The 144,179-nt window shown below is 40.8% G+C and overlaps 1 protein-coding gene across 1 annotated transcript; it reads left to right on the top strand.

Moving 5' to 3' along the window:
- RHOJ (ras homolog family member J) lies at window positions 47,779-143,874 on the top strand. The gene is made up of 5 exons (XM_005685953.3): window positions 47,779-48,419; window positions 119,888-119,946; window positions 130,954-131,118; window positions 133,328-133,423; window positions 141,550-143,874. Exons 1-5 carry the CDS (start codon window positions 48,176-48,178, stop codon window positions 141,694-141,696), a joined length of 711 nt encoding a protein of 236 aa, XP_005686010.2. The 5' UTR covers window positions 47,779-48,175; the 3' UTR covers window positions 141,697-143,874.

Here is a 144,179-nt window from a genome sequence, read left to right as displayed (position 1 = left end):
GGCCTGTTTTTAAAGCACAGAGATTCACAAGAACATCTAAGCATTAACCTCAAGTACATATGTGTGTTCTAAGTCACTTCAGTCCTGTCCAACTCTTGGCCACCCCATGGACTGTAGTTCCCCAGGCTCCTCTGTTCATGGGATTCTCCAGATAATGATACTAGAACGGGTTGCTATGCCCTCCTCCAGGGGATCTTCCTGACCCAAAGTGCCAAAAAGTTCCAGAAATCATTCATATTTTCCCTTATAAAACATTAATATCCTTTATATTTGTTAAAAAAAAGTCTACTTTGATTTTCTTTTAGATGTACAAACATTTAAAATTGTCAATCTTTCCTTTTTTCATCAAACCAAAAATCTACTGAGAATTTTCATCATCGAACTGGTAAAAGCTGAGGAAAAAAAAAAAAATCTCTTGACAATGAAGGGCCAGTGATCAGAGCCAATCAGGTATCCTTCCCCGCTATTTTCTCACTTGCCCCTCAGATCACTGATTTGGCAGAAGGTTCTAGAGTCTGCCTATGCTCAAATTTCAGTTTTTCAACTAGAAGGTTGAATAATATTGGGCAAGTTTAGTAACCTTCTCTGTGCCTCAGTTTCCTCTTCTATCAAATGGAGCTAAGACTAGTATCAGCTCACAGGAAGGTCTGCAGTGAGGATTAAATTGTGTGTCTCAAACTGGGTCCTCTCAAAATTGAGAATGAAATGGATTTGGGTTCAGGTAGCCTGCCTGGGAGGTGCTCCCAGGGAGCAAGGATTGTAAGACAACAGAGGGAGAAACTCCAAGTCCATTCAGAGGCGTTCATGCTAGGACTAGTTACTGCTCCAAGTCACTTGGCTCAGTCCTGCAGGGAGACTTCTGAAGAGCTTTATATTAATAGAATGACCCTCAAAGTTATACCTTTAAAGGACAGGAAGCTGGAGGCATTAGTCTGCTAACGCCTACTCATTTGTAGTGGTTCACTCCCAGTAGCTTAACGTCCCCCTCACAAGCTGGCTGGCTTGTTCTCTGACTGAGCAGACTTCCTCAGCTTCAGAGGAAGCCCAGAGGCAGGACAGCTGAGGCATGTCCTTGAGGTGACATGATATCAGCAAGCACAGAACTTTTTATCCTGGCTGCACTAAACACCAATGGCAATCGGTTCAGAAACTCTCTAGCACAATACATGAAACATCAAGCACAGCATTTGGAAAATAGTAAGGCAATGGCACCCCACTCCAGCACTCTTGCCTGGAAAATCCCATGGATGGAGGAGCCTGGTAGGCTGCAGACCTTGGGGTCGCTGACGGTCGGACACGACTGAGCGACTTCCCTTTCACTTTTCACTTTCATGCATTGGAGTAGGAAATGGCAACCCACTCCAGTGTTCTTGCCTGGAGAATCCCAGGGACGGAGGAGCCTGGTGGGCTGCCATCTATGGGGTCACACAGAGTTGGACACGACTGAAGTGACTTAGCAGCAGCAGCAACTCCTGAATAAATCACAGTTCTTAATATTAATTTTGTTTTATCAGAATCAACTTTGTGCTATAGAAAGACAAACCCTATTCATCCTTTGGATCCTGAATACTGAATAACAATGACACAGACCCAGATAGGAAATGCCAGCAAGAGTGCAACTAGCAGAAGGGCACAAAAATAATGAGCTCAGTTAGGACTTCACAGGGTTTTAGGTGCCTACAGGGTACTCTGGTAAAGATAACTAACAGACAGATAGGAATTTGGTCTGGAACTTAGGAGAGCAGGAGATGGAGACTTTGGAACCACCAGCATCTACATTAGAGTTCAAATATTAATACTTGATCATAGACAAAGACAAGCTGAGTGGAGAAAAGAGGGCTAAGAATAGAACCTTAAGCCATAGTAGCATTTAAGAGGCTATGAAAAGAGGGCAACACTGGAAAGCAAACACAAAATAACTCTGCCAGGGAGGTAGGAGGAAAGCAGGAGAGGCTGGTGTCATGGAAACCAGAGCAGAGAAGAAGAGGAAAGTTTCCAGAAGGAGGGAGTATCCAACAGGGTCAAATACTGCAGAGATCAACATGAAAACAATCAAAACATGCTCATTACATACATAGTTTAAAGTATGTATTTGTTTTTAATGGAGTATTTTTTAGTTGGGAAAAATAGAAACAACAGGGCAATTTAAAGACTGAGACACAGCAGATCTATCAAATTCAATTCAATACAAAAGATTTTTACTGCACACCTGCAGTGTGCCCAGAGCATAACCGAACTGAGTATCCAAAAATCACTTAAAACTAAAAAAAAAAAAAAAAAAAAAAAAAATACACATAAAACTAATAATTTAAGTTTCTTAGAATCTATCTTTTTCTGTCCTTGAAGAGTGAGCTTTATAATGTGAACATTTGATATCATGAAATTGGCCTCAAGCTTTGACTCTATTTGTGTGCATTGCTTATTAGCAAGCATTCCCAATTGCTCTTTCCACACTAGAATGCAAAGCATGTCAGTTGAACAATGGAAGCTATGCAAGCCAACCTCATTATTAATACGCCCACTGGCTTTTCCAAACATATGCTTAAATACCTTCTTCATTCTAGGATTTGATAGCTTAGTATCTCAAAACAAGAAAAACCTTGCTGGTTTCGTTGCCGAAATAACCAATCGTCTTTTAGTTTTGTGGTTGGAAGCCATTGGCCACTAGGTGGAGAAAGATACCAAGTGACCCCCTAGCTAAAGGCATGAACTGAATTTTTAGTTCCCCAGATTCACTTGGTGACTTTTCTAAATAATAGGTTGGATTCAGTTACGAACAAAGGAAATCTCTATGAATGGTGATGTCAAGTATTCCATGCACTTGGGGGTCATTCTTTTCCCTGGAATCTGTGCATTCACTTTGCAAGAATGAGTTCCCTGCCCTTCTCATCAAGATAACCCTCAGAATTTGAATTAATGAGTTATTGTTCTGCCTCTCAGCCTTGAGCCTTCCACACAGCACTGGTAACATAGTTCTTGCTCCATGAATGAAATAAAGGGGAGGACATCCCATGAATCATCTTCCAGGCCCTGTACCATACTCAGATACCACCCTTCCCCTCAAAAACACAACCATACCCTTCAGAAATATTTGAATTTTTACTGGGGATCTCAGAAGGACAAAAGATCTTTGGAATCGAAAGTGAGAAAACTCTCGAGGGTGAAATTTGAGAACCATGACTGGCATACCAATAACTCACCCAGAATCTGTCTTGACCTGAATCATAGTAAATTTACTGTTATCTTGAATAGCTTATGTAAATAGTATTTTATAGAGAAATATGTTCCTCTAGTCAAAATACATTTTTATTCAAGTAAGTTTTATTAAAAATTAACTATTCAATTCCTTTTTGCTATGTTCTTTCAAACTTTAAAATCACAATATAATTTTCATCCTTTTCCTTTCTAAAGTTTTTCTCTAATACGTCTCTCTTAATTTTAATGACTTAATCACTTTCACAAAAGACTTTAAATAAATGTTTTTAACTTTCTCTCCAAGTAAAGTTATATGTTTATTTTCTCACCCCTAATCAAAATATGTCCAAATATGTGAGTTATTTACTGGAAAATAGTTCCCACTTTGCAATTAATCACTGTTTGCAGAGAGGAAAAATAAAAATTCATAATTATTTCATAGACAGGATTTTCTTCTTGTCCAAGACTATTCTAGCATCTGCCAATTTAAATCTTACATAGATTTTAAAATGGAAGGAGTGGATCCTAAGTGTTCTTATTATAAGAAAAAAAAATTATAACTCTATGAGATGATGGATCTTAACTAAACTTATTAAGGTAATCATTTCAAAATAAATATGTCATTATGATTAACACTTTAAACTTATTTTAAAAATGAATAGATAAAAGTGGAATAGTGGATGGACAAAATTAGTTAGAGAAGATTATAAAGCTAAAAAGGAAACACAGTGAGAAAATGAAAGAAGTAAAGACTGAATGGAAAAACATTTAACAGGGTCATGGGGTTGTATCTAAAGACTGTTGCTGATTTTTATCCCAGGCTCATCCCTTTCTAACCATAAGTCTTTGCAGAATTGATCTGTTACTCACTCTATCTCCATATTCACTGCTTTCCCTGATGTTTTAGATCTTGTAAAGACGGCAGTAGACTAAAGATAAGCAATAACTTTATTTCAAGGAAAAACCCCTATAAGTAACTTAGTGATTTATTAACTACCACGTTATTACCTTCTATAACTAACTTAGTTGGCCTGAAAATTGTGAGCTCAAGTCTTTTATTCTGTTAGATATTTCAGTCTTTAAGAAAGCAAGCCCCATGCATAAGTGCTTACTCCACACACAAACAGGATCACAGGAGTAAAGACCTTGGGAAGAGCTAATCTCAGCCCTGTCATTTAAACGACATGGTATCGAATCCTGAGGAAGGAAAGCACTTTCCCTTGCATCTCCTAATGCTGGTGAGTGAGTGAGTGAGTGAAGTCGCACAGTCGTGTCCGACTCTTTGCGACCCCATGGACTGTAGCCTACCAGCCTCTCTGTCCATGGGATTTTCCAGGAAATAGTACTGGAATGGATTGCCATATCCTTCTCCAGGGGATCTTCCTGACCCAGGGATCGAACCCGGGGCTCCCGCATTGGAGGCAGATGCTTTACCGTCTGAGCCACCAGGGAAGTCCTCCTAAGGCTGGTGGATGGATTCAAATCTTGAGGCAGTGCTCCTCATCCTAGTCCAGTGCTCATTCCACATCACAATTTTCCAGAAATAAAGCCGAGTTCAGCCTGCTCTTTGTCTGTTTATTGCTCTAAGACAACAGCAGACACTCTGACTTTCACCAGCAGAAGCAAACAGCATCGTCTGTACAGCTCAGATTTCTCTAACTGCTGGAGTTTATCATGTGAAGGGCTTGGAGGGCCATGAGCCCAAGACTGAAATTTAGACTTCACTCTCTCACTTTATCTTTGATTAACATTCAGTTACAGAAAGACATAAACCGAACTGAAAGACATTTCCCACACAACTTCAAACTTGGACCCCTTCCAGACCACCCTGTGGGACACCAGGATCCCATGAATAATACAATCATGTTGCATGATACTTTTTGTGTGTACGTGCACGTGCTACTGACATTGATTTGTTAGATATAGTTACGTAAACTACATATCTGCTTTTGCATTTCACCTTTTCATATACCAAAAGGTTCAAAAATGAAAATGCTCAGAACTCTTTGGATATCTGAGAAGCTCTGCTGACAGGAATACCAGACTGTGTTGTAGGAAAATAGGGAATTCCTCCAACACGGAGGCACCATTCACTATGCACACTCATCCTCTGCTGGGTGTGCTATTTGGAGTTTTGTAATATTATACCACATAATAACAATATGTCATCGTCATGACATAGGTACTGTTATAGCACCCAGTTTATAGATGAGGAAAGGAGGTTTAGGTTAAGGGCTCTAGCATAGACGACTAGTATATAATTGAGGCAGGACTAGAGAGAAAACCCAGAGAAGGAAATGGCAACCCACTCCAGTGTTCTTAGCAGCAGCAGCAGAGAGAGAACCCAGTCCTGGCTGACACTAAAGCCATATTCTTACCCCCTGGATCACCACCTCTCAAGGTGGGTTAATTTCCATGACAAAACCCTACTGGTTCAGAAAAATCCATGGAAAGTCTTCAACCCCCACCTAGTGACCTATTGAAACTAAAGTGTTAGTCACTCGGTCGTGTTTGACTCTTTGCCACCCCATGAAATGTAGTCCACCAGGCTCCTCTGTCCACAGAATTCTCCAGGCAAGAATACTGGAGTGGGTAACCATTCCCTTCTCCAGGGGATCTTCCTGGAGACCCAGGGACCAAACCTGGGTCTCCTGTACTGCAGGCAGATTCTTTACCATCTGAGCAATTAACCACATAATAAGCTCTTCCCCTCAGCCCATAGTACTCTTATTAACAAGGAGGAAGTGAGACACTCCAGCCTATGCCAGAAACAGTCTGTGTAATAGCTGAGTGTGTACATTACATTCAGAGCTTAATGTTGGAGACGTGAGGACTAACTGCCGGTTGACTTACCTGTAATCCTGGACCCTTTCCCTGACCTCTGTCTCTAACACATTTCCCATACTAGCCATTTTTTGGTCCCAGTTTTACATGATAATCTATTGAATTAGTGCATTTATGGTTTATTCCTCAGCTTTTCTGCCTGCTTCCAAATAATAACCAAATCTGGTTTCTGTTTCTTTCTCTGTTAACTCCAAAAGACAATGGTTTTGTCCAGTATGCTCTCAGCCTCCATGATACACCAAACCACATCAAAGCCTAAAGTTATGTGAACTACTTATCTAGGACTCACACTCACATGTGATCCATCAGTCATGTCTGACCCTTTGCAACCCCATGGACTGTAGCCTACTATGCTCCTCTGTCTATGGGATTTTCCAGGCAGGAATACTAGAGTGGGTTGCCATGCCCTACTCCAGGGGATCTTCCCAACCCAGAGATCAAACCCTTGTGTTTCCTGTATTGGCAGGCAGGTTCTTTACCACTAGCTCCACCTATGAAGAGCTCACCCAGAACTGGGACCAGGTAAAGGCAGAAAAATGGTTAATTTGTCCCAGTGTCTCACTCTATTCACTCCATGTATAAGTCTCTTCTGCTCTATTCTCCCCAGACCTCTTATGCCCACATACTACTCTGAATTCCTATAGTTAGGAAAGATCATGATATTACTAACTATATGATTGACTGGTCACTGTTCCTTACCCTGCAAAGGACTCCTGGAGGGAACAATGCCCTTGGTAGAATTTCAGACACTGTGTACCTGGTAGGGAGAGTTTTTGGTAGGAGTATTCATTATAATAGTTAAGCATTATTTGGTTACACAAAATTGACCCTTCTTGGAGCCAAGCACAACTCAGAGGATGGCCAGGTTTCTGCCCGCTTCCCTGAGGCAGGATGAGGCACCCTAGCGAAGAACAGAAAACCCAACCCACCCAACTCTGACCCCTGGACAGAGGACTACAGGCTCTCTGCGTGTTGTCAGAATGAAGACTTGGGTGTTGCTGGCCCAGCAGCTGAAAGAATGGTGGTCCCAGTTTGGAGGTCTGAGAGTTAGACTGGGCCATAAGCCTATAAAACACTTTATGCTAATAAGAAAAAGGCGTCCTGTGCACACAAAGGTAAACCTGTTAGCACAGCTCTCAGTAAGTGGACATCTTTAAGTTCTTTATAAAAAGATGCCCATCCCAGTTGGGCACAGACTTGTGCAGGTCACAGCCTGGTATCTGGAACACAGCTAGATTCTAGCCACCTTCTTATACCTCAATCAGCCACCCTTGGGCAGTCAACAACCTGTCCAACCATACCCAGATGACCTGGAAAGTATCATACAATGGCTTAACAGTAGGAGAAAGCCTGTTCTGGAAAAGCCTAGAATCAGGGGCAAGGAAAGGATTTTCCTTCTCTCCTCTAAGGTATAACCAAGCCTCGTCCACGTACCCCATCAAACATAAAAAGTGGAATCAAGACGAACGTGCATCAGCAGCTGATCAAAAGACTTATTTCCTCTCAGAAAGAATATTTCAATATGAATTCAAGCTAAGTAATCTGAGAAACTCCAAAATAAATGCTTTGGCAAAAACATGCATTTCATGACTTTCTTTTCATAGACCAGTTATGTTCCTTCTTTGTTTTTTTCCAGGCCTGCCTAACAAGTTTTTATTATCTATGACCAAGTGGAAGATAAGTTGGACAGATGCAGCATTCCAAGGCCAAGATCCTCACAGCGGGTTTTTTTTTTTTTTTTCTAGAAGCAACATCTGGCTGTATGTCTCTTTTCCCCTTGGAGATGCAGCGGCTATGGACGTGGCTGGCTGCTCAGTTTGTTTGCAGCTGTAGAACTGCATCCCGAGTTGTTTCTGGCATAAACTGCAGCTGGGCAACATCTGACTTCGTCCTTCCACAACCTCCTCCATCCTTTTATATAAAGCAGACCCCAAAGGAGTTGGGGCAAGATTCTGGATGATGTCAGCCCTCTGGCCCTATGCCCTCAGTAGACATTGAAAGTGAGGCCCAGTGGTGTAGGGACCAGCATTCTGTACCATGTGAAGGTTTAGGAAAGAGCATAATCACATCAGTCAGGCATGAGCTGGGGGGGGGGGGGGGGAATGAGTTTCTGTTCACAGGGGAGATGAAATGAAAAATCTTTTTGGAGCATGGGACTTTCTTGTCAGTGACACCTGAAGGTGAAGAATGAAGAGAGGAACCTATAACGATACTCATGAGAGAAAGGAGGCCAACAGTCCCCAAGCGTTCCAGGAATACCTTTGAATTGGAAGAATTCCGGTCTGATAACTTTTTGAAAACAATGCTTTCATTTTCCAAATGATACATAGTCACTGAAGAAACTATAGAAAAAGAAAGTAAAAAATACACACCTAGAGAGAACACTATTTCTATCATCCAAACTCAGCCCATTTAGGATATTTCCTTCCTATCTTTTTTTTTTCTCCTAGTATATGGAATGAGGAGAGGATCGCCCTAGATTCACTCACACATGATATATGTTTTTATATACATTATTTAGGTTCAGAGGTCACTGGAGAAACATTTTCAAAAAGGAAACAGAATCAGTAATAAATAAGTAAATGAAAATAAAGATTGGACTTAGATAATGAGAAGGAAGAAAAAGTTGACATAAACTGAAAGATTTATATGGACTGGGAAACTAGCAGGATGACAATACAAATAGTAGAAATTCTGAAGCTGGACCTTAGAGCTTGTCTAGTTCTTTGATACTCAAAGTGTGGTCCTCAAACCACCAGCATCATCTGGGAGTGGGTTAGGAGTGCAGAATCTCCTCCTCCACCCCAGACCTTCTGAATCAGAACCTGCATTTTCCAAAGACCTTTGGGGAGCTCATTTGTGCATTAAAGATCAAGGATCATTGGTTTAGAACAATTTCCTCCCCTATCCAGAGAGGTAAAATCTGACCATAGTCACACACTTGTTAGCCACAGCCCTGGTTTCTGTGTCTTTCTACTAAACCCAAAGTGGTACTATCCAACTAGTAATAATAATAGATAATATTTATCAGTAACTATGTGCCAGGAATTATTCAAATTGTTTTACATTTAATCCTTATAATAACCCTACTACTGTCTCTATGTTATAAATGATTTTTAAATAACTTGCCCAAGGCCAGATAGTAACTGACAGAGCTGAGACAGAGCTCCATTACTTGAGCTCCTAACCACTGAACTGGATGGGTTGATGGACCATTTTGCTATACTTTAGTTTAGCTTATCTGACACACATCACACTTGAGTATGTTAGAGACCTACACAAGGGACAGTGTGCAGAGCTATATGGATCTGAACTGAAAAGTCTAGTTCCAAAGCCCCCACCTGCTCTTAATGAATCACTAGGCCAGCAGAACTGCAAAAGAGAACAGTACATCCTGCTGTCTGAAAATCACTACAGCCAATGTAAGGAGTCTTAATCTGCAAGATGTCGCCTATATGTTAGGCTTCCTTTCTATTGAGTTTTCTATTATATTCTATTTACCCATTATTGATTTCTTCTCCCGATTTATTCATTCACTTAATCTTTTATCATGCCTAATTTTTCTTTATTAGTTATTATAGCACTTCTCAGAAGACTATGTCAGAAGACAGTCTCTGCCCTCCTAGATTTTACAATGCAAAAAGAAAGATAAAGATTAAAAAAATAATTATATGAAGTATAAATATAATGATAATATATTAATATTATTTATATGAATATGTTTAACTTCAAGTAGTGCTACGCGGAGAAGGCAATGGCACCCCACTCCAGTACTCTTGCCTGGAAAATCCCATGGATGGTGGAGCCTAGTAGGCTGCAGTCCATGGGGTCGTGAAGAGTCGGACACGACTGAGCAACTTCCCTTTTACTTTTCACTTTTCACTTCCCTGCATTGGAGAAGGAAATGGCAACCCACTCCAGTGTTCTTGCCTGGAGAATCCCAAGGACGGCGGAGCCTGGTGGGCTGCTGTCTATGGGTCACACAGAGTCGGACACGACTGAAGTGACTTAGCAGCAGCAGCAGTAGCAGTGCTATGAAGGAAAATTACAAGTGCTGAGAAAAACTAGCATGTGCTCGTGGCCTCATCTTGGAGTCAACCTTAGTCAGGTCTACATACTCCCTGCAATTTCACACACACATTACCTTCCTTCATCATTGTCTCTCCACCTAAACATCAAACTCATTTTACAAATAGTCACATTTTTTTCAAATCAGAAAGCTTTCTAACATCCCCATTAAATTCAGTACCTGAATTACTTTCCTACTGCTGTTATAACTAATTACCACAAACTAAGTGGCTTAAAACAAATTTATTATCTTAAAGTTCTGGAGGTAAGTAGTCCAAAATGGATCACCCTGGTGGCTAAACTGCTAAAATCAAGGTGTGGCAGGACCTCGTTCCTTTTAGAGGTTCTCGAGGGGATTGACTTCCTGGCCTTTCCTGGCTTTTAGAGGCTCTCCAGCTATTCTAGCCAGCAATTTTAACCCTGACCGCCACTTCTGTTGTCAGTTCTCCTTCTCTATGATTCTTCTACCCCCTCTTTCACTTATGGGAACCCCTTACATTGAGCCCATCTGGATAATTCAGGACAATCTCCCTAACTCAAGATTCATCACTTAATTCCACCTGCAAAGTTCCCTTTGCCACGTGTAATAACACAGGTTCAGGAGATTGGGAGGTGGATGTGTCTGGGGGTCGTTATCCTGCGACAACAGCAGGCTCATGCTGTGTCCCTCACCCTGTTCCTAGGCTGTGTCTGCGCCTAGTAGCTTCATCCTATCACCACTGTCTCCTTCTCATTCTTTCCCCTCATAATACAACCACGTAATGATTCCAGTAACACACCAGCTAAACAGGAAGAAGGAAGCATAATGGGGCAACCTCTGAACCACACTTTTCCACTGCAGCATAGCCTTTCTCCTTTTTTTTTTTTTTCAAACAAAGCTTTTGTCTTGGACTTGATTTTCTGAAAAAAGCCAAAACAGCACATTTCCTGATTCAGAATGTGCCTACAAAACAAAAGAAAGACTGTCATTTTTTCCAGGTAACTTTTATAAAGGAAAAAGTTACACTGAAACAGTTCGTTATATTGGTAGAGACATTGGGAAGGTTGATTAGAATGGATCAAAAGGAACTTCGACTCCAAAAATCTATGCCCAAAAAAATTAGAGATGAAGCACAATGATGTACAATCATTTAAAAATGAAGAGGTGAAAACAACCTAATTATTCAAGGTTACAGGATTGAAAAAAAAAAAAGATTGCAGGATTGAATTATTATATGTTTGTGCAGTGGTTCACTCTGTAGCCTTTGAAATAATATTGTGATACATATTAAGTGACATGGAAATAGAGTAGTGATAGCAATTTTCAGAACCATGCAGGATGGTTAATTAATATACATGATTATGTTCAAAATTATATAACTAAGATAACCATGGCGCTCTTTTTTTTAGTTCTTTTGGCTTTATTTGTAATTTTCTAATTGTTCCACTATAACTTAGATTGCTAAGCCATAAAAAAGCAGAGCTTTTCAAGTAGGGTTTACTGATGAAATCATACAGATATTTAATCATTAAAATAATAGCAATAATAACCAGAATGCATTTAGTTATTTTCATTTTGCGAAGCACATTCTTATGCAAATTTTATACCCACTAAATGATTTGGACACTAGCCAGGAATATTTATATCCTAAACAATCGATGAGAATCCACATAGCCATAAATAGCAGGCCCAAGATAGCTTTTACCATCTATCCCTCTCCCCATGATCCCCATGCTCTTGTCACACAGAACTTCCACCGTTCTTTCAAACTTGCCACACTATTGTCACCAGAGGACCTGTACACTGACTGTCCCCTCTGCTTGAAATACTCTTCCCACACTTAAGGAAGTACAGTGCTACTAGGCTGGCTCTTTCTTATCATTTAAGAATCAACTCAAATGGCACCTCCTCCTCCTCAAAGAAGTCTTTCCTCACTACCTCGACTAAAGTATTGCCCCCAGCCCTTCTCCCAGACAGTTCTTTCATGGCGCCTGTCTGAAATGATTTTCCCCTTTAAGGTGTCTGTTTGTTTACAGCGTGCATCTTCTCCCCACTCCCATCCTTTTCTTCCCCCAAAATGCAAAGCACATGAAAACAAGGCTATTTTTTGCTCTGTTCACTAATTCCTAGAACATGCCTCATACACAGGAGGTACTCAACACATTTTTTGTTAAATAAAAGAATTACCAGAAAACTGTATCTATTGCCTTATAGAACATGGGCTACAGGAGAGTTTTATTTTCCTTTGCAGCACTCAATTCCTTACCATGATTCTGGAAGGTTCTTTACTTTTTTTTTAAATAGTATCATCATGTACATAGAGTGAAATACACAGATCTTAAGTGTACAATTTGATGAATTTTGACAATTACATAAGCTCACTTAACTCCAACCAATATATATAGCTTTTAAATCACTCTAGCAAGTTTACTTTGCAAACCCTTCTAGGCGTCTCCCCAGAGGCAATAATTATCCTGATTTCTATCACTATAGATTGGAACTCCCTGTTCTGGAGCTTCATATAAAAGAAATAATATAGTACTATGTTCTTTTTTGGGCTACATGCTTTCATTCATTATACTTCTAAGATCTGCCCATATTGTTGCATTTAGCAATAATTTATTCATTCTCAATACTGTGCAGTATTACACTGTATGAATATTTTTCTATTCTTTTATTTGCAGACATGTGCCTTAGTCCCAGTTTGGGGTATTATAAATAAAGCTGGTAAAAACATCCTTGTATAAGTATTTTTGTTAATATCCATTTTCATTTTTCTTGGCGAAATAACCAGGAATAGGATTACTGGGCTATACAGTAATTATATAGTTTATACAAAAAACCGTCAAACTGTTTCTCCAAAATAGCTGTGCTGTTTTACATTAACACTAGCAAAGCATGGAAGCTCTGTTGGTTCACATTCTCACTGACAGTTGGTGTTGTCAGTCTTTTTAACTTGGAACATTCTGGCAAGCATGACATGACATACCCGTGTGGTTCTAAATTGCACTCTCCTCATGACAAATCATGTTGAGCACCTTTCCTGCATTTGTTGCTCATTTCATACCTTCTGAATGAAACGCCTGCCTGTTCAGCTATTTTGCCCACTTTCTCACGTGGACGGTGTGGGTTTTCATTTTCTCTATAGCAGGTGTTTGTTATATACTGGTTGTAAGTTCTTTGCCAGATGCATAGATTATAGCTACTGTCTCCTAGTCTGTGACTTACCTGTTCATTTCCTTAATGATGCCTATAGATAAACTGAGGCTTTCAACTGAAGTCCAGTTTATCTTTTTATTCTATAGCTAATGCTTTTTGTATCCCATGGGCTTCCCTGGTGGCTCAGAGGTTAAAGCGTATGCCTGCAATGCAGGAGACCTGGGTTTGATCCTTGGGTTGGGACGATCCCCTGGAGAAGGAAATGGCAACCCATTCTAGTATTCTTGCCTGGAGAATCCCATGGACACAGGAGCCTGGTGGGCTACAGTCCACAGGGTCGCAAAAAGTCGGACACGACTGAGCGACTTCACTTCACTAAGAAATCTTTGTATGCCCCAAAGTCAGAAAAATACTGTCCCATTTTGAATCAATATTATGTATGGTATATAGTAGGAATTGGTACTCATCTTTCTCATACACTTATCTGTTCTTTCAGTACCATCTGCTGAAAAACCATCATTTTACCTAGAATTGCTATAGTGTCTTTGCTGAAAACTAATTGACCATTAAAAGAGAGTGGATCTATTTCTAAACTACTGTATTCCATAGATCTATTTTTCTATCCTTAGTTTAATATCATGCTAGCTTGATTGCTGTATCTTCATAGTTAATCTTGGAATCGGGTAATGTAATTTCTCCAATTTTGTCCTTTTTTTTTAAGGACTATTAGTAATTTCTATTTCTTATACAAGTTTTATAAGTTGTATCTTTCAACTAAGTTATTGAATATCTTGACAGTTATTTATAATATTCTTATATACTTTCAGTGTCTGAGATTTGTAGTTACGTCTTAACTTCCACTCCTGCTAATAATAATTTGTAAGGTTTTTTTTCCATCTTCATCAGTTTTGCTAGGAGTACATCAACCCTATTAATCCTTTAAGATTCAATTTGGGCTTTGTTGCTTTTCTCTATTTGGCTGTTGTGTCTGGTTACTTTAAAGATTATCTCTTGTTTTAACTGATTTTTAGCAATTTGACTTGGATTGTCCAAGGTTTTCTTTAGAGTTTGTCAAGCCTCATGCATCTATGAGATAATGACTTTCATCATATTTGAAAAATTCTTTGCCCCATTTTCTCTCTCTTCTTCCTCCTCTTATATTCCACATGTGTCATGATTGTGGACTGCTTGAAATTATTCTACAGGTTACTCTTCTTCTGAAACTTTTTCTAACCTCTTCACTTTCATTTGGGTAATTTTTATTGGAATGGTTTTAAGTGTACTGATCAACAATCAATGTCCTGTCTAGTTTGAACCCATACACTGCTATTTTTTAGTTCAGAAATTACCTTGCTCTAGTTACAAGTAAGAAACTACCCTTTATCTCTGACCCATGAGTTCTGGGACTTATACCAACATCCATGAAACTGCGGCAGGCTCACTTGTTAGCTTGCAAATACATGGGCATGAATCAGAGCAAACTCTGGGAGATGGTTAAGGACAGGGAAGCCAGGCGTGCTGCAGTGCATGGGGTCAAAAAGAGTCAGACATGACTTAGCAACTGAACAAAACAACAACAGTAAAATCTCAGACCTTCACAGTCTGATAACCAGAATTTAAGCTAAAAAGTGTTTGGAGACTGCAATTAAAGATATTATTTTATTCATCTTTATATTTAATTGTGGTAGAACCCTGGAATTCACTCCCACAGGAATATGTGAAGCAATATTTCCTCTGTTTTTTAGCTCTTCATCCATTGCAGCTTTCTCAACAATCTTCAAGGATAGTGGGGATCAAGCAATTTGCTTTGGTCTCTAATTCTCTTCCAGATTCCAGTTCATTCCACCTGCCCATGTAATCATCTAAGGCTTGAATGATTTCTTCTCATCCCTACAAGATTTCTCAATCTGTGGCAGGTTTGCAACACCATCTGCCCAAACAGAGACTGACGACTTGGTCCAAGGTATAAAAGCTGCCATACGTATCTGTTCATCCAAAAAGAACTCCTTCCTCTCTTTTTCTCCTTTTCTTTATTTCTTTCTCTCTTTCAACTAAGATTTAAGTTCTTCATAGGTTCCTGCATTCACCCTTCTCCACTAGCCCCATATAAAAAAATAATTTTTATTTTATCTGGCTTTTTAGTTGTTGTACCATCAGTTCAGTTCAGTTACTCAGTCATGTCCAACTCTGCGGCCCCATGAACTGTAGCTGAACTGTAGCAGGCCAGGCCTCCCTGTCAATCACCAGCTCCAGGAACTTGCTCAAACTCATGTCCATCGAGTTGGTGATGCCATCCTACCATCTCATCCTCTGTTGTCCCTTCTCCTCCTGCCCTCAATCTTTCCCAGCATCAGGGTCTTTTCCAATGAGTCAGTTCTTCACATCAGGTGTCCAAAGTATTGGAGCTTCAGCTTCAGCATCAGTCTTTCCAAAGAATATTCAGGACTGATTTTCTTTAGGATTGACTGGTTGGATCTCCTTGCAGTCCAAGAGACTCTCAAGAGTCTTCTCCAACACCACAGTTCAAAAGCATCAATTCTTCGGCACTCAGTTTTCTTTATGGTGCAACTCTCATATCCATACATGATTACTGGAGAAACCATAGTTTTGACTATATGAACCTTTGTCAGTAAAGTAATGTCTTTGCTTTTTAATATGATGTCTAGGTTTGTCATAGATTTTCCTGCAAAGAGCGAGTGTCTCTTAATTTCATGGCTGCAGTCACCACCTGCAGTGATTTTTGAGCCCAAGAAAATAAAGTCTCTCACTATTTCTACTCTTTCCTCATCTATCTGCCTTGAAGTAATGGAACTGTTGCTGTACCATATCAGGGAGTAAATAGCTTTCCTATTCTTCTATATCACAACCAGAAGTTTCAACCCTGATTCTGATATATACCTTTGCAATGTAATGTATAAAAACTCCAAAGGTATTTTATACAAAAATTCAGGAGCTGTATCATTGTTCTTGGGTATATACATTTAAGGCCTTCCCTGGTAGTTCAGCTAGTAAAGAATCACCTGCTATGCAGGAGAATCCAGTTTGATTCCTGGGTTGGGAAGATCCCTTGGAGAAGGGATAGGTTACCCACTCATTTTCTTGGGCTTCCCTGGTGCTTCAGATGGTAAAGAATCCACCTGCAATGTGGGAGACCTGAGTTCAAACCCTGGGTTGGGAAGATCCCCTGGAGGAGGGCATGGTAACTCCCTCTGGTATTCTTGCCTGGAGAATCCCTATGGACAGAGGAGCCTGGCAAGCTACAGTCCATGGGGTCTAAAGAGTTGGACATAACTGAGCAACTAAGCATAGCACAGCACATATGTGTTTAAATTCAGCTCAACAACAACAACTTTTAGATGTAATCAACAAACTTTAACCACTAGACTAGTGTAGTTAAGTGACAACTCACAGCTGCTGATGCTGGGAAAGATTGAAGGCAGGAGGAGAAGGGGACAACAAAGGAAGAGATTGTTGGATGGCATCACCACCTTGATGGACATGACTTTGAGCAAGCTCCAGGAGTTGGTGATGGACAGGCAAGCCTGGGGTGCTGCAGTCCATGAGGTCACAAAGAGTCAGACATAGCTGAATGACTAAACTGAACTGAACTAACAGCTGCTAGCAGTGCTGCCCACTAAAACTCATAGGGATTTTACTTTGCTTAGAATGATAATCCTCAGTGACCAAAAACATAAGAAATTTAAGAGTTAGATTTGATTGCATGATTAAAACTAAGGACAGAAAGCAACTATAGAAACGATGTTAAGAAAAGGTCTTTCTTTTTATATCATCATATTGAAAAAGACATAAAAATGTTGAGCTGAAGTTGTTGAAAATCAATAATTTAGCACAACAGGGATCATCCACCTTCAAAATTTGAAAATTTAGCTGTACACTACAGTAAAACCTCCTTAAAATGCTCCCACTGTTTTATGAGTTTGGTCTTTACTGAGAGTTGAATTCATCCTACGAGTACCCATGGGTAAGTAAATAGAGACTTTATTTCCATCAGATCAGAGGCCATAGCAGAGCAAGCCATGGTGTTTTTAAGCACCCCTTCCCACAAAACTGGAAGAGACTGATCATCTTCTACCAACTAACCTCGTGCCTCTTTAGTTATAATAGCACCCACTACTACTCAACTTTATTGGTTAGGAATTTTCTCACTTCCTCTGTAGTATAAAAGTACTTTATCTCAAGAAACATCTATGAGCATCTACTACATATCTAACATAAATGCAACGCTAAGGATGTGAGAGTAAATGGGATGCACTCACTGCCCTTGAAGATTTCAGGACGATCTTATCTCAGGTTACCACCTGAAATTTCAGCTCCTCTCAGTCCCCTCCCCTTCCATGCTCCCAATCCCAATCAATCCCATTGCCTGTCGTCCCCAGTAAAGTTTACTTCCCACTGCTGACTGCCTTCCACACCCTTGACTCCAATTTGAAACAATACTGGCCCCTCTACCTTGTGCTGGAAAGCTTGAGCTCACTGTTTCTCACAGACTCTCCTGAATTCAGAGGCATCCTAACCCCAAAGATCCAGATCTTTTTATTCAGGGAACATATCCTCTTGGTTATACTCCAGAGGAAGTCATTCCCAACCTCGAGTGCCCTCAAGTAAATACAACTAACATATGCTCACTCATTAAGCCTCCTAGTTCATTGAACACACCCCAAAATGTAACACATTATGCCATAGGAAGCTAATGGTATGTATCACCCACTCAGAACCAGACATTTTTCCTTAGTCTTTTAGTCTAATCCTGCACGCTCCCTGTCCTGATCTTCCCTTAGGGTAGAATAAAAATAAGAAGACCACAGATCCCATGTAGTGCCTATGTAAATTTCAGACCTGGATCAGAGGATGTCTCAGACTTTAATTTCCCTAGATGCTTTCCAATCCTAGATTTTGAGAAATAGAACTGCCTAGTATTCGTGGTAAACTGTTCAGAGAGATGACACAACGGTAGCTCCCATCTCATCAGTTCAGTCCAGTTCAGTTCAGTCACTCAGTCATGTCTGACTCTTTGTGACCTTATGGACTGCAGTATGCCAGGCCTCCCTGTCCATCACCAACTCCCAGAATCTACTCAAACACATGTCCCATCTCATACACCTTTTGCAATTAGAGTTTTCTACTACTCTCGTGAAGCTATGGAGCCTCCCGTGAGATCTGCACTGACCCTCTGACTTGATTTTACCTAAAGACTGCAGTAAAAGTGAAGATGTGTGCCTTCTAATACCAGGCTTTCAGAGACCTTGTACCTTCTAATTCTATGATACTGGAACACTCCCTATTGGAATCCTGTCTCACATGCCTTAAGGAAGCCTAAGCTAATCACATGGTGAAGCCACAACATAAAGAATCATAGTGTCCCAATTGCAACTTCAACTGAACCTGGACTTGAGCCAATCTGACGTCTGAAGGTAGCCATATAAGTGACACCAGACAACAGAAGAACTGCCCGGCCAATCCACGGAATCATAAAATAGGTACATTTTGGGATGGTTGTTACACAGCAGTGAAAACTGAAATAATATTTAAGGGCATTATTTAAGGAACAACAGTGTCTGGGTTTGTTTCCCACTTACTCTTTCACTTATTAGCTTTTTAGCCTTAGGCAAGTTATCCAACCTCTCTATGGAATTAAATGTCGACCTCTTTTTTCATAGTAATGTAATTTTCCTTGGTACACAACCACTCAGCTAGACCTCATTTTCAAGCCTCCCTTACATTTAGTCACTATGTAGCTAACCAATGTGAGCAGAACACACATTTACCATTTCTTGGCCTGGACCTTAAGACATTGGACATGCACTTCTTTATACTCTCTTCCCTTTCTGCAGGACTGGACAATGGATGTGCCCATAACCTGGCTTCAGCCATGCAACAACAAAGACAATCTCCGAGAAGACAATGCAGAAACAAGGTGAAAGGAAACTGGTTCCCTGAATGGCTACATGGAACAGAAATAACCACCTAGACTATAGCACAAGGGAAATAGGCTTCTATATTCTTTAAACAAAAATCATGACATCTGGTCCCATCACTTCATGGCAAATAAATGGGGAAAAAATGGAAACAGTGAGAGACTTTATTTTCTTGGGCTCCAAAATCACTGAAGACAATGACTGCAGGCATGAAATTAAAAGATGCTTGTTCCTTGGAAGAAAAGCTATGACAAACCTAGACAGTGTGTTGAAAAGCAGAGACATTACTTTGCTGACAAAGGTCCGTATAGTCAAATATATGATTTTGCCTTGTGAGAGTTGGACCATAAAGAAGGCTGAAGACTGAAGAACTGATGTTTTCAAACTGTGGTGTTGGAGAAGACTCTTGAGAATCATTGGACTGCAAGGAGATGAAACCAGTCAATCCCAAAGGAAATCAACTTTGAATATTCATTGGAATATTCAAATGATGCTGAAACTGAAGCTCCAATACTTTGGCCACCTGATACAAAAAGCCGGCTCATTGGAAAAGACCCTGATGCTGGGAAAGATGGAGGGCAGGAAGAGAAGGGGACAACAAAGGATGAGATGGTTGGATGGCATCATCGACTCAATGGACATGAGTTTGAGCAAACTCTGGGAGATGGTGAAGGACAGGGAAGCCTGGCATGCTCTAGTCCATGGGGTCACAAAGAGTTGGACGTGACTGAGCAACTGAACAGCGATGACTCTTTAAACTGAAGTAGTACTCAGTTTCTTTGTTACAGTATCTTAGTCTTTACCTAATATAATCTCTGTGCCTTAGCTTTAAATAATGCTTGAGGATAGTTTGAAATTGGTTGGCATTCCTTCCATGAAAGGAAAATACCAGGAACATTATAAAAATTATCAGTGTCTTTCAGTATTCCCCCACAGGAAAAGTGTCTTGCTGTAACTGAACACTAGAAGAGAGTTTAAGACCATGTTGTGCAAGAAAACATCTTATAATTTATTATAAAATGCAATGTATTCAAGGCCACAAAATCTTTTTCTGTAGTTTTTAGTTGAAAGATACTCTAAGAGCACTCAAAGTATTCAATCTATTATTGGGCGAGGATTAGTTGCTATTGTCAGCAATGTGTATTTTTAAAATGTCCAGTCTCAGTACTTGACCAGATGAGGTGAGGTGATGGATGGTAAACATTTTCTAATTTATTAGTACTATATAAGGCAATTGATTACCAGATGTGATACACTACTAAAGAGCATAAGATATACTTGTCTATCTTGTAATCCATTTCATTGCCTTGTGGGTGACCCATGATTGTGGGTCAATCATGAAGACAATATGATTGAATGGAATACATTTTCTATAATTATTTTTAACCCGGTGGAACTCATTTGAGAGTTAAGCAGATAGAAATACAGGACAAGGAGGCCAATTTTTATGGGAGGGAATTAAGCACAAGTACCTTATTTGAATATTCATGCTTAAAAGGAATTCTTTCTGAAATCTCTGTCATTTAGAGCAGTCCTTATACAGCAGGAATTTTGGTAAACTTGTTATAAGCTTTGAGCAGGTATAGAACAAGATAAAATGTGGCCCAGTGTTTATCAGAGTCTGAAAAAAATCACAAAACTGTACTACTTTATGTGAGTCTGCCAAAATTTGTACTGGATGACACATTAGAAGTTTATAAAATAAAAATATGCAAAAGCCTTATGTTATTTTTCATGTTTTATGGCTGTTACAGAATTTGTATTAAAATTGATGATAACAAGTCTAAGAGAATAAGACTTTAATGCAAGAATAAAATGAAAACAAGCATTGTTGTACGTTTATTCACAGATATATGACTAGATTCTTAAAGTTTTAAGGTCTGTTTGGCATTCTAAGATTGATAAGTGTTGGAAATGTGACACGAGGTATAAAAGCCAATAACCTAATCCAGGATATTCATGAAAGTGAAAGTTGCTCAGTCATCTCTGACTGTTTGTGACCCCATGGACTATACAGTCAATGGAATTCTCCAGGCCAGAACACTGGAGTGGGCAGCCTTTCCCTTTTACAGGGGATCTTACCAACTAGGGATTGAACCCAGGTCTCCCGCATTGCAGGCAGATACTCACCAGCTGAGCCAACAGGGAAGTTAGGAATGTTAAAATCCTTATGAAGAGGGAAAATAAGGCAATGATAATGTATATAAAATAGTGTGAATGTATATTGAATAATACTCAGACAGCCTTTCTTTGGACAGCCTCTATTTGGTTATTAGGGAAAGCAGGGGTGGTATAGAGACCAGATGTTAACTTCTGTCTTCCAGAATGGGCTGGAACCACATCAGGAATTTGACCTGGTGCCACCACTCTTCCAGCTTAACCCCATGGTGTGACTGAGAGATTTAGACAAATGCAGCTTAGAGGCTGAACAAATTAATATGGGTTCCATGCCAGGTTCAGTTAACTTGCTTCTAGATTCCTAGTTTATCTTTCTCCCAAGAATCTGGCAATTAAAATATCAGGCTTTGAGTTGTAGCTTTGAAGGGAAAAGCATTACCTTAAATTTTAATTCTCTCAGATTTACTTAACTCTTTATAATTACTTCATATTATAAACGGACAAAGTGTAACTTTATTCTGAGGAGTCCAGCAAGTGTAGTTTAATGAAGTGACCAAAGTTAACATCACCAATAATCAAGTTAACTGGATCATTTGCCTCCTAACATGGTGCACTGGGAATAATACAATTCTAACTGCGTTAACGAGCTTATCCATAAAACAGAAGGACTTATAGGAGTAGAAAACAAACTTATAATTAACAGGGAGTAAGGAGGGGGGATAAATTGGAAGATTGGGGTTGATATATACACACTACTTATACCAAATGAATAACTAAAAGGACCTGCTATATAGGGCAAGGAGCTCTACTCAGTACCCTGTAATGACTATATAGCAAAAGAATTTTTAAGAGTTGATATGTTTCTATACATAACTGATTCACTTTGCTGTACCCTGTACCCCTGAAATTAATACAACATTGTAAATCAACTATACTCCAACAAAAATGTTTTTAAATGCAAACCCTAATTTATATAGTATTCCTACCAAAAAATGCATAACCTGAGCCTGATCCTAAGAAAACATCAGCTGAACCTGAAGTGAGGAGCATTTTATAAATATCAATCTATATTCTTCAAAACTTACATCTTAAAATACAAATAAAGAATAAGGAACTGCCCAAAGTAGAGGATTTAAAGAGATATGATGACTAAATGAAATGCATGATCCTAGACTGAATTCTCTACTGAAGGGTTGTAGGGAGGGGAAGCATTGCTATGAAGAAACTTGAATATAGGCTGAAAATTATGAAATGGTGTTATAACAATGCTGTTATTTTCTGAATGTAACCATTGCACTAGAGCCATGCATGAGAATGAGCTTATTCTTAGGAAATACAATATTTAAGTATTTAGGAGTAAAGGAATATAAAATCTGCAACATATTCTCAAAAGGTGCAAGAAATACCATATAAACATAGAGGTGGATGACACAATAAAGCAAATGTCACAAAATGTTAATAATTGGTAAATCTGAATTACCAATGCATGGGAGTTCTTTCTAAAATTCTTTCAATTTTTCTTTAAAGTTATTCTAAATTGTAAAGTACTTAACCCTATTTTTAAAACACAAGGTTATTAATACATGAAAGACATGAAAAGTTATTGTTTTTAGAGTTTTGCCAAGAGAACACACTAGTCATAGCAAACACCCTCTTCCAACAACACAAGAGAAGACTCTACACGTGGACATCACCAGATGGTCAACACCGAAATCAGATTGATTATATTCTTTGCAGCCAAAGGTGGAAAAGCTCTATACAGTCAGCAAAAACAAGACTGGAAGCTGACTATGGCTCAGATCATGAACTCCTTATTGCCAAATTCAGACTCAAATTGAAGAAAGTAGGGAAAACCACTAGACCATTCAGGTATGACTTAAATCAAATTCCTTATGATTATACAGTGGAAGTAAGAAATAGATTTAAGGGCCTAGATTCGATAGATAGAATGCCTGATGAACTATGGACGGAGGTTCGTGACATTGTACAGGAGACAGGGATCAAGACCATCCCCATTGAAAAGAAATGCAAAAAAGCAAAACGGCTGTCTGGGGAGGCCTTACAAATAGCTGTGAAAAGAGGAGAAGCGCAAAGCCACAGAGAAAAGGAAAGATATAAGCATCTGAATGCAGAGTTCCAAAGAATAGCAAGAAGAGATAAGGAAGCCTTCCTCAGCAATCAATGCAAAGAAATAGAGGAAAAGAACAGAAATGGTAAAGACTAGAGATCTCTTCAAGAATATGAGATACCAAGGGAACATTTCATACAAAGATGGGCTCGATAAAGGACAGAAATGGTATGGACGTAACAGAAGCAGAAGATATTAAGAAGAGGTGGCAAGAATACATGGAAGAACTGTACAAAAAAAAGATCTTCATGACCAAGATAATCACGATGGTGTTATCACTCACCTAGAGCCAGACATCCTGGAACGTGAAGTCAAAAGGGCCTTAGAAAGCATCACTACAAACAAAGCTAGTGGAGGTGATGGAATTTCAGTTGAGCTATTTCAAATCCTGGAAGGTGATGCTGTGAAAGTGCTGTACTCAATATGCCAGCAAATTTGGAAAACTCAGGAGTGGTCACAGGACTGGAAAAGGTCAGTTTTCATTCCAATCCCAAAGAAAGGCAATGCCAAAGAATGCTTAAACTACCACACAATTACACTCATCTCACATGCTAGTAAAGTAATGCTCAAAATTCTCCAAGCCAGGCTTCAGCAATATGTGAACCGTGAACTTCCAGATGTTCAAGAGCGTTTTAGAAAAGGCAGAGGAACCAGAGATCAAATTGCCAACTTCCACTGGCTCATCGAAAAAGCAAGAGAGTTCCAGAAAAACACCTATTTCTGCTTAATTGACTATGCCAAAGCCTTTGACTGTGTGGATCACAATAAATTGTGGAAAATTCTGAAAGAGATGGGAATCCCAGACCACCTGACCTGCCTCTTGAGAAACCTGTATGCAGGTCAGGAAGCAAGAGTTAGAACTGGACATGGAACAACAGACTGGTTCCAAATAAGAAAAGGAGCAAGTCAAGGCTGTATATTGTCACCCTGCTTATTTAAATTATAAGCAGAGTACATCATGAGAAATGCTGGGCTGGAAGAAGCGCAAGCTGGAATCAAGATTGCCGGGAGAAATATCAATAACCTCAGATATGCAGATGACACCACCCTTATGGCAGAAAGTGAAGAGGAACTAAAAAGCCTCATGATGAAAGTGAAAGAGGAGAGTGAAAAAGTTGGCTTAAAGCTCAACATTCAGAAAACGAAGATCATGGTATCTGGTCCCATCACTTCATGGGAAACAGTGGAAACAGTGTCAGACTTTATTTTGGGGGGCTCCAAAATCACTGCAGATGGTGACTGCAGCCATGAAATTAAAAGACGCTTACTCCTGGGAAGGAAAGTTATGACCAACCTAGATAGCATATTCAAAAGCAGAGACATTACTTTGCCAACAAAGGTCTGTCTAGTCAAGGCTATGGTTTTTCCAATGGTCATGTATGGATGTGAGAGTTGGACTGTGAAGAAAGCTGAGTGCCAAAGAATTGATGCTTTTGAACTGTGGTGTTGGAAAAGACTCTTGAGAGTCCCTTGGACTTCAAGGAGATCCAAACAGTCCAACTTAAAGGAGATCAGTCCTGGGTTTTCATTGGAAGGACTGATGCTAAAGCTGAAACTCCAATACTTTGGCCACCTCATGCAAAGAGTTGACTCACTGGAAAAAGACTCTGATGCTGGGAGGGATTGGGGCAGGAGGAGAAGGGGACGACTGAGGATGAGATGGTTGGATGGCATCACCGACTCAATGGACGTGAGTCTGAATGAACTCCGGAAGATGGTGATGGACAGGGAGGCCTGGGTTGCTGCAATTCATGGGGTCTCAAAGAGTCAGACACGACTGAGCGACTGAACTGAACTGAACTGAATACACTCTATCTGGGTTAATAATATTAGGGAGTCCTAACACTACACGGGGTCACAAAGAGTCAGACATGACTGAGAACTGAACTGACTGAGAACAACAACAACAACAAAAAGATGTTTATCTCTTAGCAAACTAAGAATACAGATCATTAGAGCTACTCATTGAACATCCAGTTTTAAGTGTTCATGGACATGTTCAAAATAGACACTTTTCCAGAGTGTTTTTCCATTTGTTTTTATTTTTCATGGGCATGTCACTTGGCATGTGGGATCTTAATTCCCCAACCAAGGATTGAAACCAAGTATCCTGCAGTGGAAGGGGCAGAATCTTAAAGACTGGGCCACCAGGGAAGTCCCCAGAGTGTTGTTCTTCCCTGGTACTTTCATTGGAAATGTCTGAGGATTGAGATTGTTTCAAGTGGATATTGTTAACCACCTAACATCCAGAAAGATAAACTTTGAAAAGCAGGAGTCTGTACTATACATGTTGTTGTTCAGTCACTAAGTCATGTCTGACTCTTTGTGACCTCATGCACTGCACACGCTAGGCTTCCCTGTCCTTCACTATCTCCCAGAGTTTGTTCCCAACTCATGCACATTGAGTTGGTGATGCTATCTAACCACCTCATCCTGTCACCCCTTCTCCTTCTGTCCTCAGTCTTTCCCAGGATCAGGGTCTTTTCCAGTAAGTTGGCTCTTAACTTCAAGTGGCCAAAGTATTGGAGTTTTAGTTTCAGCATCAGTCCTTCCAATGAATATTCAGAGTTTATTTCCCTTAGGAGTGACTGGTTTGATCTTCTTGGAGTCTGAGGGACTCCTCCAAAGTCTTCTCCAGCACCACAATTTGAAAGCACCAATTCTTTGGCACTCAATCTTCACATCTGTACATGACTACTAGAAAACCATACCTTTGACTATACCTTTGTTGGCAAAGTGATGTCTTTGGTTTTTAATATATTAAGTTTGTCATGGAGGAGAGTGAAAAAGCTGGCTTAAAACTCAACATTTAAAAAACTAAGATCATGGTATCTGGTTCCATCGTTTCATGGAAAATAGAAGGGGAAAAGATGGAAACAGTGACAGACTTTATTTTCTTGGGCTCCAAATCACCGCAGATGGAGACTGCAGCCATGAAATTAAAGGCTTGATCCTTAGAAGGAAAACTTGACAAACCTAGACCACGTACTATGCATGGTGCACTCCAAATCCAAAGATCCATGGCTCCTCTACAAAGTCATTCAGCATCATTGGGCCCCCATTGCATGTCAGATGCCACACTGTTTGTGGGCTGATTCACAACACAACCATAGTTTCCAATAAGCTGTCAGTTCATAAATAGAGCACTTCCAGCCCAGACTCTCCTGAGCTGCAACTCCACATGGGCCACAGCCTACTCTATCTCTTCACTGGATGCCTGACAGACATCTTAGCCTGCACCTGCCAAACTGCACTCTAAATCTGTGTATCCACCAGTCTTTCTCTCTTTCAATAAATATGGAATCCTTCTAGTTGATTTGGGGAGAAATATTGGAGTCGCCTCCACCAACTTCCATGGTATCACCATGACAGCCTAACCATTACCAAATCCTCTTGATCCTATCTCTAAATATATCTTCACCTACTTTTTTCATCTCCATCTAAGAAAGACAAATAATTTAGTGATTAAGATCATGAAGTATGGAATCAGATTACTCGGATTGAAATCCAAGCTCCAATCTCTCAGCTGTGTGTCCCTAGACATGTTACTTTGCTTCATTGTGCCTCAGTTTCTTTATCTGTAAAATTGGTATCAGTAATAGTATCTATTTCTTTCTAAATTTATTTTATTTTTGACTGTACTGGGTCCTTGTTGCTGCACAGGCTTTCTCTAGTTGCAGCTGCTGCTGCTGCTGCTAAGTCACTTCAGTCGTGTCCGACTCTGTGTGACCCCATAGACAGCAGCCCACGAGGCTCCCCCGTCCCTGGGATTCTCCAAGCAAGAACACTGGAGTGGGTTGCCATTTTCTTCTCCAGTGCATGAAAGTGAAAAGTGATAGTGAAGTCGCACAGTCGTGTCCGACTCTTAGCGACCCCATGGACTGCAGCCTCCCAGGCTCCTCCATCCATGGAATTTTCCGGGCAAGAGTACTGGAGTGGGGTGCCGTTGCCTTCTGCCAGTTGCAGCAAGCAGGGTCTACTCTCTAGTTGCTCTGTGTAGGCTTCTCGTTGCAATGGCTTCTCTTGTTGCAAAGCCTCTAGAGCATGCAGGCTTCAGTAGTTGCAGCTCTCAGGCTCAGCAGTTGCGGCTCACAGGCAATAAAGTGTGTGCTCAGTAGCTGTGGTGCACAGGCTTAGTTGCTTCCTGGCATGTGGAATCTTCCCAGACCAGAGGTCAAATCTTTGTTCCCTGCATTGGCAGGCAGATTCTTAGCCACTAAACCACAGGGCAGCCCTATTTCATAGGATTATTATAGTAACTACTCAGTAAATGCTGAATACTACCGTCTCCTTTGCCACCACTCTGATCCAAATAATCATCACCTGTCAGCCTCTAATTCCACAGTTGTACCTCTCTGATCAATACTACTAGAGGATCTGTATTTGAAACAATGATAAAAGTATGTTATTTCCCTGCTTAATGTGTTTCAGTGGCTTTCCACTGCCCTTGATTATAATCTGAACACATTTCCAAAGGCTACATGTCCCTGCATGACCGAGCCTAGTGATTCTCCAAATTTTGACAGCTGAAGACCACACGATGGGCAGTCAGTTGGCACAGTGCTACAAATTTCAGGTTAAAAAAAAGACAAAACTGATCCCAATATTAAAGAATAAAAATATAATTTTAAAATAACAATTACATGTAAGTGAGAAGTAGAATATTGTTTGCAGTTTTTTACTAAGTCATCCAGCTCCATGCCAACTTTCATCAGTTTCCATCCAATATAGGTGACTTATTTTCTTCTACTTTATCTCTAATAAGCTGTACAATCCTAAATCACAATTGAATCACAATTGTAGATATCAGGAATGGCAATCAAGGATGGACCTGTCAGAGCACTTAAAACTGAATTAAGCAGAGAATCCAAAAATTATATGATAATTTTTTGCTCAAGATCACTTTCAAAGCTCTGTCAGATGCTAAGTAAAGGAGTACATCAGACACAAGAGCAGAAAGGTTAGCAATTTGAACCAATTTCAAATCTGGCAGCATCCAATTCTAACAGCATCTATTCATGTTCTAGTATAGCATTTAGATATGGTTTGCAAATAATACATAATCATTTTTATCTGGGCCCAGTGAAGAACATCATCATGTGCTGGAGGGGGAAAAAAAAAAACAAAACAGGTTCTCAGCAGTGGAGACTTCTTCACTATAGGTCAATCTTTGTAATGAATCCTGCCATTTTACATTTAAAATCTTGAAATTTTGGCTTTCAAATAATGGATCAGGCTGTTTGAGATTCTGATATCACTGAGATACACCACTTGAAAATAGATTTCAGTGATAAAGCTGTCATTATCAGATCATCAAGAAGAAATACTTTTATCTCCTTCCTCATTGCAAAAGCTTGTGAACACCTTTCCTCTCACCAACAATTCTCTGTCTTCTCAATCTTTATTTTCCTATTTATTAGGTCATTATCATTGGCATAAAAAACTATACTGTTATTCCTTTATTTAAAAGAGTAAGAACTGGGACCTCCCTAGTAGTTCAATGGTTAAGACTCCATACTTCCCCCACAAGGGACACTGGTTCAGTCCCTGGTTATGGAAACTTAGATCCGGCATGCTTCACAGAATGGCCAAATAAAAACATAAAATAAAATATCTTTTTTAAAAAGAATAAGAAACTTTAATTTCTCTGATCTATCTTTTAAACCTCTCCAGTCAGTTTTAGGTTCCCATAAACGTCACCAAAATCACTCTTGTCAAGACTACCAGGGACACTGACATTGCAAAATCCCCTAGTCAGTTGTCAGTCCTCTTACTTGAATCTTAGCAGCATTTGGCACTGTTGATTACTACATCCTCAGGAAACACCTTCTTCACTTGGTCTCCTGGACACCATGTGCTCTTAGGTTCCTCCTTGAGGGGCTCTCCTTGCTCCCTTCAATCTCCTTTGTGCTTCTAAACTGAAGAGGGTTCTCCTTTCTCCAGAGAGGCAAATCTACACCCTAAGCCTCAGTTCTCCCTTAAAATCCAGGACCAAATATGTCTCTATCCAATAGATATACCATTTCCAAAACTGAAGTCTTGACCTTAGTTACTCTTAAATCTTCACTCGCAGTCCCAGTTAATGAAAGTGTTATCTTTCTGGTTTCTCAGGCCAGAATCGTCAGGGTTCATCTTTGATTCATTTTGTTCTCTCACAGCCTGCATACCATCTTTCAGATCACTATTGTACCCAGAACACAACCTCTTCTCTCATTTTCTCTCTGGCCCAAGCCACCAACATATTTCAACTGGATTATTGCTACTGATCTCCTTGCTTTCATCCTCCAGTAACTTCCAGTCTATGTTCCTCACAGAAGTTAGGGTGATCCTTTTAAAATATGCCCAGTTAGAAGCCACAGAAATGTGTAAGAGCAAATGCAGAGTTCCAGAGAATAGCAAGGAGAGATAAGAAAGACTTCTTAAGTGAACAATGCAAAGAAATAGAGGAAAACAGTAGAGTGGGAAAGACTAGACATTTCTTCAAGAAAATTGGAGATACCAAGAGAACATTGCATGCAAGGATGGGCACAATAAAGGACAGAAACAGTAAGGACCTAATAGAAGCAGAAGAGATTAAGAAGAGCTGGCAAGAATATACAGAAGAACAGAAAAGATCTTAATGACCCAGATAACTTACAATGGTGTGATCACTCACTTAGAGCCAGATCCTGGAGTGTGAAGTCAAGTGCGCCTTAGGAAATATCACTACGAACAAAACTAGTGGAGGTGATGGAATTTCAGCTGAGCTATTTCAAATCCTACAAGATGATGCTGTGAAAGTGCTACAGTAAATATGCCAGCAAATTGGGAAAACTCAGCAGTGACCACAGGACTGGAAAAGGTCAGTTTTCATTCCAATCCCAAAGAAGGGTAACGCCAAAGAATGTTCAAACTACCACACAATTGCACTCATTTCACATGCTAGCAAGGTAATGCACAAAACCCTTCAAGCTAGGCTTCAACAGTACATGAACGCAGAACTTCCAGATGTACAAGCTGGTTTTAGAAAAGGCAGAGGAACCAGAAACCAAATGTCAACATCCATTGGATCACAGAAAAAGCAAGAAAATTCCAGAAAAACACCTGCTTCATTGACTATGCTAAAGCCTTTGATGGTGTGGATCACAACAAACTGTGGGAAATTCTGAAAGAGATGGGAATATCAGACTACCTTACCTGCTTCCTGAGAAACCTGTATGCAGGTCAAGAAGCAACAGTTAGAACCATACATGGAACAATGGACTGGTACAAAATTGGGAAAAGAGTACATCAAGGCTGTATATTGTCTCATTGCTTACTTAACTTATATGTAGTGTACATCATATGAAAGGCCAGGCTGGAAGAAGCACAAGCTGGAATCACGATTGCTGGAGAAATATCAATAACCTCAGATATGCAGATGACACTACCCTTATGGCAGAAAGCGAAGAGGAACTAAAGAGCCTCGTGATGAAGGTGAAAGAGGAGAGTGAAAAAGCTGACTTAAAACTCAACATTCAAAAAACAAAGATCATGGCATCTGGTCCCATCACTTCATGGCAAAAGGATGGGAAACAATGGAAACAGTGATAGAGTTTATAGTCTTGGGCTCCAAAATCACTGTGGATATTAACTGCAGCCATGAAATTAAAAGATGCTGCTGCTACTGCTGCTAAGTCGCTTCAGTCATGTCCGACTCTGTGCGACCCCATAGACAGCAGCCCACCAGGCTCCCTCATCCCTGGGATTCTCTAGGCAAGAATACTGGAATGGGTTTCCATTCCCTTCTCCAGTGCATGAAAGTGAAAAGGCAAAGTGAAGTCGCTCAGTCGTGTCCGACTCTTCGCAACCCCATGGACTTCAGCCTACCAGGCTCCTCCATCCATGGGATTTTCCAGGCAAGAGTAGGGTGCCATTGCCTTCTCCAATTTTTTTTCCCACCCTAGTAACATGTTACTTTTTATAACATCATAATCAAAAGGTAAATTAAAAAGAATAATTGTCCTAAAGCTTAGACAAATTCTACTTCAGTGAGATTCATAGCTCTAAGTTACATGTATTTTTAATTAATCTTTACTTTCCTATTTCTCTGACTCAGTAATAAGCTGAGAGTCTGCCTACTTTGCTTCACTAGCAGTGCTGGACTGGTTCTCATGAGCCAGTAATCTTTTCTTTCTCCTTCAGTACCTACACTCTTCTAACAATAAACATTAGTTGAAAGATTTTGAAATCATGGAAGCCTGGATTTCAATGTTGGCTCTGCCACAAATCACACTCAGAGTGAATTACTGTCTTTATTTCCTCTCTGAAAATGTATTATCAGCCTCACAGAGTTGTTGAGAAACTATAATGAGAAAGTACAATAAATGCATGCTGCTGCTGCTGCTAAGTAGCTTCAGTCGTGTCCGACTCTGTGCAAGCCAAGAGACGGCAGCCCACCAGGCTCCTCCATCCCTAGGATTCTCCAGGCAAGATGCTTGCTCCTTGGAAGCAAAGCTATGACCAACCTAGACAGCATATGAAAAAGCAGAGACATTACTTTGCTGACAATGGTCCATATAGCCAAAGTTATGGTTTTTCCAGTAGTCATGTATAGCTGTGAGAATTGGACCATAAAGAAGGCTGAGCCCTGAAGAATTGAGGTTTTTGAATTGTAGTCCTGGAGAAGACTCTGGAGCATCCCTTGGACAGTAAGGAGATCCAACGAGTCAATCCTAAAGGATATCAGTCCTGAATCTTTATTGGAAGGACTGATGCTGAAGCTGAAACTCCAATACTTTGGCCGCCTGATGCAAAGAGCTAACTCACTAGAAAAGACTCTGATGCTGGGTAAGATTGAAGGCAGGAGGAGAAGGGGATGACAGGATGAGATGGTTGGATGGCATCACTGACTCAACGGACATGCTGCTGCTGCTAAGTCGCTTCAGTCATGTCCGACTGTGCAAACCCCTAGACGGAAGCCCACCAGGCTCCTCCATCCCTGAGATTCTCCAGGCAAGAACACTGGAGTGGGTTGCCATTTCCTTCTCCAATGCATGAAAGTGAAAAGCGAAAGTGAAGTCACTCAGTCGTGTCTGTCTCTTAACGACCCCATGGACTGCAGCCTACCAGGCTCCTCCGCCCATGGGACTTTCCAGACAAGAGTACTGGAGTGGGTTGCCACTACCTTCTCTGATGGACATGAGTTTGAGCAAATTCCGGGAGGTGGTAAAGGACGGGAAAGCCTGGTATGCTGCAGTCCATGATGTCGCAAAGAGTCAGACACAACTGTGCAACTGAACAAGAACAAGTGCCCCATAGAATAGCCCTCTTCTTCTCCAACTCCTCATTTGATTTTTCCAGCATAACTGTGAGAGGAGCTATGTCATTCCAGCGTCAATTGTAGAATTATGTCTGAGGTTAAGAAAAGGCTTAAAGAAAGACAGTGGGAAGTCTAAATTTCTGTAAAGTTATATCAAACCAATTGAACTGTCACTTCATTTTATGGAATCTGCTTCTTTCAGTATACTCAGGCCTGCATCTAAAATGGCAGAAAGTTTACCTAATCAGGCTTCACAAATCCCATCCCCTCAACCAGATTTTGAAAGTTCACATTTACTCGAAGGGAGATTTCCCTAATGACATAAAGGGAATTTCAACATTTTTTAAAAAGATCTTCAGTCCAGAATAATTTAAGATTTAAGCATTGTACTGATTCCAGTGGTTTAAGAAATACTAGGAATAACTATATGAGACAGATGTTAACTGAAGAAAAAAGAACTTTAGAAATGGATATAGTTATTCCCCTGCAATGTTGTTATTCATCCAATTGATTTGGTCTGGTAACAGTGTCTCTCATGTTTTCATGGCATAGAGAACATGATGGCTTAATTTTCTGAACATATATTGTATCCAAAATACATTTCAAAGAAAGGAATACAGTGGGGAAAATTGTATTTAGTTTTTGTTTATTTTTTTAAAGTGGTATCAAAGGTAGTCAATACACCTGACAATAAGTTTTTGTACCCAAAGCAGGAGGAAATAGATACTCCCTATTATGTGCCCAAATTACCTACTGGAAAACAAAACAAAACAAAACAAAAATTAAGCCAAACAAAAGGTTCAATGACTTCTGTTCTATATCAAATCAAGAAATTGTGGCTATAGTCACACATCTAAGCAATAATGTTGCAGATTACCATTCCAATCCTCTTTTTATTATGCAATAGATAGCCATGAAAACAAACAAGAGAGAAGAGTATTTAAGATGCATCCTTGGAATTAGCTGCAGAGATCATATACTAAGAAATATAGTGCTTTATCAATATCTTCAGTAAGAATAAAAATAAATGTATAGAAAATGATCTGAAGTACCAGAGTTCAGTAACTGATAGGTTATCCCACGTGGTTTATATAATCCCTGCAAACAGAGCAAATGAGGCATGGATTGTAGAGCACAGCACTAAATGTTACTGCAGGTTATGGGCTCTTAAAAGGCCAAAGATTATAACTGATGGGTAGAACTGAATGTAGGGCACTCACTATGACTCAATCATTCATTCTTAACACAAGCAAGAGCATCCTGTAGCCAAAGCGTTTGTGGGAATCCTGGCTCTGCTACTTCCTAGGAATGTGAACTTAATCTCTGTGTTTTAGCAATACTATCTGTAAGGTGAGAAGTTTTGGTACCCTTAGCATAGAGTTGTGGTAAGGGTTAGATATGTTAATATATGCTAACACACACGGTCATATGATTATCATCATCATTATTACTACTACCACCAGTTGTACTCATTATTATTATTACTTTTTTTTTTCCACTTCTTTTCCTAACATCAATATCTAGAGTTTCCTCCCTCACTCCCCTTTTCCATTTTCAGACCTGTGATTCCATGGGCACAAGTTGTGCAGCTTGATTGGCTTAAATCCATCAGCATATCTCACTTAACCCAAGTCGGAGAGGAACTTGTGAGGAAATACGAAGAGATACAGTCTGCTCCCTAACAGGCTGGGTGACTGAGGAAGTGAAACTTAGCTCCATCGTGTCCTTGGAGTGGCAGAGAGATGCCAGGGGCCATTTGGTAGAGCCTGTTGTTGTTGTTCAGTTGCTCAGTCATGTCTGACTCTTTGCGTCCCCACGGACTACAGCACGCCAGGCTTCCCTGTCCTTCACCATCTCCTGGACCTTGCTCAAACTCATGTCCATCGAGTCAGTGATGCCATCCACGCATCTCATCCTCTGTCATCCCCTTCTCCTTCTGCCTTCAATCTTTCCCAGCATCAGTCTTTTCTAATGAGTCAGCTCTTCACATCAGGTAACCAAAGTGTTGGAGTTTCAGCATCAGTCCTTCCAGTGAATATTCAGGGTTGATTTCCTTTAGGATTGACTGGTTGGATCTCTTTCCAGTCCAAGGGACTCTCAAGAGTCTTCTCTAACACTGCAGTTCAAAAGCATCAGTTCTTCAGCACTCAGCTTTCTTTATAGTCCAGCTCTCACATCTGTACATGACTACTTGGAAAAACCATAGCTTTGACTAGACAGACCTTTGTTGGCAAAGTAATGTCTCTGCTTTTGAATACGCTGTCTAGGTTTGTCATAGCTTCGCTTCCAAGGAGCAAGTGTCTTTTAATTTCATGGCTAGTCACCATCTGCAGTGATTTTGGAGCCCAAGAAACTAAAGCCTCTCAATGTTTCCATTGTTTCCCCATCCATCTGCCATGAAGTGATGGGCCCAGATGCCATGATCTTTTTTTGAGTGTTGAGTTTTAAGTCAGATTTTTCACTCTCCTCTTTCATGTACATCAACAGCTTGAGGATGGAACTAACCCAGAAGTAGGAGGCCAAGAATGGATCCTACTGATAACATTAATCCTGGATTAGTCAAACCCAATAATAGTAAATCTCAGTTGCTGCTGCTGCTGCTGCTGCTGCTGCTGCTGCTGCTGCTAAGTCGCTTCAGTCATGTCCAACTCTGTGCGACCCCATAGACGGCAGCCCACAAGGCTCCCCTGTCCCTGGGATTCTCCAGGCAAGAACACTGGAGTGGATTGCCATTTCCTTCTCCAATGCATGAAAGTGAAAAGTGAAAGTGAGGTCTCTCAGTCATGCCCAATTCTTAGCGACCCCATGGACTGCAGCCTACCAGGCTCCTCCATCCATGGGATTTTCCAGGCAAGAGTACTGGAGTGGGGTGCCATTGCCTTCTCCAAGTAAATCTCAGTTCAGTTCAGTTCAGTTCAGTTCAGTCACTCAGTTGTGTCCGACTCTTTTTGACCCCATGAATTGCAGCACACCAGGCCTGCCTGTCCATCACCATCTCCCGGAGTTCACTCAGACTCACGTCCATCGAGTCTGTGATCCCATCCAGCCATCTCATCCTCTGTCGTCCCCTTCTCCTCCTGCCCCCAATCCTTCCCAGCATCAGAGTCTTTTCCAATGAGTCAACTCTTCGCATGAGGCGGCCAAAGTACTGGAGTTTCAGCTTTAGCATCATTCCTTCCAAAGAAATCCCAGGGTTGATCTCCTTCAGAATGGACTGGTTGGATCTCCTTGTAGTCCAAGGGACTCTCAAGAGTCTCCTCCAACACCACATTTCAAAAGCATCAATTCTTCAGCACTCAGCCTTCTTCACAGTCCAACTGTCACAGCCATACATGACCACAGGAAAAACCATAGCCTTGACTAGATGGACCTTAGTCAGCAAAGTAGTGTCTCTGCTTTTGAATATACTATCTAGGTTGGTCATAACTTTTCTTCCAAGGAGTAAGTGTCTTTTAATTCATGGCTGCAGTCACCACCTGCAGTGATTTTGGAGCCCCCATAAAAGTAAAGTCTGACACTGTTTCCACTGTTTCCCCATCTATTGCCCATGAAGTGATGGGACCAGATGCCATGATCTTCGTTTTCTGAATGTTGAGCTTTAAGCCAACTTTTTCACTCTCCTCTTTCACTTTCATCAAGAGGCTTTTTAGTTCCTCTTCACTTTCTGCCATAAGGGTGGTGTCATCTGCATATCTGAGGTTATTGATATTTCTCCTGGCAATCTTGATTCCAGCTTATGTTTCTTCCAGCCCAGCGTTTCTCATGATGTACTCTGCATATAAGTTTTATACAACTATAAATGGCTTTTAGCTTAAGTTAGCTGGAGTCTAACTATGTTCCCTAGATCTTTTTACATATTTATAACTATGTTCTAGAGATGTGATTAGTTTATTTTTATTTAAAAGGCAAAAATTAATTATTTATTGAGGATTTTTTATAGTCTACCCAAATAGGGGCTTAAGTGACTTATATCTAGTTCTTAACCATGTGTCTTAGTCTGTTTGGGCTGCTATAACATAATAGTAGACTGTTGTAAACAACAGAAATTTATTTCTCATAGTTCTGAAGGCTAGGCAGTCCAAGATCAAGGTTCCAATAGGTTTGGTGTCTAGTGGGAGCCCACTTCCCGGTCCATAGACAGCTGTCTCCTTGCTGTGTCCTCACGTGGTAGGAGAGGCAAGGGAGCCCTCTTATAAAAGAGCACTAATACGGACACTAGATCATGAGGGCTTCATCCTCATGATCTAACCACCTTGCAAGACCCTACTTTCAAACCTCATCACATTGGGAATAAGATTTCCACATATAAATCTTGAGGGGACACAAACATTCAGTCTATAGTACCATGTAAAAACAAAAGCATAAGTTTGAACATAAAATCAGCTCGTTATAATCACGTGTCTGGAATGCTCCTCCAAAATTCCATGCCTTTGTTAAGCAGGCATAGACTTATTAAGCACGTCCTCTATGCATCGTCTTAAATACCACATGGCAAAGCATAGTTTACCTAAGACTTCCCCATCCATCTTTCAGGCACTAACCAGGGCTCCTTCATGTGCAAATATTAGAAATACATACCAAGTTATTTTCAACCAAAATGGGAATGCATTGGCATATTCAAAAGGGAAATCCAGAGCTGTGTTAAGAATAGCTGGATCCAAGGGCTCAAACTGGGTGACCTGGAATCTGTTTTTCTCTCTCTGTTTCAGCTGTGTTTCTCTGTATATCAATATAATGGTTTAAAGTCTTAACTCTAGAAGAAAGCTGCCAATGAATCCTGGATCCACTACTTCTTAGTTGTCTGAAACTAACAAATCACCTGATTTCACTTAGCCTCAGTTCTTTAATCATAGAAATGGAGATAATAATAATGTTCACCTCATAAGTTTTAGGGAAGGATTAAACAGTTATAAAATAAAAACTACTTTATCGCCCTTATTATTATCTGCATCAGGCAGGATCTTTACACCTGGTTGGCAAATAATGGCCCCAACAATAAGTTTATGTGATTCTTAGAGAAGTTTTAGGGAAAAGAGCACCTCTTTCCAGAGAGAATCAGCTGAAGCTCTGAAGATAATTCTCATTCACCATTCTTGGATCATATGCCCACTCCTGCAGTAGAACATGGGGTTAGCCCCACATGAGCAACCTGGACAAAGGATAAAAAACAGCAGAAAGAAAATTGCTATCATCAAATGAAGAAAGATATCTTAGATAGGAAAAAACAACAAATGTCTACTACAGAGCCAACCACACCTTAATTATTAAAATAGTAAATAATAGCTGAAGCTGTTTTATAGAGTGAATAATAATAGTCACAAAAAGGGTGCAGCCTGTGAGCCATGTTGTAAAGAAAATCCCTTTATTGTTTAGAAAGTTGAATTTAATAAATACAAAAATTTCCTTCCAGATTCAATGAGATTGAGATTTGGAAAGATTTTGAAACACAATAAAAATGAAAGTCCAACAGAAATAAATCTTTTGGTACTTAGAGTTTGCTATGTGTTGGAATAGATAAGAATGTATCATCAGTGTGGGCATTTTTAAAGGATTATCCTTCTTTGATATGGAAAAGTGAAATAAAGATAGATTAAAAAGTACACCTGAAATTTACAAAAACCACTTTAAGTATTGAATACATTGTCAATTTTCCCATTATCATCAGTAAAAATAAAATGATTTTATCATACAAAATTAAAGTAAAAAGGGGTTCCTTTTAGTCTTCCAGAGCAGACAAAGGAGATATGCATCTCACAAAATTCATTATAATTCTTTTAGTTTTCCAAAAAGTGAGGTAAAGTACAAAATAATTACCAAGTATAATAGAGTCAAAAACAATAGATGCACACTAGAAACCACTATTTAACATTTTTAAAATACCAGCAGTACTTTTACTAAATCAGCACAATAAAGAGTGAAGAGAAAAACAACAAAAAAAAGAAAATTGCATAAAATTGTCTGGAATTCTCACTTCACAAGAATTCTCCATCTTAACAACTCTTACTGTCAAGGGATTGGTTTTCTAGGGCAGTCAACCTGAAAACCATGTGTCCATCTACATAATGACTCCATCCATACTGTGCCCAGGGTTGCTAGCATTATAATCATAGAAGACTTTCTCTTCTTTCCTCTCTCCTGGGAAGTTTTATAGACTTGTTTGAAGGTGTTTTCTTTCCCCTAACTCTCTTTCCACTTATCCCACTGGGAGCTGGTTTTCAGATCTTGCCTCTCAGTCCCTGTCATGCACAAGCTCTGAATCTGAGACTTAGGCTGTGATCACATCTCATGCTTAATAGTCTTTTTGTCTCTTATTTTCTGACACACTAATTGACACAAATCAATTAGTACATGGGTGTTCAAAGAAAGACAAACAGATACATTAAGTCTACAGAGTAGAATTGCATTTCCTCTGCATTTCGTGTTTCACTACAAGGGGTTGGCTGGTAACCTGCAAGCTCTCAGGAGGACACATTTTTGTGTTGAATCCAGTCACAACCAAAATGCCTCCTCATACATAATATATCTTGTATATATTATGTCTTGTATATATCGCGTATCACCTGTTATTGTTGACAGGAACTTCAAGTCCTCAATCCATGTACATTAATTTTTTATATAACAATAATGCACCCTAAGCAGAAGTCAAATTTCAAGTTTTCTAACAGAGACAAAAAATCTACACCAATCTTTCTCATTCTCCCAACAGACCCCACATGCAAAGAAGGCAACAGAAAGGACAAGGCCCAGAGCCCACAGAAGTTAAATCTATGGCAGTGACACTGATGCTAGTTCACTCAAACTATGACCAATCCAATGACCTTGGGCTTCTTGGGCCCATATCACTAACCTGTTGAAATAATCATCAAGGAAATTTGTTGGACTCTAAGATGGCTATTTCCAGCAACTATTTCCTACTCCATGACCTTGACGGATGAACAACCTAATACCACTTCAATCTCAAATTTCTCCACCTTCCAAAATATATCTTTCCAGTCTGTAAGGTCAGGAATCAATGTAAAATTTCTTTCTAAACTGTTCTCTTTCTCCAGATTTTCTGGATGGGGGGAACTTCAAAGTTCCCTAACCTCTTAGTTTCTATGGAGGGAGATTGAAACATTAGATCATCTACTGGACTCTTTCTGGAACAAGGCATTGTTTTCAGAATTAAGGTGTGCAATAGTGAAACACAGAAGATACATACACACGCAAACGCACACACCTCAACCATTATTGGTCAAATTGGCTTCTTCTTTCCTAAGACAGAAAGAAGTTTCCATCTGTCTTAGATCTGCAAGTAATCTATTTCTATCAGAATTAAGAGATTTGGGAAAGAAACAAAATTCCTTCAGGCAAGAAAAATGAAAGCCATTTCTGGAACTATAAAAAGAGCATATCCAAGAAGACGTGGCTGATATACGATTACGATATGATTTATGATATGATAGGACACGGACGCTGGCCAGAGGCCGAGGACAGGTAGCCTGAGAGATTGAAAAACACAAGTCCAGAAGGGTCCCTGGTGGCACTGGACTTGGGGAGGAGCAGTTCCAGTCCATACTTATCCCAGGACAGCCTGTTAACTTTTAGTAGTTCTCCAATTTACCTCGAGGTTTGGTCCCAGTCGGGGATTTGGGTCAGATCCCCTAAAACTATGCAGCCTTCCTACCTCACACCATACCCTCCACCTCTGGAGGCCTGACTTCCATATTAGCCCCACAGAGGGCTTTCTCTGGGGCTTCCCAGGTGATGCCAGGGGTAAGGAATCCTCCTGCCAATGCAGGAGACGTAAGAGATGTGGGTTCGATTCCTCGATGGGGAAGATCCCCTGAAGAAGGATATGGCAACCCACTATAGTATTCTTGCCTGGAGAATCCCCATGGACAGAGGATCCAGACAAACTACAGTTCACAGGGTCACTACAATCCATGGGGTCACAAAGAGTTGGACGTGACTGATGCGACATAGCACATAGGCACATACAGGCTTTCTCTGGAATGGGAGTGACTCATGGCTGGGCTGGGCTTGCCAGAATCATGGGAACCACACATATCCCACTTTCCTAGGCCTGGAGTCTTAACAGTCTCCTCTGTAGAGGCTAGGCCAGAACCAGAGTATCTGACCCAAATGCATTATTTCCCTGAATAATTTCTAGTTTCAAGCACAAAAAGGAAAAAAAAAAAAAAGGCAAGGGAGAAAGTCTGGGCTCTTTTATTAAAGTCAGACTAAAACTGGAATCAATCAGAGAAATCACAATTTTATGCAAAAATACTCTATCGGCATTTGGGAAAACTCATCTGAAGCCAAAGCTAACAGGACAAGAGGAAGTCAGGGAATTAAGGTCTCTTGTAAAAAGCAGGAAATATCACCCAGCAAGATTTCACCATGTACTGTTAAGTTTGTGTAACTTGGTGCTTGAGGTAAACCAGATAATTAATGGCTACAAAACCACCACTCAGTTGTTGACATGGCCCAAGATCCTAAAGTACAGGCATCTGGTAAAAAATATTTTAGCAAATGGTCTTCAAACTTCTTCTAAACTCATACCTATAAACTTTTGAAATTAAAGTATATTCTTGACCACTTTATCTAGACAAGTAGTCACAATTGTATTGACTCATGGACCTATAAGAGCAACACTGAATTTACGTTTTTATTTACTTTTATTACTTTTTCATTTACTTATAATTTATTTTTTTAAGATTCTAATATTCTGATTCTAATGCTGGGAGGGATTAGGGGCAGGAGGAGAAGGGGACGACAGAGGATGAGATAGCTGGATGGCATCACTGATTCAATGTACATGAGTTTGAGTGAACTCCGGAACTTGGTGATGGACAGGGAGGCCTGGCATGCTACAATTCATGGGATCACAAAGAGCCGGACACGACTGAGCGACTGAACTGAACTGAATATTCTGATTCAGATCAGTTTTTAATGTTTGAAAAGATTTATTCTCATGTGGACAACATGATCCATATAATCAGCAGGTTAATAAAATTCTAACTTTTTTGACCATTTTTACTAGGACGTCATAAACATTTTCCCCTATAAATATTCACTTTGGCCAGGGAGGGGATGTGGTCGAGGAATAGTAAATAGCAATGAAACAAGTTTAACTTGAGAAATACAGCATTGGCATAATCCATCTTGCCAAGTAATCCAATCCATCAGGTTGGATTTTGAGTTAAAGGTAAAAGACCCATAATTGGTTGCTTCAGCTCTCTTAAATGTCTGTTAAACTGTAGTCCACGTGGAAATCAGCTTGGACTTAAATATCTGTGTCTGCTGGCATACTGTTTAGGTTTATACACAGATATAGCAAAATTTCACCCAATTTGATTTCCCATTCTTTTCCCGGGGCTTATTTGTAATGGAGGAACACAGACTGGGCAGCCACGTTTGAGAACTCCACATCTGAATTGAGTATTTACTCCATGCCACATTTCCTGCTGATCTTAGGTTCAAGGCCAAAGGCAGAACCTTCCCAAAGTTCTGCCAGACATATCATCACATGGTGCTCAAAGTGACCTTACTCATCTTCAGGGTGGAGTTCTTGACACTATCAATCACTCCTTTACCTGCACAGATTTTGTTTGGCTGCTGCCTTCATACTTGAGCCAATTGTAATTTTATTATTACAACTGTATTTTGTAATGTATTATTTTGTAAATGTATTATTACAGTTGTAATTTATGTTATTACATATTCCAGATGTTTCACACAAACTAAATGAAAATAAAATTACAAATCACATGCAGTTGTAGGTGCCTTCAAATATTTCAGATTGGTGCTAAACATGAAACAATTCAACTTTCACACTTGTTACTTAACCTCAACTAACCTATCTCTGGTTGTTTAAACTATCTCAACTTTTCAGGCTGTTCATCAATATTTAGTTCTCACCTTCTTGGCACATGGTAGAATCATACTTCTAACCACATGCATGGGAATGTGACTTGCTTTGACCAATGAATGAACAGAAGTGTCACTTCCAGAGTGAAGCTTTAAGAGTCAATGTATAATAGACTATTATTCAGCCATAAAAAGAATGAGATAATACCATTTGTAGCAACGTGGGTGGACCTAGAGATTATCATACTAGGTGAAGTAAGCCACACAAATATCATATGATATTGCAAACAAAGATACAAAACAGAAAACAAACTTATTAAAGTTTCTATTCTACACATACATTCATTTGATTTTTTGAAGATTCCACCTATATGTGAACACACAATATTTGTCTTTCTTTGACTTATTTCACTAAGCATAATATTCTCTAGGTCCATCCACATTGCTGCAAATGGCTGAATTTCATTTTTTGTGGTTGAATAATATTCCATTATACATATATATATATATATATATACACATATATAAAACACATCTAATTAAACTAATCACCTGATCATGGACACTTGGTTTGCTCCCACATGTTGACTATTATGAACAATGGGGTACTTGTATCTTTTCCAATTAGTGTTTTAATTTTTTTCCAGATATATACCAAAGAATGGAATTGATGCAATCTCAAAAATGACAGAATGATCTCTGTTCGTCTCCAAGGCAAACCATTCAATATCACAGTTATCCAAGTCTATGCCCCAACCAGTAACGCTGAAGAAGCTGAAGTTGAATAGTTTTATGAAGACCTACAAGACCTTTTAGAACTAACACCCCAAAAAGATGTCCTTTTCATTATAGGGGACTGGAATGCAAAAGTAGGAAGTCAAGAAATACCTGGAGTAACAGGCAAATTTTGCCTTGGAATGCGGAATGAAGCAGGGCAAAGGCTAATAGAGTTTTGCCAAGAAAATGCACTGGTCATAGCAAACACCCTCTTCCAACTACACAAGAGAAGACTCTACACAAGGACATCACCAGACGGTCAACACCAAAATCAGATTGATTATATTCTTTGTAGCCAAAAATGGAGAAGCTCTATACAGTCAGCAAAAACAAGACCGGGAGCAGACTATGGCTCAGATCATGAACTCCTTATTGCCAAATTCAGACTCAAATTGAAGAAAATAGGGAAAACCGCTAGACCATTCAGGTACGACCTAAATCAAATCCCTTATGATTATACAGTGGAAGTGAGAAATAGATTTAAGGGCCTAGATCTGATAGACAGAGTGCCTGATGAACTATGGACAGAGGTTCATGACACTGTACAGGAGACAGGGATCAAGACCATCCCCATTGAAAAGAAATGCAAAAAAGCAAAATGGCTGTCTGGGGAGGCCTTACAAATAGCTGTGAAAAAAAGAGAGGCGAAAAGCAAAGGAAAAAAGGAAAGATATAAGCATCTGAATGCAGAGTTCCAAAGAATAGCAAGAAGAGATAAGAGAGCCTTCTTCAGCAATCAATGCAAAGAAATAGAGGAAAACAACAGAATGGGGAAGACTAGAGATCTCTTCAAGAAAATCAGAGATACCAAGGGAACATTTCATGCAAGGATGGGCTCGATAAAGGACAGAAATGGTATGGACCTAACAGAAGCAGAAAATATTAAGAAGAGGTGGCAAGAATACACAGAAGAACTGTACAAAAAAGATCTTCACGACCCAGATAATCATGATGATGTGATCACTAATCTAGAGCCAGACATCCTGGAATGTGAAGTCAAGCGGGCCTTAGAAAGCATCACTATGAACAAAGCTAGTGGAGGCGACAGAATTCCAGTTGAGCTGTTTCAAATCCTGAAAGATGATGCTGTCAAAGTGCTGCACTCAATATGCCAACAAATTTGGAAAACTCAGCAATGGCCACAGGACTGGAAAAGGTCAGTTTTCATTCCAATTCCAAACAAAGGCAATGTCAAAGAATGCTCAAACTACCGCACAATTGCACTCACCTCACATGCTAGTAAAGTAATGCTCAAAATTCTCCAAGCCAGGCTTCAGCAATACGTGAACCGTGAACTTCCTGATGTTCAAGCTGGTTTTAGAAAAGGCAGAGGAACCAGAGATCAAATAGCCAACATCTGCTGGATCATGGAAAAAGCAAGAGAGTTCCAGAAAAACATCTATTTCTGCTTTATTAACTATGCCAAAGCCTTTGACTGTGTAGATCACAATAAACTGTGGAAAAATCTGAAAGAGATGGGAATACCAGACCACCTAACCTGCCTCTTGAGAAATCTGTATGCAGGTCAGCAAGCAACAGTAAGAACTGGACATGGAACAACAGACTGGTTCCAAATAGGAAAAGGAGTACATCAAGGCTGTATATTGTCACCCTGCTTATTTAACTTCTATGCAGAGTACATCATGAGAAACGCTGGGCTGGAAGAAGCACAAGCTGGAATCAAGATTGCCGGGAGAAATATCAATAACCTCAGATATGCAGATGACACCACCCTTATGGCAGAAAGTGAAGAGGAACTCAAAAGCCTCTTGATGAAAGTGAAAGAGGAAAGTGAAAAAGTTGGCTTAAAGCTCAACATTCAGAAAACAAAGATCATGGCATCAGGTCCCATCACTTCATGGGAAATAGATGGGGAAACAGTGGAAACAGTATCAGACTTTATTTTGGGGGGCTCCAAAATCACTGCAGATGGTGACTGCAGCCATGAAATTAAAAGACTCTTACTCCTTGGAAGAAAAGTTATGATCAACCTAGATAGTATATTCAAAAGCAGAGACATTACTTTGCCGACTAAGGTCTGTTTAGTCAAGGCTATCGTTTTTCCTGTGGTCATGTATGGCTGTGAGAGTTGGACTGTGAATAAGGCTGAGCGCCGAAGAACTGATGCTTTTGAACTGTGGTGTTGGAGAAGACTCTTGAGAGTCCCTTGGACTGCAAGGAGATCCAACCAGTCCATTCTGAGGGAGATCAACCCTGGGATTTCTTTGGAAGGAATGACGCTAAAGCTGAAGCTCCAGTACCTTGGCCACTTCATGCAAAGAGTTGACTCATTGGAAAAGACTCTGATGCTGGGAGGGATTGGGGGCAGGAGGAGAAGGGGACGACCGAGGATAAGATGGCTGGATGGCATCACGGACTCGATGGACGTGAGTCTGAGTGAACTCCGGGAGATGGTGATGGACAGGGAGGCCTGGCGTGCTGCGATTCATGGGGTCGCAAAGAGTCGGACACGACTGAGCGACTGAAATGAACTGAACTGAACTGATGGTAACTCTGTGTCGAGCAAGTCTATTGATGTCATTTTTACAACAGCCTTACTTTTTAAATAAGGTCTATACTTATTTCTTTGGCCTTTTTTGGGCTTCCCTGGTACCTCAGTCAGTAAAGAAACTGCTGCAGTGCAGGAAACCCAGGTTCAATCCCTGAGTCAGGAAGATCCCCTGGAGAAGGAAATGGCAACCCACTCCAGTATGCTTGCCTGGAAAATCCTATAGACACAGGAGCCTAGTGGGCTACAGTCTACGGGGTCGCAAGAGTCAGACATGTCTTAGCGACTAAACCACCACCGCCATGGTAACTCTTTTACATTTTTGAGGAAACTCTATACTGTTTTTCATAGTGACAGCACCAATTTACATTTGCACCAACATTGTACAAAGGTTCCCTTTTCTCCACTTCCTTACCAACACTTGCTGCTTGTAAACTTTTTATGATAGCCATTCTAACAGGTGTGAAGTGATACCTCATTGAAATAGATGTTATTTTAAATTATTGAGCATTGGCAGTTGCTATAGCAATATAATTTGGTAGAAACACAACCACCTAACCAAAACATCATCTCCTTATAGAAAAGAAATATTGGGACACTAAACACTATGGGAAATGTTACTACAATCCAACACAGAAGACATATGAGAATATATTGGTTCTATAGTAGCATATGTATGTGGATATATATATTACTGATGCATGAGTGAGTGCACATGTGTTCAGTTGTGTTCGACTCTTTTGCAACCCCATGGGCTATAGTACACCAGGCTCCCCTGTCCAAGGAATTTTCCAGGCAAGAACACTAGAGTGGTTTGCCATTTCCTACTCCAGGGGATCTTCCTGACCCAAGAATCAAACCACATCTCTTGCATCTCCTGCATTGGCAGGAGAATTCTTTATAGCCACTCATTAAAACAGACTTCTCACCCTACCCCTGGGGAGAAAAAAAAAAAAAAAAACCTCCTCAAATCAATTGGATAATCTGAATTCTTAAAATCAATTCTCAAAAATCTCAAAGAAACACACAGTTCCCGCACCAAAAACGTACTTGACCCATTTGTCAGAAACACTTGCAGAGTTCCACTGCTTTTCTAAGATTGAGTACATTAATCACACTCAGTGCTTCAAAGGGGCTTCATTTTGAGTGACCCAACAGACAAATAAATTAGGTGCCAATGGCTCCTTTGTAATTGAAGAGGACCAGGCTGACCAAAGGGAGAAGACTAAATCAAAAATGGAACTGTTCAAGAAAAAGCAGCGTTTGGAGACCTGAAACAAACCAATAAAGCTGTCCCACATACTCTCATTTCCAAAAGTAAGGGTGAGCCAAGACATGTGTGTTTATTCGCTAATAAGAAGATGCAAACATCCCACATCTGATTGATTTCTTATGTGCTACAACCATAAAAATGTTTGTGTCTGGAATACACGTACGAGTGTTGAGCTCAAATGTGGCAGCTTATAAACCTGATCACACATCTTAAACCTGCAATCTACAGGAACAGTGAAACTCTGGAAGGTTTTCTTCTTTATTGCCAGGACAAATTTCTTACGGTTTCTCGTTTAAGTATGTGAAGAACTGTCCAGTTTTAATTTGCAGAGCTTTCAACTGGTGACTCAGTGAGGAATGATGTCATATATTATCCTACAACGGCTGGTGTGGTTCCCTGTGTTTCTGCGGCAGACAGGACTCCGGGGTTTTCATCCTTTCGTCAGCCTCTTCCCAGCCAGCCAGAGGCAAACAGGCTCTCCAGCCCTGGATGAAACAGGAAGTCTGACAGCTTGAGTCTGCAGTGGGACCCCTAGTGTTTTCCCACTCCATGTCCTGGCAGCGTTCCCCAGAAGTACAAACACACACACACAGAGCTCCCATTGTTGCAGCCTTCTCCAGCCCACTGATCCTAATATGGAATGCAGCAGGAAACCCATGATTTCCTGACACTCGGCAAGCTGGAGGAAGCAAGGAAAAACTCCATTAAAAAGCCCAGCTTTCCTCCATGTTAGATGTGAAGTGGAAAACAGGGAAGATTTAGCAAAATTCCACAGTGTCTTCCCTCAGGCTTGGAGAACAGGGGACCAAAGTGAAACCCTCTAGCTGCTGAAATTTCTAGACTCCCAGGAATGCCCTAGAATTCGGTGAAGATGAGGATTTCTTAACTTGAACTGATGGGGGAAAGGGACAGATGCTTTTAATCACTCTCCCAGGGTGTTACCTGTCCCGATCAGTATGGTGAGTGAGAGGGCATGTGCCAGCCACCTCGGACGAGTCTGCAGGGTCCCAGTTACCCCGAGTAAGGCAGAGTGATCTCAAGCCTGCCACGGGCTTCATGGGCTTTGGAAGAAGTGGGAGAAGCAACAGCCACAGCACAGTCACAGCAGCTGCAGCCGCGAGCATGAACTGCCAGGAGGGAAATGACAGCAGCTGCGGCTGCGGTGGCCACGAGGAGAAAAAGATGCTCAAGTGTGTGGTGGTGGGGGACGGCGCCGTGGGCAAGACCTGCCTGCTGATGAGCTACGCCAACGACGCCTTCCCCGAGGAGTACGTGCCCACTGTGTTCGATCACTACGCAGGTAAGAAAAGTGGGAAACCCACCCCTGCATCACAGGTGTGGGAGGTAACATCCCTGCTTCAGAGGGGCCTGGCTTATCTCCACTGTCAGTCCTGGGTGCAGGCCTGGCGCAAGCCAGGTAGCTGGGCGTCACAGCAACCAAGGTCTTTGCGGTTGTATATCACTTTTATTGTAACCCTTTTCTCCACTTAAACCAAATGAATAATGCTGGGGAAATACGCTGCATTGCCGTCTAGACTTTGGGGCTAGAAATGTTCCTTAATATTTGCCTGAAGATTCATCGACTTTCTTTAATGTGAACATTATAAAATGTAGTGTAATTGCATCGCAGTTCTTTTTACCTTTTTGTTTTGTATTGGGGTATAGCTGATTAACAATGTGGTGTGTCGCAATTCTCTTTTACAAAAAAAAAAAAACACCCCACTAGTTACACAACTGGTGAAAGAAGTGTTCTTGCCACTTCTCATATATTCACCCCATACCATTTATAAATGAAATGCTGAAATTAGTAGTATTAGAACATTCATTTTTCCATAACAGTTGGTGCTATCCTGATGTACTTTCATTTTCCTGTGGATTTAGATCGAAGAAAAAGTATTCAAAGCTTTTAAATATCTGTTAGGCAATCTGTATTTTGAATTAAAAGAGGTTTTTAATCAATATGTTTTAAAAGTAAAAATAAAGATTAATATAAAATTTCTTAATTATTTCAACATATGTCCCGAAAGTACAAAATATGGCATAAAATATTTTAAGGTCTGACAGTTAAGATACTGTAGTTACAGCTTAATTCTTTTGGTTATATTGAGTGTTCCAAAATTTCTCATGTGATCGCTTATCTAATTTTTTCCACTTTGACTCTTATTTTTCTCTTAATCTCTAAAGTAAATCCGATTAAACTTCTTAAAAGCAAATTCACAAACTGTTTCAATTTACAATAGCCTAGATTTTACAACTTTTTGGAATATGAAGAACTGCTTGATCACTATAAGATCAGCTTGAGTTACCAGATTTGAGATTTTGTGATAGGGAAATTTCTCTTCTTCACTTTGGCTTTGGGTCCAGAGCAGCAGAGGGGAAATAGCCCACAGGAAACCTGTTTGAGTGCTGGCTTTGCTGTGGGGCTATTTGAAATCCTTTCTGTAGGAAGTAGCTTCTTTTCTAGAACTAAACAGTCACCTACGTCTCCTCCTCCTGCTAGATGTACCTGATTTATGACACTATTACATAGCAGTCAGGGAGAAAACCACAGTGAAAATAGCATCCACTCTCTAACAGGTTTTTCTATATTTGTAGAAATTAAGAGCAAATTTGAACACTAATTCCTTCAAGCTTTTCTGAAATTAGTGGCTGTGCCCAGAGAAGGGTTTCCCTGGTGGCTCAGACGGTAAAGAATCTGCTTGCACTTGGGAGACTTGAATTTGATCCCTGGATTGGGAAAATCCCCTGGAGAAGGGAATGGCAACCCACTCCAGTATTCTTGCCTGGGAAATCCCATGGACAGACAAGCCTGGTGGGCTACAGTCCATAGGGTCACAAAGAGTCAGACATGACTGAGCAACTAAGCACACACACATACATGCCCAGAGAAGAACCTTTTAACGAGAACAGAAAGAAGAGAAGTACAGATAGACTTTCACCCTGAGGAGAGAAAAAAAATATCTAATTGTAAGATTAGGTCTGCAACTTAAGAAAATTAATAGGATCTTGACTGTAAACATCTTAGCAGAGGTTATTTATTCTACATTCTCTTTCTGCCAGGCTAGGGAACTGGCACATTGTTGTTGTCATCCAGACACTAAGTCTTGTCCAGCTCTTTGTGACCTCTTGGACTGCAGCATGCCAGGCTTCCTTGTCCTTCACTATTTCCTGGAGTTTGCTCAGATTCATGTCCATTGAGTCAGTGATGCCATCCAACCATCTCATCCTCTGTCATCCCCTTCTCCTCCTGCCCTCAATCTTTCGCAACACCAGGGTCTTTTCCAATGAGTTGGTTCTTGGCATCAGGTGGCCAGAGTATCAGAGCTTCACCTTCAGCATCAGTCCTTCCAATGAATAGCCAGGGTTCTTTCCTTTAGGATTGACTGATTTGATCTCCTTACAGTCCAAAGGACTACCTAATTTCAAAAACTGCTAACAAAAAAAAATAGAACCCACAAGGTTTCGAGTGATTTTAAAAATTCCTTATCCGCGGGATTTCCCTAGTGATCCAGTGGTTAAGAATCTGCCTTGCAACGAACTGGACTCATTGGTTGGGGAGCTAAGATCCCGCATGCCGTGGCCAACTAAGCCCATATGCCACAACCAGAGGGCCCGCAAGCTGCACTGAAAGATCCCACATGCTGCAACTAAGAACCAATGCAGCAAAATTAAAATAAGTAAATAAATAATTTTTTTAATTACATATCCCATCTCCAACTTTCGGGCAAACCAATTACAGCACAGTGTCAGAAAGAAAAAGGATAAAACTGTCTTTAGAGGTAAAATCAGCCTATAAAAAACATCAGAGAGGAAACAAAGGCTGGACCACCTCTAGATTTCACGAGGAACAAATTATTTTGTTTCAGTTGTATACATACTTGCTGTTATTTGAGAATTAAAGCATCTAGATTTTGGCTATTCCTTGTTTTAGCTCTCAAGATATCACAGCCACTATTACCAAAGCAATACTTTGCTCATGGTTCAGTTCAGTTCAGTCGCTCAGTCGTGTCCGACTCTTTGCAACCCCATGAGCCGCAGCACGCCAGGCCTCCCTGTCCATCACCAACTCCCGGAGTTTATCCAAACTCATGTCCATGAATCCAACTCATGAATTGGTGATGCCATCCAACCATCTCATCCTCTGTCATCCCCTTCTCCTCCTGCCCTCAATCTTTCCCAGCATCAGGGTCTTTTCCAATGGGTGAGCTCTTCACATTAGGTGGCCAAAATGTTAGAGTTTCAGCTTCAACATCAGTCCTTCCAAAGAACACCCAGGACAGATCTCCTTTAGGATGGACTGGTTGGATCTCCTTGCAGTCGAATGGACTCTCAAGAGTCTTTTCCAACACCATATTTCAAAAGCATCAGTTCTTCGGTGCTCAGCTTTCTTTATAGTCCAACGCTCACGTCCATACATGACCACTGGAAAAACCATAGCCTTGAATAGAAGGACCTTTGTTGACAAAGCAATGTCTCTGCTTTTGAATATGCTATCTAGGTTGGTCATAACTTTCCTTCCAAGGAGTAAGTGTCTTTTAATTTCATGGCTGCAGTCACCATCTGCAGTGATTTGGGAGCCCAAAAAAATAAAGTCTGACACTGTTTCCACTGTTTCCCCATCTATTTCCCATGAAGTGATGGGACCAGCTGCCATGATCTTCATTTTCTGAATGTTGAGCTTTAAGCCAACTTTTTCACTCTCCTCTTTCACTTTCATCAAGAGGCTCTTTAGTTCTTCTTCGCTTTCTGCCATAAGGGTGGTGTCATCTGCATATCTGAGGTTATTGATATTTCTCCCAGCAATCTTGATTCCAGTTTGTGCTTCTTCCAGCCCTGCGTTTCTCATGATGTACTCTGCATGTAAGTTAAATAACAGGGTGACAATATACAGCTTTGACATACTCCTTTTCCTGTTTGGAACCAGACTGTTGTTCCATGTCCAGTTCTAACTCTTGCTTCCTGACCTGCATATAGGTTTCTCAAGAGGCAGGTCAGGTGGGTCTGATATTCCCATCTCTTTCAGAATTTTCCGCAGTTTACTGTGATCCACACAGTCAAAGGCTTTGGCATCATCAATAAAGCAGAAATAGCTGTCTCTCTTGCTTTTTCCATGATCCAGCAGATGTTGGCAATTTGATCTCTGGTTCCTCTGCCTTTTCTAAAAACAGCTTGAACATCTGGAAGTTCATGGTTCACGTATTGCTGAAGGCTGGTTTGGAGAATTTTGAGCATTACTTTACTAGCATGTGAGATGAGTGCAATTGTGTGGTAGTTTGAGCATTCTTTGGCATTGCATTTCTGTGGAATGAAAACTGACCTTTTCCAGTCCTGTGACCACTGCTGAGTTTCCAAATTTGCTGACATATTGAGTGCAGCACTTTCACAGCATCATCTTTTAGGATTTGAAATAGCTCAACTGGAATTCCATCACCTCCACTAGCTTTGTTTGTAGTGATGCTTCCTAAGGCCCACTTGACTTAACATTCCAGGATATCTGGCTCTAGGTGAGTGATCACACCATCATGATTATCTGGGTCGTGAAGATCTTCTTTGTACAGTTCTGTACAGTTCTTTTGCTCATAGTAGCCACTCCCAAACATTGTTACTTTTACATTTTGTACATTTTTTAAGTATACAGTATCTCACAAGCTTACACTTTGTACCTTTTTAAAGTACACAATATCTCACATCTTTAAGGGAAATAAAGGTGTGAGCCATATACACCTATGTATATGAAGCCCAATGAAGTGAACATTTTCATCAGTAGAGAGACCTTCTCCACCACAAAGACCCTAACTCTCTTTACCACCATCCTCTTCATGAACTGATTGAACGTAAACCCTGACACAGTCACATGAAAATCCACAGTCAACTGTAGAAGACCTCATGATCTCTTCTCCATGTGGAGAAGTATTCAGTATCTAGTCCCTGGGTCCTTCTGGCTCATTCTGCAGTGACAACCTGCAACTAGTTTACTGAGTCTTTGGAAAACTGAAGTCAAGGAATTCAGAAAAATTCAAGTCAAAGAGAGCCTATCCCTTAGAGATGTGAAAGGGCTTCCCTTCTGGTTCCACTGGTAAAGAAACTACCTGCAATGTGGGAGACTGGGTTTGATCCCTGGGTTGGGAAGATCCCCTGGAGAAGGGAAAGACTACCCACTCCAGTATTCTGGCCTGGAGAATTTCATGAGCTGCACAGATTTTTCCCTAATAACTACCTATCTTAGAAAGGTAAAGATATATTAGTATGGTCACATCTGCATACTGCTCAAAGTAGTGAGCTCTGAAGCCAGAGCAGACCAATTCTAATATTGACTCTGCCATTACTGTGTGGCCTTAAGTAAGTTGCTCAACTTCTCTGTGCCTCAGTTGTCATGAATCTTTTAAAGGGACAGTAGAGATACTAAGGTCATGAGAACAAAATAAATCAATACATGTAGTTCTTAGAACAATGTCTTACATATGGTAAGTATTAGGTACATAGCAGCTACTATGATTAAGCATAGGGATTAAGCATTGGTTAGATAGCATCACCAATTCAATGGACATGAATCTGAGGAAACTCTGGGAGATAGTGAAGGATGGGGAAGCCTGGCATGCATGGGGTCAGTCCATGGGGTCACAAAGAGTCGGACACAACCTAGCAACTGAACAACAAAATCTTATATACACAATGAATAAACAAGGTCTTACTGGCACAGGGAATTACATTCAATATCCTGTGAAAAACCATAATGGAAAAGAATATAAAAAATTATAGATACATGTATAACTAAATCACTTTGCTATATAGTAGAAATCAACACAATGTTTTAAATCAACTGTACTTCAATAAGAAAAAAGAATAGGGTCTCTACACTTGAATACAGATATGAAAAGGAATTAAAGTATAATTAAAAGATAAAGGCTACAACCAGGAAGAATATCATTACAAGAGTGTCCTCCAAATGGAACAGGGTATGATTGAATGTGTATATTGTCCTTATAATATAGTCATCATGTTTACTGATAATTGATAAATATGTCTACATGGAGTCATTGTAGTTGGATATTCACTTGAGAGGAAATATTAGTTTTGCAAGAGTGATTGTAAAAAAATCAACAACCGACTAGAAAAGAAGTGTTTTTAAGTTTTATGAATCTTGGTTTTTTTCCCTCCATCCTACCTACCAAAATCCAAAAGTACATCTGCCAAAAAAAAATGTACATCTGCTCAATGTAGCTTTCCTTGTCTCCCCAAGGAAAATTCCTTGCTCCTTCCTCAACCCATGTCCAGAAATGTGTCAACGTTGCTAGAACACAACTTCCACAATTGAGAGCAATTCGCTTGTTTCCTTACTTCCCCACTGCCACTGTACTATAAACTCCTGAAAGAAAGGGCCATGTCTTGTCAAAACCAGTGTTCTATTCTATGTTATTGGGACTTTCTTGATGGTCCAGGAGTTATGAGTCCAAGCGCTCACTGCCAAGGACCTAGGTTCAAACCCTGGTCAGGGAACTTAGATCCCAAAAGCTATAGTGTGGCCAAAAAGGAAAAAAAAAAACTCTCAGTCTTCATCTTACTTGGTCTCTTGGAGGCTTTTCTTATGGCTCATACTCTCCTTCTTGAAACACTCCCTTGGTTCCTGGGATATAACATTCTCCTAGTTTTTATTCCCCTCAATGGCAATTCTCTATCTCCTCTGCTGCCTTCTCCATCTCTTCCCTATCACTATACATCAGCATATTTTAATATTCAGTCTCTCCATCGTCTTCTCTATCTGTGCCCAGGTTGACTGTATCTAGTCTCATGGACTTAAATACTGTTTATACACTGAAGAAGGAGATGGCAACCCACTCCAGTGTTCTTGCCTGGAGAATCCCAGGGATGGCGGAGCCTGGTGGGCTGCACAGTCCAGTCTATGGGGTTGCATAGAGTTGGACACGACTGAAACGACTTAGCAGCAGCATACACTGATAACTCCGAAATGTATATCTCTACCACAAAAAAAAAAAAAACTGTTAATTTGGATATCTAATAGACATCTCAAACTTAACCTGTCCAAAGCAGAATTTTTGTTAATTCTCCCAATCTGCTCCTCCTCTAGTGTTCCCAATAGAAGTATATGACTACTATTTTCCAACCAGTTGCTCAGAACAAAAACTTTGGTATTATCCCTAACTGCTTTCTCCCCTTGACAGTACCTTCCACATCGCTCCATCCAAACCACTAGTTATTACCCCTTCCTACTACAAATCAGGTCAATATTCAAAATACGCCTCAAGCCTGATCACTTCTCACCACTCCCCTGCTTTCATTCCTGTCCACACCACCATCATTCCTCATCCAAACTTCTATCATCACATCGCAGTTCCCTGCTTCCAGTCTGGCCCCCTCCAGTCAGTTTTTCACAGAGGGACTACCCACAGCCCCAAATCCACCAGTCACCTCCCTTCACCCTAAGACTCCATCATTTATCACAGTCTCCAAGGCACTCCATGACTTGGGCCGTGTTATCTCCCCAACCTCCAGTTCTAACACTCTGCTCTGCAGTATTTTTGCTCGAGCCACACCAGCCATCTGGATGTTCTTCAGCCACACCAAACTTCATCTTTCCTTGAAGGTTATGCTTTTGCTCTTCCCCCAACCTGACCTTATTCCTTCCAGATCCCCCTCAGTGTCAATTGATCACATTGTTTATTGCATTGACATAAACACAAACACACATGCCTACAGAGTCACTCTTTAACTTTTTATCCTGCTTCATCTTTCTTCATAAGATTTAACACTACTTGACATTATTCTTATATTTCTTTGCTTACTATTTTTATCCTGTATTGGAATGTAAACTCCATGAGGGCAAGGGCTTTGTCTTGTTCTCTGCTCTATCTCCATCTTCTAAAATAGAACTCAAAATCCAGTGTACTCTCAAAAGACAGTTACTGAATTAATGCATTAGAATGTCTTAATCATCTCATTCCTCCTGTGCTTAGATAAATTCCTGGTCCATTAAAACTTTGATGAATAAATGAACAAATTGTCAGTCCAATAGATTTCTCTTTAGGAAGGAAACTTATAAAATATTTATTAAATATATTATATTTGTTAACTATTTTGTTCACAGAATTATAATACAGCATTGAATTTTCTTGATCTAATGGGCCAATATCATGTCTATTTGCTCAGTCGTGTCCAACTCTTTGCAACTGCATGAACTGTAGCCTGCCATGCTTCTCTATCCGTGGAATTCTCCAGGAAAGAATACTGGAATGGGTTTTCATCTGCTTCTCCAGCGGGTCTTCCCAACCTAAAGATCAAAACTGGGTCTACCACATTGCAGGCAGATTCTTTACCAACTGAGCCACCAGGGAAGCCCAATGTATTCAGTGTATAAATTTCACTTGGAAACAGACAGGATGTACTCAAATTCCTCCATTTACATTATATTTAAAAGTTTACATAAATTTTGAGTGGCCCACTCATTTATAGTTCTTTATAAAAGAGCACGTTCCAGAGTAACTCCAAGTTCAACTAAGAGCTAGGTCTAAAAACTGAGGGCAGTTAAAGGAAGATTAAAAAGTCCGCAGATGTGCCTAAGAAATATCTCTGGGCACTGTTTCCTATTCCCAGTGATGACTCTAGGTGTCCTAACAACCTTTAGAAATTTCACAGCTTACCACAGAATAACCGTATTTCTTCTCCCATCCTGGCTTCATCTTATCTTCAGCTTTGAGTTTTGTGGCAGACATCTCACGGATAAAGTAGTATCAATTAATGTTTCACACCACGTATGTCATAAGGATAACACTTCCATTTCTAGTTTAGTTAGATTGTATGTTGAGTTGGATCATGCTTGTGGTTTGTCTGTTGATGCGTGTGGCATAAAAGAATCCCATTCAAGTTAAAGCCTCTGCCTGGCGTACCTCATTCACCATTTCATTCATCCTCTGTATGAGAATCAGTCATGTCTGTGGCTCTTTCGCCTATCACCCATCTCTCTAGGAAAACCACCTGTGTTTAAAAAATTTATGTTGTCACTGTTTGCAAACCCAGCTGCCTATGCAGGAAATTAACACAATTTGTGGAAAAGGGAAAAACAGTTTGTTGCTCTATCAGCTGAATGAGATGTAAAAGGATGTTGTTTTCACAGAGAGCTTAAAGTCAATTCTAAACTTTTTCCACCTAATTAAATGATGATTGGTCCAAGGTAGACTCCATCATAACCCTAATGGCCAGAGCACTGGAAGGAAACTATGTCCAATCCAGAAGGAAAAAAATAATAAACAGTAAATAAAACAAAGCCCCAGGCCTATACAGTGTTATGACACAGTTCTGCCCCTTCGGGAATATTTACTCAGGAGTTTCTCTTTTGTTCTTTCCAAAGATACCTGTGAGTCTCTGGAGAATGGATGAGATTCATTTTTTGTAAGCCAAAAGAAAACCTAAAACACCTCTCATGGGACTATGAAATAAATCAGCAGGCTTTTAACCTTAGACAAAAATATAAAAGAAGTGTGTGAAAGAGGAGACAAGAACGGGCCAGTCAAATCTCTCTGTTCAAAACTCCAACATGATGCTCAAAAGCCCAATATCTTATAGGTATTCCACTCTCCAATGTCTCTTCGTGAGGCAGTGTGATAGTGCGATGAGTGATGTTTTTCTGGACTCCTGGAGGCCACACCAAAGGTACAGTAACAGGAACTGTACAGATAGTTCCTTCCACAGGCTACACTGTGATGCCTATGAGCACGAGCACATTCAGAGGCTCAGGGGTGGAAATTACACTCGGAAAGCCAAAGCATACTGCAGAGGAGTAAACTGTGAGCTTCACCTCTTAGGACTAAGGAGGAATAGAAGAGGGAAAAAGAGAATTAAGTATCTGTGACCATAGCGACCCAAGAAAAGTCATGCTCCAGGGATTAGAAACTACATCTGCAGTTCATAACCCTCCTGCATTCCAGATTTAGCTGGCAACAAACCAAGGCCTGTGACCAATTCAGGCTTCAGTGGACAGACTCCCTGTGACCAAGACTTTTAGTTCCACACAGCCTGGCTCCTTTCACTGCCCAAGCTAGGAAACCCTTCATAAAGTTTACTACTGATTACCCAGCAAAGTTGGGCTTCAGGTAATCAGTACTTCATTTCCAGGATGGCATTTTCAGAATCTGCCATCACTCCCTCTTGTGGTGGGGCAAAGAGAAAACTTGGCTCAGCAATGGCCCAGTACATTGGATATCTTTGTTTTGGAATGTAGTTGGCCTATTCCACAAAGGCAATAGAAAGGTGGGCAACTCACGTGAGGCCTCTGAGGAAAGGACAGGTATAAAAACTCAACAGAAATCATCTCACTCACCAATTCTGAGCACAAGATCACAAGGCTCTACAGAGGTCCTACCCTCTGTGTAGAGACACAGGTTCTAATAAGGCTGAAAATTTACTTTCCCACAAACAAAAATCAATGCCATCCCTTGGTTAGTTAGCAGAATCCAAACAGTTAATTTTCCGGGTATAACTCAGTCAAGACAAATTCCACCGAGAACTCAAAAGGGACCCACTGTGAATCACTGACTGGCCTGGCATCATTCCTGAATACTCTGAAGTCCACCAACTTTTTGGATGTGCCTAATTCTCACCAGACAAAAGGACCTATTCATGTGTATTCATTCAGCATTTTGTACTGGTTCACAATACAGCTTTTATTTATGATGTTCCTCATTCGCAGCCTCAGTTTGAATTTCATTATGGCCACGTGTAATCCTACAAGCAGTGTGGTACTATTTAATTACAAAACCCAAACGCTACTAGAATATGTACTAACAACAATAACAATAGCTACACACTTACAAAGTCCTTGCTATGAGCATATTTTGAGATGTTTTCATACATCAATTCATTGTATCCTCATAATGATCCTATGAGGTATTAATTTTCCTAAATTTGACTGATGAGGAAACCAAGTCTCAAAGTTATTAACCAATTTGCTAAGGTTAAATAACTTGTAATGAAATAAGCGGAGGCCATGAAACAGTAAATAAGCAATGTAAGCAGTATGTAGGTTTAGAGCTAATCACACTAATCAAAAACTCACTGTTAGTTAGGATATGCTAACCTGTTCTAACAAATAGACCCAAACATGTAAGGGATTAACACCTTGCTAATTTATGGTCCTGAATAGGTATTCATGTCAGTTGGGCTACTTTCCTTCATTTAGTCATTTAGGGACCCAGGTTATTTTCATTTTGTGATCCCACCGTCCCTTAAGATCTCCCATCCAACCAGACTACTGAGAAAGAGCATGGTGGAGAGGCTTGCGTGGAAAGTTTTGTGTGCCAGGCCTGGAAGTGACAGACCATTTCCAGTCAAACCCCAAAGCAGATAACTTAGTCATGAGGCCACATCTATGTCTAAGGGAAGCTGGGAAATAAAAACAAACCCACCTATGTGCCTAGAAGGGGGTAGAATGAATTTTAATGGAATCTAGCCATCTCTGTTTGCATCAAACTCTGTAGCCATCAGATATTCCTGCGCATTTTTTCCTACGTATAAAACAAAATTTTTCTCAAGAGGGATCACAGAGTCCAATATTTCAGTGAAGCAGGTTGAAATCTAGCATCTGCAAGTGATGCCTGGTCCTTTCCATTTGACGGAGACACCGTTCCTGTGGTCAGGAGAAGACTCATTATCTCCCCCATATATACAGTCACCTCTTAGCCAATGATAGAAGAGATGAGATAACCAAAATACCCAAACCCCCTTTCAGGAAAGAAAATAATAGGAGAGAGAGAGCAATAACAGAATCCAGATAGCAAATGTTGGGAAGACTCCCTGACCTAGCAGTGGGAGACGTTTCTTGAACTGACCCTTATGTTGTTCTCCAGGAGGGATTTCTTTGTCCATTATTCTGAACTTCCCCTAGCTTGGGTCTCTGGGGAGTTCCTCTTCCTCTTTCATTATCCTTCATGACACACATCTGAATTGGGCCTCAGGGACTCTGTCTTTCTTAAGAGTCACACAACTTTCACAGCCTGCCTCTTGCTTGTGCAATTTCATGCCTCAAGTATTATTTTTATAGTCATAAGAGCATTTAGTCCAAGTTTGGAGCTTCTTTGGAAATGCAGTTCTCTCAAGAACTTATTCGGAGAAGGCAATAGCAACCCATTCCAGTACTCTTGCCTGGAAAATTCCATGGACAGAGGAACCTGGTAGGCGGCAGTCCATGGGGTCACTAGGAGTCGGACACGACTGAGCGACTTCACTTTCACTTTTCATTGTCATACATTGGAGAAGGAAATGGCAACCCACTCCAGTGTTCTTGCCTGGAGAATCCCAGGGACGGGGGCGCCTGGTGGGCTGCCATCTATGAGGTCGCACAGAGTCGGACACAACTGAAGCAACTTAGCAGCAGCTGCAGCAGCAAGAGCTTATTAAGTTTCTGGTTAGTTCTCAGTACCCAGTAACCACATCCAAGACCAAAGTGAGTATTTCCTAGACATACTTCTTAAAAATACTTTGTTTGCCTCATCTAGCCAATGCCTGTTGCTCTCAAATTAACAATAGCTACGTATAGGCCATATGAAGCAAAAGACTTTACGTGACTTCATACGACTTCATGTGACTTCATATGACTTCATGTGATTCTGCTGTTGGGTAGCACTTTGTGTTGCTCTATATCTAGACAGAATATGAGAGGATATGGTGGGCAAGGAGTGGTGATCTGGGCCAGGTCTGCAAGTGGCAGGCATGACAACTCTTTATATTTCTTTGGAGAGAAGTTAAACCCCAGGCCACACTTACAGAAGTTAGCTATATGCCCAAAGAAAGAGTGAACAGATTTCAATGAACACTTAGTAATCATCACACTTGCTAAGCTGAAATGTCTTACATCAAATACAATAAACTCATAAACAATATAAATTTTCCTAAGGATCATATTTAGATGCTCACTCAACTACAAATGAAATACCTGTATTTCCCAAATTTTCCCAGTACCTGCTTGTCAAAAATGCAGATTCTGCAAACTGGTGCAGCCACTATGGAAAACAATATGGAGGTTCCTTAAAAAAAACTAAATATAGAGCTACCATGTTGTTGTTGTTCAGTTGCCCAGTTTGTCCATCTCTTTGCGACCCCAAGAACTGCAGCACGCCAGGCCTCTCTATCCCTCACCACTCCCGAAGTTCATGTCCATTGCATGGCCATCCAGCCATCTCATCCTCTGACACCCTCTTCTTCTTCTGCCCTCAATCTTTCCCCTCATCAGGGACTTTTCCAATGAGTCAGCTGTTTGCATCAGATGACCAAAATACTGGAAGTTTCAGCTTCAGCATCAGTCCTTCCAATGAGTATTCAGGGTTAACTTCCCTTAAGATTGACTGGTTTGACCCCCTTGCTGTTCAAGGGACTCTCAGGGGTCTTCTCCAGGACCACAGTTCAAAGGCATCAACTCTCTGGCGCTCCACCTTCTTTATGGTCCAGCTCTCACAACCATACGTGACCACTGGGAAGATCAGTGGTCTTCATATGGTAGCTGGATCATATGGTAGCTCTTTTTGTTCTTTTTTTTTTTAAATTAAAGGACAAAAAGAGCCACCATGTGATCCAGCAATCCCACTCATTGGCATATATCCAGAAAAGATACATGCTCCTCAGTGTTTATAGCAGCACTATTTACAATAGCAAAACATGGAAACAACCCAAATGCCTATCAACAGATGATCAGTTTAAGAAGATGTACTATGTAATTATAGTATGTATGTATACATACACACACACACACACACACAGTAGAATATTACTCAGTCATTAAAAAAGAATGAAACATTGCCATTTGCAGCACACGTGGGTGGATCTGGAGAATACATACTAAGTGAAGTAAGTCAGACAGACAAAGAGAAAGATTATATGACATCACTTATAGAGAGAATCTAAAAAATAATACAAATGAATCTATATACAAAACAGAAGCATACTCACAGACATAAAAAACAAACTTATGGTTACTAAAGGGGAAAGGCAGTGGGGGGAGGGATAAATTAGAAGCATAGGATTAATGGATATATACTGCTATAGATAAAATGAAAAAGCAACAAGAATTACCTGTATAACACAGGGAATAATATTCAAGATCTTATGATACATATATACAGATTATTTTCTATTATATTTCAATTTTTTAAAAAGGAAAACTATACTTCAATTTAAAAAGGAAAAAAAATGCAGATTTCTTTGGTCCATGCCAGAACTTCTATACCAGAGAAAGAGCTGTAAATATAAATTTCAACAAGCATCCTAAGAAATTCTTATTAGGTAAACATATGAAATGATCATTTTGTAGTTCAAAACCATTTGGGTATCATACGTTCATATAGTTCAATCTAATATAATTTAGAACATTCAGAAAATCCTTCCTTATGCTATAAAGATGCCTAAAAATCAAGTTATGAGAAAAATTCTATAACCAACCATCAATCACTGAAAGTGCTTCCCTGGTGGCTCAGACAGTAAGCAATTTGCCTGCAATGCAGGAAACCAGGTTTTGATCCCTGGGTCAGGAAGACCTCTTGGAGAAGGGCATGGCAACCCACTCCAGTATTTCTGCCTGGAGAATTCCATGGACAGAGAAGCCTGGTGAGCTTACAGTCCATGGGGTTGCAAAGAGTCAGACAAGACTGAGAGACTATCACTTTCACTTTCACACTTTCAATCAGTAAAAAGCTAGTTGAAAATAAGTACATGTATATATCATTTCTTGACTTAGTTTCTAACAGGAGAAATTGTATAAGACAGAAGAGGTCTTTAGAGTCTTTCAGAAACAGCTAGCAAATTCCTAAATGAGGAAACAGAGTCCTTTATAAAAAGATCTGTGCCCATGGCTGGGACATAGGGAGACCTTGGAAGAAAGAATTCACAAGGATGAAAATCAGAAAGTGGCGGGGGGCGGGGGTAGGAGGGATGCCTGGGAGGAAAGGGAAAAGCCTCAGAGACTCACAACAGAGAAGAGTGGGAGATGTAAAATGGAGCGGAAAGAAGCCTCATTAGGGAAATTTGGGTGCACCAAGCACCAGCTGCTGAAAGCAAAGCCTCAGGCGTGATTGGCAAAGCTGCGAAGCATGAATCGCCGTTCACTGAGCCTGCTGTATACAAAACAATAGTCAGCAAGACTGTGAGACCTTCAGAGTGGGCACTGAGGAAAACTTAGAGAACACCTACTGTCATGGGAAGAAGCAAAGGAGTTTTAAAACACAGGAAAGAGCCTGGGATCCTTGGGGAGGTTTGGGTACAGCTCTGTCCTGGATGCAGTTCTTGCTCTTCCATATCTATCCAGCCCTGTGATTGTAAAATGAACATAAACATCTGTTTCCCCTCTGCAGATCTTTCTGTTCGTCTTGTGCTTTGACCTAATATTTGGAGAAAAGGAGGAGGGAAAAAAAACAAAAATGGAAAGTTGCCTAAAATTCCATTTCTCAGAGTCTAAAAAAGCTTTTACTTGGGCTAGAATCTGGTTTCTGAAAAAGATAGGATGTAAAGCCAGGGAGAGACAGAAATTTGGTAACTGGGACTTAGGCACCCTTTCCTGGATAATGACCAGCACTCCTGCCAGTGGGGACCTCTTTCAAGTCTCTCTCTCACTGTTTTAATACATATAAATCAGTCAGCCAGGCTTCAGAATGCAATTCAACGTGCCAACAAGAGAGAAACAATTCTCTGTGTAGCCTGAGCAGAATGTATCATAATGAAAAAAAAATTGCTTCATAATCCTCTTGGAATAATATTTATAGTTTATTAATAAAATAGTAATTGTGTCTGTGGGCATTCAGTTGCTCAGTTTTGTCTGACTCTTTGAGACCCCATGGACTGTAGCCCACCAGTCTTCTCTGTTCATGGAGTTTTCCAGGCAAGGATACTGGAGTGGGATGCCATTTCCTCCTCCAGGAGATCTTCCCAACCCAGGGACTGAAACCACCTCTCTTGTGTCTCTTGCATCAGCAGGCAGATTTTTACCACAGTGCCACCTGGGAAGCCCAAAATAGTAATTAATTAATGTTAGTTAGCTATTATTTAATATGCACCAAGCCCTTTACTTTGCTGTCTTCTTTAAGCCTCATATTTTCTCTGGCAGTAATATCTTCATGTCATAGAGAAGAAAATTGGAAGTCAGAGAAGTAATCAGTCCAATGTCACAGGACCAGGAAGTGGCAGAATTGGGGTTAAAATCTGTCAGCTCAAATATTAACTCCTCAGGAGGCCAAACCAAAGCACCCTGATTTAATTGACCACCATTTCAACACCTATTTATTTTCTCTATAGTAATTATCTTACTTGTTTATTCATTTATCTATTGCTTGTCTCACTGTAGAATGTATATTTCATGAAGGCAAGGTTCTTTCTGCCTCTTTTATTCTTATGTCCCCAGTGCCTGGAATTAGCCTAAAATACAGTGGACACCAGAAATGCCGACTGAATGAATGACATCCAAAAATCCCACAGTTTTAACCACTGCATTATACTGAAGTCAGCACCCCATGTGAACTGTCAGGATAATTTTCTATGTTAAAATTTGGTCCTCCCTCACCCTATATATCCTAAACATCATGATCATTCATTCAGAAATAGTGTCTTGGGGGGACTCTTCCTGTGGTCCCGTGGTTGAGACGCTGCTTCCAATGCTGGTGGCACGGGTTGGATATCTAAGATCCCGCATGCTGCATGGCATGGCCAAAAAAAAAGGTAATGTATCGGGTTTGCTTAAAACTTTCTAAAACAATTTTATTCTTCTAGGGGAAAAAATCCAAAAGCTTTTGCTTTAAGCCAAATTTTAAACTTGTGAGTTGAGTGATTTCACTAGGCAAAAATTGTTTTTCCTAATTATATTAAGGATTTCGGTTCTATCTCTTGTTGTTTTGGATGCTATATCCTAGAGGCAAAAAGAAAAATTTAATTCCCTAAAATATGTACTGTAAAACTTTTTTCAAGTAATTAGATTAATAAAGAGAAAAGCAATAAGTCAATAATCTCCTTAATGCATACCAGGTGTAAACTTCCTAAAAACTGTGAATGATGTTTATAAAATGTCACCATTCCGTAGAAAGTATACTAATTTTCAGCTGATAAGAAAAGTCATGAACGTACATATCAATAGTGGGGCACACTATACTTGTTATAAGAAGAGTTATTTGGAAAAAAAATAATTATGCTCTTTCTCAAGTCTCCTCTCTGCTCTTATTGGATAAACTTGCACTCTGAGCCTTAAGTGCTTCTTTCTTCAACTAAAATGAATTTCATATGAAATTTACAATAGTTCAAGCTAGTAAATACTAGCATTAACAATTTTCAATAGTAAACATGGTTTTAACCAAACTTTTCACAAGAAACAGAGTTGATGTTGTTGTCTAGTTGCTGAACCATACCCACCTCTTCTGTGACCCCGTGGACTGTAGCCCACCAGGCTCCTCTCTCCATGGATTTTCCAGGCAAGAACACTGGCGTAGGTTTCCATTTCCTTCTCCAGGGGATTTTCCTGGGATCCTCCCAGGGACCCAGGGATCCAACCCACACCTCCTGCAGTGACAGGCAGAATCTTTACCACTCAGCCACTAGGGAAGCCCACAAGAGACAGAGTGACTGTCAAATCTTAAGTGTCGACATCAGGCATAAACTTTGCTGTGGAGGTTGTTCCCTTCATTTCGTTCACTGACCGTCCTAATAACTCTCCCTACCAAGTCCTCCCCTTAGATAAACTGAATCTTTTAGGCTGTAGATGAAAGCCATTTCCTCTCAAGTTATAAAAGATGGATCAACCTTCATTTTCATCCTCAGAATAATGGCTTTTACCATATTTGAAAACCAAGGAAATGTTCATCCCTTTTGTCCTCAGACAATATTCCCAGATCGTTTCAACTCCTTTCACAGACATTTGACTATTCTTTCCCCATTTTTAATAGGCCACTTCTCATGAGTTCACTTCAAGGAAATCACAAACAACTTTCATTTTGAATCTTTAGCCAGCACCCAGTAAGTAGCTTTTGTCATTTTTTCAGTAGTAAAGGGTATCTCATCAACATGGTTAGGTGCATTCAATCCTAACAGGATGTAGAAATCTAGACTAAATAATGTTTTTGATCACCTCTATCTTTGAGGTTTTTTTCTTTGTTGTTAGGGAAATTAACGTGTCCTTAGATTGACACATTCTTTGGTATTACAAGAGATATATTGTTCCCAGTGGTTACCATAGATCACTGTATTTTATAGCACTGAACACTCTATCATTGTAACAGATATGCTAGTCTTACTAGGATTTAGAATGTAGTAGATTACAAATCATCCTGAAGCATTTTTTAGGCTGTACTCGCTTCCTACCAGTGAGTACATTAAAAGCTTCTCTAGAAGAGTGTACATCAGACCAACATCTTATTTAATGACCTCACCAATTACCAAAGGTTGAACCCCAGTTTCACAAAAGACATTCTGTTCCAGAGTAATCTAGATTTTTCTGGACACAGGAAGAAATTTTAAGCTCCAAGCTTTGAACAAAGCCTGAAGCGTACCTTCAAGGGATCATGGGTTATTGTGGACCATACCACATCATCAATTAACCTTAAGTCTCATAATTTACACAGTAAAAGAAATTACTTCACTTTGTGTTTATTTATATTTGTGGGTCCTCAAGAGATTTCCAAAATTTCAACTGATGTGCAAGTGTGGGAGGTTGTGGTGGTGGGGAAGGAGTGAAAGGGGGTTGGGAATATAGATTATTAGATGCATAGCTTTCAAAACATCCACACAACATTTGGGGGCTTCCCTGGTGGCTTAGATGGTAAAGAATCTACCTGAAATGTGGGAGACCCAGGTTTGATCCCTGAGTTGGGAAGATTCCCTGGACAAGGGAATGGCAACCCACTCCAGTATTCATTCTTGGAGAGTTCCATGGACAGAGGAGCCTGGTGGGCTATAATCCATGGGGTCACAAAGAGTTGGACACAACAAAGCAACTAACCCAAAAACTAACTTTTGCACACATTTGGAAAAATACATTTGATTTGCATTTGCTGTCACAAGGAGCCAGTAAACCTACATTGTTTTGATACCTAAAATCCCTGCTTCAGCTTCCCTATCTTTTGTCATGTCACCAACATTTTAGAGGCCTGTTCCCATGAAATGAGGAAGAGAATTTCTATTCCACTGACAGAGACACTTAGCTCTACTTTTACAGCCAACATCTGGTTACTCCCACAGACCCTTAAAATCACTCAAGGCCCAAAGAAAAAGAGCACCAGGTAAAGCATTTTGCAAAAGAGAAGAATCAACCCACAGAATGATCCATTTGTCCATTAAAATTGTTAGCACTGTTCTATGTCTTTGTAAATGGGGACCAACCACCTCTAAATAAACTAACTGAAAATGGTGACTTCAGAGGATTTAATGTACATTTTTATTTTCATGATTCTTAAAATCAATAATCAGCTATTGAAAAAATATATGACATACTCAAGAAAGAGCCTCACAGAGATTGTTTTGTTCTTGTTTAGTCTTTCCATATTCTCCTACTTTTTTTTAAAGGACTCTAAACTTTCTTTGACGTGTGCCAAGAGTTTCCCCCAACCCCCAAAGTACCTCTATCTGGTAAATTCTGCAGGAAAGGGAATGCACATCTTCTAAGAGACTGGCAGTGGCATATTAATTTGACAAGCAGCTTTAATTTGATAAGCAAAACTTGTTGCTAATATTATTTAAATTTCATCTTTTATTAAGGAAAAAAGACTTTAGTGATATTTAAATGGTATATGTGAGAATCATAGAAATTCAGTTATGGAAATTACACCATAATGCAAAAGGAACAAGGAAGAGCTGCATATTTCTTCCTTGGTGAATTAATCAGTGATGCAGGAGGAAGAATGCAAGTCTACCCATGAGCAATGTCTTTCAAATCTATGGAAAGGGAAAATTAAGTGAGATTTTTTCTCTGTGATTCTTCAAGGACAAGGTTCTTCTAGCCCCAAATCCTCAGTAATTTTTCCACTAGGATCCATTAGGATCCTTTCTTGGGTACATAGAGTGATCCTCTTCTATTAATTTCTAAGTTTCTCCTTTTTTTTTTCTCATTTTAACATCAAGTAACAGAGACAAGATGGAGAAGGAAATGGCAACCCACTCCAATGTTCTTGCCTGGAGAATCCCAGGGAGGGGGAAGCCTGGTGAGCTGCTGTCTATGGGGTCACACAGAGTCGGACACAACTGAAGCAACTTGGCAGCAGTAGCAGCAGCAGCAACAGAGACAAAAAGATTCTTAGTTCTAGGGATGAAGACTAGCACAGGAAATTCCTGTTCTCTCCAGCTTCTGACTAGGTAACTCGTTCTCACTCCTCAAGAGGTGTCCTGTTTGAAAACAGAACCTGCCTGGAGTCTGGCCTCGTCCATTTGATCAGAGTAGGCACATAGCACAAGAGAGAGATCTCCAAATGTTCCTGAATTATAAAAGACTGTGGTTTTAACTTGACTTCCCAAATGCCTTCCTTCTTTATACATATACTCAATGGCTGAAACTATAGAAATTCAAACCACAGAACTAAATTTTTTTACTAAGGAATCTGGCATTATGTCCTATCTCTACATGACTATACTGTTACACTTGCTGTCTTGAGGCAATAAGATCCCTAAGCTTTCCTGTTCCTCCTCATCTGTTGTCTCTCAACTGTGTGAATGCCTCCTATAAAACAGCTACGTCTCACTGCTTCTGATAGCCAAGATGTGGAAGCAACCTAAATGTCCACTGACAGATGAACAGATAAAGAAGTGGTATATATATATACAATGGAATGTTATTCAGCTATAAAAAAGAATGAAATAATGCCATGTGAAGCAACATGGATGAAACTAGAGATTATCATACTAAGTAAGACAGAAAGAGAAAGAAAAATATCGTATAATATCACTTATATATCTAAAAAAAAAAAAGATACAAATGAATTTACTTACAAAGCACAATTAGACTCACAGATATAGAAGACAAATTTATAGTTACCAAAAAAGAAAGAGGTGAAGCAGGGACAAATCAGGAAATTGGATTTAACATATACACACTACTACATATAAAATAAATAAGAATCTACTGTCTAGCACAGGGAACAGTACTCCATATCTTGCAATAATCTATAAGGGAAAGGAATCTGAAAGGAACTGAATCATTTTGCTAGACAGAAATTAACACAACATTGTAAATCAACTGTACTTCAATTAAGTTTAATTTTTAAAATAACTGCTTTTATCCCCTTCTGCCAGGCTACTCCTCCTAGGGAGGCAAGGCTCTGTCCCCCATCACAACTGGGCTTATAGTAAGCGCTGGGTTTTAAGTGCTGATTATATTTCCAACACCAGAGAATGGTGATAAAGGATGTAGCTCCTTTTCCAGTGTCAAGAACACAAATGGATGTCTCAGGGACAAAAACTGCATTATATATGCCTGTGGACATGCCTAAATAGATCATCTTAAACTACAAAATGAGGGGTTTAGACTAGATTGGTTCGAATATGACATTGCTGTACAACTTCCAAAGCAATTTTGGCATCTTCCCCTTCAAAGAGTCTGAGATTATCTCATTATGAATGAACCCACTTCATAAGGGAAGCAGCCTGAAGTGTTAGGTCTGAAGGTTAAGAGAACAAAGACAAAGAAACGCAACTTCTTTACAAGGTGTCTTGTTATTTCTTGCTCACTTCACCTCTGTATATCTGGAGAACACAAAGGAGGTAAGAAAAGGAGAAGAAAGGACATAGACTAGCTCCTCCTGATTTGAGCTCATCTATCATTGTTGCATGCCAAATGAAAAGATTGAAGAAAAGAATTTAAGGCTTGTGGGTAGATGAGTAGAAGTTAGTTCTGATTCTCAAGGAGAACGTGCGTTAGTCACTCAGCTGTGTCTGACTCTTTGCAACCCCATGGACTGTAGCCTGCCCAGCTCCTCTGTCCATGGGATTCTCCAGGACAGAATGCTGGAGTGAGTTGCCATTCCCTTCTCCAGGGGATCTTCCCAACCTAGGGATCAAAGCTGGGTCTCCTCTACTGCAGGTGGATTCTTTACAATCTGAGCCACCAGGGAAGCTCTTCACAGCTAAAAGCCATTTGTGAAGATGTTCCATCTTGGAGGTACTTCCTCCAAGTCTTGTCAATGCTATTGGGTATAGTGAAAAATAGGAAATTTTGGTCAGCCATCTAGACTATTGCTAGAGCAGGACCTATTAGTGTAAGAAAGAGATCCTATGGTCCTGCTGTCTCTAAGGTCCCACTGCATCTTGCCTGCATAGAGCTCCCAGCATTGACATATATTCTTCCTCAGTGTTACAGATCATCTCCATCCAAGTTGTACATTTGCACATAAGTTTTACCACTTGCCCTATTCTGCCATCATCCTAGGTGATCCATAGAAGTGCATAGAAAAGGGAGGGGAGGGTGGGGCACATTCAGTGAGTTGCTTATTGCCCAGAAGCCCCATACTATCACCGCCAGATCAATGTTTTCCTCACAAGGAGATTACTGTCTGCCGAGTTTCATAGGAAAGTTGTGAAATATTCACAGAAGCTAACTTCTGTACCTATTTTATTTTATCAGCTCAGTGCTGGAAGCAGTGTTTACAATATGAACATTCCAATCTTTAATTTCATGGACACCTCTGAAAGACTAAAATAAGTGCAATCCAGTTCATTATTGATCTTGACTGGGGTGTGTGTGTGTGTGTGTGTGTGTGTGTGTGTGTGTGTGTAAAAGAGTTAGAGAGACACGGAAACAGAAAAACCCCAACTCTACTATAGGAGAAAAAAAAGAAGGATTTGTATTGACATACTCCTCAGGTATTGCTCTTACACAACTCTGCTTTTCCAGATTAATATTCAGTCTCATTCCTACACGATGACTTCAACATGTTTTATTTGCTTTTAAGAAAAGATAGTCTTATCCATAAAGCCTTTTAAATGTTTCTATAGTCTCATTTCATAGTCCAATTTTACTCTACCCTGAGAGTCTCTAAAAAGACTTGTTAAGCAAAGTATGACCACCACAATTCTCTCCAACATGTAATTTTACCTTGAAACCAGGTATCCAGGAAGTAATTTGTCTTCTTGATAGCATTAATATTATAGAGATCCCTAGGCAACTAATCTGTATTAGCCAAACATCCTTAAGAAAGTATAAATTATATAATGCACATGAAAGCATTTTGTGTGCTGGAAAGTACTATCAAAAGTTATTGTTTCTTATTAGTATAAATCACTTTTTTTATTAAATGCTCCTTAAGTGTAGAATGATGCAAAATGTACTGAGACACAAAGCACGATGGCAGCACACAAAACTAACACACCCCTTTTCCCCCCAGACTGCATCTCTAAGGAGGCAGTTAATCCTTATCCTTATTCGTCCCTTCACATATGCATGAGCAGAGGTCTCTGCTCTGTGTCCTGCAGCTTGTGCATCCGGCCTGCTCCTTCCTTTTACGGGGTGGAAATGCCTCAGAACGGTTGGCGTTACTTCAGCAGCAGGTGTGGGGAGTGGGGGGTGGTCTCCAGAGTCCAGATCACCCAGCTGCAGCACCAGGAGAATTGTTTCTAACCAAGCATGTAAATCCATTTTTATGACCTTAAAAAGACTCACCACAAAAACATTTGGATATTAAAACACTCTATTCTAAAGACATAATTGTAATTGTACTGTTTACTGTTGATAATATACCTCAAACAATTTACTGCCTAGTGAAAATTCAGGGCCTACTCCATACCAAATTCACAGAACAGTTAATAAGCGCAGTTAGTCCCTATTGGGATAGATCCAGAAGTGTGCTGTTTAGAAGATTTTGTTTGTATTTTTCCTGATTTCCCTAGCATTCTTTGACTTCTGAAGTTAGCTCACCCTTATCGCATACCCCCACCCTGGGACCTCTCACCAACTCCCAGGCTAGTTCCTCAGCCCCTCAACCCCATCACAATTTTGAAAGTGATTGGGATCAATCTCCAAGGAAAAGCGTTTTTTCCCAAATGCATCCAGCTATCACGTAACCTCTTTCACTTATACAACTATCATTGGTATTTTTTAAACTATAGTTGGAGGTTGATGGAGGAGAAGTTTTCCCTTGGAACAATATAAATTACCTCTAGCTTTCCAGGAGAGGGTTGTATTTGCTACCAAAAAAAAGATAAATAATTAACTTGTAATAATCTTATCCCTGCCCCCCAAAATATTGAAATCTTTTACTTCTCAAGCAATTTCAACTCTAAAATGCCTATTGAGTCTGTGAAAATCAATTTAATATCTTGATAGTTGGCTCTGTAAAAATAATAGTATTTCACTGGGACTTCTGATATGATTGTTATTGCATAAATTCAATTTTATCCTCTTTCTGAAAACCATCCAAAAGAAAAAAATGGAAAACAAAAATACAAACTGTATTTTCAGTCAAACAAGAGCATAGATTTCAAAATATTTTGAAAAGGATGCCAAAAAAGAGCAGAATTCACAGAAGAAACAAAGGAAGAAAATATTTAGAAGCTGAGAAGACAGAGCCCAGTTATGACAGGTCTCAAAAACTGCCAACAAAAATATAATTTTTGAAGATGAGGGATACATCTAAAAAGGAAAAGAACTTTATCCCATGAATATAAAACAGTGCAGAAAAGAATAATCTGAAGGCTTTAGAAGACTCCATACATCTGATTCAGATCACAGAAGCTAAGGACCTCACAAAGAGTCATTCAGATAAAGCCATGTACAGAGAGGTTTATTCCAAGTATTTAGGAATAGTTCAAGATTAGAAAATGTATTAATAAAACATCATATTAATATATGTAAGGAGGAAAACAATATGATCACTTTCATGGAGATTTAAAAACATTATAAAATTTAATAAAGTTTGATTTAAATAATAACAACAATAAAATAGGGAATTGATGATACAATCCCTCCCTTCCTGGATAAATATGTTACTCCACCATCAAGAGGTAGAGTTATTCCTCAACCCTTGAATCTGAACTGGTCCTATGAGTGTCTTGACCAAGAGAGTAAAGTGATGGTTTTCTGGTACATCAGAGCCCCGGATTTTCTTCCTCTTAGAACCTCTCTGTCAATGCTATGAAGCTCAAGCTATACAGAAAGACCAAAATGAGAGCTAAGATATTCTGGTCTACAGCCCCAACTAAGCTCCCAGAAAAATCGACACCAAATGGCACACATATGGGTGAGCCATCTAGGAAACTCCAACCTAGTCAAGCACCAAGACAACTGTAGCCCCAAATGACATATTATTAAGCAGAAAAATGCCGAGTCAAGTCCAGTCAACAGAAACATGAGATAATAAAATAATTAATGTTTTAAGTCACTGAATTTTTTTATAGCTGCTTATGTAACAATAGACAATTTAACACATGGGTATTTTGTTTATACATCTCTCTGAATCCAAAAGCCAGGATACTGAGTGATGAGGAAAGACTAGAAATATTTCCAACAAAGTCAGGACTAAGGCAAAGCTTCCCTTACTAACATTACCATCTAACATTTCACAAAGTACAAGATGATGCACTTGGATAAGAGAAAGGTATTGGGGGTATTTTTTCATAATTTACTCTCTCCCCTCCATTCATTCTGCTCTCTGTGCTCTTCCCTGAAAGCAAGGTTCCCCTTTAGAGATTTTGCTTTTGCTATTCCCACTACTGACACTTATGCTCCCCAAAGTCATATGACTGGCTTGCTCATTTTCCTCAGGGATCCACTCAAGTGTTACTTTATCAGCAAGGTCTTTCCCAGTCACACTATATAGTAATGAACTACTCACAACTTATCCTGCTTTATTTTTCTGTAGAACTTATTACCACCTAATATATTGCATGCATATATACGTGTACCCATACACTACATTTCTTTATCATCTCGCTCTTAAGGTGATAGGCCATATCTCTGATATTTAGGAGTATGTACTTTGGCCACCTCATGCGAAGAGTTGACTCATTGGAAAAGACTCTGATGCTGGGAGGGATTGGGGGCAGGAGGAGAAGGGGACGACAGAGGATGAGATGGCTGGATGGCATCACTGACTCGATGGACGTGAGTCTGAGTAAACTCCGAGAGTTGGTGATGGACAGGGAGGCCTGGCGTGCTGCAATTCATGGGGTCACAAAGAGTCAGACACGACTGAGTGACTCAACTTGCTGCTGCTGCTGCTTCTAAGTCACTTCAGTCGTGTCCGACTCTGTGCGACCCCATAGACAGCAGCCCGCCAGGCTCCTCCATCCCTGGGATTCTCCAGGCAAGAACACTGGAGTGGGATGCCATTGCCTTCTCCAGAAGTATGCTTCAGTTCAGTTCAGTCGCTCAGTCATGTCCGACTCTTTGCAACCCCATGAATCGCAGCACGCCAGGCCTCCCTGTCCATCACCAACTCCCAGAGTTCACTCAGACTCACATCCATCGAGTCAGTGATGCCATCCAGCCATCTCATCCTCTGTCGTCCCCTTCTCCTTCTGCCCCCAATCCCTCCCAGCATCAGAGTCTTTTCCAATGAGTCAACTCTTCGCATGAGGTGGCCAAAGTACTGGAATTTCAGCTTTAGCATCATTCCTTCCAAAGAAATCCCAGGGCTGATCTCCCTCAGAATGGACTGGTTGGATCTCCTTGCAGTCCAAGGGACTCTCAAGAGTCTTCTCCAGCACCACAGTTCAAAAGCATCAATTCTTCGGTGCTCAGCCTTCTTCACAGTCCAACTCTTAGCACTCAATAAATATCTTTTGAGTGAACAAATGAAAGTTTACAAGAATACAATGTCTTCACTTTGTAGGGCTTTTTTGTTGTTGTTGTTTTGGGGATTTTTGCTTGTTTTGGCTTCGCTGTGAGGCAGACAGGATCTTCGTTCCCCAGCTAGGGGAACCTGTGCCTCCTGCTGCCGAGGCAAAGAATCTTAACCGCTGGACCACTAGAGAAGTCCCTCTAGTTTTTTTTATATGTTGATTCTTCACTAATTCCAAAAAGTATTCGTATCCATCTTTACGTTTTCCCTCTGATCTTATGAGTCCATTATAGAGGATATTAGATCATATTTATGCATAAGCAGAGAAAAATTAACCAGTTCTAGATTTTCCCTTTTGGCTCAGCAATAAAGAATCCACCTGCCAATGCAGAGATGCAGGTTCAATCCTGGGGTTGGGAAGATCCCCAGAAGAGGCAAATGAAAACCCACTCCAGTATTCTTACCTGGAAAACCCCATGGACAGAGTGGGCTGCAGTCCATAGGGTCACAAAAGAGTTGGACATGACTTAGTGAATAAAGAACAACATAATTTAGGGAACTTAACTATCTTGCTGGGTAATATAACAGCTAGTCAAGTAAATCACAATTTGTAGCAGCTGTGCTTAAACTATTATTTCTCCTGGTTATGTGGGCAAAGAACTAGTGATGCTTTTGCAAAATTCCATCCTATAATTATGTCACACAGTCATGTTAGGAATAGACATACACATGTAGAGTAGTCAAGAAGAGGTACTTTGGATCAAGTAGCCCTACATTAGACTCTCGGCTGTGTCACTCAGTAGTAGTTTGATCTTGATCGAGTCACTTAAACTCCCTAAGCCAGTTTCTTCATTTGTAAAATGAGAATATAAGAAGACATTTCATCTAGGACATTTGAGGATTAAGTGAGCCAATGCATCAATATATGTATCAGGATTGAGAAAATGTTATTGACTTTTCTATTGCTTCTGTTCATGTGAAAGAGCTACCTAATCCAACTTCTTTGTCCTTACATCACGTCTGACCTCAGCCAGAGACTGTGTTTTCCCTGTCCACTGTCAGTTTCCAACATCACAGATGAGTAAACACAAAAGCCCATAGACTAATCCAACAAAGCATGATGTTAGTTGGTTTGGTTCCTAAGATATTGAAATGAGCGAGTGAGTTATGGAGTATACATATATGAAGATCTCTTCATAAAGAGAGCAGACAGTCATGGTACTGATGCGGTTAAGACACTAATATACCAGAGACAGTTGTGAAATGACTTTCTGGGGTCCCTTCTAGGTTTACTTCTCGGTTTATTTTTCTTAGTAAAGCCTCCCCACACTGTGGCTTTCATCAAATAATTTTCAACTAGAGAATCCTAACTTCATTCTTAGGTAGTCAGGCATACTTTCTTCCTTTCTGACACTTGAAGAGATTAATTTTCACAGGTCCTATTGAATTTAAATTGAGGGTCAGAAAAGCCATCTTCCTTCCCCAAAACTATGCTTTGCTGATACAATAATCTCAAATAGGGTTTGGACAAACAGCACCAAGGAGAAAGGTCTGTTACGGTGCCTGGGAAGTAGGCAGTAGGAAAACAGTCTATTTCATAGAGGCACTTCACTTAAGGAAGCTTGCCAGAATATGGGGACTGTAGCTAGCGCAGAGCTGGCCCCCTGCGGGAAGCTCTTCACTGTGCAGTCTGTATTCAAACACACTAAACCATAGGTGGACTCACATTAAGTCAGATCATCGTGTTTCTCATACAACATAGAGAAGAAATAATAGACAGTCATGATTCCTATAAATACAGCACTTATATAAATACCTGTATGTTTCAATGAGTGAATCTTTTCCGTTTGCTTAAGTAATAAAACAGTTACCATTTTGACCCATTTTCTCAACAAAGTTTACTCCCAACCTCAGCTAAAGAATGGGGAACCAATGAAATTCTTAGACCTGCCATCTCTAATAAATACATATTTTCATGAATTTTCTTAATATTTCAAAAGATGAAGCCAGTAACCAAAGAATAGGTAAGCTATTTAAAGTTGAGGAAAATGTGAAGGTCATGAAAAGTGGTATGTAAAAGGGAAATGGGAAAGTTACCGGGAATTTTTAAAACCTACAGTGTTTTGTATTCTCAAACAGTAGTCAAGAGCATGACTTTTGAGCTTGTACAAACTGAAATATGAAATAAGTAACTTCTTGCCTAATCCTTAATTTTCTCACTTGTAAAGGAGTTAAGTACCTACCTCATGGATATATTGTAAGGGATAAATAAACTGAACTACTTAAAGCATCTAACAAGTGTTCAATGCATGAAAATATTATTACATATTGCTGTGATAATTTAAAAGTAGCATTATTACTGAAAAAGTGTTTATCTATCTGACCTCTTATACAGATGTAAGCAATTTTTCATTCTTTAGAACTCTATAGACTGGGGAGGAAGATAGTCTCAAAGGATTTCTTTTTCTTGCTTCATTATTCTAGCTAGGACTACCACTACTATGTTGAATAAAAGTTCTGAGAGTGTCTTAATCCTGATCTTAGAGGAAAAGCTTCCAGCTCTTCACCACTGGGTATTATGTTACACATGGGCTTGTCATTTATGACCTTTATTATATTGAGTTACATTCCCTCTATGGGTTTCCCTGGTGGCTCAGTGGTAAAGAATCCACGTGCCAGTGCAAGAGATGCAGGTTCCATCCCTGGGTCGGGAAGTTCCCCTGGAGAAGGAAATGGCAACCCACTCCAGTACTCTTACCTGGGCGATCCCATGGACAGAGGAACCTGGTGGGCTATCCCTACATGGGGTCACAAAAGAGTCAGACACAACTTGGCGACTAAGCAACAACAACACTCCCTCTATACCCACTTTGTTGAGAGTTTTTATCATAAATGAATGTTGAATTCTGTCAAATGCTTTTTCTGCAACTATTGAGATAATCTTATGATTGTTATACTTCATTTTGTTAATGTGATATATCAACTTGATTGATTTGTAGATATTGAACCATCCTTGCAACCCCGGGGATAAATTCCACCTGATCATGGTGTATAATCCTTTTTATGTATTGTTCAATTCAGTTTGTTAATATTCTGGTGAGGATTTTTTTTTTCATCTATGTTCTTCAGGGATATTGGCCTGTAATTTTCTTTTCTGATGTTGTCCTTGTCTGGTTTTGGTATCAGGAGAATGGTACTAAAATCAAATGAGTTTGGAAGAGTTGTCTCCTCTTATATTTTTTGGAAAAGATAGTTTGTCTTTCTCTAAGCATACTTTCTCTTATAAGCCCCAAACCAGTATTCCCAGCGTTTTGCTAAACATATCCATGATAGAATGATGACATGTTAAAGAAATCTGTTCCCTTTCTTTTAATTTTAGAAAATATAAAAACCAGTAAACTCAGACATACTCTGCTCCCAAAATACTATTGTGTTTCCTGCCAAATTCATTCTGTCTGATCTAAATCTCTTGGGGTTCCTATATTAATATGAAAATACTCACCACTTTGGCAACTATCTCTTTACTAATATACTAAACAAAGTTCTTAGGCTGCTTCTTTTGTGATTATAAATTACCAAAAAGCATATCAAAACTACTCCAGAATGTAATCTATTCCATAAGAAAACTGGCCTGGACTTTTAAAAGCATCAATAACATAGCAAGGGGCCGGGGGTGGGGGAAGGATGAACAGACCATTCTAGACTAAATGCAAATTGGATCATGATTTCAGAGAAAGAAAATTTATTGAAGACATTTGTGGACAATTAAGGAAATTTTAATATGGAATTTAGATTACATTAGGAAATTAATGTCAATATTCTTGGATATAATAACAGTATTGTGGCTCTGTAAGAGAATTTCCTTTTTTAAGAAATGCTGCTAAAGTAGTTATAGATAAAATATCATGTCTGTAATTCATTTTCAAATGCTTCGGGGGAAAAAATTATATGCATAGAAAGAGAGAGAAAGCACAGTGGCAAAATATTAACAACTGTTAAATCTAGGTAGAGGATAGAAGGTGTTAACATTGTTCTTTCAACTTTTTAGTATGTTTTAAATTCTTTTGAAATAAAAATTAAAATAAAATTCTCTTTATAGAAAAAAGTTTTTAATGATAATTGTGCCCCATGCTATAACATATACTTTTTCAAACTGAGATGGTCATTTGGTTTTAGAGATAAGTAAGTCTTTTGTTAGACTTGATACTACAGAGCTGGCAGTGCTTTTTCTGATTATTAACTTCTGAATTGTGTTTAAATAAGAAGGTTAAATCTCTAATCCTACTTTAGAACCTACCAAAAAAACTTGAGGTTAGAATTATTTTCTCCCAGAGAGGAAATGCTGCTGCTGCTGCTGAGTCGCTTCAATCGTGACCAACCCTGTGCGACCCCATAGATGGCAGCCCACCAGGCTCCCCTATCCCTGGGATTCTCCAGGCAAGAACACTGGAGTGGGTTGCCATTTCCTTCTCCAAGAGAGGAAATATCAAAATGCAAATAGATGACTTTCTTTAATAATTACTTTTTCACTTGGAGAAATATTTCCCCAAGAGAAAAATGTATATATGGGACACATGGAAGAAATTCTTCTTCATAAATTCATTTCTTCATTTTTTTCACTGTTCTAAAAGCTAAACACAGCACTCACAAGGAGTTTAAATTGCATTTGCATTTTTCTACAAATCTATGGATCAAATCTCCCTTTCTGCATCCTTTCTTCTTACTCTGATTCCAGAAAGCCATACATGCGCACTCACACACACACACACACGCGCGCGCACATGCACACGCACACATGCACACACTCACACAGTGGGAAACTGTTCCAACAGACTGAGTAGACAAAAGAAGGTATTTTGTGAGATATACTTTGCCGATAACAATAAGAGAAAATATGAGTGGGAGAAAAAAATATCAGTTTCTCTATTATTAAATAGCTTGGCCCTAACAGGAAACAAGATGACATAACCTAGAAAGCATGACCTGACAAAACATTGACCAGCTCAGTTTAATCTCATGAGAAAAAAATGTTAAAACTTCAAAAGAATAATTTTCTTTTGTTTCCAGTTGAAACAGTTTGAATGTCAGATCAGTATCAGTTTCTGGAAAATTTTAATTTTAAGCATTAAACCACATCTTCTCTTGACAGTCACTGTTACTTCTTAAATCCTCCTCGTTTCTCTCTTAAGCCAATAGCAGGAGAGTGGTATGTAACGTGGTATTCTGTTAGCTATTCGTCAAAAACTCCAATTACACACTTGTTAAGTTGCAGTTTAATTATGGCTTCAAGGGGTAATTCCTTCTTCCATTTTCCAAAGAGTATCTAAATATGGTAGAAACAAGAAATATAACTGAGAAATGCTGATGAACATGTATCCATTTTGTAAGTTCAGCTTTATTGCAAACTTCTACCATATTTGAAAGTTAGACTGAATTAATTGATGTGTATCATCAGACCATCTCCATCACACCTGTCCTTGTTATCACAGCTCAGTGAAATCAAGGGATTTTTCACATGCTTCTCATTCTTTAGCAAGTACAACTTAGGTGTGAAAGGAATTTTCCTTGCCACTTCAGCCTGGCTGTCCTCCCACCCTGCTCTGTCCTGCTGGTCCTGCAGCTGCCAAGAATCAGCAAGCTTCAGACCACATTCAACTCACTTAAGATTTACTCTAATGCATTCACCTCTTGGCCTGGGTTTCTACCACCAGTGGATCATGGCCTAACATGGCAAAGTTTTCTTGTAGAGAAAAAATTTTCCTTGATAACTCATAAGTGAATGATGGAGGGAGGAATTGTAGATTTCTAGTATATTTAGAAAGCTAAGTCAAATCCATCTTAGAAGTGTTATTAAAGGTAACTCCCATTTGTTGCTTGCTTGCTTATTTCATTGTTTCCCTTAGGCATAGTAAAAATAAAGTGTTCAACCAGAACACTTTTAGGAAGCTATGGAAATTGTTAAAGCAAAAGTCATCCACAGTATAGTATAAAACTAACTTTTCAAAAATCAGAGTCAGGGAAAGTCTTAAGCTGTGTACTTTTCCTTATGCTTAGCATAATATTACAGTCAGCATAGAGTTCATGGAACACTGCTCATGCTTCAGGAAATGTGATAAGGACTTTCCTACAAGTGATGAGTGTGTGTGTGTGTGTGTGTGTGTGTGTGTGTGTGTGTGTACTGATATATCTATCACTACTGGTGATAGATGGTAGCTATCACTTGAGCCTGGTGGCTCAGATCGTAAAGAATCCGCCTACAATGCAGGAGACCTGGGTTTGATCCCTGGGTTGGGAAGATCTCCTGGAGAAGGGCATGGCCACCCACTCCAGTAGAATCCCCATGGGCAGAGGAGCCTAACAGGCTACAGTTCATGGGGTCATAAAGAATCAGACATTACTGAGCAACTAAGCATAGCACAGCAGCATATATCACTACATTTTCAGTGTGTATAAATGTCTCTATGTGCATGTATATATATATATATATATCAGTACATTTTCATGGTGACCCTGTGAGGTAACTGTGATTTCTCCATTTCTGGAGATGAGGACAGTGTAACACAATTAAGAAATGTGCCCATAGTCATATCACACATAAGCAACCGACTTGATATTGTTTCCCATACTCATAACCACAAATCTACACCACCTGGTCACACCCTAAGTTGGGTACTGGGGAAATCAGGGACCTAAATTCAGTCCATGATTTTTCTGGGTCTTTACCTACTGCTAAGCATAATTTTTTCAAATGAATAACAAATCATTTTAAAGTGGAAATAAAAACGACAACTTCTTCAACAAAGTTGACTCTGTTACCAGAAAAATTGGGGGCAAGCCTCGTAGACTTACCAGGGTTCCCATGCCATCCCAAGAACGTTACAAGTTAGCAAGTCCAAGTACTTTCACTGACTCTTTTGGGGAAATTTAAATGGCTTCAAGTTGTTTCTGAAAGTTGCTTTGAACAGAACTACAAATTTGGTTGTCAGCATCTGACCTGACTAACCTGCTGCAGTTGTCAGGTGCTCCTCCTCTATTTCAGGGCTAAGAGATATAGGTTAGGGTGCCTTGGCTTTAATTTTGTGATGGTCACTGCTGTCTATTTGCAAGATAGCAATACAGACCTCTTTCAAGATGAGTAGAGGAAGAGAAAGAGAAGATTCTTTAACAATGTGTGTGTGATATTTTCTGGAATTAAGGACAGTCAAAAGAGGTTATCAAGTGAGTCAACTCTATGCTAAAAGACCAGAGATGAAATTCTGAAGAACTAAGATAGATACCTTTGTGGCTATCTTAATCTCCCTATTTCTAATCTTTGGGGGCAATGGTTCTGACTTGTGTTTCCTTTATAAAGTGTCACAGAATTTTATGTATGGTAAATACTCTGTAAATATGGCAGAATGACAAAAATGAATAATTTATGATATTGAAAATAGAGTCTTTGAGGAAACCCTAAAGGAGTTGGGTTTGCTTAATAGAAAGAAGCAAAGAAAGGCTGGGAGGGAATTCATGGTTAGACAAAAATGAAAGTTTTAATAATAAAAGCACGTGAATGAAATCTTGTCATTTGTGACAACGTGGTTAGACCTTGAAGGCATTACGCTAAGTGAAAGTCATTCAGAGAAAGACAAATATCATATGATATCATTTATATGTGGAATCTAAAAATAACCAAAATCATGGACACAGAAAACAGATTGGTGGTTGCTGGGAGAAAAGAGAGGGTCAAAAGGTACAAAAAGTCCTAGGGATGCTGTGTACAGCATGGTGAGTATAGTTAATAATAATGTTTTGCATATTTTAAAGTTGCTAAGAGACTAGATCTTAAAAGACCTCATCATAAGAAAAAAAGTTTTTTGTAGCTATGTATGGTGACAGACATTAACTAGATTTATTGTGATGATCATTTCAGCATATATATAAATATCTAATCATGTTGCACACTTGAAACTAATCTAATGCTGAATGTCAATTATGCATAAATAAATATTTAAATAAATAAAAACCAATAGAGTCCCTTTTTTCAAAAAAGGAAAAGAGTATACGGACACTCTTTCTGGAAAAGTCTAAGCAGAGCTGTGTTTAGAAGAAAGAAACTAAAGATCCCATTCTTTTCCAAGGTATATATTTATTATCGTCATCCAAACCATTAAGTACTTTTTTGGCATGAAATATTACTACATTGGTGGTTATGTGGGGCAATTTGGACAGAAATCTTCCCCTAGCCTTTAGGAATTATAGCTTAATTCCTGCAAAGCCTGTTACAACAACAATATAGAAAAAAATACTTGCTGGTTGATTGATCTCAGAGAGAAAAAAAAATGATAGGCATGAAGATGCAGAGGGCTCCAGGCAGCAGAAGAAAAATAGTGAGTAAATAGAAAGATACTGGAATATTTACACTGAGTGTGTAGCAGAAGCAGTGAGAGAGAAAAGAGATGATGCATACTCAGCACAAGCTGTCAAGAAAAACAATCAAGCCCACAAACTATAGGACCACCTTATAATCATCTTGATATAACGTTTCACAGTGGATACTCCACAAATACCTCCTGGCTTTGCAGAACAAGTAAAAACATAATGAAATCAAGTTATGTCAGGATATTCCACTTGGTAATAACTTTGTCAGGGAAAATTATTCAACTCATTTAATGTAACTAAGACATTTATAACCAGAATCCACTTTTTCATTTTCTCATCTGTGATACTGGTTCCATGAGATGAAAAGTATTTTGTTAAGAATGTGTTCAACAGCAGACTAAGCATCTCAGACTTTTGATTTCAGATTCAATGATTTCAAGGTCAAATCCACAGCCAGTCCTCTCCCAGTATTTCACTTGCTTTCTTCCCAGAGCCCTCAGGAGAAATCATGACTAATGTAAATTCCAGATACCAGACACTGCCCAAGAAAGTTCCTTTGAAACTATTATCAGGTCTAGAGTATCTCACAAAAGTCTACTCAGGGACAGGTTGAGCACAGGAGCTGGGAGTGGGGGCTGGGGGGTGAAACATCATAAATGTGTTTGTTCCATGGTCATTGGAGATCTACATTTTCTTAATATGGATGAGTCAAAAATGTGTCCTTGTAGTATTAATCATCTATCTTCTGAGCTTTCCGGGAAAGCAAGGACCAAAAATTTTGCATCCTCCCTAGTCTTTGATACAGCTATAAATACACAAGCAAAAAGGGGAAACAAGAGATTTCTAATCCCATCAGTGACTCGCCAGCTTTCTTTTCTTTTTCCTTTTTTTCTTGCCTCCCCTCACTCTGTGCATGCATCATATTTGTCTGTTTCTTTGCATGTCTCATAATATCTGGTTGAAAAATGGACATTTTATATTCTTTTCCATATGCTTAATCACAGGATATTGAATATAGTTCCCTGTCTATGCCTGTGGACCTTGTTGTTTATTCATTCTAAATCTAATAGTTTGCATCTACCAAGCCCAAACTCCAAGTCCATGCCTTCCCCTCCTTCCCCCTTGAAAAAAAAAAAATGAACATTTTAGATGATACAGCAACTGTAAGTACTGATTCTCCTCCCCCACTTCAGGGCTTGATAGTTTTGTTGTCTATTTTGTAACATGGTGGATTATTTTAGTGAAGTTTAGTTCCCCTTCTCTGAGCAGCCTCTGCTGTCACTCTGCTGAGGGTAAGGCATTGGCCTGGTATGCTCATCCTTGGATGAGAATGGATTTTGAAGGGCTTTCTTATCCTGATTTCTGTTACCTGACTGCTCCTGTTGATACCACAAGTTGCTGCTAGCCTCTACTCATTGATGACTGGTTGTATTATTGGGGTTTTTTGTTGTTGTTGTTGTTTTTCTAGAGTATAATTGCTTTACAGTGTTGTCTTAGTTTCTACTGTACAACAAAATGAATCAGCTATAAATATACACGTATCCCCTCCCTCTCGAACCACCCTCCAGCACCCACCCCCCATCCCACTCCTCTGGGTCATCACAGAGCACAGATGAGTTTCTTTTGCTGTACAGCATGTTCCCACTAGCCATCTATTTTGCATGTGGTATGGTAATTTATATGTCAATCCTAGTCTCACAGTTTGTCCCATGCCACCCTCCCTAATCCAGGTCCACTCTCTATGTCTGTGTCTCTATTCCTGCCCTGCAGATAGGTTCATCAGTACCATTTTTTCTAGATTGTTTTGATGACACCTTGGTACCCAAATTTCTCAACAGCCTGATCCAATAAATGTCATGTTCCTCTTTTCAGAGACTGTCTTTGACGAGACTCTGAGGTTTGTTTCAACCCTCTAGTTCTCAACTGTCTCTTTTTCTGGTCTCCCTGTTAGACTTCTCAGTCATCTACTATATAGCTTGTTTCCCTCATGGAGCTATTGCCTTCTCTGAATTACTCACTGCCAAGATCCTGTTTTCCACCACACCCTTAGGCATGAATATCCCCATACTCTACTCCCAAATCAAGTCAATTACCTTACACAGAGCAGAGCTGTTTGTTCAATATTTCCCTCCTTCCAAGCAAAGCTTCTGCGCTTCTGGACTGAAACTGCAGCCAAGACGACCGCCCACTTCTCCCAGATAACCCTGGTCTCTGAGTGGGAACAGTGGACCCTCCTCTTCTTGATTTGCTCCTCCTGGCATGGAACCTTTGCTCTATAGGTGAGCTTGAGCAGAAATATTTAACACTCAGTCACCCCACTCCAGTACTCTTGCCTGGAAAATCCCATGGACGGAGGAGCCTGGTAGGCTGCAGTCCACGGGTCACGAAGAGTCGGACACCACTGAGCGACTTCACTTTCACTTTTCACTTTCATGCATTGGAGAAGGAAAGGGCAACCCACTCCAGTGTTCTTGCCTGGAGAATCCCAGGGACGGGGGAGCCTGGTGGGCTGCTGTCTCTGGGGTCGCACAGAGGTGGACACGACTGAAGCGACTTAGCAGCAGCAGCAGCATGCTCATCCTATTGTGCCTGGATGAGAGCTGCTTTTCTGACTGGGAGATGTGTCAGAAGAGGAGACAGGTTCTCTTGGCCATGTCTGTTTGGAACAGTGCTCCTGCAGTTCGGAACTGGGGGCTAGGGATGAGAAGCGCTGGTGGCCTGCCCTTCCTAGAGTGAAACCACATCCCTAGATGGGGAACAAAATGAAAAGAGAGCCCTGCCAGCTTGGCTGCACATGCCTGGTTAGTTTTATATTTTAAACAAATGCTTGTCCCTCCTGTCTCTGGGCACACATTCAGAATGACTTGCCAGTAGACATTGGTGACTTCAAGGGAAGATTTAGGATTTATTGACATGACGGAAAGCAAGTACAAGCCAAAGACACTCACATTAACTACCTTTATGTGCTTTCTGCAGCTTTGTAGATGACAGGAACATCAATATCCAGTTAACTTTGCAGAGCACTTAGTTATGCTGTTGAGAACAGAAGAAGCAAAGCACAGGCTGGAAACATTGGGGGAGGGGGAGGTAGGGGAATATACTCAACAAAGGCAAGTGGAAATTTCTTTAACATTCTATGTTTTATCTTTAATCTCCTTATGAATTTGGCATTTATAATATATCCTTCTTTGTTTTAATATGAAAATGAAGTGTTGTTATTTGATTGCGGGCAGTTGATGCTGCAGGAAAAAGCTTCCTTTTTCCCTCTGTTTTTTGTTACTCAAATCCAGTCTGAGAAGCCTGGTTCTGATGGAAAGGCACACATTAGCAACCACCATGAGTTTTTTGCCATAATTCGGGGCATCCCAGGTGGCATTAGTGGTAAAGAACCCGCCTACCAATGCAGGAGACATCATTCTCTTTAGATAAGCCAGTCCTCACTCCTATTTTCTGGGAAAAAAATCCATAAGCTCTTATCCAAACTAAACACAGCTATCAACAGACCTATATAAGCAGTTATGTCAAAGGAGATAACTCAGAGATATAAAATGAAATGACCAGCATTATTTACTACATGCAGTATTTTCATATAATACTCTAACAGATAATTCAAAGCTAAATAAATAAAATACTCATTTTTCTATTATCACAGTTCAAATCATAGTGGGTATACGCTGTATTGACCTCGTCACCAGATACAAGGAACCCACCAGATTCCAGGGGGCATGGGAATGTATATTGTGGACATCGATATATTCAAAATGGTAGGGTGGCCAAATGGAGAACTATAGTACTTGTACCTCCTTCTTTTTTCATTATATATGTAAACAAAAAACAAAGAAAAACTCTTAAGGGAAAAAAGTGATAAAACACACCTTCAGGCTCTCTCAATTTCCAATCTAAACAAGCCTCCCTAAAAGCAAAGAAAGAAAAGTACTTGTACCTTGTATGTCTCAAGGTTACCCACATGGTTTAACTAACTGGTCTTGCAATGGGACTAATCCACCCATAAGCACAAAGGCTAGCTCCTCCTATCCCCCTGCCCTGTGCAGTGACACACTGGCATGAAACTTGGCATTTCTGAAGCACCAGCAAAGGATTTGACCCAATGACCCACATTATATTTTGCCTAAAAGGTAAGGATAGCCTGAAGAGTATTGCCACGAAACAGTGCCCCCAGCAATTTAAGGGAGGCTTAACTCATGGGTCCTTTACACATGACATGGGGAACACAACAGTAAGCACTCTGGAAAGCTGATCTTCTTTTACATTAGGCTATGAGAGCCAGAAATTCTTCCTCAAGACAAATTGCAGTCATTTCCACAGCTGTGCAAAGGGCACCATTTCTGATGTGATGCTGAAAGAGTAGCATCACAACCAGCACATTTTACAAACTCCTACAACTGACTAATATCAATTGAGTAACAGCACCTATTCCTAGTCAGAACATGCACAACATCCTTTTCCAAAACAGATGTATCTATGAATTTCTCATCCTCAGTGTCATCATCCCTAAGATAGAGATGGTAGAACTCTGACTTCACAGGCTCTGAGGGAGGAATATGTGAGATAGACAGGCTCATAAAATGTACTCGGCAGTTCGTACATTGCAAGAAGGCAATAAATCTAAGCTATGATTGCTGTTATTATTGTTGCCTGTGAAACCATTAGGGATGTTATCAAACCAAGGTATGCCTGATTGAAAATGAGCAGCTTTGAAAATTGATAATGGCTTCTTTTTTGGAAGAGTTGTCAAATCTCAAGTAATGTATTAGTGAGATAGGTAGATACACATTATCTTTAATCCTTACAACAATACCACAAAGATTCCAGTTTCAAAAGCAAGGAAACTAAAACTCAAATATATTCGATTTTATAGCTAGTAATAATATCATTAGCTAATATGTTATTGTTAGCATTAGTTTGTTACTGCTAGTATAAGTCAATTTGTAGAGCTAACTATTTAACAACTAAACTGCAATAGTTTTCAGGGGACTTCACTGGTGGTCCATTGGTTAAGACTCCAAGCTTCCACTGCCAGGGGCATGGGTTCGATCTCCTGTTGAGGAACTAATATCCCACTGGCTGTGTGGAGCAGCCAAAAAAAGAAAAAGAAAAACTTCAGTAGTTGCTTGTAACTACTGTAAGAAACTGCAACACTTTATTGGCTATTCACAAAACTTATTTCTAGCTCACTAAAACCCAATATCAGTGTTTCTAATCTGCAGGCATTTCTCCTTCATGTGGAGATTCAGAGATCCAGATTCTTTCCCTTCTGAGCAGCACTGCTCATCTTTTATGGACTAGATCACTCAGTCCTACAGCAAAGGAAGCTGGTAAATGTAGTCTACTTACGTGTCCAGAAAAAAACAAAACCAGATTTGGTGAACAGTTAGGAAGTCTCTGCTACAAGCTTTGAAGTCAAACAAACCTTGGTTTGAGTCCTGGCTCCACAGTTGACTAACAATGTGATCAGCAACAAGTTTACTTCAACTCTGAGTTTCTTCATTTGTGAAAAGGGGATTACAAAATCTCCATATGGCTGGTTGTGAGGATAAGTAATATAGTAATTATCACTTCTAACATTCCTTAAGTGCCAGGTAACATCCATATTATCTCATACAATGTTCGCAATCTACCTATAAAGTAGAAAGTATTATTACTATCTCTATTTCACAGACTGAAGTTGTAGTAGACGAGGGACAAAAATCACAACAATTGCTCATGTCCCCCTGTATCCACACCCTGCACGATGTGATTTTGCAGTAACTGCTCTCAAGAGGTAGCATCCTTACCCATGAATCTGGTCCAGCCTTGTGACTTGCTTCAGCAGATAAAATGTGGCCATAGTGACACTGCCAATTGTCAGCCTAGACTACTAGCTGTTCTGCATCCTCCACAACAATAATAAAATTTTCCCAAGATCACAAAACTGTGCAAAAATTAATTTTCCACAAAGAAATTTTCAGGTAAGCAAAGCCTTCACTTTGATGTGCTCACTCTTGTCTCTGATTGAGTTCACTCACACCTGGGCATTTACACGAAAGCAACAGAGCTTATTGAGAATGGTGTGAGCCTTGGAGTCAGACAGTCGTGAATTTAAATACAGTGTCCAGGGTTTACTAGTTGTGTGACCTTTTCTGTCAGTGTTCTTAATGGTAAAATGAAGGTTTCTGCTTTCTGGACACTGTGACTCATCCTTGAACCCTCTTCACAGTGGCTGCAGAAACTGCAGGACCAAATTTGGGTTTTCTTTCTCACGGGTCAGTATACAGGAGCCTACACTGTGCGTTTTGTATACTAACATCTTTGCCTTCACCTAATTATTCCTTCAATAATTTTCTTTTCACCCTGATTGCTTCACCTTACAAAAATCTTATATTTTTTGGCAAACCTTTAAACCCTTTCGATAAAAGCATAAAGTTGACACATAAAAAACAAAATCAAATACTTTACCAATTATTGATAAATAATGGATCCAGTATAATGTAATATCAAGTTACTGAATAACTAAACAATCAAACATTTCCTTATCACCACTATCACATGTATGGAAATAGTAAACCTGAAGTGTTCCCATCCTGTTCCATAGAACACTCTGCGCATCAGGGAACTGAACAAAACAGAACTGTAAGAGCAGTTACAGAAGCACAGAAGCACAGTGCTGGGGCTTTTGACCATGACTTTGCCTTACCTCTGAGTCGTGACAGTGCAAACCCAACAGTGCAAACACGTTCAAGATTATCTTGCCCATTGAAAAGAAAGGCAAAAGACACAACTGGCTACACTAGTACACAGTGTATATTATTTAGAAAACGATGTATTTTTTAAACTATACGAATCTGACCTAAGTGTAAACCAAAATCTAGGACTGTGATCTCTTTGTAGGCAAACACTTACAAACTGAAGGGTCTAGAAAACTTCCAAAATCCACACCTACCAATGGCAAAGACCTCATAGGAGACAGTCACAATCACACACAGCAGTTCAAATCATCAGAAACATAAAAGAACGGGGCAGCTAGAGCCCTGACTTGAATTCCAAGAGACAGGATTCTAATCCTGCTTTTGCCACCTGTCACCTGTGTAGCTCATGCTACTATGAGATGGTGTATGACCTTTTTACAAATCCAAAGGAGACTGCATAGTGCAGGGATTCCTGCCATTTCAAAGACCCAGTTTAGGAGTGTCTCACGCTTCCTTCCCCCACCCCTAGCTCTCTCCTGGCAACCACCCAGGGGACTGGGCCAGAATCCAGGCAAGGCCCAACCCCAAGTCTGTTTCCCATCACCTTCTCAAGTACTCACTTGCCCCTCCTCCCTTCCCCTCTTGTTCTTACTTCTTACCACTCATCTCTAGTCCCTGCCTTTCGTCTCTGTCTCCAAAATATTTCTCTTTCAGTGTCTCCTTCCCCATTTCACGTGTAAGCTAAAAGCACAACATGAAATGAAAAATTAAAGGAAGTCTTGAGTGCTTAAGAAAATTGGGCTTAAGGATAAAGCCAGTGACATCAAGAGCCTCGTACGTTTCCAGAAGTTGTCTTCATGATCTCTACAGAAGCCACATCGTGAGTAAAGCCTGGGCTTTGAAATCAGACAAATTTACATTCTACTCCCAACTCTGAGTCTCACTACTCAGCTGCTCTTGGAAAAATAGTATAACCTGCGACTCCTTATGCCTTAACTGTTAAAGAAAAGTTAGATAAGATAATTCACATAAAGCATTTAGCACAGTGTCTACATGGCAAGTATGCAGGGAATCCTAACTACTGTTAATCCTGTTATCACCCTCCAGCTATTTCTTGACCTAAGCTTTTCTTTGATGACTAGGATTAAAGATAAAATTTTAACAATTATTTTCTGTAATGGTGTATAGAATAAAAAAATTTTCTACTGTTATATATATATATTTATATTTATAAGAATTCAGCTTTATTATATGCTCTCAGGGACTAGCCTAGAAACCTAAACATTGATGGGAGTTAGGGAAAGAGAAAACTAAAGATCCTCTTGATGAAAGTGAAAGAGGAGAGTGAAAAAGTTGGCTTAAAACTCAACAGTCAGAAAACTAGGATCATGGCATCCAGTCCCATCACTTTATGGCAAATAAATAAATGGGGAAACAATGGAAACAGTGACAGACTTTATTTTGGGGGGCTCCAAAATCACTGCAGATGGTGACTACAGCCATGAAATTAAAAGATGCTTGCTCCTTGGAAGAAAAGTTATGACCAACCTAGACAGCATATTAAAAAGCAGAGGCATTACTTTGCCAACAAGGTCTGTCTAGTCAAAGCTATGGTTTTTCCAGTGGTCATGTATGGATGTGAGAGTTGGACTATAAAGAAAGCTGAGAGCGGAGGAATTGATGCTTTTGAACTGTGGTGTTGGACAAGACTCTTGAGAGTCTCTTGGACTGCAAGGAGATTCAACCAATCTGGTCTAAAGAAAATCAGCCCTGAATATTCATTAGAAGGACTGATGTTGAAGCTGAAACTCTAATACTTTGGCCACCTGATGTGAAGAACTGACTCATTGGAAAAGACCCTGATGCTGGGAAAGATTCAAGGAGAGAGGAGAAGGGGATGACAGAGGTTGAGATGGTAGGATGGCATCACCAACTCGAGGGACTTGAGTTTGAGTAAGCTCTGGGAGTTGGTGATGGACAGGGAGGCCTGGCATGCATGGGGTCACAAAGAGTCAGACACGACTGAGCGACTGAACGGAACTGAGGGAGAGAGAGTAAATTGTGAATTTAACTTGACAAACTTCTGATCACAATCTGTTTGCACGTTATAAGAGAAGACCTTAGAGTCAGCCCTTGGTGAAAATGAACTCATTAATTCCTTTTAACTATCCCTGGGTTCCTACCCAGCTCCGCATCACAAGTCTGGAGATAAAATTGGAAAGGGAGGCAGAACAAGGCTGGAATCAAAAGTATTCATCAGGGAGGCTCCTCAGAGGCCTAAGGATCTTGTTATTGTTAGATGTAGTGAAGAATGGAGTAACCAAATCAAAGACTAAGCAAAGAGACTAAGCAAACTTAGTCTGTATTTTATTGAAATAATACACTGAGGCTTTCTCAGTGGTCACACTCGGTATGTACCGGCTGGTCTTGAGCAGTGGACTTGAAAGGGTACCCTATAGCTAGCACACAGTTCTAGAGCAGCATCTCCAGTGGCTGTTACTTGCTCACCAAATGTATCTGAATTTTCCAAAACATGAAATTTGATATGAAAATCTTTCCTCTATGCTGACTCTACCCTCTTTTCATCACTCTTCTACTTCCCTCTTGCCTATAGGGCTAGAATCTAGTATATTCTAGTAAGTTGGTAAAAAAAAAAAAAGAAATGGAGGAAAAAATCAAGAAGGAAAGAAATGACTGAAAATTCCATTGCTTTTTCTGGGAGGAAACTATATAAACATCTATAATAAATGCAAACTATCTTTTTTCCATTTACAAAAGTGAATTGTCTCCTCATATTTGAATATGTCCTTGAGTAAAATCATCACAGATGTCACTGCTAAATCTTTCTTTTGCCTCTTCTCACCTATGTGTTACATCTGAAATAAGATAGATTTCCTATCTAGCAAGGGTCTGCAAACTCCAGGATCTAATGCCTGATGATCTAAAGTGGAACTGATGTAATAATAATAAATAATAATAGAAATAAAGTGCACAGTAAATGTACTGTTCTTGAATTGTCCCCAAACCATCCCCTCTGTATCCCCGAAACTGGTTCTTGGTGCAAAAAAGGTTGGGGATCGCTACTATATAAACTATGCATGTAGCCCCCAGGAAAGTATCACATAAAAATTATGATTCAGATCATTGACTAGATATGTTTCTCTTTTGATTGATGAATTGAAACATGTGAATGTGTTTTCTTTCATGATACAGTAGTTCTACAAATTCAAATATGGGAAAAATTTTAATAATCTATGTCAAGGTAAGTGTGATTAAATTAAGTGAACCATTTGTAAAGCTAAAGAAATAATAAATAAAATACTTGAGTATGGGAAATCATTGACATACATGCCTTAAATCTGAGTCAGATTTCCCCTGATACCAGTGTTATGGAAAAAGAATTTTCTCCCTCCCATCCAGCTCAATTTATTTTTTATTACTACTTTTTTCCATTTAAGCTTTCTCTGTCATTGTAAGGTGATCAGAAAGGAAATTCCATATTTTGCTATTTCAAGTTGATGTCAGAATCAGAAAAATGATGGAGTTTGGCCTCCAGATAATGGTCTTTTCTTCTGTAATTACATAAACTCAATATTGATTTCTACTTCCTAACACTGCTATCTTTCCTCTTTTTACCATTCATTCACTCGACAAATGTTTACTGTCATGCTATAGCCACAGTGAACAAGGTGGGCACAGTCCTTATATCATTGCAAGTTACAGAGGGTCATCCTGGCTTTGGATGAAGCTTTATCCATGACTTACACAACATCTGTCAGCCCTGCTTTCTTAGGATTGGCTCAGTTCTCAAAGAGATTTCTTTTCACAGTTCCAAAATCAGCTACAGCAGCTACCTCCTTATCCTTTTACTTTCAATCAGAAAGAGGGTCCATTCCCTTATACCTCAACTAAAGAACCTGGAAGTGAATCTCATTGGTCCCAACTGGTCTGACCTGGGTCATGTGCCAACTCCCAACCAAACAAAGTGATCTGTTATGTGGGATATATGACATGCTTATGATAATCACAGCTCACTCTTAGAACCAGTCAGAGCTCATTGTGTGATGCTGAGAAGTTCAGAGCACTTTCAGAAGACAGAGGAAAGTATGAAATGGATGCTGGAAGGAACTAGATACATTCACTGCTTTCTCAGTCCTTACAGAGCTGATGGCCTCTGCAGAAGCAGCAGGATGAACTCACCAACTCAGTGTGTGCATGAATGATTTCTCATACCTGAGGACTAACAAGTATGTAGCCTGGGAATTTTCCCATAGCAACAGGATGCAGGCTGTTGTTCTCTTAAAAACCCCCACAAAGCAGCCACCATATGCTCAGAACTGCTGGCCTCTGACACTGATTTAGAGGTGAAATGTTTCATGTCCAATTAGCCTATACTTTGATTCATACAGTGCCTAAGAATTTATCTTTATTTATGAAGTTCAGGGTTTCAGATGAATTTGACAAGAGCTGCTATAATTTAAACTATTTATGAGGATTTTTTTTCTTGAGTTCATCGTGATTTAATTTTCTACATGTAGTGCTGATTAAAGAAAACCACATAGTTGGCTCCATTCAAATCTCATATTAGCAAAAAAAAAAAAAAATTCCTTCTCTTCCTTGTTTACAACCTTAAGTATTAGACTTAATTCTAATCTTGCATGTTACATCTCATCATTAATCTTATGTTCTGTAATAGTGGTTCTTAATCTTAGCCACACAATGGAAGCAGTTGGAAGACTTTAGAATATGTCTGTGCCTAAGTCTCAGCCCCAGAAATTCTTTGATCATTGGTCCAGGGTGTGGCCAAGGTTAAGAACCATGGCTCTAAGTAGAATCTTGTTAGAGATGTTAATATGTCTCCTAGGAAATCTGCCCAATTTGAACATGCAACTAATTTAGATGCTAGAGCCAATCAGTTAAGAGAGGGTTGAAGTTGATTTAGTATTAAATTAAATCAGAAATAGGGAGAAGCGTTCCCTTGATCAACAGGAAAGCACCTATCTGCACCCGCTTTTGCCCTCATCACCATAGACACATCTATACCTTTATACCGCCACCCCTAGTCTCAGCCACCAGCATCTTCCTGGGCCACTGCAGGAGGCTCCCCGTTCTTCCTTGCCTGCTGTCACACGGCAGCCAGAGTGAGCTTCTTAAAATATAAACTGGAACATGTCACTTCCTTCCTCAAAAACCTTCAAAGGATTCCCACTGCTTAAGCTAAAAAATACACAAGTTCTCCAGGCCATTGTCTGCTCACCCCCCTCATTCATTATACAATGGCCACATTAACCTTCCATTTCTTCCTTATCTTTTCCATCTTGGGGCCTCTGTGTTATTGTTCTGCCTAGAATGCTCTACATACACACACACACACACACACACACACACACACACACACACCCTGATCTCTTCCCACTGCACCCACATTCTTTGTTTTGCTCACTTATAGTTAAAGTCTCAGTTTATGCGTCACTTCCTCAAAGAGGTTGTCCCTGATCCCTAATATAAAGTGACTCCTCTGTTTTACACTCTCTTAGTTCCCAATTTTCTGTCTTCCTAGAATGGGGTTACTTGTATAATATCTGGCTCTCCTTCTAGACTGTAAGCTGCCTGAACAAGGGTGGTTCTGTTTTGCTCTCCCATGCATGTCCCAGTACCAAGCATCACCCCCAACTCATTGAGTAGATGCCCAATAAATATTCAATGTAAAAGAAAGAAATGTTTTCTTATACCATTTACTTCCACCAAAGGATACTGTAAAAACAATAGCTCCTAAAGGTAAGTATAGCCATATTAGACCTACATACACTGTACAACACCTTCTACAACTAACACCAGAAAAGATCTCCTTTTGCTCATAGGGGATTGGAATGCAAAAGTAGGAAGTCAAGAGATAACCAGACTAATAAATAAGGTTGCCTTGGAGTAGAAAATAAAGCAGGGCAAAAGCAAACGGAGTTTTGTCAAGAGAAAGTGCTGGTCAAAGCAAACACCCTTTTCCAACAACAGAAGATAAAACTCTACACATGGATACCACCAGATGGTCAACACCAAAATCAGCTTGATTACGTTTTTTGCAGCCAAAGATGAAGAAACTCTATACAGTCAGCAAAAACAAGACCTGGAGCTGACTGTGGCTCAGACCATCAGCTCCTTATTGCAAAAATTCAGGCTTAAGTTGAAGAAAGTAGGGAAAACCACTAGGGCATTCAGGTATGATATAAATCAAATCCCTTAATGATTATACTGTGGAGGTGATGAATAATTTTAAGGGGTTAGATCTGGTAGACAGAATGTCTGAAAAACTATGGATGGAAGTCCATAACTTATTATAGGATGAAGTGACAAAAATCTTCCCAAAGAAAAAGAAATACCAGAAGGCAAAGTCATTGTCTGAGGAGGCTTTACAAATATCTGAGGAAAGAAGAGAAGTGAAAGGCAGGGGAGAAAAGAAAAGATATACCCAGCTGAATGCAGAGTTCCAGAGAATAGCAAGGAGAGATAAGAAGGCCTTCTTAAATGAATAGTGCAAAGACACAGAGAAAAACAATAGAATGGGAAAGACTACAGATTTCGTCAAGAAATTGGTGATATCAAGGGAACATTTCATGCAAGGGAGGTCATGAAAAAGGACTGAAACAGCAAGGAGCTGACAGAAGCAGAAGAGATTAAGAAGAGATAGCAAGAACACACAGAAGAACTATACAAAAAGGTCTTAATTATCCAGATAACCACGATGACATGGTCACTCACCTAGAACCGGATATACTGGAGATTGAAGTCAAATGGGCCTTAGGAAGCATTAATATGAACTTTCCAGGCTTTCCAGGTGGCCCAGTGGTAAAGAATCCACTTGCCAATGCAGGAGATGCAAGAGATATGCGTTCAGTCCCTGGGTTGGGAAGATCCCCTGGAGCTGTTGCTCACTCATTAAGTCTTGTCTGGCTCTTTGTGACCCCATGGATTGCAGCATGCCAGGCTTCCCTGTCCTCACTATCTCCCAGAGTTTGCTCAAACTGATGTCCATTGAGTCAATGATGCCGTCCAACCATCTCATCCTCTGTTGCCCTCTTCTCCTCCTGCCCTTAATCTTTCCCAGCATCAGGGTCTTTTCAAATGAGTCAGCTCTTGGCATCAGGTGCCCAGGGTATTCTGTTTTAGCTTCAGCATCAGTCCTTCCAATGAATATTCAGAATTGATTTCCTTTAGGATTGACTGGCTTGATCTTTTTGCTGTCCAAGGGACCCTTAAGAGTGTTCTCTAGCACCACAGTTTGAAATCATCTATTTTTCAGTGCTTAGCCTTCTTTATGGTCCAACTTGCAACCCGCTCCAGTATTCTTGCTTGGAGAATTCCAAGGACAGAGAAGCCTGGTGAGCTACCATCCATGGGGTCACAAAGAGTCAGATGCAACTGAGCACACACATATGAATGAAACTAGTGGAGGTGATGGAATTCTACCTGAGCTATTTTAAATCCTAAAAGACGATGCTGTTAGAGTGTTGCACTCAATATGTCAGCAAATTTGGAAAACTCAGCAGTTGCCACAGGATTGGAGCAGGTCAGTTTTTATTCCAATCACAAGGAAGGACAATGCCAAAGAATGTTCAAACTAGCACACAATTGTGCTCGTTTCACATGCTAGCAAGATTATATTCAGAATCCTTTAAGCAAGGCTTCAGCAGTACATGAACTGAGAATCCAGATGTCCAAGCTAGATTTAGAAAAGGCAGAAGAACCAGAGATCAAATTGCCAACTTTCACTGAATCATGGAGAAAGCAAGGGAATTCCAGAAAAAACATCTACTTCTGCTGTATTGGCTATGCTAAAGCCTTTGACTGTGTGGATCACAACAAACTGCGGAAAATTCTTTAAGAGATGGGAATACCAGACCACCTCACCTGCCTCCTGAGAAACCTCTCTGTGGATCAAGAAGCAACAGTTAGAACTGGACATGGAACAGCTGACTGGTTCCAAATTGGGAAGGAAGTACATCAAGGCTATATATTGTTACCCTGCTTATTTAACTTACATGCAGAGTACATCATGCAAAATGTCAGGCTGGATGAATCACAAGCTGGAATCAAGATAGCCAGAAGAAACATCAACAATCTCAGATATGTAGATAAAACCACTCTAATGTCAGAAAGTGAAGAGGAACTAAAGAACCTCTTGATGAGAGTAATAACGGACAGTGAAAAACTGGCTTGAAACTCAACATGAAGGAAACTAAGATCATGACATCTGGTCCTATCACTTCATGGCAAATAGAAGGGGAAACAGTGCAAGCAGTGACAGATTTTATTTTCTTGGGCTCCAAAATCATTGCAGACAGTGACTACAGCCATGAAATCAAATGGCATTTGCTCCTTGAAAGGAAAGCTATGACAAACCTAGACAGCATATTAAAGAGCAGAGGCATCACTTTGTTGACCAAGATCCTTATAGTCAAAGTTATGGTGTTTCCAGTAGTCATGTAATGATGTGAGAGTTGGATCATAAAAAGCTGAGCACTGAAGAATTGATGCTTTCAAATTGTGTTGCTGGAGAAGACTCTTGAGAGTCCCTTGAACTGCAAGGAGATCCAACCAGTCAATCCTAAAGGAAATCAACCCTGAATAGTCAATGGAAGGACTGGTGCTGAAGCTCCAATACTTTGCCCACCTGATGCAAAGAGCTGACTCATTGGAGAAGACGCTGATGCTGGAAAAGATTGAAGGTAAAAGGAGAAGGGGCAGCAGAGAATGAGATGGTTAGATACCAACTCAGTAGACATGAATTTGAGCAAACTCTGGGAGATAGTGGAGGACAGAGGAGCCTGACTTGCTACAGTCCGTGATGTCACAAAGAGTTGGACACAACTTAGTGACCAAACAACAACAATTTGCCATGTTTACTCAAGATGATGTCTAGAATCCCATTCACCACATTATATCAATATTAGTGTTCTGTTTCAGTTCAGTTCAGTCACTCAGACGTGTCCGACTCTTTGTGACACCATGAATTGCAGCAAGCCAGGTCTCCCTATCCATCACCATCTCCCAGAGTTCACTCGAACTCACACCCATCGAGTCAGTGATGCCATCCAGCCATCTCATCCTCTGTTGTCCCCTTTTCCTCCTGCCCCCAATCCCTCCCACCATCAGAGTCTTTTCCAGTGAGTCAACTCTTCACATGAGGTGGCCAAAGTACTGGAGTTTCAGCTTTAGCATCATTCCTTCCAAAGAACATCCAGGGCTGATCTCCTTCAGAATGGACTGGTTGGATCTCCTTGCAGTCCAAGGGACTCTCAAGAGTTTTCTCCAACACCACAGTTCAAAAGCATCAATTCTTTGGCACTCAGCTTTCTTCACAGTCCAACTCTCACGTCCATACATGACCACTGGAAAAACCATAGCCTTGACTAGATGGACCTCTGTTGGCAAAGTAATGTCTCTGCTTTTCAATATGCTATCTAGTTTGGTCATAACTTTCCTTCCAAGGAGTAAGCGTCTTTTAATTTCATGGCTGCAGTCACCATCTGCAGTGATTTTGGAGCCCAAAAAAACAAAGTCTGACACTGTTTCCACTGTTTCCCCATCTATTTGCCATGAAGTGATGGGACCAGATGCCATGATCTTCGTTTTCTGAATGTTGAGCTTTAAGTCAACTTTTTCACTCTCCTCTTTCACTTTCATCAAGAGGTTTTTTAGCTCCTCTTCACTTTCTGCCATAAGAGTGGTATCATCTGTATATCTGAGGTGATTGATATTTCTCCTAACAATCTTGATTCCAGCTTGTGCTTCTTCCAGCCCAGTGTTTCTCATGATGTACTCTGCATATAAGTTAAATAAGCAGGGTGACAATATACAGCTTTGACGTACTCCTTTTCCTATTTGTTCTGTTTAGGAAGCCATAAGAGAGAGTTTTAGTTTCAGTTCTAGGAGTAATTATATTTCTCTTTAGTAACCAGTTGGTGTTTTGCTATCATGTTCCATAAATCATTCTATTTTGATTCTATAATAAGTATTTCAATCATTAACCAATTAGGCTTCCCTCTTTGCTTTTACTGATAAGCTCAGAGCCAAATTTGCAACCCTCCCCAACCGAACCCCCACCCAGCACCAGAAGAGACTTTCCTAACACAGGCTTTGCATCCTCACCTTCTAACCAATCCTTCATTTTTTCCCTCAGCTCCTCATTTTTCATTATAATTTATTTGTAAACCATGGTAAATACTCTCTGGAACTAAGCAAGAAATAGTAAATAAATAACAAAGAATAACTTATTCAATGAAAAGAGAAAAATAGTCATGTGATGAGTTGTTTCAAGGATTCAGATAAATAACACCTCTTTCCCCTGTTTTAGAGAGAGAAAAAAGGAGTCAAACAGAAAAAGAACAGAATAGCTTTAAGCACATAACCCATCACAAACAGTATAGGAAAATAAAGGCTTATAAAGGGAAGGGGGAGGCGAGGAAGAGAGAGAGAAAAGAAATAGAGCTTTTACGCCTGTGGCAGACAGATCTGAGAGAAAGAAGGGCTGAGCGGCGCATGCCCAGATACTGTTCTCAGATTTGCCAGCCAAACCATTGTCTACATTGCCATGGGCGCAGTCAAGCCAAAAATGTTAATAGAGTGATGCATTCACGTGAAAGCATTAAGCCAATGGAAAGGGTGCTCCCTCTCCACAAACATCATAGACTTTATAACATTTATTTCGGCTAGTAGAGTCAGACACGACTGAAGCGACTTAGCAGCAGCAGCAGCAGTAGATATTTTATAACATAAACTTACTGTATTAGATTCCTACTGCTGCTGTAATAAATTATCAAATGCTTATCATCTTATTATCTTCTTTCTGACCTCCAGAAATATGTTACAACCAGGGCTTCCCAGGGGGCGCTAGTGGTAAAGAACCCACCTGCCAATGCAGGAGGCATAATAGACGTGGGTTCCGTTCCCTGGAGAGGACAAGGCAACCCACTCCAGGATTCTTGCCTGGAGAATCCCATGGAGAGAGGAGCCTGGAGGGCTACAGTCCACAGGGTTGCAGAGTCAAACACAACTGAAGCAGCTTAGCACTCACACACAAGCTACTATCAAGCTCTCAGCAGGACTGCATTTCTGCCGGCTACACGGAACAATCCGTTCCTTGCCTTTCCCGGCCTCTAGAGGTCGCCCTCATTTCTTGACTCAGGGTTCCAACTACTGCTTCCATCCTCTCGTCTCTGACTGCCTCTCCTGCTCACTCCCTCTCTCTCCCTCCCACCTCCCTCCCTCCTAAGGATCCTTATGATTACATGGAATCCACCAGGTAATCCGGGGTAATCTCCCCAACTCAAAATCCTGAACTTAATCACATTGGCAAAGTCCCTTTTGCATTCGTCATAAGGTAACATATTCACAGATTTTGGGAATGTGGAGGTAGGCATCTTTGGGGGACCATTATTCTGCCTACAATTGCTATACTAAATAGTTAGATATCTGTGGGTGCCCCAAGGTATGAATCTGGAGTATGCTTAAAAGCATACCAATGGACTGTCTCCAATATCTGGTACCATCCATTCAAATCAGTTCATGTAGTCCAACAGTCCATAAAATGTTTCTTCACTATGGAAAAGTAGTTCAGGGATATTCCTAAACTATTTTTAATCCTAAGAAAAGCATTGCTTCTTCCCAATTAATAGCTCTCTAGTATGCAACTGTGATGAAAGAAGCTATTTTGCTAGTCTTCCTTCCTGGAATTCACCATTCCCAAACCCTCCCTGCCTCCTCCACCCCCTAAAATCACCCAACCTCCTTTCACTCAGAAATGCAACAGTGCCATAAAGATGGGAAGAGAAGCATCTCTTAAGAACAGTAATGTGAAGATGATATATAACAGAGAAATAAGGAAATTCTCCATAATTGTTCAAGAAGAATTTGCCTATATGTTTATACAATTTTTCTAGCTTGACTGCTAAGTCTAGGTTATATACATACATACATACATATTTCTCTTGCCTTTCCTTACTCTCTTACACTTATACTTACTTATAAGCCCCAAAAGATCAATAGCTCTGTAATTCTCAAGGTAAAATCCCTTTAGAAGCCAAGGTAGTGCCACGCTAAGGGACATTCAACAGATACATATATGTTAATGGATGCCTATGAGTGCCAATTTCTAATTCCTTCAAAAGTATGTAGGTTTCTGATAATACTTTTAACCATTTTCTTTCACAGGTCTAAGCTACTGCTACCCTCTTGCCTACCTTTGTTTTCCTCCAGGCATTTCTAGTTTTAGGCAAGTCAGCATTTATTGATTGGTAAGGCTGTTCCCTTCTCAACCTTCTTGAGATTGTATATAAAAACAATTAGTTACAAATGCTATACCTCACAGACAGCCAGAAGAACTGATCCTCAGACAAAGTCTAAAAGAGAAAACATTTTGCAGACAGTTGAAGGATCAGCCATTGTGATGATTTTTTTTTAACCGTTTGAATTTGTCCCAGGAGGTATAATTAATTAATGAAAGTTAACATTCATTTACTGTCATTAATTCTATATTTTCAAAAAATCTGTAATGTATTTAGCAGGTGTGCTTGGCCATTTTTCTCTCCACCTCCTAACTGGAAGTCAGATTTCGGAGCAGAGTCTGCCGCTCTAGCACCATCCCCCACAGTGCCCCTGGGAAGCATGGTTCTTGGAGTGATAGCAGAACCAGTCCCAGCAGAGATCAGGGTCAAGGATGTGGGCTGCTCCCCCAAGACTATGAAACTGAAACCTCAAAGGCTGCCTGATGTCACACAAGCCTGGATCGGGGTTGTTTCAACTGTCGGTGCTGGGAGCTAGCCTAACACTTGATCACTGTCTATCTTGGAGTGTGCCCAAGCCATGGGTTCAATAGGTTCCTTGTTTCCTAGAATTGATCAGTTTCAATTCAACAACTGTGTCTCTGTCACCCACACCAGAAAGTATTCCTAGGACCTCCCCTTGTGATTTCCCGAGTGCTAGGAAAGCTACAAGTCTCATACAAACTCCCCTACCCTCCACACCAGATGCTCCTGACATCCCTATTAGAGATGTATCAGTTTGACATGATCCCCTCTAAAATGTATACTCTCTTGCTGGGGAAGGGGCAGACATGAAGTTATCCATTTATTCAACAAATGCATTTATTTAACACCCATTACTTTCAAGACACTATGTAAGGAGTTCACAGTCTATTCAGTTATTAATCATTTGTAGAACCTCAGTGTGTTGGGGGGAGGGGAGAAATGAAGCTAGATTTTGATAAGAAGAGGAAAGAAAGATACCAATTACTAAGCCAGGGAAGAAGAAGTGGGGTGAAGGGAGCTCACCCAGAGAAGATAAATTGTCTGACTTCACCAACTGCCCCCAAATGGGGCTTTAGCCTTGTCCACAAAGACCCTTACAGTGGACAGAGAGCAATAGTAGGTACTTCCACACACAGGTTCAGAAACACACTTTTGTAAATTAGGTCACAGAACTTCAAAAAGACATTCAGATATCCCCCACATAGAAGCAAGCACATTTGGTTTTTATTACACTCCAAGATGCTGGGTATAATCTACTGAAATATTGAAATAAATGACTGAGAAAATCGGCCCTTTTCATGGTCTCAATTTGCCCAAATCACTTGCCTCTCACATTTTGAGGTCAATTTCCCCTCAGTAATGACCCAGGGGAGTGAGACAAAATTTTCCAAGCCTCAAGATTACTTGTTTATAATTCCATTTTTCACAGTCCTCTTTTTTGGCTGCAGTCCCTTCCGTGCCTCAAATCCCCAGCACAGAAACTGGCAGCCCCATCAGGAGGCTTCCCTCATGGCAGGTGCTTTGGTTTTCTGTAGGACCGATAACGTGACAGTCCATGGGGTCACAGAGAGTCAGACACGACTCAGAGACCTTCACTTTGGGGCTTTACCCGTAGCTCAGTTTGTAAAGAATCGGCCCGTAATGCAGGAGACCTGGGTTTAATTCCTGGGTCGGGAAGATCCCCTGGAGAAGGAACTGGCAACCCACTCCAGTATCCTTGCCTGGAGAATCCCATGGACAGAGGACCCTGGTGGGCTACAATCCATGGGGTCGCAAGAGCCGGACACGACTTAGCAACTAAACCACCAAGGTGACCATGCTCCACCTTTTTAATTTCTGAAGCCCAGTGAGGGAGTAGGTAAGAGTGTGTACGCCGGCTGCGGACCAGCTCCAGTTTCCTTTCTACGTGCCTTAGTGGCGTGTCTACATGTATATTTTTAGACATATATAGGCTTCCCTCGTGGCTCAGTAGGTAAAGACTCCGCCTACAATGCATATATCCCATATTTAAGGGGAGAATAAGAACCTTGTCACTTGAAGTGTGGCCTGCAGCACAGTAGCAATGGCACCAGCCAGAAGCTTATTAGAAATGTAAATTCTCAAGCCTCACCCAGGCCAACTGATTCCGAATCTGCACATTAATAACAACCATTACCACACAACCCTACCTCCCCATCCTTCCCTCAACATCCTCATAATTCAGGTGTGCCTCTTGATGATAGCAGGGGATAAAAAACAGCTCCCTCTTTGGTCTCTCCCCATCTCACCCTCAGATGAGGGCCACCTCCTACATGCAGTCTTTTCTATCTCCATTTTGGAGCCGCATTTCTTGGAGCCTGAAGAAGGAGCTCTCGCCTTGACTTGACTAAGGATGCCTCCTGCACTATTCAGACAAGGATGCTCTGGGTCACTGGTGACCAAGCCATTTGCAAATCAGCACCTTTATTTACCAATCTCATGCCCTGGGTCCCTTACTTGCCCTACTACACGCCAACTGGCACTGGTGTCAGTCCTCACCTAACCAACTCTGTCATGAAAAATATCCTCTTATTTATAATCCCCTTGTTGAATCTCTATATACTTGTCCTCTAGCTGAGAGCATGCAGATCAGACTGTGCAGTCCTACAAGGGCCCTTGTATTAGTCAGGGTTCTCCAGAGAAACAGAAACAACAAGATGTGGATACATAGACAGAGAGATTTATTATTAGGGATTGGCCCAGGTGATTATAGAAGCTGGGAGAAGATCTACAGGGTGGACAAGCAGGTTTAAGACCCAGGAGAGCCAGTGGTACAGATAGAGTCCAAAGGCAGTCTATTGGAGAAGACATTATGACTCAAGGAGGGTTGGTCTTTTCTATTCAGGCTTTCAAGTGATTAGATGAGGCCCACCCACATTGTGGAGGACAACTGGCTTTACTGATTAAAACATTAAATTTATTCAGAAATATCCCCATATAAACACACAGAATAATATATGACCAACTATCTAGACATTCTACAGCCCAGCCAAGGTGGGTGCCTGCTCAGTCATTCAGTCATGTCCAACTCTTTGAACTCTGCAACGCCGTGGACTACAACCCACCAGGCTCCTCTGTCCATGGGGTTTCCCAGGCAAGAATACTAGAGTGGGTTGCCATTTCCTTCTCCAGGGGATCTTCCCAGCCCAGGGAATGAATCTGTGTTTCCTGTGTCTCCTGCATCAGCAGGCAGATTCTTTACCACTGAGCCATCTGGGAAAGCCAAGTTGACACATAAAATTAATCATCACAGGCCTTATTAGGAATTCATAATGAGAGGAGAAGGAGAAGCTCAAGCATCACAAGTTGGGACAGCAAAACTGCAGCAAGGGTCACGACGTGCGTGGGCGTGGCTTTCCTGACCACACCAACACTCTGGTCTTCTACAACGTCCTTCATCTGCCTTTGTCCATTTACCAGTGCCCTCCTGAAGTCAGGACTCAGTAGGGTGTGATTCCATCCAGAAGAGAACAGGCCAGACAGAAGTGACAAGGGTTTCTTTATCTGCCCTCTCTCCCCCCAGTCATAGGCACCCCTGACAGCTAGCCACTCAAGAACCGAGCCCAAGTCCATATGCCCCTCCTGCCTCAAATCAGTTTACTAATCCTTCAGAACAGGTTTGGGTTTTCCCAGTTGGAGAGTCACAGGTCAAGACCATCGGCAGGACAGAGAAGCCACAAGTCAGAGAGCTCCCTGGGTGACCAGATCAGTTTAGAGCAACTCTAAAGGATCTGAACTACACCTAAACTGCCCAAGTATCTCAACTGAACCAGCTCTTGAAACTGCCCTGGGGTGGCTGGGATGGTGCCCACACTGGACTTCTGAAGATTGATACCAACTAGAATAATCCACCCCCTTCCGTATGCGTGGCTGAAAATAGTTCGGAGAATGTAGACTGAAGAGCTAAAGGTCCCTGGTTCAATCCCGGGTTTCAGCCACTATTTCTGATCCTTTTGTAACGTGAACTGTGAGATACTAATGCCAAAGTAAATGTCCGGTCTTCAAATACTCCATATATTTGGCTTCCCTGCTGGCTCAGACAGTAAAGAATCTGCCCGCAATTCAAGAGACCATCCCCTAGAGAAGGGAAGGGCTAACCACTCTAGTATTCTTGCCTGGAAAAAATCCCATGGACACAGAAGTCTGGTGGGCTATAGTCCATGGGGTTGTAAAGGGTCAGACATGACTGAGCAACTAATAGTTTCACTTCCAACCCTTCCCCAAGTCTGCTTTCTACCCTCTCCATCTTATCTCTCACTCCCACCTCCAATTTTTGTCCCCAGCAAACATGACTTCTTTTTTCCTTCTTTGATATTATTTCTCTGTGTTTAATGGCAAAGCCTCCCCAGCTCCACTGTTTTACCAGGTCCTCAATGCCTAACTTCACATTCTCTAGGACACAGTACTACAGTATTCACACCCCTTCACACATGCAGCCCTGACCCCATGTCCACGTGGCTGCCACTGGCACAACGGCCTTGCTTCCAACAAATCAGTGATGATTCAAGAGGACCATCATCTAATCTGTATCCCCTTTTTACCCTTCAGCCTTTCACCTTCTTGTCTAGCAGAGTCTGCGGTTCCATCTTCCTATGGTGTTTATGACCATGCGGTTGTTTAAACTGCTGATTGTGGGTTCCAGCAGAAAGACATGGTGTTATTATCCTAAGAGTTTGGCAAACAACCCCTTAACTTATAAAACAAATACCTGCATTATAAATGTGTCGGGATGCAAAAGTTAAATTATAAATGTTTATTATCCTTCCCTTTCCCCTAGTCCTCACTCCCTCCTCCCTTCTCCTGAGGAGGGAAAGTGCCTTTGGCTACTGATTTCCCCTCCTCCAAAGCCCCAAGGGGAGCACCAGTCAAGCCTTGGCTTTCCTGTGTTGGCAGAAAGGAGCCATATATTCAGCAAGGTGTGCTGGTGATGAATGAAGGGAAAGGGCAAAACTTCACGGCTGTGGTAGACTAGGAAAAATACTGAGAAAACAATGATTTTTAAGAGGCAGTGCTATGGTTTATGGGCTTCCCAGATGGCTCAGTTGTAAAGGATCAGCCTGCCAATGCACGAAACGCAAGTTGGATCCCTGGGTAGCAAAGATCCCCTGGAGGAGGAAATGGCAACCTACTCCAGTTTCCTTGCCTGGAAAACTCCACGGACAGAGGAGCCTGGCGGGCTACAGTCCATGGGGCTGCAAAAGAGCTGGACATGACTAAGTATGCACGCACACTGTGGTTGATGGTTTGAATCCCCCTTTGGTCCCTTTATCTTTTACTTGAGGTCAGAATGGTTTATGAGGACTTGGGGTAGTTAGCGTTGTGTGTCCTTGAATGTGAAACAACACTGACACCATACCACGTGGTTCTCCACTTTTGTTACATTTTTTAAATACTTGAAAATGTACAGAAACTCTATTAAATTAATGGTCTCTCATGTAAAACCTGAAAGAAGAGTATCAGCAAAACCAAGAACAAGAATTCAAAGCCTCATATTGTTAATCCTCTGACCTAGTTGAATTCAGATGCCAAGCATTTCATGAAATCTTTCTTCAGCTTTGGGTGACAATGCATACCACAAGCTCTGAGAGTAGCCATCATTCAGAGCACTCCTTTACTGGCTATGAAACCTCTCCTTAATAGGACTGACTAGCAATGAACTTTACATTGATGATAAGCATCCCCAAAATTATACTTTTCTTTCTGGATGGTTTGAAGAAAAACAGCTGGGGAAAAATAGGTGAATAAGGACAGAAATGGTAGATGTTACCTTATGGAAATTCTGAGAAAATACTCAATAAAGTTATACAAGATGGTCTCTTAGATATTCATTGCAGAAAAGATCCAAGGACTGTTTTATCTCAAATTGTCACACATCCTCCTTTGATCATAATTAACCAGCAACTATTAACATTTCTTGACAGTTCTTAAGAACTAGAAAATAAAGTTGCTACCTGAAAAGAACCCCATATTAGACTAAAGTAAATGAAATAAATAAAGGCATAAAACTACAAATACATAACAAAGACCCTGAATAACAAAGAGGCAGATGAGTAAATATAATGCAGAACAACAACCATGCACAAAAGCAGACAACAGAAAAATCGCTTAATTTTCTCCAAATTATCTTGTAACACTTAGGAAAAGAAATTATTGAGACCAGAAATGCACACTGTAAATATTTACTTGGCTAATTTATTTCACTCTGCCTAGACATTGTTCTATATTTAAAACCAATTTACTGCTGTTGTCTTTGCAGTTCATATATTCCTTTTGGTTTACAGCTAATACATTTAGCAGATTCCACCATCCTCAAATGCACAATATTTTCTTGGTACCTTTGAAATGCAAATATAGGTAGAGCATTAGTGGTTCATCATAATTCTCTGAAAAAGATGAGTTGCTCTGCAATACACAGTTCATAAACCTTCACTGCAGTAGACTGATTCATCACATGGTCCTCCTTGCAAAAATATAAACTTGGTCCTACAGCCTAAAATAAAATCTGCTGCTGATGCTGCTAAGTCGCTTCAGTCGTGTCCAACTCTGTGCGACCCCATAGATGGCAGCCCACCAGGCTCCACCATCCCTGGGATTCTCCAGGCAAGAACACTGGAGTGGGTTGCCATTTCCTTCTCCAATGCATGAAAGTGAAAGTGAAGTCGCTCAGTCGTGTCCGACTCCTAAGGACCCCATGGACTGCAGCCTACCAGGCTCCTCCGTCCATGGGATTTTCCAGGCAAGAGTGCTGGAGTGGGGTGCCATTGCCTGGGTAAGCCTAAACAGAATTACAGAGGGAACCAAGAAGAAATGGTAGAATTTATGTGATGGGAGACAACTTAGTTAACATTGAATCCAATCTACATATAACAATAATAATAACAAAAAAGTAACTAAAAGTGTTGAGTGCCCAAATATCTTTTTTTCTGAGTTACATGTTCATGGTAACCAAGTGTGGAAAAAATAAAAAGTATTTTCTCTAAGTATTTTTGCGTGCTCAGTATAGAATTTTATCTCCTACTCCCTAGACTTCATATCCTAGTTATTTTACCTGTTCTTTAAAGTTTCCATTGTACAGTTGTTCCGTAACTGTTGAGGGCCAACCCCCAATTATTGAATGTGTATGTTGTGTCCAAGTCTTACTATTATAAACCTTTTTGTGATATATAGCCTTATACATATATATTCTTGGGCACTTGTATGATTATTTCTGGGGGTACATTGCAGAAATAGGAGTCAAAGGCAGACCCCCTGGTTAGACATTTTTTAGATCAATGTTGCCAAATGAATTGACAAAAATATGAACAAATTTACATTTCACACCCCAATGGCATGTAGGTGCCACAGCCTTGCCAGTCCTGAGTGTCATTCTCCTCATGTTTGCCTATTTGACAAGCCAAAGGTTGCACCTGGTTTGATTTCTTTTTTTACACCAATATTCATTGGCCCTTTATTTATTTGTAAATTTTCTATATTCTTTATACATTTTCTTTTGGATTATTATTCTTATTAATCAGAGAGTACCCTTATGCATCAAAGATAATAAGCTTCTTGACCCTCATACACTGCAACCATTTTTCACAATACATGTGAACATATGTGACTTTTTAAATTAATATTTAATTTAGTTGCTTTACAATGTTGTGTTCGTTTCTACTGTGTAACAAAATGAAGCAGCCGCACAGACACATAGATCCCCTCCCTTTTGGACTTCCTTCCCACCAGGTCCCCAGAGTGCATTAGGTAGAGTTCCCGGTGCTATATCATACGTGACTTTTTTTAGGTCCTCATATCAATCATTTTCTTTATGGTTTTCTTCATTTGTTTTTATATTTTCAGAGTCCTTTTTTTATTTCCAAATAGTAACCAATTATCTAAATGCCATATATTGACTACTTCATCTTTCCCCATTGCCACTTTTCACATACTAAATCCTCACTTATGTAGCATAGGTTCAGTGGCTGAGATTCTTGTTCCGGTTCATCGATTCTTATACTGATACTATTCTGCTTTAATAACTTTATATTACATGTTAACATATTAGCACAATTAACCTGTCATTCTTTTTAAGTTATTGGGTATTCTCCCCAACTTTTTAATATAACTGCTATAATTACTCTGCCATGTGCCCAATTCAAAAATTCTATTGGAATTACTAGAAATATATTAACCTGAGGAGATCTAATATCTTTATAGTACAGTGCTTCCCACCCTAGACCATGAGCTGTTCCCCCATTTTCATTCTTTTACATATCTCAGCAAAGTGCTTTTTATACTTTTTTTCATAAAAGTCTTCCCATTACGAGACATTTTATAGTTTTTGTTGTTATTGTGAGAAGGATATTTTCCATCATATTTTCTAAGTAGTTATAGCTGGCACCTGATAGAATTTTTATGAAGCTAATAATTCTTTGAACACTCCTCACAGGAACACATTATTCTATTTTATCATCACCTAAGTGTTTGAATTTCCTTAGTGACTTCTTCTAGACAAGGAAGGGAGAGGACTGCTACAAACATACCACCTTGTGCCTGTATTGTCTGTCAGATAGGATCAAGAAAGATAATATCCATGTAGCATTTTATAAACTGTAACTTGTTTCCTTTTCATACCTCATCTGATATTCACAAAACTGTCTAAAGTGGACCAGATGCTTTAGGGTAAGAGTTATTATTCTTCTCATCTTAAAGATGAGAAAACTGAGGTTCAGATTTTAGTCACTCAGAGAGTTTGATAAAAATGCAGACTTCTGGGCCCCATCCCAGACCTACTTTCTGGAATCTTAGGTATGGGGTGTGAAACCAGAGAATTTGTGTTTTTAAACCAGCTTCCCTTGGTGGCTGCCATGAAACATTGATTTCAACCAAGTCAAGACGAAGGCTGAAAGGTTCTGCCTCTAAGTTAGGTATTTATTCTACCATACCTCGATGTCAGCTTAATTATTATAAGTTTCTAGTGATGTAGTCTGGAGAAGGCAATGGGACCCCACTCCAGTACTCTTGCCTGGAAAATCCCATGGACGGAAGAGCCTGGTAGGCTGCAGTCCATGGGGTTGCTAAGAGTAGTACATGACTGAGCGACTTCACTTTGACTTTTCACTTTCATGCATTGGAGAAGGGAATGGCAACCCACTCCAATATTCTTGCCTAGAGAATCCCAGGGATAGGGTCGCACAGGGTCGGACACGACTGAAGCAACTTAGCAGCAGCAGCAGCAGCAGTGATGAATGAATGTGACTGAAAGAGCTGGCTTTCTTTTTTTAAGTATCTCTTTAAACAGGGGGTCCTGCATAAAGCACAGCCTGATTTGCAGACCACACATCTCCATATGCAGGCTTCATTTATAATTCAGTCACCTCTCACCAAAGCCTTACTCAAAAGACAGCGTCCCTGTACTCTATTGCTAATGCCAGGGAGACTGGCTACAGTGGTTTATATGGCCACACTGTTATGTTGGCAGTGGTCCTGCCCCACAGGTGGAGTCCAGCAGCCCTGTAGATGGTGAAAGTTGCCTGGAAAAGTGACAGAGAGCCCCCAGCACTGATACCACCCAGTGGAACCACATTTCCATGGCATCCCCTCCTAACGGGTAGGCCAGCTCTAGGACAGAACACCATTGCGGTTGACCCCATCCTGCCACTTCATGTCTAGGAAAGCTTATGATGACCCTTTGGGAAAGGCCAAGGACTCATCTAGAGAAAATAAATGCCTCAGAGATGCCCATTTTGTCTTTTTTTTTTTTTTTTTTTTTAAATTTTAAAATCTTAAATTCTTACATGCGTTCCCAAACATGAACCCCCCTCCCACCTCCCTCCCCATTTTGGTTGGAGTTTAGCTCACGGTTACTCAACCAACATTTACGGCGTCACATGCCAGGCCCATGCTAGATGTTGGTGCATGAGGATAAATAGCACAGAGCACTTTAAGGCCAATGGGCAAGTAAACCTGGAAAGATGCTTAAGGTACCTGGGGGGAGGAGGGGCATCAAGGAGGAGTTATGGAAGTGAGTTTTCCAGGTTATGGAAGCTTTCCAGGTTGATGGGTGTGGAGAAAGCATTCCAAAATTTCTTTTCCAGATCTCCAGGGGGAACAACTTAAGCAAAGGCATTGTGAGTATAACCGATTGCAGGATATTTGGGTTGTAGCAGGATAAAAATAAAAGCTCTGGAAAGGTAAACCACAAGCCGGATTACACGGAGGTTGCACACTCATAGAAAGTATCTGAATTTTATCTGAAATGACTGGGAGCCAGAGATGCATTTATTCTGGTGGCAGTGAAAAGGAGAACAGGAGATGGAGCCTGAAGAAATGAATGTAGATTAGGAGTCTTTTGCAACTGACAAGGTTGGGGCTAAGGGGCTGCATGGGGACAGCTACATGGATGGTAAAGAAGAGTTTGACTCTAGAGATACTTAGCAGGTAGAACTGGCAGGATGGAGACACCAAATGAACATTGAAGAAGGAAGGGTGAGGCCAAGTACTAAGACTCTAAAATCCCAGGATGTGGATGTCATGGAATCATAGCTCTGTCTTTGGTTTGGCCTCATCCCCAGTCAGTTCCAAGAGCCCTGGAACTGCACAAGCTCCTCCCCTTTCCTCTTGCCTTTCATCCGCCTCCTCCTCCATCATCAAACAAGGACTGAGAAGGGCAGACCTTTCCTGAACACCCAGCCCACACCCAACTTCATTCCAGCAAGTTATGTTCCCAAAAGTATTGTTAAGAAGCCATCTGCTTAGTGATGCCACCTTATATTTATAGTAGCTTTCTTATATACCGTGTTTATGCTCATGATCTCCTTTTCTCCTCAACCTTCCAGCAAGAAAATTGAGACTTATGGAAGTGGAAACTTGCTCAAGGTCCCAGTTTGTTCACAGTGAGTTCAGGCCTCCAACTAGTTCTTCTGCCTTAAACTCTGGGGTGATTACAATCCCAAATGACTACAAACCAAATCCCCTGTCACATAGGTGTACCTAAGGGAAAAAAGAAACATGACCAGGGGTGGAAGATGCACGGCAGATGTATTTTACCCTTTTCAAATGGAACTTTCATTACGGTAGGACAAATATAAAGACCTAACCAAAGAAAATCCTCAGCTCAGAATCCTACTGGATTCTCAGGGAACCTGTTTGGTTTTCTCCTCAGTCCTCTTCAGAAACAGGAACTCACGCCAACAAATCAAATAAGAGACTTGCCTGAACAACTTTCATTTCTCACATATACACATACACACACACGCATGCGCGCTCACACACAGGCTGCTCCTCAGGAAACAAGAGGCACTCTCTGCAAAGAAGGGAAACAAGCTGGCTGAAGGGGGTCCGTGTAGGCGGATAAGAAGGTTTTCAAGCCACCTTAAGAGGAACACATAAGTTGGAAGGATAAAAACCCCACTAGGGAGAAATTCACCACCATTCATATTCATAAAAACGTAGTGTCTGTTTCTAGTTTCATTCTATTTTCTATCTTATTTTAATTTGAGGGGAATGTCATCCCAGATGCCTCTGAGTTTCTTCCTTATAGAATGAACATGTTCATTTGTGAGGCGGACACCACGTAACACATACAGACAAGCAACTCCTCAGAGCAGACCCTGGGGTTAGGTGAGTCACTGTCCCAGATGGGATCTTCTAGAAAGGAGGTCGCACAAGAGGTGACAGTCAGGTCAGAGAGGGAAAAGCTCAGTGAAAATACCGTGTTAGCAAGCATGACAACGGTCATAATTGAGATTTTTCATTTAAACTCTGTTTTTTGCAGCCACCAGAGGTAGACAAATTATAGTGATGATTACCCCTGACTTTGGAAACGCTTATAAAGAATTTCTACACCTTGTTAGCTTCCCAGGTGACGCCAGTGGTAAAGAACCTGCCTGCCAATGTAGGTAGACATAAGAGACGCAGGTTCGATCCCTGGGTCGGGAAGATCCCCTGGAGGAGGGCACAGCAACCCATTCCAGCATTCTTGCCTGGAGAATGCCATGGACAGAGGAGCCTGGCAGGCTGCAAACAATAGAGTCAGACACGACCTAAGTGACTTAGCACACACAGACCCTTTTAGGGTAAAGGCAATGTGTTTATTTTCCAGGTGAGGGAGAAACCTACTGACCTGCCTGACATCTCACCAAATGAGTGGAAGGCTAAGAATGGACTTGAATTCAGACATAAAGAAAAATTATCAGAAACTTGGACATAGAGCCAAGAGCCTGCACCTCTCCTCTCAACATCATGCTGGGGAACTGTTCAACACCCTTCCCTCAAGGCTTAGCAATCTAGGGGAATTCACCTTTGTCTGATGCTGCTACAAACTAAAAGTTTAGATTTTCTATAAGTTGCATGTTACCTTGTAAATCTTGTTGGGTCAAGATGCAAATAATTCATTTAGTAAGAGAGCAGAACACCAAAGGTTATCTTTCCATAGGATAACAACCAGTTTTCCATTGAACCTAGCCATTTTATTCTGACATTTTGCTTTTTAGTACCTATAAATGCCCAGTTCTTCAAAATGTTCTTCAAACAAGATTTCTTATCTTACTAATTCTCTCATAAAGAGTTAATAAATCTTTGATATAACATCAGTCTATATTTGCATGAGGGCATATTTCAAGCTTTCTTAAAATTCTGTTTATTGCTATGTTTATAAATTTAGGGTTTCTTCCTCCAAAACAGTGAAAATGAAAGGGAAAATGTTAGTCACTTCAGTCGTGTCCAACACTTTGTGACCCTGTGAACTGTAGCCCACCAGGCTCCTCTGTCCATAGGATTCTCCTGGCAATACTGGAGTGGGTTGCCATGCCCTCCTCCAGGGGATCTTCCTGATCCAGGGATCAAACCCGGATCTCCTGAATTGCAAGCAGATTATTTCCCATCTGAACTACCAAGGAAGCCCTAGGACTTCTGTGGAATTATATCTGCACACCTAGTCAGGTCTGCCTTATCTTACCCACCAAATAGAATACATTCAACCTGGTTGCTGCAGACAGCTGGCCTTGTGCGGGGAATGGAGGGGCACTGGGAGGTTTTCTCATGACTGATCTGCCATTTCCAGCATGCCAGTCCTCAGATTCATCATATATTCATCACATCGACCCCGAAAGATTTATCTGGCAGATGAGATGACCAGTCCAACACCCAACAGGGCAGGGGCTATGAACCAGGTTCCTAGCACTGCTGATGAGCTGGACTGATGGTCAGAGCTGGCTTGCAGGGAATGACCAACCCTTCCTCATTCAGGTTTGCAAATAACATGCTGTTTCATGAGGTGACAGAAATGCTAGGGTTGAGGGGCAGGGGTGGGCTTACATCCTGCTGGGACATTTACTCTCTGGGTGAAACCAACTAAACCTCAGGAGAGCAAATGTGACTTCAACTTCATTAGCACCTCACTCACTCCGCCTCATAAATTTAACCATCCAAGCTGCACCAAGAGCAAACACAAGGAAGCAAAGAACTTAATGGATTTGGAGAGGAAGGCCTTCATTTTACATACTTAACAGGTCACTGACAACTTTTCACACTTTATTGAGAGAATCATCTGAGCCATTAGCAGGTCACTTGACCCACTCTTTTTAAAACCTCTCTAAGCTCAAAAAAAAAAAAAAAGAAAGAAAGAAAGAAAGAAAAGCAATTCTAAAAGCTCTGAGAAAAGAAGGTGGTCTGGGATTTTAGCCTGACCACTGTCTGCTAGGCAGGTTTACTGGCTGCAGGCAATTCCCAGCAGTTAGTGTCTTGCCAGGGAGCTTGAGGCTGCAAAACTGCAGCTCTGCTGGTTTTGAAGGGCCTCCTTCTGCCTGAGTTGCCCCTGAAGCTTCACTTCCATTCTGTGGATTCAGCATCTATTACAAATGTCAGGAATTGTGCTCTGCACTGTGCAGGGCATGGGTTATGGAGACTGTCTCAAGGGTCTTCCTGTCCAATCAGAAACACAAGACATTGATCCAAATAGCAACCATTCAGGGTAGAAAGTGACTGGCAGTTCACACATATTATAAAGTTGTTGTGCCATGTCACTTGCATTGAGTATATATGTGCATTGAGTAGACATACACAGGGGGAAAAAGTCAGACTGGCCTTGGACTTAGAAGAGATTCAATAAGCATTTGTTGAAGGAATGTTAGTCATTCAGTCATGTCTGACTCTTTGTAACCCATGAACTATAACTCACCAGCCTCCTCTGTCCATGGGATTTCCCAGGCAAGAATGCTGGAGTGGGTTGTCACTCCCTTCTCCATTGTTGAATGAGAGAAAGCAACAGTTGTTCAGCACCTACTATGGGCCAGGCTATGTGCCAGGCATCTTCTCCTTTAACTTCCTCCTCACAAGTATTCTCTTCGATGGATGATGCTCTCTTTTAACAAATAGGGAAAGAGGGGCTCAGAAATGTTAGGTCACTTTCCCAGAGTCACGTAGATGGTGAATAGAAAGATAGGATTCAGAAGCAGAACCATCCGACTCACCAGATCCTGCTGCCTCAACCTCTCTGCATTTCCTCTGATCATTTCAGAGCACGCCTTCCTTCTGTGCTGATCTAATTGGTTTCCAAGTTGAGGGGCCTCACAGAGCCAGGCTGACAAGCAATAAGGCATCCATTGCTAATCCAAGATAAGGACTCACAAAGCCATCTGCATATCCCACAATGTGTGAGTACTGCTTGGCCCTGTCTCTGGCCGGCTGTCCCGTGATGTTTTCCATCATCAACCCTGTGATCCCCTCATCTCCCTTCTGATAAAATGGAAGAATCCAAGGGCAGAGAAGAGATGGTTTCCAGAGATGGGGGCACAAGCACCGCCCTCACAATTCCTCCAGCGGAGCTGACCCAACAGAGCAGGCAGCCGCTGCACAGCAAGCTCAGAACCAACCTGGCTTCCACCCCAAAATCCTCATCTTCCCTCCTCTTACCGTTTTGCCTAAACCCAAGAAAACTATTTTAATTCCTTCTCTTTCACTGCCTTTGGGGAAGAGAAGTCAGGACTTTCACAGCTTAACAAAGCCTGCAGCATAAAGCCTGTATTAGTGACTTAGGAGGGCCTGAGCCTGCATGCTCACCTCCTCAGCCCCATCTCCTCCAGTGCATGCTGGGTAGCTCCTGAAGCACTCCCAGGGCACCATGGGTAACTCCTGACGATCTTGGGACTCACCTCAGACCATGTCCTCCAGAAAGCTTTCTTGAACCACTTCAGCTGTGTGTGCTCCTTCTGCCTGCTCCCACACTCATCTTCACTGCCCCTGCAGAGTGTCCACCACACTGCCTGGACCCTCCTCGCCACGCTCTGTGACAGCAGGAGATGTATCTCCCGGGAGCATAAACACTCCCAACTCTTGAACACAGCCCTGGAACCCAATAAACCCTAGAGGAAGGGAAGGACAGAGGAAAGGAAAGACTGGACTCAGACTCTCAGCCCAAAGGCTTCCTTCCCAGGCTGTCCCTCGCCTCAGGCCTGGTACAGTTCCCTGCAGTCAGAGCTGCCAAGGGAGAAGAGGGTGAGGTCTGAGGAAAAGCAGGCTGGAAGGAGCGTTTGTTCCCTGAGAAAACTCAAGCATGATCTTCAGGGCTCCAGTGAGGAAGGTCGGAGCCATCACTTTGGAACATCTGCAGTGCCCGGTGGGGCCAGGAGGATGAGGCAACTTCTGGTGCTCACTCCACAGATGGCCCTGGGTCTGTAGGTCGGGGGGCTATCCCAGGGGGTCTCCGAGCAGCTGCCCTAACCTGTGTGTACTGGGCTCACTAGAGGCAGGAAATTCCATGTTGTAATGGCTGGCTTTCTTCCTTTCATTCCTGATCCATGACTAGGTGGTGGATGGGCCATTAAAGAAGTCATTTAGGCAGATTTTAGGAACATCTGACTAGGCTCCAAGTCTGCAGGAAGAGGAAAATATAACAGGACAAAGAGCTGGGGGCTGCGCCATCTCGCCTTCATTTCCATCGCTAGCCTGGCTTATGAAAGGAAAACATTTAAACGCCTGTCTTCTGTGTTGTCACTAGCACAGGATGGAGCTGAGTTCACCACTTAAAAACACACATTTAAAAGCTCATCTGAGTGGCTGCCGCCATGTTATCAAGCTGAACACATGTTGATCTGAGAAGATTAGAAAAATTGTTCCCAGTGTCTGGGGAGGCAGTGCTTTTAAACAAGTGCTTTTCAAAGAATAAGCCATTAAGAAGCACTTTGCACACATGCAGCCCCTGAACCTGAAAACAAATAAAACTCAAATCAGTACCAAATCAGTAACTCTGAGCAGTAGACTAGAGAATCTGGCTGGCATATTTTAGAGATGCAGTTATAAAAGGTTGCTATTCCATTTATTTTTCATTTCCTGAACAGTTAATGACAGGAGGGATCAAAAATCATTTTTATGTTGGACCTGCACATTTTTATTAAAATATACTTGATTTACAGTATTGTGTTAGTTTTAGGTGTACCATATAGCAATTCATTTATTTTTTTATTATATTCCACTATAGATTATTACAGTATATTAATATAAACCCCTGCATTTGTAGCATTTGTACATTTTTCTTAATCAACTAGGAAAAAAATCACATTCTCCTTCATATTTTACTTTCTTTTTCCAAAAAGGAATTAAATTTTTGTGGAAATTTAAATTGGTTCCTTCCATTTACCAAGAAAATGGTATTACTCTTGTTTTCAATCTGTTCTATCTCAGTTTAGTTTCAAGTTGAGACTTTATTTCATTTCCAGCCATGTAAAGAGTAGCTGGTATTCCTCTATTACCTCTTACTTTTGGACATAATTGCTTGGTGAGGCAATAAGCCTACCTGGTAAATCAAACTCTCTACTTTTCACTCTATACATATGTATGCTTCAGTTATGTTAGAAGAAACCCATATACAACACTTCCTTCTGCAAATAACTTTCAAACTGTCATGAATCAGTTGAGCTAAAGCTGAGAGATATTGAATAAAAACACTTTTTGCAATAAATGTTAAGCCCTTCTCATTTCACTATTAGCTTTGGCTTCCTGCTGATCCTGCTGAGATTAGTCATGTCTGACTCTGCGATTCCCATGGATGGTAGCCCACCAGGCTCCACTGTCCATGGAATTTTCCAGGCAAGAATACTGGAGGGGGTTGCCATTTCCTATTCTGGGGGCTCTTCCCAACCCCAGGATCGAACCTGTGACTCTTATATCTCCTGCACTGGCTGGCAGATTCTTTACCACTGTGCCACCTGGGAAGCCCCAGCTTTGCTATAAATTATAAAATAGGCAGGTGGGTTAAGATCCTTTGTTTTCAGGGCTTCTTAGCATTTTGACAACAAATAAAAGCCGAGATTTCTGGTTACATGAGTATATCCTGAAAGGTGGCTCAAACCAAATGAAAGAAGAAAATAACCTAACTGAGAACAAGTCCAGCATCCTTTTCCTTCAGGAGCTTGATATTATACGGCCTAATCAGGATTAATGAACAGCCTGCAGAGTGCCCTAGTGGCACCAACAGTATTTGCCTTGGTTGAAAAATCTGGACTTGACTCAGCCCATCTGCTCTCACTGCAGCCCAAGGTTGGCTTTCATTTGGCGATCATGCTGTCAACTCGGTTTAGAATATACACGGGTGAGGCATATGCTTGGCCTTGCTGCCCAGGGAGATGCTGGAATAAAGAAACATGAAGGATCCTGATTGAAGCTCACATTTACAGACTCTCCTTTTCTCTTCTCCCCTAGTTACTGTGACAGTGGGAGGCAAGCAACACTTGCTTGGACTGTATGACACCGCAGGACAGGTACGTTTTTCTTATCTTGATTCATGAAGGGTTTGGGAGGGCGAAGAATGATCCGTTTGACTAAGTTTATGGGGACTGATGGTATAGACATTACCTCCTGTGATGACCTGGGGCAAATTTATCATATACCTAAATGGAAACCAAAATATTTTTAATATCTTAAAAATATCTGTAATAACAGAAAACTAAATCATTATGAGATTCAAGGTATTGATAAGCAAATACCCATTCATTTATTGATTGATGACTATCACTAACCAAAATCACATATTTGGTGAAGAGTTCCAACTTCTTCTAACCCATGCCAATTCCAGATCCAGGGTTACTGAGTCAATTTCATAAATTTTAGTTTCATCCACTATCTTTTTTCCATGTTATATTCTTTACACACTGTTTATTTAAAAAGCCTAATGAGCTGTGGAAAGGTACAAAAAGAGATAGGGAATGGGGGTCAGGGAATAGAAAAAAGATGGAGTTAGTATCAGAAGGAGAAAAAACCAGGATCCTGGATGGTTTTCCAAAGTAAGGTCAACCCCTGAACAACTGGAGTTGAATCTAAATTCTATATTTTTGAAATATGCTCATTCTGTCAGAAATATTTCTTCAAGTCAGAGATCTTGGCCAACCAATACATAAAGCAATAGAACCCTCGATTCTTAAACCAGTTAACACATTCTCTGCTAGGGTGAAAATGTCACCTTATCTTTTTTTCCCTTGTATCTCACATGTCATTACAAAACGTTTCTAGTTATAAGTTCATGGGCTAGAGGGGCAGTGGTTAAGTAACTGATGGCTATGACCCAATTTTTTTGACAGAGCTTTTGTTCCCATACATCCTGGGTCATTTATTGAACTCAAAAACAGTGGGTTGTTCAGTCTGTCCCAATTCATACATCTTAAGTCCTTTGGAGTAAACATTTGACCCTGCTTATTCCCACTGTGAGTCTCCTGGTAATTGTTATATGCAGTTATGCATTTGTCTAGATTTTTTTCACAATTATCTGGAGATATGTCTTTTTGCTCAACTTGAAAACAAACAAAAAGTCATAATAAATGAAATTCTCCTTCGGATTTCTGTATGCATTGGTAAGAACCACTGTATAAATGTCTTGCTGTTGTTCAGTCACCCAGTCATGTCCGACTCTTTGTGACCCCATGGACTGCAGCACGCCAGGCCTCTCTGTCCCTCACCATCTCCCAAAGTTTGCCCAAGTTCATGTCCATTGCATCAGTGATGCTATCTAGCCATCTCATCCTCTGCTGCCCTCTTCTCCTTCTGCCCTCGATCTTCCCCAGCATCAGGGACTTTTCCAATGGGTTGGCTGTTTACATCAAATGATGGTGGCTCAGACAATATAAATGTCTATGGAACATCAAAAGCAGGTGTTCCACAGACAGCAGAACCAGGCAGTGGAGAACTTGGAAAATCTAGCAGCAGACTCAAAGCTTCTAAAAGCATCTAGTTTCCCTCACTAGCAGATGGGTGCTTTAGCCAGCTACCCCCAGGAACTAGAAAGTGGAGGAGACCTCTCACATCAATACCAAGACACACGACTAGGAAAGGATGCCCACAGACACGCAGATTGGAATAGTGAGTGGCTCCTCTGTGCTAAGGTACCAGGCTTCAGTGCAGCTCCCGCTTGACTCCCTTCCACTAGAAAGCATTCCAGCAATGGAAGGAGGCTGCTCTTTGGGCTGGAGTTGCCTATTCTCATTCAATCACACAGTCATTAGGGTGTCCCCATTCATTCATCAGGACTCACAGCCTGAAAAAGAAAGTGTACACCCTTCTCATACATAATCATATCTTATGAATATAATCCAGTTTGAAAAGTTCAACACAGCAAGGATTGTTGCCTGACTCTGAAACCTGTTTCCCTTGCCTTCTAAAAAAGCACCCTATGCCCCCTGCCCTGTGCCCAGCCAGTTCTCCCTAATTCTATAGCAATCAACTACAATTGTTAGCTTCTATGCGTTAACTGTCCCCAGAACAGCCTCCCCCTGGCCTCTATTTAATTTCAAATCCAACAAAGCTGCATAAAACCAGTTTAGTTATTCTTTCCCACTGCTCCATCTTTTTAGAAAAATTTAAAAATAATACTAATATGGGAGTAGACACTCTAAGGCAGTGGAAAAAACGTTTAGACTCCAAACTGACCCAAAATTCGGACACAGGAGAAAGTGATAACTGCTGATAGAATATAACAACAAATGGGTTACAGATAATTCAACTTAACTTTCACTGTAATGCTTTCCACCAGCTACTTTGAAAGCCGAGAGGTAGACAAAGTTCATAGGGGAACATAAGATGTGGGGAAAAGAAATCAGAACATATCTTAAGGTTGGTTATAGAACTGAAATTCTAAGACTAGGACCTTTGAAAATGATTTAACAGTGCCTTAAAGAACCGGAGTAATTAAGCAAAACTATTGGAGGCTAGACCTAAGGGAGACCTTGCAGCAGTATAGGGCTGTGAAGTGTTGGAATGCACGCCACTAAAGGATTCACGTAATTCATTACGTGGAACAGTGTTTCTCCGATTGAGCAGAGATGAGAATCACATATAGGGCTGCTTAAAACCCAGTCCCTGGGCCCCACCCTCAGAGCTGCTGACTCTACAGTTCTGGGATGGTGCCCACACACTTAAATTTCTGACAGGTAACTTTGAGAACCACTGTTCTAGAACCCTGGGACTCAGAGTCTGGACAACCAACCAGCAGCATCACCAGGGACCTTATTAGAAAGGCAGAATCTCAGGCCCCATCCCCCACCTACTGAATCTAAAAATGCATTTTAAGAAGATCTCCTGGTGATTCATACACACATTAAAACTGGAGTCTTTGTTGGTTGAAACATTGTTCCTAATGTTAGGAGGATGCAGTGGAAAATAACCATTACCCAAGTTGATTCCCATGGCTCCACAACTCTGCCAGTAAGGCTTTGTGACAAATTTAATTTAGAAGCATTGTCCCAAAATTTCCATTCCCAGCTTCAGGGAAGATAACCTCCTCAGTTATATTCTCACAAATGTTGCTGAGGTCACATGACTAAGGAAGATCTATAACTAATTCAAAATTACTCATTTAATCAGAGTTACTAACAGGAAAGAGAGATAATCTCAGAACCAATTGATTGATCCCTGAGCCGCAAAAAAGAAAAATCAAGCCTCCAAACCTGGCTATAGGGTTCCATCTGGCTGTGAATAATTAGATTTTCATACACGAACAAACTTAGCAGTGCCCCTTCATCTTTGTCTTGAGCTAACCAGGGCTCAGAGTTAAAAACAACCTCAAGAAGCACACGTGTTCAGAAAGATAAAGTGCAAGGAAATATTACCTCTACCCTCAAAGTCAGCCCTGGACAAAATCATCTGACCTGGTTCCCTCCACTTTCCCACACGTCATCACCTCAGGCGCCACCGCAGTGCCACTAGACTTGCCTGAGACACCTTCCAGCACTGCATAGCCAGCCCAGCATCCGCTCAAGACAGTGTAACAAAGTCACGTGCATACACTGCCAGCAAGAGGCAGCTGCTAGCAAACATTAGCTCTCTTCCCAAACCCCTGAAACAAATGGATACTTGCACTGTGAGTAGAGCTCTTTGAAGACAAAGAGTCTCCAGAACTCCAGTTCATCTGTTCAACAGAATTCCAAACATTGTTAGGCAATGAAGTGAGGGGCTTTTTCACAGGGTCACTCTGCATGTTACGCCCCAGCTCACACCAGGGAGGCGATAAGGCCCAGGTCTATCAGCCGAATCTATTTAGGTCCTGCGTGACTTAGCAGTAGCAACCCAGCCTGCACAACACATGCCCCAGCAGCGTGTGGCTGAGAGGCTTTCTGAGAGGGATTTCTAGAGCCCAGGTCTTTGGCTTGACTACAGTCTGGAGCCGACATTTTCATAACATGCTTACAGGCCAATTTTAAAGCATGTTCATGAGAGACTTGGGCTTCCCCAGTGGCTCAGCAGTAAAGAAGCCACCTGCAATGCAGGAGATGTGGGTTCGATCCCTGGATCAGGGAGATCCCCTGGAGAAGGGCATGGCAACCTTCTCCAGTATTCTTGCCTGGGAAATCCCATGGATGGAGGAGCCTGGTAGGCTACAGTCCAGAGGGTTGCAAAAAAGTCCAACACGACTTGGTGACTAAACAACTGCATGAGAGACTAAGGGAGAGCAGGAAGCAGGGTAGGGGGATGCTGCTGCAAGCCTGGACATTTGCTGGCTGAGAAAGGCCAAAATGAGAGAGGTGTCTCTCCAAGGTCACAGCCCAGAACCAGGCAACCCCCACCTCCACCCGGCCCCCTAGAGTGGGACCAGTCCCAGTACTAAGACACCTCATCTCTTCCTCTCATGGGCCCTGGCCTGCAAGAGCAACGTGAGTAAAACCCTGCTGCAATTGCAGCCTCTCAGGGCAAACTCCAGGACAGATGTATCTCAAAGACAGCATTTGCAAAAGTGGCAGTTAGCTGTGCTGCGGGGAGAAATGAGACTCTCCTGGTGTCAGGAGCCTGGCTTCTCAGCAGGATAAACGCCTGAGTTCTCGGCACATGAGTACCACTGGATTAAAGCTGTCTGCTTGTGGGCAAGTACAGATCGGTGTCTGTCACGGAGAAACCAGAGCAGCTCAGCTGTCCCCAGTGACCATGAGTGTATAAGAGTAGGAAAGCCATCAGTCATACCGCTCACTCAGTCAGGGCAGCACACCACACATCTTCAATGCCCTGAATCCTGAAACCCTTCTCCTCCCCTCTCCCTGAAACCCCACACCCCCCACACCTCCACAGGGGCTGGAAAGGGAGACATACGACCAGGTAGGGAGGCAAGTACATCAGGGGTTCATTAACAGTGGCAACCCAAGGCCCACTTGAAAGGACAGGAGCCTTCCCGTTTGTTATCAGCTGACCCAAGGGCCCTCTGGAGCCCAGAATCCAACTTCAACTCTCTATGGAAAGTCTGCCTAAAACCTCAAAACAAATGTTCTTCCTCAATGAGCGACTCAAACTTTCTTGCTCATGTGCTCTTAATGTGGTTTTAGAAGTGTTCAAACTCGGGGGCAGGGGGTGAGGAAGTTGACCCATGTGACAAGTTATTGCTTAAGAATAATCTCAGGACACAATCATATTTTTCTCATGAAAAATGGAGCTGTAGGGAGGATGAACTCTCAACCACTAAAGAACCTGCTGTGTTCAAGACACAGGTCTGTGGTCTACAAACACTAACACATTCTATTTATTCTCAGAGCAACCCTCTGAGGCCAATACTATTATCAAGCTATTTTACAGATAAGAAAACTGAGGCAGAGAGAACTTACCCAAGGTCCCATAGTAGCCACAGGTAGGGCTGGAATTTGAACCCTGTGATAGGTCTGTCAACCCATGTTCTTAAACACTAAACTGCACTCCTGCCCTCTGTGTGCTGCCCACATCTTCCAAACCAAGCCTGACAGATCCAAGGGTACTTACGGAAGAATATAAAAGTGAGGCCGTGCTGAAAATCTGGGGTAAATATCATTAAACCAAGAGGAGTTGAAAGCAAATTTCTATTTCCAATTCGACGGGGGTATGGGGGTGAGGAGGGGTGAAGGGACTGCTCAATGCAACTCTCCTCTCCTCCCCACTCAAAGTGTGGTCCCAGGACCAGCACCACCTAGACACCCATTAGAAATGCAACTTTTCAGACTTCATCCCAGACCTGCTGCTAAATAAGAATCTGCATCCTGACAAGATAAACACACGTAAAGTCTGAGGAGAGCTGGCCTAATGGTTTCACTTACGCACCATCTGTGCCATCACGGTGTGGCTGATCCAGAAATATTTCAAACACAAGTGTTTAGCCCGTCTGAGGCTGAGGCTGTCCCTGAGCTTTCCTTGTTTGATAATCACCCACAGTTATCCCCAGAACACGAGATTTGCCTTCAAACCAAACACACTCCTCAGAATGAAGGTGGGTGAAAAGCGCTCCAAAGCCTGCCTTTACAACATCCCACCCTTCTCTCCACCCCCAGCCCCACGCCAGCCTCTTTGTCTACTTTAGGCCTTGAAGCCCCAGGCAAGTCATTGCTGCAGTCTTCCATTCTCAGTTTCAACATTGGAAGGGGACTCAAACGCCAGATAGACCACTGACCCTTTACATCATCTCAACATGTGCGCATCCAACCAAGACTCAAAACGTGGTCGTGGCAGTTTATTCACTCAATGGTGTCTGACTCTGTGACCCCATGGACTATAGCCGGCCAGGATCCTATGTCCATGGGATTCTCCATGCAAGAATACTGGAGTGGGCTGCCATTCTCTTCTCCAGGGAATCTTCCCGACTCAGGGATTCAACCTGAATCTCCTGCACCTGTAGGCAGATTCTTTACTGCTGAGCCACCAAAGATTCCCACTCAAAATGTGCTCCATTGCAAAAAAAGAATCAAATTTATCAACTGATACAAGTTCAAGTCCCCCAACCTCCCAGTCCTCAGCCCTCAGTCTGAGGGAACACTTACGTATATTAAGCCTGAATCCCCTGCTGTGTTTCACAGCTGCAGTCTGTGGGGAAGAGGAGCTGAAATGAGTCAGGCCAGCCCAGGTGTGAGCCTTCTTTAATGGTACGCTTGCTCTGTGGCCCCGATTCAATCATTCAGTGTCTACAATGGAGTCACCTGGAGGACCCGTTAGGTCACAGAGCAGGCAGCCCCACTCCCAGAACTCAGCGTCAGAAGGCTGGCCAGCACCTGGAAATGTGCGTCTCTCACGAGCTCCCAGGTGATATCTGCATCCCTCACAAGCTCCCAGCTGATGCCCATGCTCCTTTGGGAGCCACTGCACTAATAATCTCTAAGACCTCTTCCAGCCTTGGAACTGTATTTTCCCAATTCAATCAAAAACTATTCTATAGTGTTCTATTATCAGAGAGTTAACTAAAAGCAAGGCTTCCCTGGTGGCTCAGTGGTAAAGAATCTGCCTGCAATGCAGGAGACCTGGGTTTGATCCCTGGGTTGGGAAGATCCCCTGGAGAAGGGAATAGCTGCCCACTCCAGCATTCTTGCCTGGAGGATCCCATGGACAGAGGAGCCTGGTGGGCCACAGTCCATGGGGTCACAAAAGTTGCACACGACTGAGAAACGAACACAAGACAAGAGAAATTTCACCTCTCACTTTCACATAAATCAAATTGTTTCCCATATTTTCATTTTTCCCCCCACCAGATTTCCAATTCTTACTTACTTTACATAGTTCTTATAGCATCCTTAATGCTATATGCTAGGCATTCAGTAGGAAATTAATTAATCTTTTTAATTGGAATTATACAGCAGGACTGAGCTTCCCTGGTGGCTCAGGTGGTAAAGAGTTCGCCGGCAATGCGGGACACCTGAGTTCAATGCCTGGGTGGGGAAGATCCCCTGGAGGAGGGCATGGCAACGCACTCCAGTATTCTTGCCTGGAGAATCTCCATGGACAGAGGAGCCTAGTGGGCTATAGCACATGGGGTCGCGAAGAGTCGGGCACCACCAGGCGCCTAAGCACAGGACAGCACGCACAGCAGCACTAGAATTTCCACGGAAGAGAGATCCAGAATACAGAGCAGGATACAGCCTGTGAAGGACACAGTCAGAAGTCACCCAGCTGCACCTACTAGGAGAGAAAATGATCAAAAGACCAAGCTCCTGTCACCTTCCCACCTGCGGTTAATCCAGCAACCCAGGGTCTTCCTAACTTTCCCATAATGTAAATAGAATTCCTTTGAGAGTTTCTGGGTAAAGAATCAAGTAAACGTGATCCTTTCAGACTACCAGTTATTTGCTTATCTAGTTGTGACCCGATTTGTCCAGTTGTGACATTTCTCCCAATTGTGTTGATTTTTTAGGCTTTGAGGTTTTAAAGATACAGTGTCTGCTGCCATCTGGTGGTGCTTCCTGGTAGATGCAGACCTAGAGACAGGCCTTTCTTTAGATCCATAGAAATAGGTAACTACACCCACCCCATGGTCTAACATTTCTTTTCCTAGATCCTTGGGTAAAGCATCAATCCATATTAAGATTCCTAGAAAACTGAATTTTCAAGAAAATGCTTAATCTGTCACTTAAAATTCTGGGCTGAAACAAATTACATGTTCACAATTATGAGCTAGAGCTGGATTCAGGCCAAATACACTATCCTGGTGTTTAAGCTCTGTAATTTTGGTCCAGTGCTGAATTTCTCTAACCCTTAATTTCCTCTTATGTGGAATTCAGATGTTGATGTACCATCTTTTCAGGGCTAGTGAGAGGATTCAACTAGATCACGTATGAAAGCTTGAAACAGTGCCTGGCCCTTAGTAATAAGCCCTTGATATGCCTTCAGTTGGTAGTCAAGGTGATGTAACCAGTTGTTCTCAACTCCATGCCAACCTCAGGCCAGTGAAATTAGAATACCCAGATACCCAAATCCACTCTCAAGAGATTCTGATTTCACTGATCCCAGGGTAGGGAAGGAAGAGGCAGGTAGTTGGCTAGAAGGGCATCGGCAGGTTTTTAAATCTCCTCAGGTGATTCTTATGAAAACAACAATAAGTGATCCATAGAAAAGCCATGTATTCATTTGCAGGTCACAGCAGACCCCGTGTCATCCAGTCAGTCAATAGCACTTATGGAATATTTGCTATGGACGGAGTATAAGTGGGGCACGAGAAAAAAACAACCCAGCCCCTACTCCATTTATGACGATGCAGATGAGAGGATGAAGTGACGGGGAGCAGGTGGTGTCGTGAACAGCCATAGATTACGGCTGGGAAGGAGAGTTCTTAGCTTGTGGACTTCACAGCTACTGTGAGAGAGAAGGGAGAGGGGAGAGAGACCCTGGGAGAGGTCTGGGGTTTAGGGCTAGTTGTGTACAGAGGAGGAGGTACTGATAAAGGATGCTGTCCCCTCCCACCACTACCAGCCTCAGCATGCAGACATACACACACAGACATGGGCACAGCTTGACTGAGATGCCATCGTAGGCCTGGCCCAATCAATTTTTAAGCAACATATTCAACTCCCCATTAATTGCTTTAATAGAAATGTGGTAAATGAGCCATAATAACTGACTTTTTGTGTGCTTCTAGTTCACTTTTTTAGGATTTTAGGATTATTCAGCATCCTAGCCAGCCTGCATTGCATTTTGCTTAGGCTGTGATAGAATTAGAAGCAGTAATAGTGTACTGAGCCCCTGTGTGCTGGGCACTAAATGACAGATAAATGGATGCTGACCAACCAGAGATGTCCATGCCTGACATTCCAAAGGGTTTCCTCCCAGGCACAGGTGTACATGGCCATGCACACCCCCTTTTAATAAAGATGTTATTAGAGTCAATAGATAGTGAGGTCGATATTTTTAAATATCCGTACATATTAAGTTTAAAATAGCAAGTATCAGGTCTTCCCTGGTAATCCAGTGGTTAAGAATCTATCCTGCAATGCAGGGGATGTGGGTTCAATCCCTGGTCGGGGAATTAAGATCCCACATGCTGTGGAGCAAGTAACTGGGCCACAACTAGAGAGTCCACACACTGCAATGAAAGTTTTCACATGATGCAATAAAGATCCTGCATGCCTCCCTAAGACCTGATACAGCCAAATAAATAAACAAAAAAAAATTTTTTAAGCAAGAATCATACAATTTAAGCTATATAATCAATTAATTTTTAAATAAACATGTATATGTCATATATGTAAATAAATGTTAAAAGTTTGGAAGGATACTGTTACATAATGGCTCCATCTGGGAAGAGAGGAAAAACTATTAGAGATAAAGTGCTGGACAGAAACAAACTTTTACTTCTATTTCTATGTCCTTACATAATATTTGAATATTTACAATGAGCATGTATGTTTTATAATTTTTTTAATGTTAGAAAGAGTGGTAAGGACAGACCCTAATAAATGAATTAATACATTGTCCATTTCTATGTATATATGTGTAAGTGTGAACGTACAGATTTGGTTTCACCTATGTATATATAATGTGTGCTTGTATGTAGTATGTATATGAAGTATACTGTAGTGTATATGAACACTTGTCATATTGTGGTATGTGAGAACATGTATTATTAATATGTGTATATACTATATACAAATAAAATAAACACACAGACATAAAGTTACTGTGTACTTGTTAACAAATTCTATGAAAATAGATAAAACCTAATAAAATAGCAGATTTTACCTTGGAACCTCCTAAAATGTTTTACATACAATAAAAGGTACTTGCTGACTTTTCCCAAAGTTGAGATGATCCAACGTTTTTCTTTGTCTCTATCATCTCCCACTAAAATAGCATATACATAAACATCTTATGCAACCACAAGCTCCTCAACCAAAGCATATTCTGGTCTGAAAAGTCTTTGGGGAAAAATCATTAATCTGGTATCTTATTTATTAGGTCACAATATGGCTTTTAGGTAGATTTAGAAACAAATCCCAAATTCTTAGCTCTAACCCCTCACACAATATATTTCTTCAAATATTGTGGTGTATGCTTTGGCAACAACTCGCTGCTTTGCATTTTAGTTAGCTTATTCTAAATTGAATTTCAATGCAATTTTTTTTTTAATTACATAAGGAGAGAATTTCTGTGCCTTGGCCAATGGCCTACTAATTTAAATCCATATTCAATCCAACACAATTCCCATAGACATAAGAATCGCAATAATTCTTCTCAAGTTATAGTCATTACAAGGATGAATTTTATAGTATGTAAATTACCCCACTAAAGCTATTTTTAAATGTTTTTAAAGGTTTTGTTTCGTTTTGTTTTTTTAGTTCATCTTAAAAGAGGGCAATTCATAATTGCTCTGTACACAACAAAGCGTTTTCCTGGCCAATGGCTCCTTTCCTTCTAGTAATACAGGGACCCACCAGATTCCAGGGTCGGGGAAGGAACGGCATCAGAGGGCGCTGCGGTGGAACCTAAAGTCTGCATCACTCCTGGAACCACACGGGCCACGCCTCACCCTGTTGTATCAATACAAACACACAGACTCTTTGCTCTTCCCACAGGAGGATTACAACCAGCTGAGGCCGCTCTCCTACCCCAACACTGATGTGTTTTTGATCTGCTTCTCTGTCGTAAACCCTGCCTCTTATCACAACGTCCAGGAGGAGTGGGTCCCGGAGCTGAAGGGCTGCATGCCTCACGTGCCTTACGTCCTCATAGGGACCCAGGTTAGAAGGCGGTGTGGCCGGGTAGGGCGGCAGTGGGGGGCTTACCAAAATGGAAAGAAAGGTAGGCATCTCCTGAACATCCTGTTTTACCAAACCCTGTTGAATAGAGGGTCTCAGGACCAACAGTCCTATGAGCAGCCTTTATCATAAACCACGTGGTCATTTAGCCCAGGGTTGAAAAGACAATGGAGCTATTGCAGATGTAACAGGAAGTTTCCGTGGGGCCTTTCAAAATCCTTCTCTCCGCTTTTTGTCTTTAAAAAACAGTCATGTTTTAAACAGACACCCCTCTGCAGTTCTGAGTCAGAGGAATGAGGTGTGGATGTCAATTACACTTATTACCTAATTTTTTTAATATCTAAAATACATGATTGTTTGAAAATCACAAAATAGGTGTGAATGTCAAAATGACCGCAGCAATCAGAATAGGCTCATTATGACAGAAACTCCTCAGTAACAGTCCTTGAAAAGGAAGACAAGAAAGTCACTGTTCCCTATTCCCTTGAAGGCCCCCGGTCTTTCAGATCTTAGAAATGATATTAAAACAGATATATATCAGACAAAGCTGCAGTTGTAAAAGACTTTAAAGTGTTTTGAAAGCTAATAAAGTTCCATAGTTTGAATTTCCAACAGTAAGCCAGTTACCAAACACATTAGAGATTGTTCTAGCTTTTTATAGTTTTAAATAGATTGTTCTTTGCTATGTTAAAACCCAAATTACTATCCCAAAGACATAGAAATGTAATGATACTGAAGAGCTCTATTGTTGTCTGTTTCATATGCAGCTGCTTTCTAGTTCTCATTTTACATTCTGCTTGACCAAGAAAAATTTTTAAGAGAAAGGAAAATATTTCTAAGAGAATATGTGGACAGAGAACTAACAGATCCATAAATATAATTAACACTTCTGCTCTGAAAGATAATTATTTGTTTGTTTAAATAAAATCTTTTGCCTTAACTCTAGATGATAATGTTTGACAATTTGGTAAGGAAATACATGATGGGACATGCCAACATCTTTGTATGATCCAAATTCTTTTTATAACCCGTGGACACTAAGTTAAAAAATTAAGGCAAAAAAAATAAAACCCACCCACAAAGTAGTAAAGCTGAGAAATGGGCTTTCAAAGGGGACCCTAATGTCATTTTTTCTGTAAAACACAAGCTTTGATGTGCTCATATTGACACGCATGCATGTATGCATGGGTTCACACACATACTGAGAGATTAAAGCAACTTAAATATTTAAATTTTCAACCCTCATCCACACATAGACGCTATTTTTGAAGTAGTTCTATGTTTGAAAAGATTAATGTTTATTCCTTGAACAAGCCCCTTGGAAATTCCTCTTTAGAACTTGCCTTCAGAACCTACAGCACATTCTTTAGAATATCCTCACAAGTGACAAATCTTCATCCCTTTGAGTATGAAGATTCGGTTTGGAAAAGTCTATGTATATTATATGCATATAATCAGGGGTAGGAAATAAACTATTAGAGAATTGGTAATATAACTAGAGACCAAATGAGGCGTCACTGCAAAGTAATAAGACTGATTATTTTGTATATAAGTAGGGTCTAGAAATAAACAGGAAATGTCAAAAGCATTTGAAACAGCCACAGAATCATTTGAATAAGTCCTCAGCTCCCAAGGCAATAGTGAAATTTCCCTGGTAGCTCAGTTGGTAAAGAATCCTCCTGCAAGGCAGGAGACCCCAGTTCGATCCCTGGGTCAGGAAGATCCGCTGGAGAAGGGATAGGCTACCCACTCCAGTATTCTTGGGCTTCCCTTGTGGCTCAGCTGGTAAAGAATCCACGTGCAATGTGGGAGACCTGGGTTCCATCTCTGGGTTGGGAAGATCCACTAGAGAAGGAAAGGCTACCCACTCCAGTATTCTGGCCTAGAGAATTCCATGGACTAATAGTCCATGGGGTTGCAAAGAGTTGGACAGGACTAAATGACTTTCACTTTCACTTTCCCAGGATAATAGTTTTGAAGGTGAAACTATAAAGAAAGCCTCGGGTATACATATACAAAGAACTCACTTAAATTCTAGACATAATATGGCCATGTGTATGTGCTTCCTTAAAGAAAATTCAGCAATTTCACAGTTGTCAAGTAGGAAAACATCTCTATTATGTCACAGTTTGAAATATCTGGTAAGGCCTGAAAAAATGAATAAATGTATCGCATGTGTGTTTTTTGCCAGATTGATCTCCGAGATGACCCCAAAACTTTGGCCCGTTTGCTGTATATGAAGGAGAAACCTCTCACTTACGAGCATGGTGTGAAGCTTGCAAAAGCGGTACCGATTTTGAATTTCATTTTCAGTGGTGTCTGAGAGACGAGTTTGCTGTATGCTTTAGAATGGAAGAGCTACGTAGGCTTTTGCTCTCATATGCAATGTGTTCAAAATCATCTCTCTGCTTTATACACTTCCCTCTGTTCAAGTCGGGCTGGAAGGGACCATTTGGTTAGCATTCTTGTCAGCCAGCACTGTCTGGTTTTCATTAAGAAAGAAACTTGATGAATTTAAACAGCTGAAGCACGTATCATCTGATTTAGCAACCTCTAGAATATCCATTTGCCGTATTGAGTATTAATAAAGGGAATCATTAGATAGATATTTGTAAACCTCACTGCTTATTATCCATGTAACTCATTTAAATGACTCCATAAAAGGCATTTTGTGATTTTCCTGAGAGAAACTTAGATTTGCATCTGGCAGGGTTATATTTGTTTAGTCTTTCTCACCCTATAATGAGTAGCCACTTAGAGGAGCTGGATTATGTCACCAACAGCATCTTAGAAGAGTGACATGGACCAAAAGGTAACTAGCCAAAGAATCCAAGGGGCTATTCACTGATAATAGCTACTTGCTCACAGCTGGAACAGTTTCCATCATCCATTCCACGGTCCTTTCTTCATTCTTAAGAGCTAAAGAATGATTTTGTGGGGAAAACAATTTAGACCAAATCTGTCTCCCATTTACTGCCAAGATGTGCTCAAAAGCAGACACTAACATGTACATGAGAGGATGAGGTACCAGATGCAAAAGGAGGTTTATAAATCATATTTCCATAACTTTTCTCATTGATTTAGTCACAAACCCATCAAGCCAAGCCAAAGGTCTCAGAAAGTTCTCTTTTACTTTATTTAACTCACTCTGCAGATGCATGCCCTGGGGCAGAGTTAGGGGTCCCCTGCTTGTAAATAGGTCAAGAGTCACATTAATTACCATTTTTTATAAATAAAAATGCATGCATTTCTCTTATTAACCCTTTCTTATAGGCAACAAAATTAAGTGATGCATTAGTATAGAAATGAATTGAATAAAATTCTGTTTCTATGGATGTAATACATGAGAACATCTCACAAATATTTGAGAAACTGAATGCTTCTAGGGGGCTTCCCAGGTGGCCCTAGTGGTAAAGAACATGCCTGCCAACGTAGAAGACACAGGTTCAATCCCGGGGTTGGGAACATAGTCTGGAGAAGGAAATGGCAACACACTCAAGTATTCTTGCCCTGAAAATCCCATGGACGAGGAGCCTGGTAGGCTAGTCCAGGGGGTCACAAAGAGTCGGACACGACTGAAGTGACTTAGTACTATGCTTCTCGGGATGGTAATGTTACAGCCAGCAGTGGGAGCCACCCATCCTGTTCTCACTAAGCACTTTACAAGCTCCATCTCATTTCAGCCTCTTGCTCCCCTCTTAGGTAGAGAGCAGTGGTCTTCTCTCACAGTTGAGGACCCAGGTCTTAGGGAGATGAACAGGTTTGATTCACACAGCTGATAATAGGGATGTGTGTGTATATGTGTGTGTGTGTGTTCAATCGCTCAGTTATGTCTGACTCTGTGCAACCCTTTGGACTGTAACCTGCCAGGCTCCTCTGTCCATGGAATTTTCCGGGCAAGAATACTGGAGTGGGCTGCCATTTCCTACTCCAGGGGATCTTCCTGATCTCCCCACCCCCATGCACCTGACCTTTTGTAAACCATCTCCTCAAACCGTTTCTTTTCCCACCTATAAAATGGGCAACATGTCAGACTTCCCTGGTGGTCCAACAGTTAAGACTCTGCACTTCCACACAGAGGACACAGGTTCAATTTTTCGTTTGGGAACTAAAATTTCACATGTCATGTGACACAGCCAAAATTTTTTTAAGAAATGGTCACATTTCTACAGGTTCTTCTTCCTTTTCCTCAAACATCCCACTTCCATTCTCTCCCTAAAGTACTTAAACATACAGTTCCACAAATGATTGTCTGTGATTCCCAGCTAGATAGCTTTCACAGCGAGGAGGCTCCAGAGGCTCAGCACCAGCTTCGTGCAGAAACTTGTTTTCTGTGTCTCTTGCTTCTGGAGTCTCCCACCGCCATCCTGTCAACGTCCTAGGCTGACTTCTCATTTGGGAAGTTGTTTTTTCCCTCTGAGAAGAAGTCGTTCCAAAGCCTCCCATCTCACTTCATACTTATTTTAGGAACAATGGCTGAGTTCACCACTTCATTGCCTTTTGCCAGTTTCTCCTAGCAACTGCTCTCAGATACAGTGAAAATCATGTTTAGCTTACAAAATCCAATTTAGAAGAAAACCAAGCAAGAGTTTAACTTGTTTCATCACAATTCATGTAATTATAGAGATGCTTTAGGTTTCTCTGCAACCTGACTTTCCTGTCAAGTAGTTTATAATAACAGCTAACATTTATGGAGTGTTTGCAGTGCACTGGGCTTCATGCCAAGCACTTTTCACACCTTGTCTTAATTAATCCTCACAGCAACCCCTCAAGGTGTACATATTATTACCTCCACTCTCCTAGTGGAAACTGAGGCTCAGAGAAGCTAAGATCGCCTCCCTAGAAAGTGGCAGGGCCAGGATATGAAACTGTGTTTAACCACTATGCTCTTCTACTTCCCCCCTCTAATCTGAAAAGAAACCCTTAGGTTTGGGGTTTCTTTGTTTATAGACTGAAGCCCCGTATCTTTTTGAAAGACTTTTTTTTGATGTGGACCATTTTTAAAGTCTTTATTGAGTATGTTACAATAGCGTTTCTGTTTAATGTTTTGGTTTTTTGGCCGTGAGACATGTTGGACGTCAGCTCCCCAGTCAGGGATCGAAACTGCACCCTCTGCACCAGAAGGTGAAGTCTCAACCACTGGACCACCAGGGAAGTCCCTGAAGGCCCCTATTTTAATGTGTATACTCTCCCCATAACTTAGATGCTTTGCAAGTTCAGATTTTTTATATACTTTTGTTCAGTACTTTTCAATTTCCAAAATGTTTTTCGTCTGAGAGGACATTTTATTGATGAGACATTTTCATGTCATACATATTTCCTATTATTTACACTCTAGAGTCAACTACATTTATATAAATGTTTTGAATCAATTTATAATGAATAGTCATTGTTATCCCTTGCTTTACCCTTCCTCTTCTTTTCATTATTGGTTTTAATTTTCAGCCTACTCCTCCCACACTTTTGTCATTTTGTGTATGTCTGTACTGCAACTGGACTTATTTGGCAATAATTAATACCTAATCTGTGCCACTTTAGCTCTAAGATGATGATGCTTTGTGCATTCTCTTTCCCAGTTCCACTGAATACAATCTAAACATGGTTTTCTAAGCTCAGGCTTCCTAAGGTATTTCTGAATAAAACACTGGACCATTTCCCTTTTTTGAATCTTTGGCCTCACCTGTCATCTTCTTTACCCTGTGCATTTTTTATTGCTATTCTCACTCTTTATCTTAGCACCCATCTCTTGGGTTTCTAACTTGCACCAGTGGGGTTTAAAGCAGCAAAACTGCAGCAGAAACCCTGTCATCAATGTTCATGGAGTCCTTAATACCCTCCCGCTGACTGTGAGGGTCACCACTACCCTCCTTGTTTTGTGTGCCGGCCATTTCCACTTTGTCCTGTGGTCATGGGAAATCAGTCACTTCACTGCTGGGATCTGGGCTACAGAGATCAGAGGGAGACAGCCCTGCCCTCAGGAGACCCACAGCCCAGAAGACGAGAGAGACAGGCAAGCTAAAGCACACCAACTGAACAAATAGAATAGACATGTGCCCAAAGGACTGGGGCAGCAGAGAGGAAACAGTGATGGACACGTCTGGGGAGAAGGACTCAGAGGCAGTTTCTTGGAGCAGCCAACAACTGAGCCAGGATAATAGGTTTGTCAGGTGGACAAAATTAGGGGCCTGGGGAGATCAAATTCCAAACAGGGAGACCGATACATGCAAGTAATGGCCCAAATTTCACCCACAAATGTTTTGATCAACCAACATGGGTATTTTTGATGTGATTTAGTATTGAGCAATTTGGAAACTTCATGTAAATATACACATTTCTGACTTCTTAAAAAAAATCAGTACATTGAGCAATTTGGAAACTTCATGTAAATATACACATTTCTGACTTCTTAAAAAAAATCAGTACATCTGGCAGCACAATCCAGCATTTCCTCATCAATTGCAACTTTTAAACAGTTTTTAAAATAAGGTATTGGGTTGGCCTGAAAGTTCATTCAGGTTTTCGCTTAAGATGGTACAGAAACACCTGAACCAATATATACTATTCAGTAAGCCACAATCCCCACCACCTCATAATAACCTACACGCAAGCAGTGCACTCACATTATCCACCCTTGAGTTGGCAGTTTCTACCAATTTTTGAAAAAAAAACACTTTTCCTCTTTCAGCAGTTTAGTCATCATGCTAATTTATTGAGAGGGGATCTCTCTCATGTGTCCTTTGATTCTCTTTCTGTCATGTGGCTCTCAAGTCGAACTTTCTCTCTGCATAACTTTCCTAAATTTTAAATAAGAAAGAAGGAGCTTCTCCACTACCTGCCATTTCTTTAGATACCAGCTTACTCTGTTTATTGTACTAACATCTCTTCTCCCTATTTACATACAGTACCAACCTTCCTTTTCCCTCCCTTCTTCTCTCATCATCACTCAACCATAACAAAATCTCCATATTTGTTTTGCTCTTTCATCACATTCCTTTACATTTGCTGGAGAGACCTCAACAGAATGATTAAGACTCAGGCTCAGGAGACAGACACATTCACACCTCTGCCATTTTCTTAGTTGCACGGCTTTAGGGAGGTTACCTTACCTCTCTGGACATCAGTTTTCTGAGCTGCAAAGGGGAATGATGTGAGACTTACCTCTCAACTAAGTGAGCCAGTGTACCTACCACAAGGTCTAGCTCGCCTAGCTAGCACTGTTGTGGACGCTGTGACCTCTCAGATATGTCTGCAGCTGGGCAGACCTTCCATTCTATTCCTTCCAGTTACGCCTTATCTGATTCTAGAACATGTCCCACCTCCGCAAGGACCACCTGGAAGAAACACTAGCTTCTCTTTCGCTTGAGTGGTCACTGTGAGTTCGTTGGCCTGTTTTTTTCTTCTTGTCAGACTCTCTTATTCTGTATACCTCTGATACATTTCCCAGCTTCTGAAACACTGTTCCAGCTATTATAAAGTTATCAGGAAAATGTTCTCTCAGTTTACACTCCTCAGTCTCTATTTTGTTCCTGAAAACGCATCATTTGGGTAAAGCATGTCCCAGATTGCTAACATGTGCATCTAAACAAAGAGCTGTGAATCCTGAGCGCTTGCAGATGGATTCGAAATATTTGACAGTGTCGGTCCCTTTGCTCCAAGAGGCAGATGAAGTTGCTGCTGTAAAAGAGGCTCTATTTCCTTGGGATTGTTTTGCATTTTGCATCTTGGAGGGCACACTTTTTTTTTTTTTTTTCCCAGCAGTCCCTATAACATGGCTGTGTTTTAGGGAATAAGTCTTACCTGCCTCAGGAAGAGTTCTTTCCTCTGATCATTAGAGCCCCTGATCCTTGGTTAGCAATACTGACCTCACAACAGGGTTCTGGTTCTCAGGCGTATTTTCCAAATCACACCCAAAATCTGTTTGTTACTCCTCTGGTAACTATCAGTACAAAATAATGCTATATTAACCCCGTTACACAATAACGCCTTGATCTACTGTGTGATTGTCTTCAGAAATGTCTGAATTGGGAACAAGTTTGGGCTCCTCTTGCACCGTCAAAAGGCAAACTCTAATAAGTTGTCAGCAGCACTGTGGTGGGGGTGGGTAGAGACAAGAGAAGGAGAAAATGTGCCCTCTCCCATCTTGCAGGACCAAATGGTCCAGAATTCCACGTGTGAACCCAGCTCAGTCCAGCTGTCCTGTAATTTCCAGAGACAGTCGAGGCTTGTGATCTTAGCGGGGAGGTACTCTAGATACAACAGCCCCATGGTGTGTTCTGGGTATTTTTTTCAGGATGACTGACAAGAACCATTCAGTAGACACATTCATTAAAAATTAGTGTGCTTTTCACATGTGTTAATATTGAGTCCTGAATACAATCCCAAACTGTAAGAGATGACATTTCAGGACATTATTAGGAAAAATTTTTCTGATCCTTATCCTTATAATCCTTATCCCTCACTTCCCTTGTGGCTCAGCTAGTAAAGAATCCACCTGCAATGTGGGAGACCTGGGTTCACTCCCTGGGTTGGGAAGATCCCCTGAAGAAGAGAAAGGCTACCCACTCCAGTATTCTGGCCTGGAGATTTCCATGGACTGTATAGTCCATGGGGTTGCAAAGAGTCGGACACAACTGAGTGACTTTCGCTTCACTATCCCTCTTTTATATTCAATTGTTTTTGATTATATATAAAAATGCTATTTTCTAATCCAGACCATGGTCAAAGTGAAACCATAAAATAAATTTTCAATATGTAACATCCTTCCTTTGGGAATTCTTTTGGCTCACATAGTAACCAATACCCATATAGGAAAAAAGTGCATATCTGGACCCCACCAGAACAATTTTACCTCATGCTTAGTTTTCTTATCTGTGGACTTTCAAACAAGTGGGCAGCGTCATTTCATTGTCAACTTGACCAGAGTTGAGTGATGAGGGTCAGAATTTCTATCATGAAACCAGGGAAAGAACACTCATCAAGTGACCCAGATTCTAGGTCTAGCTCGTTCACTTTCTAGTCGGATGTCCTTAAGCAATACAAATTGGCTGGTTGCTGCCCAAGACACCCCACATTAGTGTCTTGCTTGGCCAATAGAGTGTTTTTTAATTGGTAAATATTAATTAAAATCAAAATACCCACGTCCTCTTCAAAAACACAAAGATGGCAACAATGAACCAACATTCCTGCATGACAACGATTTTCCAAAGTCAAGTAGCCTGACAGCTTTAAAAGGGTATGCACCCACGGGACACCACAGTCTCCACCTCTCCCTGTTGCTGGCACCAGCCCTACTTTACTTAGTTACCTAAGCTGCTGGCTCTAATCAGCATGTGATTTTGCTACCCTGTTTTAGTCATTTATCTGTTGGTTTCCAGGAGCTCTCCATCCATCCACCCTCTCCTGGATACACTTTAATTTTTCAGTTATTCTTATAATGTGAAGCATATAATAGAAGCAATTCTCCAGATGTCCTTAATATTTAAAAGTCCACATCAAATTGTTAGCTCATACTGAGCTTGGGAGCAATTAAAACCCCAGGTCTTGCTCACATGAATTATCTCATGAAGTGACTGCCAAACATGGTCTGCTCTACCTGCAATTTTTTAAAAATGAGAATCTGTAGCTCTGGCCTGAATTTTTATATTTCTCATAGGGATCTGTGATTATCAAATATGTCATAATATGAAATCATCAAAAGCTTTGGAATAAAGCCCTAGGCAAGCACAAGGTGTTTTGTCATTTAAATACACGCAGACTGTGTATTGACAAAGAGGGCATCTGTGCCAGTAGATACAGTTTATGACCTTTATTTTTCTGTGTTTTGGGAGTTTAACTGCTTAAAATATGCCTTTTAATGTATCTTAAAACTGAATAATATAACCAATGAGATATTACTTTGCTGAGAGATACCTTGTCAGAAGTGCATTTTAATCAAAAATGACCTATAAATCCATATCACTCTCTATAAAACCACTCTCTATGAGCTTTATTAAGCAAGTTGACACCCTGCCCTACTATGCACAGAAGGGAATTCATTTCACTTGTTCTGCATACAAATAAGTAGGCGCTAAAAACAACATCACATACCCTGATGTTCACAAAAAATACTTAAACCATATCACTGGTTTTGAGTCCTCTCTTAATTTTTATGTTTTATATTCTTATACTTATGAATAAATTTGTTGTTCATCAGAAGCAATCCACAGTCATTTAATGTTAATGTCAGAAAGCAAAATATGTAAAAATACCAAAAAGAAAAGCAGATGCAAGTTGAAACACAGAAGGAAAAGACGTGATCCAAACCATCCGTGGGCTGTTTGTGAGACAAGCAGCGGTAGCTGTTGGCTGGGCAGAGGGCAGACACCATTGTGCTTTTCTCTCCCTCCTCCTCTCACACCTCTCTTTGTGTTTTAGATTGGAGCACAGTGCTACCTGGAATGCTCGGCCCTGACCCAGAAAGGTCTCAAAGCAGTTTTTGATGAAGCAATCCTCACCATTTTCCATCCCAAGAAAAAGAAGAAACACTGCTCCCGGTGTCACAGCTGCTGTTCAATTATCTGAGGTGGCTTGAGTCCCACCTCCACCCCACAAGGGGTAAGAATGGCAGCCAATCTCTGTGACCCAGCTCAAGCCAAAAGGAGGGCATGACCAGAGAGGAAGTCCCTGACCCAGAGGCTTGCCCCTCCGCCCTGTGAGCCCTCCCAAGCACAGCACACTATCAGCCAACTGCCACATCCTCCATACCAGCCAGAAGCATCTACATTGCACACTCCACGAGAATGCTGAGCCCAGATCCCAGCCAGTGCCACCACTGACCACGTGGGAAACAAAGTCAAGGCCATCTTGAGTTTTCCATCATCCCCTCCAAGAACATGAAGCTGATAGGAAATCATCATAGGAAAACCAAAAAAAAAAAAAGAACTTGGTTCTTGTATTGGTGGCCTTACGTGATGTCCTTTACAAAATATGGGAATATGATACTAACCTTTTGTTCTTGAATCTGCTGTTCTACTATGTGCCTTACATTAATTTGTATTATTTTAAGAAATTACTAATTTACCAGTTTACTCAGGCCTTATAAAACCATGCCAAACTATCTTAAAGAAAAAGGTTTTTATGTTCATTCCTATTTTCAGCATGTTTCTACCAAAGCTATTAAAACCACATGTACCTCTGAATGCCTGACTGTAAGAAGATACAAGGAAATGTTGAAACTTTCGGAAATACGTGAAGCCATAATTTCTGAACCTGATTGAAAGAAACACCATCCGAATTGTTGCAGGTCCACGTTTGTTGCCTAAAATTCACCCCCAGAAATGCTTACATTGATTGGTCACGTTATTTTTTCCACATTATATTGTCATTGTTGTTGTTTAGTCCATAAGTCAGGTCTGACTCTTTGCAATCCTTTGGACTCCAGCACACCAGACTTCCCTGTCCTTCACTATCTCCCAGAGTTTCCTCAAGCTCATGTCCATTGAGTCAGTGATGCCATTCACCATTGCATCCTCTGTCTCCCCCTTCTCCTCTTGCCTTCAATCTTTCCCAGCATCAGGGTCTTTTCCAAAGAGTTGGCCCTTTAAAATTACAAATGAACTGTGCTTTTAAGAAAGTAGAATTTCTGCTTTTCAATCAAACTGATTAGGAAGAGAATATGACAGACCTATCTTTTTAAAAAATTGTTATTCATTAAAGTGAAATTTCCTGCTCCCTCCCTTCCCCACTGTATGCCTCTTTCCTCTCTTGATTTCACACTGTCTCCCATGCCCAATAATAACTTGATTCCAAAGAAGGATCTAATCATGGGATGTAAAAAAGTTGAGTTTAAAAGTCCCCAAAGGTTAAGCCAAAGTGCCTCAATTTTCGCTCTCACTTCAACTGAAAGTGTGTCTCAGCTTGTCCCATGGGAGCTCTCATTCATTCTCTTTAAAGGATATTTTCCAAGTATAACTGGTACTAAAATATTGCCCCTCCCTATTTCCTGTACTCATTGTCCCAAATGTGTATTTTGGTCTATATCCATGAGTACCAAGCTCTGGATCCATCTGTGCCCTGCTTCCAAAATGATGTGCTCTATGGAACAGGGACTTTGGCCCTGGGGAAGAGACTCTTCCAAACATCCAGGGATTCTTGTATCTCAGAGTGATTTATTTCCTAGCTTTTAATTAGAGACTGTGAAGGCTTCTAATTAGTCTTATTTGCTTACAGTTATCCTGGAAACACCCAGGTAGGCACTTTATTTTTATTTCAACTGCATAAGCAAAGTGCCTCTTTGCAGCATGAAATTACACGAATTTTAGTTTAAGAATTTCTAGATTCACATTCCTGTTGGAAAAATCCAGTCTTTCTAGTTCTTTCTGCTCCTGGAGGAAGCACATTTAAAAACAAGCATATAGTACTGGTCTTTTCTGTGAAGATCTTCCATGACACCGCCCCCCTCAGTTTTGGGGGTTTTGTTTGTTTGGAATTTTTGAAATGTGCTTTCCCTTCTTCTACATTTCAAGTTGTATTTCTCTTCTCCCCCATCTAGTTGCTGAACATTTCCTTGAATACACGCACACCCCACCTAAAAGAAAACGGGAGTTTTGTAAGTCAAAGCTTGACATTTAGAGAAAACAAGGACATTCTGTCTTTGCAAATGGAAATCAACCATGTATAAACTGTAACTCTGCAGACGTTGAGTTCATCCTTTACAAACAATAATGAGCATTTAGCCCTATAATAAATGAAGTGCCGTTAGCTGGTTTTGTTACATTATTGTGTGCTTATGTCTTGCTAAAGAGCCACTCCTCACTGATGTGGATGAAAAATTGAGAACAGTGTGTTTGCTCTACCAAGGAGAATTTTCCAGATGTGTACACTCAACAGGCAAATGGTTCCCCAGGTCATCACCTCCCTTATGGGCCACAGAGATTAACTTGTTCATAGTGGGAGATCTCTCTCTCGCCTAGAACCAGAACCTGGAGAGACAGTGTCTGTGTGGAGCCCAGGTGCTTAGAGGTTTTAGGAGCTACTTGTTGAATAAAATAATGAAGAACAAAGCA

The sequence above is a fragment of the Capra hircus genome, chromosome 10 (genome assembly GCF_001704415.2).
Source record: "Capra hircus breed San Clemente chromosome 10, ASM170441v1, whole genome shotgun sequence".
NCBI lineage: Eukaryota > Metazoa > Chordata > Mammalia > Artiodactyla > Bovidae > Capra > Capra hircus.
The sequence above is the reverse complement of the archived record's forward strand: the minus strand, read 5'-3'. Positions and strand labels throughout refer to the sequence as shown.

Excerpts from the sequence above, each read along its gene's own strand:
- RHOJ (XM_005685953.3), top strand. The coding sequence starts at position 48,176 with ATGGGCTTTGGAAGAAGTGGGAGAAGCAACAGCCACAGCACAGTCACA. Across the intron at positions 48,420-119,887 it reads TGTGTTCGATCACTACGCAG|TTACTGTGACAGTGGGAGGC; the intron begins GTAAGAAAAGTG and ends CTTCTCCCCTAG. Across the intron at positions 119,947-130,953 it reads TGTATGACACCGCAGGACAG|GAGGATTACAACCAGCTGAG; the intron begins GTACGTTTTTCT and ends CTCTTCCCACAG.